This window comes from Epinephelus moara, chromosome 16 (genome assembly GCF_006386435.1).
Source record: "Epinephelus moara isolate mb chromosome 16, YSFRI_EMoa_1.0, whole genome shotgun sequence".
Classification (NCBI taxonomy): Eukaryota; Metazoa; Chordata; class Actinopteri; order Perciformes; family Serranidae; genus Epinephelus; species Epinephelus moara.
This window is the reverse complement of record NC_065521.1, coordinates 22,219,178-22,363,356: the sequence shown is the minus strand read 5'-3', so window position 1 is coordinate 22,363,356 and position 144,179 is coordinate 22,219,178. Positions and strand designations below refer to the sequence as shown.

Sequence of the window (144,179 nt, the reverse complement as noted above, 5' to 3'; positions counted from 1 at the left end):
GATTGGCAGCAGTAATTATGTCAGCTGAAAGACACATTTTCTCATACCTTTGCTGATACAGCCTATCAACTGCCCAGTCTTTCCACTCTGTTTAAGGGTTTCCTAGTTTTATATGCTATTTCACTAAGAGCTTAAATGATTAAAAGCTATTAAATGTGTGTCTTTTAACACAAAACGTACAGTATGATGTAGCATATAAAGAAGTACTTAACTCCTCATTATGTAATGGAAAACAGCTTTTGCCGGCAGTGCACTCATACTGTAGCTGTCATGCCGAGTGTCTTTTATATTTATTTTTCTATGTAAATTCATGACTTCTTCTCTTGTGAATGTTAAACTGGAGCATTTTTTGTTTGACCTGTGTGCTCTGGTGGCTTATCTATTAGTCATTGATTCAATAACAAGGGCTGCACAATTTATGTCATTACAGATACCTCTATGCACTTCCCTGCTTTATTTACACATAAGCAAGGCGATCTGTATCAAGCACTCTTAAAGGGGTACCCAAATGATTTTACAGCACATGTTACAGTGGGTTACATGTCTTTAGGCAACCCTGTCTCCTAGAAATCATCTTTGTATTTTACTAAATTGTTTTCATAATTATGTTGTGGTGACAACTTAATTGCTGCCTGGATAATGTTCAAAAATGTTTCTTTGAATTAATGAAACACTCAAGTTATGTACCGTACTGGATTTGCAGGGAAGTGACTGGAGTGGATAGTGGACATACAAAGTGCAGGACCGTGACACCACAATCTCAGGTTTGCGTCCAGATTCCTGTCCGTGGTTAGATTTAGGCAACAAAAGCACTTTGGTTAAGCTTGGGGCAAGATCGTGATTTTGGTTAAACTTTCATAAAAAAGGTGACACTGTTTACAAACAAATTAAGTACTTGTTTATCATTAGATGCAGAACACAGAAGGTAAGGGCAGCTTTTCCTTTTCAGCCAACGCGCTTTGGTTGCGTCTGGTTGCTGTGATAGAGAATATCTACAGAAGTAAAAATGTAGTCATAACGTAGAGTACGAACTTGCTTTGGCCCTTGCTGTGGATGAAGGGAAGGCTGAAGCATGTAAGGAGAGAGGACGGACTGCCGGTCTGTGTGGTTTCAGTATTCATTTCTCCTCTACTGATGTTGTTGTTCAGCGATGTGATGCCCCTTCTCCACTGTGATTAGACAGCTGGGTAAAAAGTGACAGTGATGAGCAGCTGCAACATTTTCCCCAAAGTTGAATGTTTTTAAAATCTCAACAGCCAGAAAAAAACACCGAAGTGCAATGCTGATTGAATTAGTAGCATGGTGTAAGTAAGTGGGGCTCCCATGAAAAACAGAAAAAACATGAACATAGCAGTTGTGGCGGTTGCTTACCATTCCCTGCGGTTGGCTTGTCAATAGAGCAATACTGCATTATTGTGGTTAGCGCGACAGCCCTAGAAGGGGCACCACTGGGACTACTTGTTGTACACAGGACTTTGTGGCTCCAGAGTGAGCTGGGCCAAGTAGTATGATTTGCCTCAAGTGATGTCACCTGAGTCAGCATTAGTTGGGGCTAAAGACTAAGGGCCAATCCCAATTCTCTTTCCAAACCTTATCCCTTGGTTTCAAGTGCGCTTGCCAGATAGATTCCCCTCAACGACGAGGGGGTAATGTTGAGGGGTAGGGAATTTTAGCTACGAAGTGGGACGCCACTTCATGCAAAGTAGTGTAACAGATGTGTTCACCTACATCACGCGTATCGTTGACGTAGGCTTCTTGCACTGAGAACTCTGTAGATATTCATGTCGACTACATTGTAAATTGGTGATTTTTAAGCATTCATATTCTAACTCCGCTTACAGATAACAATGCATAATGCAGAAACATAACACATTCTAACATATTTTGGAATTTCTGCATGCTTATTTGCGAAAATAGTACTTAAAACTGTGTGATGGCTTTCTCACGGAGGCTGCCATCTTCCTGGAAAACTCACCTGGCTGTTTCGCAATGCATCCTGGGAATTTCAATCTTCTCCTCTGTTGAGACGGGTTTGTAAGTGTGTATCGCATGGCCTTTCAAATTAAGTGGGGATTTTAAGGGCTGAAAATCACTAAAGTTTGGGACACCCTAGCCCTTCGCGGGAATGCACAAAAACAAGGGCCAGTTTTGAGGGGAAGTGTGAGTATTGGGACGGACGCTAAAAGTTTGAAAATGGAAAACATCCGGCGGTGTGTAGTTAAGAAGAGTGGAGATCACCAGACCTCTGTAGCGGGTTCCGCTCGCTGCCAGTGGCATGAGGCCACATTTGCAGCTACTAGCATAACTTATATAAATCTCAGACCGAACTGTAAGCGGTTGACTTGCATTGTGGGTAATGTAGGTGCCAGGTCTGACAAGGAAGAAGTATACGTCAGATAAAAAAGACGATACATCTAGTTCTGTTGCATTAGTTTTGTTACTTTGTTTTAAATGTCTGTAGTGAGTCTGACAATGTTATGTGACTGGGACAAACATTGCACTGGTAGAGTGGAAGAAACAGTAACTATGTGCTAATGTGTGTGACAGAGGGCCTGAAGAGTAACAAGAAAACAAAACGTCATAAAAGCAGGGTCATATTCTCTTCAAAGATGATGGTGATGACAGTCAAAAGCTCATAATTTGCAAACAACATTTAGCCAAATTGTAGAGTAACGCCACAAATCCAAACATCATCATAAAATATGGTATGAAGATGCTTTTAAGGCCACAAAACTTACCGGAAACTCCCTGCCGCTGAACTACACAAAGATCCATAATGGTTTATTTTTACAGTGTGTTGCAATACAAGCTCCCATACACAAGTTTACAGATGCATTATAATAGGTTTATTAAGAAAATGTTTCCCTAAGAGGTGTGACGGTAAATGTTGGTCTTAACTCTGAGCAAAAAATTGTGATTATTTTATCGAGAATGAAGCAGGAAAAGGAAAGGGAAGTGTCGAGGCAATGTTCTTTCTAATAAGCCACTGTGAAAAGGAATCTAAGTGTATCAGAGGTCATGATAAAGTTGCACAGTTCTTACCCAGGTTCAAAAACACATTACTTAGTATGAACGTCGCAGCAGTGGTACAGTAACAGGACAGGCTTTATTGGACCTCTCAGTAGCACGGCCTTGATCAGCTTTGTGGAATAATAATGAGTGCATCTGTTCTTCACACACAGCCAGGTGATGTTTAGGTTTTTGTATAATAGTAGGGCAAGTGTTTCCATTAGCATCCATGATGGGTCTCCTGGGGTTATTGAGGACAGAAAACCTGTATACTGCGTCTGCCTTTCCCCCCTCTCTCTCTCTTTTTTTTTAACCAGCTCGATGTCTGTTTCACCATGATGCAATACAGAGGCTCTTTTCCCAGTCTGATCCAAAGGTCCATGTGCTTAGTTTGAGTGTGGCAGGCTAACCAGGCCTGATAAAAGTGGCATTAAACCATCAGACTTCTCCCCTCACACAGCACCCACGTCCACATCGTACAAATTACTGCTCAATTTGGCTGCAATCATGCTCTTAACATGGAGCTGGTTTGGAGAGGAGCTTTTCTAATTATGGGCAATCTGTAAAAGATTGTTGTTGTGATTACAGCACAGACATATGCCCTAGTGCAGAGTACATACAAACTAGACACCAGCATGCTAAAAGCCCAAAAGAGACCCTGGCTAATGCCTTATATGTTATAAATATCATATTGATATACTTTGCATGGTGTTACATTATTCATAATTTTTAGAAGAAAATGTAAATGAATCTGGAATTCAAAATGGGATTTTCATATGTGTATATGTGTATCTCTGGTTTTGGAGGTTTGACATTAAATTATGATAGAAAAACTAATAATTGTTAAACACTTTGTTTACTAAAGTACATTTATAAAATTGGAGCTTCTCAACATACCGCACAAAAAGGCATAGTGATGCTTTATCAGGAGTTGCAATGATTAAACTTGGACACATTTCCTTTCAGCAGTCATATCAAGAACAGCATAGAGACAAGATCAAAATATCCTAATTATAATTACAAAATTACACAGGGTACAACAAGGGCATCCAGTCTGATAGTGATAATTACAGACATAAATGGCAATAAGAAATATGGCATTGTGAGAAACTCACTTTTGTCACTCCACCACTTCTCTATGGAAGACTGTGTGTCTGTTTTCCTGCGCCTGTCTATATTGGAACATTCTGTTGCTACTTCATGTTTCAGTGCCCTAATCAAGAGAGGTTTAGTGAGCCACCACTACGGCTTTCAAAAAAAGACTTTGGATCCATCTCGCCTTAGAAAAACTCCTCATCCACCCAAACCGCCACACGTGCCCTTTTCCTGTCTCCGTTTATTACACAGCCATGATCCTCTTACGAAGGCTTCCTCTCCAGTGGAATACCATATGTTTCCAGTTAAGCCCAATTTCTTTTTCTCATCATTCAAGACAAGCATTTGCCAAGCCAAAAGCATTGAGAAAGCCCCACTTCTGCCATTCTTTTTATTCCCCCCCTCCGCGACATGTCTCAGAATATTTCAAATTGCTGAGGTTTTAAATTAATTTACAGCCACAACAAAAGAGCTCAGCATTTTAATAGCATTGTAAGTAATTTTAAGTTAATTCTGTAACCTTTGAAATAGAGTTCATGCAGCCACTAAATTGTGGTTTCTGTTGACGAAGACAGAGGTCATACAGAGGGTTCCAGCTTATTCATCAAAGGATTAGTGGGATATCATTTTGGAATAGCTATTTTTTTATCCAGTGACACTTGAAATGTGTCACTGATAGACTGTGGAGACTCTCAAAAACAATTATTAATTTGGTTTAGATTAGCTTCAACTTCTCCGCATTTGCTCGCTTTTTTTCTGAGCAGCAACCGCGGCGTTCAGAATTAAGCAAAAGTCTTTTTAAATGATCAAACGTGTCTTTTTAGAAGCTTTCAAAGGTACATTACGCAGGTAATTGCAGTGCAGGTAGGAGTTGTAAATTGAATTGTGAGTCAACCACAGTGGCTACACAAAAATATTACAGAAATCCTTTAGCATGTGATGTATCATTTAGTTTCTATAGGGAGAACTCTGTTGAACATTTTAAATAGGAATGCAGCTTGTCATTAGTAACTGAATACCATCTGTGCTCTTCAAACTATCTTTTTTAACTCCCACAACACCAGCCAGTTCATTTCCTACACAGTGTATTTAAAATCCTTTTTCACCCATTACTGCTTCACAACCAACAAGAAATAAGTGGTTTCCTTCATAATGTATTCAACAATATGAGAGTATAGCGTTGGTGTCACCTCCTTTTTAGTGTGAATTTTCCCCCCACATTAAATGTAAGCTGTTATAGGGCCCAAAGGAGCTCGGTAGTCTATTTTCCAATGATGTTGTCAGCCATGTGGCTTACACCCCTGAGAGGTGAAGGTAATCAGCCTTTTCATCTCCAGAGGAGGGGCAATGTCGAGGTCCTGGCTGACTCCATATTTTCCTCAGCCATCCTCACAGTGTCTGAGCAAAACTTCACTCTTTCTGAGTCTTTTCTACTCATTGGCACCATCTTTCTAATCTTTAGTAATATCAAGATGTTATTCATGAATCCCCTTTAAACGCTTCTTGAAATAAGTGTTTGTGCGTGTGTTAGGACTCATACCCCTCAGAGAGCATGTGGAAGAGAAATGTTGGACTGTCATCTGTAGTTTCCCAAGATTAATGACACAGCTCAAGAAGCGGAATAAAAAACGCATGAAGATGCGTCTTTGAAGTTTGTCATTCAGTGAGTGTTTGTTTTCTTTTTTGGATTATAAGCTTGAACTAAATTCAAGGATAAAATACATTCAGTTGGGGTTACTGGGACATTGGAGCAGTTCCCTTTATATACACACATATATATACATATTCATATGTGTATCAGCCTCAGATGTACCACACTACTGAAGAATGGAGGCTCTAATTTTTATTGTAAATGCTGGGTTTGTGTTGTTCTATTGACGTGAATGAACAGGAATAAGCACTTAGGCATAAGATCAAAACCCATTCCTAAGAAAAAGATCAAAACTCTAAATTCCCTCATTAAAGAACAAATTTCCTATAAGGCTTTGAAATCACTTTTCTTCTGAGAGCACATCCACGTTTGCATTTCTTTTGTGTAGGTGTTGAAACAATTGCTCTCTTCTGTGCACCTCCCTAAAATAGCAGACGTACAGGGCTTGTAAGAAAATTAGTCAATTTAATTTCCTTGAGTAATGAAAATGTCATGCACCATTTAATAAAACTGCAAGAAAAAAGTCTGCGTTTCACACGTTGGAGATAGCTCGGGCCCCATGGATTTGAAAGTTTGACAGTTGCCCCTTTTGATGTTTTCTCTGAGTTTTGTTTCTTTTTTTTCTTGATGTGATTTGAAATTAATCTCAACAGCTTGGATGTAAATATGAAAATGAGACTTGTTTGGTCTCCCCCTGACAACCCAGAGCACTGCTGGCTGAGGTAACCGATATCTCTTTCCCCTTTAAACTGCAAATTATTTTACGTTTATGAGTTTGTCTCATCTTCAAGGTCAAAAATGTAATTTTTGCTCTTTCAAAGGGTTATAACCTTAAAAGAGAACCTCCATCCTTGCTGATTAATGAGAGACTCCTGCATTTGATGTTTCAACGGTGACATTTTAAACTTTAAATATTTTATATGCATACCTATGAAAAAAATGAAGATATCCATTCATGTGGAATAAACTGTATTGCAGAGAAGAAAGGCTGGGCTGGGTATCATTTTAATAGAACAGTTAGAGTGCAATGGTTTTTCTTGGTGATTTTTATTTGAGGTTTTTATGTGTGCGCAAGCTGATTTAAAGGCACACTAAATCATTGGGGATGGGGAGTAGTGGATTATGCATTTAATCAAGGAGTAGGCCTTGGGAGAGTGGCTGGCCGAGTCACCAGGGCATCAGTGAGGGGTTGGCTCTAACATGGGGCCCTATCCTCTTTGTTCCCTGCCATAATGGGCCATTTTCACATCATTTGTACGGAAAAAATGATAGAGCATGTGCTTCTGTACCAGCTGTGTTCCCACTGATCACTGGAATTGTGTGAGGACTGTATGTATTTAATATATATATACCTTTATCATTAGGTGTCAGTCCTTAAAGTCACTTGGACATGATCTGCATGAGCAAATTCTTACTGTTAATCGTAGCTTTTTGTACAACATACTGCTTTCTAATCTATTGTAGAGATGTTCCACTTCATGCATATATTTACACTGATAAAAGCCTGTATTCACAGTTACTTTCACAATGAGTTGCATCACCTAAGGACATGATTGAAATGGATATGACTAACAAACACGTACGTGGTTCTGTTTATATTACACTGTGTGGACATACTGATTCGTGCAAACGACAAATATGGTTGGTGCTTGTAGTCATGTCGATAGTTATCCAGTAATTGGTTAACTACCGAGAATAGTTTTGACCGGTTTAACATGTCAGTCTGTATGTTAATTTAGCTACCCTTTAGTTTACTGCGCTGTGCACCTCGCAGGTCTGGTGGAAGGATACGTTAGCTAGCTGCTCATTCACCGATAACTATTTGTAACACCTTCCTGACACAACAGTGTTGCTGTAGAAACAAACACCCACCCACCCAGGTCGTCAGAAGTAAGCGGCTCAATTTTGAGTCACAAACCCCATTAAGCACGGTTAACTATGTTATCGATATTAGCTCTGTTAGCAGTGTCAGCATGGCTAGTGGTGCTAACCAACTAAAGGGGCTTAAAATAAAGCTGCTTGCTCACCAGGGCTGCCTGGGGGGAGACCATGTTTTTGCTACAGCATTTCGCCACTGGATTGGCGTAACTAGCGGTAATCACTAAATGAGTGGCGCAACTAGAGAGCTCGCACCCAACCCTGGTGGTGCGAAGTGCGGAGCTGCCTAGCCGAACGTTAGCTAACAGTGGAGATCGAAGGGTAGGCAGTGGACACTATGTTTACCCATATATAATGCAGCTAGGCGACTGTCTGTCAGCAAAGCCAACAGAAAATAAAATAAAAGGCAAGACATCTTGAGCTGAGCAATATGGCTAAAAATGTTGTCACGGTAAAAATTTTCATAATTATAAGAAGGATGCATTGAGCAGAAGTATCTTAATCAAGGAAATTATATCGAGGTAATAATCATTATCGTTAAATCGCCCAGTCCTATTTGTATCACAAAACATTAAAATTTCACCACCCTTTAAATGGATAGCAGTTTGAAATAGTCTTAAGCATTATAACTCTCATAATACATTCTGCCAGGTCCTCAACACTCACAGAACCACTGTAGTTTGTTAAGGTAACTGTGAATTATTATAGGACACCACTTTGGCTTGTGTAAAGATACTCTTCTTAATTGCTGAAATATAATTATGAAATTGGAAACAGTCCAAATAGCATCAAATAGTTTAGTATCAAAGGGGCAAGATTTTGGTGTGTAATTCTAATTTTCTATTTTGAAATTTTCTTTTTGTACTGTTCTCTTGTCGAACTGACACTGAAAGCGAAAGCTTTGCGAATTGCACCGTAGAGTTTCCACAAATCTGCAGTGTTTGTCTTGGTTGTGTCATCAGCCTTATCACAGCTACCACACTGTCCCCCATGAAATTGAAATACTCTGCCGGTGGTTTTGTCTTTAGACATGGACTGGTGCGTGACGTCATGTCAAATGTTTTCATTCAACCATACTGTACTTTTTGTATTAAGGGTGTATTCGAGTTTAAAACGTGTCTAGGAAACAGGATTTTTGGCTCACCGCGATTAAGTTAATTTGGGTGTCCTATTATCTTTGGGTAAGATAGCGTCACTGTCTTCAAGATGTTTCCATTAACTTCTTTGCAAATTAATATGTGTGCTTAATGCTTGATGACTTGCTTTCCTACTGGCCATCTTAATGTTTAATTTCAAAGTCGCAGTGTGCTTTGTATGTCAGAGCCGTGCAACTGTCTCAGGTCTTAATCAGGATGGCAGCACACAAATCAAGGATGAATTTGGAGAGCAAATGGAAACACTAGCTGCTGCCAGCCTTTATCTTTAGATGAGGTAAAAACTACATGTATATGTAGATATTCTTCTCATTATCAGTTTGTCTGTGGCAGCTCTGCATGGGGTTGCATGTAATATAATGTACAATAAGACCTTGTTTACATGCAACATTGTGTCCTAGATTCAGCTTTCAACTATAACTAGAAAGTGTTTGTGTGTTGTTGTTGTTGTTGTTGTTGTTGTTGTTTTCCTTTTTCGAAACATTAATTTGGTCAATTATGCAGCTTAATTTCTTAATAACCTCCAGTGTTCTTGGCTGTGCCATTAGATAGGTGAAATATTTACCCAAAGTAGGATTTAAACAGGGACATGTTTTCTATAAGGGCATGGTTTGTTTTCTCCTCCTATTTGCTCCTGTGGGGGATTAATACTGTCAATCACATTGACTGGCACCTCTCAAATCACACCCTTGCAGCAAAGTGGCTGATTTTGTCAGGGAGAGAATGGCGTTATCGGTAGAACCTTGTTTGGAGACTCACAAAACCGCTAAACCCGCAATTCATGGGAGATCTGTTTACAATCTGCACCGGCCATTGACTGCTAAACAGCCCGCGCAGATCCATCCTGGGCCACTCCGAGGAGGAGAGGAGCAGAGCAATTACATCCTCAAACAGCAATCTGAGGCTAGGTCGGCATGCAAACAGACATCAAGTACACACACAAACACTGACAGATTCAGACACAAGCAATACGTTTGCTCAAGACTTTGCAGAGTCTTGTTAAGCTTTGGGTATGAATATGTTTGGCCTGTCTATTGTTGCACGTGTACTGTGCCATACAGTCATTTTGCTGACATGTAAGTCTGAGTATCTCCTTTTACTTTGCCAGATTTCAGAAGCAGCATAAGAAACCAGAATCCTGATATGACGCAACTTTATAGCTGAATTGCAACAAAATCTGCCAACAAATATTTTTTCATGTTACGTGCTCAGATGTTTGGGATCATTGTGGATCAAAAAAACATTTTGATTAAAAAAATAACTCTTTGAATAAGCTTTGTCATTTGATACTTAGCACTGGCAACATGACAGGCTTCCTTCTTCATTTGAACAGATGTGTTTTCACACTTGCTGACTTGACTGGCAATATTGTGAATCCCAAACATGCAAAATTACTTCCTGAGAATTATTCACAATGACATAATATTATCCACATTTAGTTAGGTGATTTTTAAACCATAGTGGTTATCAACGTAAAAACAAAACATACTGTTTGTCCATGGTTCTCTCTTAATATGTTTTGTCCCATGTGTATAACAGTGTGTTTTATCATATTCATATTGGAATGACTTATTAATTGTTGTTCAGACCTTTGTTCTAAGACAATTTCTGTTGAATTTTGGTTAAAATTTTCTCAGTATGTACAAATGTTTGCAGATGATAATGTGAATACAAAGGTACTTAAGAATTCTTGAATAAATTACTATTGTGAGCCATCTGAGCAAAAACATTATATACTAACCCGACTGCATGTTTTGTAATTTTGAGCAAGAAGGGATAATCCCCTCCAATCAAAAATGTGTTTTTCTGGAGTTTAAATCCCCTAAAATTTCTGACCTGGGCTATACTGACTTGTATCAGTGCAAAGTTTGTCACGAGAGAGGTGTTCACATTTCTCCACTGGAGGTGTCCACTTTACTAAAATCTGATTTTTTCAAACGTACCCCAGGCAAGCTAGCTTATGCCACAACTTTGATAGCCAATCGCTGTCTAATGTGCAAATAACCTGAAACCTCCAGCGCAGAGCGAAGTTACTACACGTAATATTAAAATCTCAGCCAGATCAAATGTATCTGTCTACAAACTTTGGTTAGACCTTTAATATATAATTACGTAATAACAGTGTGACATTGTAGCAGATATTACTGTTTGATTCACAACCACTAACACTGTGTCAGCTACTGCCAGTTACAATTTAACAAGCTAACAAACAACATGAACGCTTTTCCCGCCAGAGTATTATTTCTAAATTGCCAGCCATCGTTAGCATTTTGGATCATATTCACTAATCTTTCAAGACCCACAGAATAATTTCTGTGAATATGTAAAAAGTATGTACATGAAACTAAAGAAGAAAATTTCTGTATTTAAACACGAAAAAACATTTTTTCCATCTTCTTCCTTTTGACTATCACTTGAATTTGTGCATGTTCATAGAAAAAACAACATTTCGGACAAAACACTGAGAAAAATGCATTTTTGCCAAACAATGTCATTTTCAAGTACAAAATCAATTTCACGTTTACATTTTTTTTTCCTAATTTCCTTACATCAGTTTAAATTGTATAAATGAATATAATAATAATGAAAATAATATTTTCTTTGAGGTATAGCGGAACACGTTGCCACATTCAGTAATCGTTCAGTGTTGTGTTGTGTCCCGCTCCTCTGTGGTCGTCTTGTCTGTGTGTCACTGTCATCGTCATGGAGATCCCCTTTCATCCCACCAAACTTCGCTTGCTTCTTCGTCCAAATTGGATTCAGAATGTTGATCAAAACAGGAATTGTCAGAGTCTGAGTCCATCAACATCTCCACAGCTTGCGCAACGTAAACTTTTCCATCGGCGTCTGCATTTCTCTGCGGTTTACAAGCTGCTACATCTTCTTCCGATTTACAGTGGATCTTCTTCGTTTGTTTTTGGACACGGCAGTGCTGTTCTATTTTACTAGATGTGTAACAGCGCCCCCTGTCGTATAACAGTGAAAATACGGATTGGTGGAATGTCTCGTCAATGGCAGGGAAGCGTTTCGTCATAAATGATGGAAAATCTCGTCAATGGCGGGGATTGTGTTAACAAACAAAAGATGCTAACTACACTTACCATTGTGATACGTCTGCTAGTCGCCAATTTTGATGCACAACAGACTCCTCATCTTAGTCTGGGTCTGACTGAGGATCAATCATGTATGGGAGAATCTCTGTTCTCTTAATGCTAGCCATCTTAATGTGTGCTGCTTATCCACAGTCAACCTAGCATAAGCAGCAGGGGTAGGCGGGGCAGGAGGCCAGATCCAGAATTTCTCAATGAGGGAGCAAGAGTAGATGAGCTTCCAGTCCATTTGTGGTTTTTTTTATGTGATAAAACCATGTTAAACAAATCATTAATCATAGTAAAGTATATAAAACGTGTCAGGAGGGGAGCTTTAAGCATGCCTCTCCACAGAGTGAGTATATTTCTCTGAAGAACTGTAAATCCACAGAAAAACTAAGCTGCATGTGCTTGCAGTTTTTCATCAGGTCTAAGACTGGCACTGATCACATGTAATGTTAAAATATTACAGCTGCTCTTTGTATTATCAGAACCTTGACAGTTTCATATCCATGGCGAAACAACTTTGCAGATCCAAATCTGGATCCAAATGCTGTTCTTTGAACTAACATTGAGCCAAGCATTGTCTGCCTCACAAAGCAAGGTTAAAAGCTATAAAGATATCACAAGAAGATTAAAAGCATTAGAGACGTTGTCAGTAGATCATTTTATTTTGCCCACCCTACTGCTAGTCAGCATCTTTTTTTTTTTTTTGGTTGTTGTTAAAGGACATATGGCCTTTTAATCCAAAGAGGCTGATTGTTGTTTTTACAGCCCAGGAAGTGTTTCTCGATTGGGCTACACTAAATCATCCCTCCGCTCAATGCAATATAAAATGGCTAAAGGTTGTCCAATGGGGGACATGTAGTACATGTGCTGTGGAGACAAAGCAGCCAGGCAAGCGTATTACTGACTGATCTGTTCATTGATGGTTAAAGACAAACCAACCTTAACTATAGCACAGAATTTCAGTGTTCAGTTTTTGGCACATCAGCATTTTTGAAAAAATCTTGTTCTCTCATTTTACGTGCAATGAAGTGCTGGATCAGTGATCACTGTTTGTAAATCCTGCCCAAGACAAATAAGTCAGTTTAACATATTGTACGTTGAAGCAATATGTCACAATAGGTGTCAGTCACGCTTTACGGTTCTTGAAATGTAAGCCCTATTCTGTATAGTGCCTCAGGCATTAAAGCTCGGGGATGATGCAAACAGCTAAGTATATTGCTTCATCCATTAAAGGATTTTAATAGTTGAGTTACATTATTGATTTTATTTTACAGTGATAAATACATCACTGATTGAAGGTTTTTCACGTCAAAGATGAATTGCATTAGTCTGCCATTTTGAGGAGTCGAAATAAAGATAGGACGCGTGAAAGCCATAAAATGTGTATATGTGACACTTAATGTGGGCATTACAACTGTGCTAGTGCAGCCTTTTCGCAGTATTGTTTTAAAAAGCGGTAATAGGTAATCAGATGAAGGAACTATATGTAGCCTGAGTCTTTACACATTTTAATTACTTATCTAATGTACGGTATAAAGTAGAGTGCACCAAAATATCTGACGGACCACTTGAACGTACTGTAACCAGTGTTGACATGTTAAGCACTCTTATACATGTGATTATTTGATTTACTTTACGTTAAATTATACCATCTTTTCAGACAAACTGTAGTGGGTGGCACTGCTCTAATCATGCCAAAACAAGACATGATGCACTGCACTGCAACAAACAAACAAAAAATAAATACATCTTACCATGTGCATGTGAGAAATTTTTATCTGAATTTTGGTATTTAGAAGATTCGGAGTGAATGATGATATGTGACAATCAGTCACAGCAATTAGTGTTACTGTTAAGAAGCCTTTTTGTTTTCTCTCACCCATACAGAATGTCACAAATAAATCCTCACTTGCATTTGCATATTAATTGGATCTGAGACGTCAAGCATCTTTCATTAAGCAAAATGATCTGCATATTTGGAGACATAAAATAGTTTATTTCAATGTGGGAAAAGAAGTCATTGAAAATTGACCGCATATGGGATGTAAACTTTGGCTGATCCATTAACCCTTTACCCCCTTGCTGCAGATTGAACACAAAGCAACAACAGGCTGATTAACAATGGGATGATGTTTCTCAGACTCAGACAATGCTGCAGTCAGATGCAGGAAATAAAGCAGCAGTGAGATCACATGTTTATTATAAGGTTATTATTTGTGTTTTATGTATAGTGTGTGTAATGTTGTGACAATGAAATTTTGTTTTTCTTAAGAAATATAAAAATAGAAGATTTGCTGTTTTGCATTCTCTAACTGAAATAAGCTTTATTTAAACTGACAACCTGTGCATGCAGCAACATGTAAGCTGTATAGATGTGCCACAAATTAAACATATTACTGATCAGCAATTTCTCCAAGTAAAAAATCATGCCATGTTTTCAAGCTTAGAAATTCTGTTATTGCATAAATCATACATGTATTTGAATCAGCAGTTTTGTTTATCTTCTTTTCGGATTAGGCCCTGAGGGAACCCAACCCCATGATTATCGAAATCCCTTGTGTCATCTGCAGTTGTCTTTCAAAGTTATTCTCAATAGCTCCAACTCTGCTCTGCTAATTACTACAACAGCCAACTTCCCCTGAAAGCATCATTTGAACATAATGTCCTATTGTCTTAAGATTGTGTACTTCCAGTGATAAAATTCTCTTTCTCTTAGTGCGCTCTGTTCTTCAAAAGTAAATAAAATCCCAGGACAATAAGAAATGCCAAACAAAGTGGACAAGGGGGGGGAAAGATGTTGTTTGTCTGAAATCTTTGTGTGTCAGACACAACCATGCTTTGTTTGCCGCGTCTGTTGGCCATTCTAAAGGGAAAAGTGACATTGGTTGGTTCGATACGATTAAGGCTCGCAGGCTGGTAATGGAAAGGCTGTGTATCGCGGGGTCTACATAGTTAGGGGCTAGACTTGTGAATAATTTGATTAGGTTGCAGGGGAATATATCTGGAGGATTATGTAAATGGCGGTGCCCCCATGCAGAATTCTTTTGAACTCTTCAGAACTCACATCTGCCGGGGTCGACAGCTAGACAGGACGGCTGGCTTCTTGTAGCCTGATTCCTCTGTGTTGGAGGAAGGTGTTTAAAGGTCATTTTCAGTACAAACAGCCTTGTCCTGAAAGACCTCTCTATTCTAAAGAACTTCAATTTATTTTTTGTTGATGCCCATGCAATTATCATTTTCTTTGAGTCAACAATAGCTGAGCTTAGGACAATTATTGTTGTATACTAATTAGCCAGACTGTGTGCGTGTGTGTCACCAGTAACCTCTCGCAAGCACTGTGTATGTACACACTGGAATAGCTTTGACCTGTTTACAATATATTTAAGGTTATATCTGCCTCTCCCTCTGCGCCGTCTGATTATGAGATTTTTCCCCCAAGCCTTATTTGGTGTATTTCTGGGTGGGGATATGTTTGTGTAGAGCACTATGGCAACCAAAGTCAAGGTGACCAAGAGCATGTTGCACACATTAGATTACCAGAATAGAGGCAGGAGACAATGCAGTCAGCACAAAATACCATTTATCTGCAGCCTGATTGTAGGGATTTCAGAGACCATCCCTGGGCTTGCTGTGGATTTATTGTCTTGGTGAGTCTGACCACTGCGCTCTTAGCTGTATGAAAGCAAAGCTGCTTGTGCAGTGGCTTCTGTATATACTGTGTGCCTGGTCACAGACACTTAAACAAAAGTGGATTTTTTGGCTTTATGTGGGCAGCAGTTGTTATGGTTAAGCAAACAGTTTTAATGTTCCATGAATAGAAAATGTTTCTGTGAAGTCTTGTTTTTCCCCCTTTTAAAACTATATTAGTAGCATATGAGAAGCATTGTTGAAATTTCCTCAAGAAAATGTTATCCATATTTGTTTTGTTGAAAGACTGATAGAGTGTAACAATGTTATCACGTCAGTTATATCATAATTCATATCTTTAAATTCCACTCACAGTAACTCCACCACACTGGGTTTGTTCTGAGCGTATTTGATCAATCTCCAAAAAAGCTAAAATGCTCTAATATTAGCAGCTGGTTGAAAATCTGGCAGGCTCATAGTAGCACATGTTAAGTAACTCTGGCAACTTATGCTCGCTCGTGCACTGTGGCTGCAAGTGTATGTTCGGGCCTTCAGAGATGAAGTGTTTGGGACTGCTCTGCAGAAACTGAGGCAGTAGTGCCAACACAGTAAAAACTTAATCACTTTGGCAGGCCGTGTAGTTGTGGGATTCAGTCTCACTCAACAAAACATGAAAAAGAAAACAAGCAGATTTTTACAGTGCTTAACCTCCTAGTTTATTGAAAGTTCCTTCCACATGTGAACCCCCATACTGTGATGGATATGTGAAATATGGGGAATGTCTGACTTGGTGCTTATGTGTGCTCTCAGTCAGTTTCCTCTCTCAGAAAAAGCTGAAGTCCTGAAATATTGACTGAAAATAAGCTCGACAAAACCTCCCACTTCCCCCCTTTGAGAATGTTTTTTTTTAATTCCCAGGAATGTATGCAGGGCAGTAAGCGGTTACTTCACCAACAGGAAGGATGATACAAGGACATACTGTAATTATGTTCAAAGATACAGATTCAGCCCAGTTTTTACTTGTAAAACTTGAGCAATCAGTTTTGGAATCTAAAAGAATCCTCTTTTGTGGTTGTCATGTGCTATTGAAAGAGTCTGCTTTGCCCCGGCTTGTGACCACTTGTTGAAGGGGTTGGGAGTGATTTAGGGAGGGCAGCTGGATAACAGAGATTTTATTTATCTATTCTGAGAGCCCTTTATTTTTGCAAGCAGTTCTCAGCTTGCAGTTGCCGCTTTCATGACTTTGTGGCAGATTGTGTGAATTGTGTGAAATGACTATGACTAAAGGGGGGGAACAGCTGAGAGAGTTAATGTGTGGAAAAAAGTGAAGAAAATGGAAAATGCCGGAGATGTTAAACAGAGGGCAATCTGGATCTCTGGAAGTGTTGCTTAAAGTGCTAAATGCTGATTTCCTTTGGCTCTGGCTGAAGGGAAGGGAGGGCAAAACATTTTACAAAGGTCAGGGGCTGGGACATGGGAAAAGTATAAGTGTTTTCTAACCCTACGCAGGTTAGATTCAGCATATTCATATTTTCATGCTTTAAAAGAAATATTATGATAAAGTGTTCAACATGTTGGATCACTTTTCAGAGTTCATGGCACAAGAGTCACTAGAAATAGAAACTTTATTTCTAACACGGCTTGGTTATTCGACAGTGTTTCTCACGGCTTTGTGAAACCTCTCTAGGCATCTGAATATGTGATTGTTCTGTGCTGCTACGTGTGTGAGGATAGATATGGAGGCATTATTACCCAGGAGAGGTCAAGGGTCAAGCATTAAGCAAGCTGCCTGCTTGGATCCCTGCATCAGAGATTTCACTCTGTTGGCCCAGGAAATACTCCTGTGTCTTGTCTAAATAATCAAGGAGTCCTTCAGCGTACAAATGTGAAAACTGATAAATAAACACAAGAGACCGAGATTAAGAGGAAGTATCACTGCAAGGAGCCCACAGTGCCAAAGTGAAGATTTTTCCCTCTTAATTATAGATCAACAGAGTGGTGTTTACAGGGCCTTGCTCAGGAACAGGAATACCCTGTTGGTCTGTCACCTTTAGTCTCATTTTCGTAGTTTCATAACAATGTTGTTTGACCTTCTACATAGGAACAGTTTGTTTTAACCTCATTCCTCTAAAAATGCAGGAAAACAATGGAGCAGGCTGGGCTAGGAAGTCACATCTCACCGTATCAAAAACAGATTAGAAACTGAAGAAAAGGCCAAAATACATGAATGCATGAAAACAAAAGCAACGGCAATGAAAAACATTAAAGCGCGCATGATTATTTTTTTTCCCAGTATGTGCTTGACAGAATTTGTTTTAGTACTGGTCATCTCCTTACGATGCACTGGTGTACTTACTCTGGGCATGTACGGATGTGCTAATAAAGGTCAAAACACATTTACTGATTTTATTTTTGTTGAATATGTCTTAAACAAACCACATTGTCATTTTTTGCCCTTTATTGGTACGTAAGCACACCTCACACAATGAACATTATTATTTTCTTAGTGGTAGTAGTAGTGGTGTTTCACAGTCCTTGAGCTCTCCCTTTTATCTGATCAAACATCCATTCTCTGAAAGTTCCTGGCCTGCCTCCTGTTAGAATCTCTAAAGAGGGACAAAGTTAGAGTGAGCATTATCACACAAACTCAAAATAACCCCAGATTTCAGACAGTGCCTTATTAGGTCATGGATCCACAATGGGAAGGAAGTGAACAAAAAAAGTATATTGACAGGCCAGTGTTACTTTGAGTCCAGGCAGAGGACATCATAACCTAAGATAGAGTTTTTGCCCGTGGATTTTACTTTGACAGCAATTTAAGAAGGTTTTGCATACTTGAAGCCAGGTTTAGTTGTATTTAGGTACAATTATATGGGACAATGTACAAGGTATGCACAGACATTTTGTGTCATTGCCTCAGGCTTATAGAAGCACATCACCTGTTTAAGTAACTGAATAACTTCCCACCTAATTGCTAGTGAAGCATAATATTGAAGTTTTCTTGTATCAGGACATAGAGTATTGCAGGAATGAGTCATAAAACCCAAATAAATGAGATAGCGTTTCAGCACTCCCAGATCCCTCATCTTGAAGCCAATGGGTTTTTTGAATGGATTTTTGGTTAGATGCCTGAAATAAGGTCTGTAGTCAACACAAAACCAAAAATAAAAAAATGTTAATATGTAATGAATTTGTCACGCCACAGAAAAATGTGTTAGTAATCACCCAGCCAAATACGAATGATTAAAAACATCGTCAGGTATATAAACATTTCAAAATCATGAAAAAGTATTAAAGCAGTATTTTCTGCTCTGCTATGTGCTGAAGCCAGGCCCGCTCATGGGAAAGCTGCAGCCTCTTTTATAGTAGCTCTACAATGGATGCTACATCTAGCAGCTTTACTATACTTGCACAGCCGTGCATGTTTGAGCCACTAGAGCCAGAATCAGACAGGACACTGACCTGCCCGAAAATCAACCCATTTCTTTTCAAGCCCAGTTCAGACCAAAGATTTGCGACGAGATGAGTTTAAACATGCAACTACTTGCACCGTTATGCAACGTTCTAAAAACCTGCTGGTTCATAATAATGCAAGTAGATGAGATGGTCTATCATCTCTATGCAACAACTCTTTGTACCGCCGCCCTATTTTCAGCTTTTCAGGCTTATTTTTTTGTCTGAATATAAATTGTAGCTCCTTAAAATATGAATGACGATAGCGATTGTGTGATACTGGCTACAGTTGAATTTGTAGTACTGATGAAACAGCAAAAAACATAAAACGAGCATCAGATGGACTGTGTTCATGATAAATGCGCAACAATAATATTAAAAACCAGCGCTAATTATTTCCCAGTGAGAATGCGTGTGTGTGGGCGGGGCATAAGCACATGCAGCAAGCTGCAGCAGCGACCCACCGTCCAACACCGGCACACGTGGGGACGGAAACAGAGGGTTCAGCAGGGACAGAGCACCTGCAGCAGCAAGCAAACATGCCTTCTGCGGGCATTTAGACTTGACCAGCGGACTTCACTATAAGTCGATTGGCTGTAGGTGACGTGCCTTACATTCTAAAACCAGCCGCCGGGATTTGACCAGCGAAGTTACAGGTGACACCATCAGCCGGCTTGAGTCGAGCTCAGACAGCCAGTTCACACCTCTGCAAATTTTCTCTGCAATATTCTAACGTGGTTTCATTTCGTCACAAATCATTGGTCTGAACTGGGCTTCAGTCTGCAACAAAATGGTAATTTTTATTTATTTTTTCGAACAGCAATAAAACTCAACAGCTCTAGTTCTTATATAGTGTAGGGGCGGGGCTTATGCCTAGGGTTGCTCCACTGCATCACGTAACAGGCTTTTTGCCCCGCCCCAAAAGTCCTGTACAAAGAAACACTAAAAAACGGTCTAACTCCACAATTCAGTTCCATGTAGTTCCCAGTCTTTTCACATGTTTTTTCTAACATGTCAAATGTGTTTAGACTTAAATCTTAGATTTTACTTTACCCTGAATTTAAAAGACTTTCACGTTTTGCGCTACAACATAAAATATGTCAGTACCCAACTTGTGATTTTTGAAGCCTTTACATATCTTAAAAAAGTTGGTTGCTAACAAGTGGCTAAAAAGACTTGAAAACATCATCACACCAAACACAGCTTTACAGCCTCACTGGGCTGAAGACGTTTAAGTCATGCGACCGTGGTGTAGTTTGTTTAGAGCCTAACATTAGCTTTTTGCTTCTGCCGATTGCATTTAGGCTTCAAAAAATAAAAGTGGCATTCATCTGTGAAAATTATGTTGCTTAATAAAAAAATGTAAGTATCATGAACTTTAGTTCGTCACAGAGTTTATTTTCTGCAATAATTCAAAATCCAGTGGAAAAATCTTTGGCTTTTGTCAAAGAAACCGGTGTGATGTTAACTTCCGTTTTGGCCTCCATTAAACACATCGTCCCTGCAGCACCCTGTTGAGGTTTGTAAAGTATTAGTTGAGAACAAGACAAAGTAGTTAAGCACGTTAACTGCATTTAAATTGTGAATGGAAACCTCACAGTCTATTTATGGGTCCACTTGGTAAAAACACATCTGTCTGTTCCACAACATGCCTCACTTGTGTTTAGTTCTATTTTTGACCTGATTCTGTCCTTGAAAAGGACGAGAAAACTGACAGTCTGTGTGTGTGTGTGCATGTGTGTGTGTTTGTGTGGCTGTCGGACAGGGTGGAGGGGGGGTAGTTTGGCGTCACAAGTGCTTCGGTTTAGGAAAAGTGACACTTTGCCTTGAAAGACTCTTCGGGCCAGTTAGATAAGGAATTTGGTGGCTTTATCACAAATGCCACTATTTAATTTAAAAGGGTGAGGCACTTAGGATCTGGCACCGGTCTTTCAGTCTAGTGATAAATTTGCAAGAAAGTGGAAAAGATTGGAGCCTGAGAGCAGATTAGCAGGATACAAATATAGAAGTGACATTATAGTGGGTATTAGTCAGGTGCTCCTCTGAACAAGTGGCTGGTTCCTGATAGGCCTGAGAATGGGGCCTGACTGCAGGCTGTGGGGCCAGGTTTCTGGACTCACTGTGGAAAGACTGATAGTAGTAGTAAGTTAGATCTCTTTTTAAAGAAACACCCTGAGGCTCATTCCTGTAGAATATTTGTAATGCGTCAGGAAATCAATATTAATATTAGCTTTCATAGCAGTGTGTCAAAAAATGAGGCCATTGCATTGTAAATTGGTTAATTCTTTGTTTTGCTTTCTGTCATTATTCTATTTGTTCCTGGGCATAAGTTGGCAGAAATATGTAGGAGCGTCAGCCAAAACTCATATTGAATTGCTCTATTGTTGTGCTTACAGAAACAAACAGACAACAATGCAGAGGCTGACGTTACCACAGTCCTGGAATAATCACATGATTAACCATTAGGGCTGCAACTGACAATTATTTATATTTAGGATTAATTATTTTCTCGATTAATCGTTTGGTCAAATCATTTCAGAAAACTGGAAAAATGCTGATTTTCAATTTCCCAGTGTATGCTCAAAATGCTTGTTTTATCCAACTTTTATGCATGTACCAACCCTAAAAAAAAGCTGCAAGTGCTTACATTTTAGAAGCTTTAACTACTGATTCAGAATAGTCTGTTTCTGCCAATTGAATAATCAGTTTATCATTTCAGCTGTAAATGTAATTTCAAAAACAGATTCTCTGTCTTCATGTAAGACAACTGAATTCAACTTTTACATTAGCCTTTTAGAGAAACCGTTAATACAGTTGCCCAGAATTAACATATTCCACATTCCTATTTCTACACAGCTTCTTGGCTAGCTCAGTGTAGCTCTAACTAATACACTCTGCAGCAAAAGTATTTTCAATAAAGGGGACCTATTATGCTCATTTTCTGGTTCATGCTTGTATTTTGGGTGTCTACTAGAAGATGTTTACAGACTTTATGTAAAAAACAAAACAAAAAAAAAACAGTTTATTTTCCTCATACTGTCTGCCTGAATATATCTTTGTTTACCCTCTTTCTGAAACGCTCTGTTGTAGTGCCTGTCTCTTTAAGCCCTCCTCCCTCTAAACCCAAGTCTGCTCTGATTGGTCAGCATTTCCAGGTGCACCACATTTGCACTCTCAGCATCTCTGCACCATCATTGCACCTGCAAAAATGACTGTAACAAAGTATTGTTGCACTTTCTAAGGTCAAAAAAACAACAACAACAAAAAACAAAATGTTCACAACCAGACATGTCCCAGCAGGAATATGATCTAAAATCTTGGTGACTTTGATAACAATGACAACCAAGATGACATTTTTCATGTTATCATGTAGCTACACGTAGCAGTGTATGTAACGTAAACACTTGCAGTAGCGTGCCTGGAGCAGATGACCATATAGAGAAATTCGTCATCAGCTGATGTTAGCTTTACCTGGAGGTAGAGAAAAATCTTGGTAACAGTATTCAAAACGATCTGGTTTTGCTCACAGGGATTACTTTTACCTCATTATGTGAAACTGTAGCCACGTGATGTATGAACATTTGACATTGTAAGCCACCACAGTTACAATCTTAGGTTGGGTCAAAAACAGTAGGTGAAATGAGAAACCGCTCTTTCATTAGCATTAAAAAAAACACTGCACGTTGGTCCTGGGTCTCTGCATTCATGATGGGGTGCTTCTTTACTTCTGTGCCACCTGAGGGCCTACTCGACCTCTGCTGCGTGGTTTGCGCCCCATGAATGACTGGGACATTACAAGAATTAAAGTACTAGAATCACAGCCTGGTAAATTTGACCCAGTCTGCTCCTTTAATGTTTAATTTGAGATATTACCTTTTTTTTTACAGCATTCAAAAATGGATGTAACTAATGAATATTTTCATCAATGATCAATCTGTTATGGTTGGTCTTTTAGATAACCAGAAACTTGATTGAAAACACCAAAACTGTTGGTAGGCCCAGCTGCCACACTTGTATACAGCTAATACATTATTCTGTGTCCATGTTGTCTCCATTCATATTCACATTCATGTAAGCTGTCTGTGTTTATATGCTCCTTCCCCCGCTTTTGACTTAAAGCGGCATGTTCACACCTGTTCCCAGGGTTGTTAAAAAGCACTCTAGGAAAACAGTGGAAAATGACGTAGGTGAGCATAACTGAGAGAAACTACACTCACCAAGGAACTTACTCAAAGTTTACAGCAAATATTAATGGCACTGTGTATAACAATGTTATTTGATTAATGGAGTTTTTCCTGTTTGTGCACAGCAACACCATTTCTCTTGTCTTTTCTCTTATTCTCTGCCAGTAAGCCAAACTGTTTTAGAATTTTAATTTTCCTCTGATCCTGTAACACACATTTCTATTTTCTTACAAAACCTTCCCTTTTTTCCCATTTGCCCTTGCCCCCCCCCCCCCCCTCTTCCTCTCTACCCCCTCCCCTTTTTTTTTTTTTTTTTGCAACAGTTGTTGTGTGTTCGTCTTGGCAGCGCTCCATAGTCTGTTTGATGTGGTTTCCAGAAGTCCTGAACTGCAGTCCCTGGCCACTCTTTCTGTCATCAGTAGACCTGCTGTCTCTTTAGCCTCCATTGACTCCTTTTAACCTCCTCCTACCTTCCTCACATCGAAGCAGCTGCTTTCCTTCCCGCTGCACATTTCTGCATGGAAATGATCTGATTCCCATTATTTGGTAGTAAACTGCATTTGGCTGTGGGCTGCATGCACAAACGTACTCCTGCAAATACAGTTTGCTCTTTAGCCGAGCTACGTTGCCGAACATCTTCCAGGCTCTGTTCCAGGCACTGAAGAAAAATTAAAGAAGGCTACTATTTCCCTGTTGTAAATATAAATTAGGGAGGCCTAAATTTATGGTTCGCTTTTTAAGTCATGAGCCACCCAAGACTTGTGCTTTTTCCATCCCAATAATATGTAAAACTAGATCAAAGTTAATCAGCTCCGTTGAACCCATTTCTACCAGCGACCTCTACACACTGTAATTTGAGTGATAGAAGAAGGGGGGGGGGTAGAGCCAGCAAGATAGTAGCTTCAAAGAGGGCCTCGCAGAGGACAGTCAGTGACCCTATATGGGCGCCTTTCCTGCATATACCAGCACGTTTAAAGGGAAACTGATAGGCAGGTGAAATATCTGCCACTTACAGAAAAGAGGCAGGGACCAGGGAGGGCAGACAGGACAGAATGGATATGGATTGGGTCACAAGGCTGACGAGGCCTTCCTAAGGAAATGAATATTCCTTGCAAAGTACACTTGGTGACACTTAGGTCTAAGGACAAAACACAAGAGCAAAGGAAATCCATTCCTCACTTTTATTTGGCATACAAAAGCACTGGATCACAGTTTTTTTTCCCACCACATAATACCTTACACGCTGTATTAGGCGTTTATGGTGACATTACTATAAAATATGCCGTTGTTCTGACACCATTTATTGTTTTATGTTTTGTAGTACCAAGTAACAAATGCAGGAAAATCATTCTTCAATCTTCAGCGTATGTTTGAAACTGAGGGATTAATCAATTGACGTTTTTTTTTTTCCATGTTCTGAAGTGTAGATGTATCCACTTTCACCCCACCAGCGGAGATACATATTATTATCGTGTGGACTTCCACTTTGTATCAGATGAAGGCGGTGCGGTGAAGGCAGAGCTAAACATGCCCAGGGGGCTGGAGTGAAACCGGTGTCTCATTTTCAGGGGCAAACAAACACATACAGGGAGCAGACATGGCTGTCACATCTCCCTTAGCTCCCCCTGTCACCCCCGAGGGCAGTGGGCAGGGGCACCCTCTGCACTCTGGTGATGCCACGAAAACCTACATGTTCTCATGCAGGGGCAGAAATACATGACCAGACATTTACAGTACACAGACACAAATACACAAGCACACGCTGCTGTACAAACTTTCTCAAATACAGCAACTCTGTGTTGTTAGACCTTAACATCCCTCTTGAGATCACCAGTTTGACCTTCCAAGCTGAAAAGCAGCAGATTTAGTCCATAAACCTGGCTCCATTTTTAACTTTCCCAGATTGATCAGTGATTGTGCTGGCGCCGAGCAGCTGTATAGCTTTACATCAGCGAGAAGGAGGTTTAGCGGTTTTCAATAGTATTTCAGGATATCCTTGCTGCTGCTGCTGCAGTTTTTGGCAGACTAACAGCTGCCACCAGCATTAGTGTACAAGCAGACACTTCTTAATGTTCCCCAGCCCTGGCCTCATGTGTCACATGGACTCCATCCAGCCTAACCCAGTTGCCATCCGCAATGGCTGGATTGGTTGAAAGCGGTGTGAGACCAGCAATTTACAATATGCTGGAGGCTATCCTTTCATTTTGGTTTAAGGTTACTAACAATAATGTGACCAGTTCTGACGATTTGGTGGCCTCTGTTTGCCCGCAGAAGGCAAACAGAGTGGAGACACCTTTCTAATTATATGCGATTTATTATCACAGATGAAAAGTGATTTATTACTCTTTTTTTTAACAGTCTCCGGACCAAGGGAAATTAGTTACGTAGCCCTGTTGCTTATAATTTGACAACACTGCCTTGAATTCACTGAGATGTAAAATTAATTCTTGCAGTTGTTTTCAATGGGACTTTCGTGTTTGCCTTGCTCACTGTTAAAATCTGAGAAAAATACAAATGATTGGGCTTGGCTCAGTAACTTCATTGTGCAGGGAAAAGAAAGCCAAACTGGACGGGGTTCAGTGGTTTTAGGCCTTTTGAGGGTTTGTGTGTCAGGATTTATGTATTTAATTACACACTCATTCTACTAATGTAAGTGGAGAAAAAAGGAAAACGGATAAAAAAAAAAAAAGCCCCATCAAGCCTATAAGCTTGTAGTTTCCCTCTTACTGAAAGTTGGCCACCACTGCTGTTTAGCTCCCCTTGAACTGGGCTAATACTTGTCTATTCCGATTAGGATTAGTATGTGTAGCATGGGCTCAGGGACCCGGGACTCGTAATCTAATAAATCAAGATAAAAAACTCTGAGATTGGTTTACAGAGGGCTCGGATTTACTATTGGCCATCTCAGAGAAACAGGGATTAACACAGCATTTGGTGCTGTAGCTACACACTCCCAATTCTGTGCATAGGGAGAAAGAGGGAGACCGCGGCGGTGAGGGAGGGAAGAAGACTTAGAGGGAGGGAGTGGAGGAGAAGGGCTGGCTAGGGCTTTATATTGCCTAACAGACAGCAAGTTAAACTCACAGTGACAAGGTCAGGTTAGTCCTTGTACAAAAGGCTTTGTTCCATAGGCAGATTAAAGGTCTCTTTGACAGTTTTTACACTTTTGGATCATGTTGAACATGTTAGGAGTTAATCCTGTCTGCGAGGGGAAGAAGCCCTGTTGCCACACAAATGAGAGATAGGTGCGGAGAATGGTGAGCGTACTATGTTCAATTAAAAGAGCTGCTCACAAAATAACTTGACACTTTTAATATTTTGACAATGAATAAATTCCTTTTTGTGTGAATGTTATAGACAACATAATTGCTGATTGCTTCTTTAGTTTCCCCATACTTCCTCTGCCTCATCGATAAAGGCAGCAGCACATTGTATCACATTGTTTAAGATTAAGCACAGTGAGTGCTAGTGCGTGTTAATGCTTAAAAAGATCAGCTATGAAGTATGTTTATTATCTATCCTCTACTACGTTTGGCCTGTATTTAAAAAAACAGCCACCATTGTCTCCCACAGCCAGATACAACACATGATTACACCACTGTGTAATGTGAAGACAGTCCCACTGGCTTTTTCACAGTTAAGGGTGCATTTTCCCATGCCGAATCTCCAAACAAGAAATGAAACTGATAATTTAAGGACACTTGGTTTGCACAAAGTCTCTCTTTCACTGATAAAAAAACGCTCCAAGCTGTTTGCTGAGATGATATGATAAGAGTGTTGGTTTTCTGCTTTGAAGACATGTTGTTCATGTTCGCAAACATTGATTTCTTAAGCATTTCATGTGAGAAAACTAAGGACAATTGTAGATTTGTGATTTTTTTTTTTAAGTTAGCTGGGTGGTTGTCTGGAAGAATGAATTATTTGGTCGTTCTGTATCAATTTAAGTTTTTACCTGATGTGAGGACAGTTTGCTGCTCACAACCTATTGCAGTCTATGAGAGATACAGCAAATGGCAGGCAGCCAGTGCTTGTTTATCCCTAATATATTTCAACAGTATCATTTTTCGCATTTGTTTATACAGTTGTAGAGCCATATACACATTTTCCACCAAAGTTAGCACATGTATGCAGGTTTTTTAAACGTTGGAAAACCTGTTCAGAATAGGGGATAGACTGCTTTCCCATTGCCAGTAGACGAGTATGCCTTTCAGTTGTTATTTTTTTTCCTGGTGTGGCATGTTCGGCGTCATGAACGTAGCGGAAAACAGGTTAGTGAGCAGTAACAAGCAGCATGGAGGCCAGTGAAAGTGTTGCGGCCGTTACTTCTTTCTGATGTCTCTTACTTATTCAGTCTCTCTCAAACTCAGTGCTGACTTAATTTAAACAATGTTCATGCGCTGCTTGGTTGGAGACACAGTATGTTGTTGCGGCCCCTGCAAAGGGGCTAAAATTAGCATGTCCACCTGGGTGTCGCATTTCCATCACTGCCGATCAGAGCCGATTGGTTCTGGAGCTGATAAACACCCGTAACTACTGCGGAGTCATTTGTCCGTGGGGTGAGTGCCGATTGTAACCTTTCCCGTTAAATACAAATGCCAGATGTTAGTGGGTTTTTTGTCCAGTGGAAAAGGGGCTATGAAGTCATATCCCAAAAGACTATAAAAATATATAATATACATTGGGTTTTGCCGTCTTATATATAAAATGTGTGATTTGGATAGGCATGCTGAGCAGCTGTGTTTAAGATAATGACCTGTTTTTCCCCTCAGACCTGTCGTGTGATATAGATGTCCGATTTTTGGTGTCCTTCTTCACATTTGAGTTTGTTTACAAATGTTATGTGCACTTTCAGTGTCAGTAATACTAAGATACTATATCAGTAGCAACATTATGTGAAGGTATATTATGTCACCTTTAAATTATTTAATGCAATATAGCATGTTTCTCTTTGAAACAACAAGTGGTTATGATGTCCAAAGTCTTTTTCGTATTACAGATACATTTAAGTGATATTTAGTAAAAGCAAATGAAGTGTTGATAATAAATATTCAGTCTGCAGGGCAATGCAGACACAAGTAAATGTAGATGGTTACAGGGTAGAGCACAGCCTTTGTTCTCTCGCCTGATAAAACAACCAGACATACTTAGATTTGGAAAATTATGTATTTCTGGCAGTTATCTATCTGGTGCAGCTCCTTTTTCTGCTAAGCGTTTTTCTGAGAAACAAGACTAAAATATCTCCACCTGAAATTTGAGCTCTTTCTATTTTCTCTCTGATGCTGGGGTTTCACATAAAGTTTTACATATCAAAAGTGGAATGTTCTTTCATCTGCTTGCATGTCTTGTTAAGCAGTATCAAACACAGGAAATTCTTTCTACATCCCCATATAAAGGTTGAAAAATCCTAGCAACATATCCCAGCTTGTGCAAAAGAGGCCTTTTCTTTCTTTCTGGGGGAACTGTTAGCAATATCACTGGGCAATTAGCAAGGAAACGAGAGAGAAATGGAGAAGCCAATTACTTCTGCGAGTTAGCTAAAGGCCATTTTAAACTGTGTGCCCATGACATAATAATGTTTATGGTAAATATTATAGTTGGAGACAGTGAGTGCATGGCGTGAGAGGCAAGGAAAAAAAGGCATCAATCTCAGATCGAGAATAATTTATTAAGATCTGAGATGCGGCAATTACGTGGAAAGGACCAAAAAGAAAAAAAAAAAGAAGAAGCCAACTCTCCAGGAACCGCATACATGATTGCAATCTTGATTAAATCCCCCTGGATCTAATGAGTTGATTTTCTGCTGTTAATATTGCATTGGCTGATGATGGATTCGTTAAGATAATGGAACGAAGCTAAAATATAAATGACTCCCTGTCAAGGAGCAGATTTTCGTCATTTTCCGTCTGACACCTCCGCCGTGGGGATTTGGTGAGGCCTTTTTGTGTTTCGAACCATCAGGATCTGGAATACTAATTGCTTATGTGTGGACGCTTCTAATGCCTCTCCTCCTCTCTACATCCCCCCACCCCTCCCTATCGTCTTGGTAAATATCTCCTCCACATCTCTACACAGAAACAAAGAGACAGGAGCAGCTTTCTTTCTTTAAGGCTGCTGAAAGTATCCCTGTTTTTATGACACGATAAAACAACAGTTTTCACATAACACAACTCATTTCTATCCTGTTTGACATCCCCGGTCCGACTATCAAATCACATAAAGAAGGCAGATATTTAAAGCCACGGTATATGACACAAAAACTGCCAACAAAAAGAAAACATGTAAGCAATAGGCTTCTCATATCGACCTGTGCTTTTGAGATAAATTAATAATGTGGTCTCCCTTTGGTGTTGTGCAGAGTAGCTGAGCCAGTCTCTCTCTGTTTTAAATGGTCTGTCACTTAGGTCAACTGGAGGAGTAAAATGTCCGATGCATAGAATATTGATCCCATATCACACACGAGCCACACACAACAACACTACAACAACACTACATGTATAATTTTTCTCTCAAGTGTGGCAGGAACCTAATGCAAAAGGCATTTATTATAATACAGACGTATACTATCCTGTGAATATGCCGAGATAATATGCTGTCATTTGAATCGGCTGGGCAGAGCATTGTTGACCAAACAGGAAGTCAGTATGTTTAAGTTCACATGATTTTAAATGGCTAATAAAATATCTAGTGTCCAGTTGTCTGATAACCAAATCCCAAACTTTTACTATCATTATCGTAATCACCATTGTTGTCAAGTTTCATGCTTATCCTGACCCTTTCTTTGTGGCGATTATGATATTGTTCCTTTTTTTCTGTGCGATATTACCGGGGAACCCGTCTGATTGGGCCATCCCCGAGGGCCCTTTCTTCTGCGTGTCACTTTTTGTGTCCTTTAACATGGTTTTACTAAAAAGTCTTTTTTAATCAATCAAGAAGCAGGCAGAAAATAGGCTTTGTCATGGCTTGGCCTGGGGTCGTGTGATGCCTGCTCTGCCCGGTGACAGGTCTTCAAAAGGGATAAAAAGGAATATTTTGGGGGGAAAACGGGGGTTTCCATGGCACCGGCACTTGTTGCACATGGATCACCATTCTTTGGTTCTGCATGAGATTGAGGTTTCAAAGGGCTGGACAACAAAAATTAGGCGAGGAGGGGACAGCGGGACTGTGGAGGTAGCTGCCCTCAAGCCCCCAACTCTGTCCTCTCCTAGGGGAAAGGGAGAATAGGAGCCAGAAGTGACAGCACAAAAAGGGGCCTACTAGGTGCTGTCAAATATGCATGAGTAAATGGTCAGTTTCTCACTCTGCAGTGCGTTGGAAAAACTCAGAACGAAACACGGACCAGGAAACACCAAGTACAGACCTATTCAGTGAGAAGTGTATTCTTGTTGCGGCTTCCACTTCATGTAATTAGAGGTTGTTTCATGAAGAATGAGGTCACGTAAACTTGTAAGTTTCTGAGTTTATGTGTGGGAAATGAAACCAGGAAACTTAGACAATAGATTGGCAGTCATTCCAGCAAAGAGGATTATTATTTTAAACTGTTCTGTTCAGCTGAGTGCCTATTTGTGTGTTCCTGTTATTTAAATTTGTAATAAGTGAGACACTACGGTGTGATGTACCAGCTTAACTTGTTTACCAACTTTAAGTTTAAGAGAACTTTACTGGATGCGGGTTTGGTCTGCATTAAGCGTGTTTATCACATTAAAATATGCATGCATGCATGCAGCCGTATATTTCACACATGAATGGCTTTAAGCTATTTTCACTTCTGTAAAAATGTTGTTCATGGTGATTACCTTCGTGCTCCACCTTGAATTTCTCCAACAATTACGCATTCCTCTGTCTTTGGGAGGTAGCATCGTGAGGTCAAGGTTTTTGCATGTCAGGAGTCCTTTAAGCAATTTGCAATAATTTCCATAGCATCATCACTGCCACCTTCAATAACAAACAAGGTTACACACATGTGTTGCTCTTTACACTCATGCAATCAGAGCTGAACGTGTTTCAGTGTTAGAGGGCTTTAGCCTGGTCACATTTGGATAAAGGAGGTCAAAAGCTACAGAAGCACATTTAGCTGCAGGTTCATATTTAAGAATTTAAGCATAAGGAAAGTCATGCCATAATGATAGCTGATAATGTTGAAATTTCAAAATATAGTGATGGGTGTAGCTGCATCTTATTATAACTTCTGTGTATGTATTTATTTATTTAGTTCTTTCAGGTTCTCAACAATGTGCTGCCAGCCTGTTTAAAAGGTTAAGGCAGTCGGGATATGTTCCTTGATGGGATTTTATCATGCTAGGCATGCTCTGTTTCCTGATGAATATATTAAAATTATTACTGTGCAAACAGAGTTTCTAATTACTGACCTGCTTGCCATTGTACTGTGCGTTCTGTATGCCCCCCTTCTTCTCCATGCCTTGTTTATTTATCTGCACCAGTGAATACAGAATAGTCTATGCAATGTCATTTCCATCCACATGAAAATGATTTTGAAAATGCCAATCTTGCCTATTATACAGTGTAATTACTTGTCTGCTTTTTGATTTTATCATATCTTCAGCCAGTGGGAAGATACTTGGAGAGGCTAAACATCTTAGCGGAGCTTGTCAGCTGATGATTTGCAGTGAAAAAAAAAAAATCCCCCCAGTTTGCAAATGAAAGTGCTTTCTGCCACATGTACAAAGTCAATGATTGTATTTTATTGAGGTGTTTACCTATGTGCACAGCTTCTCTTGAGGTTCAGGCATTGTGTCAAGTTAAAGTATATGCTGTCGTGTCACACCTGAGTATGTAAGGAAGGGGTTATCTAGACAGCACTGAACTTTTTGGGGACAATTATAATTAGAAGCCTCCAGATAGTAAACTTGGCATCAGCTCTCTGCAGATAACAAAAAAATCTTTGTGAGTCTTATGAGTACATTTTTCAAACACATATCCAACACAAACATCTTGAAGAAGGTATGTAAGATATGGGCAGATGGAACCACCTTGACGCATTCTTACATTATGAATGAGCATTTGCCTGTTACCTTTGCTTTCACTCAGCAGGTTTTTCTACTTGCAAGGCCAAAAACGGTACTTTTCGAGTTCATTTTGATCGTCACTGCTGCACCTCTGACACGTCATGCAACTATTCCTTTTGAGCGGGTGCATACATATACTGTATGTGTATGTGCAGTGCTAAAAGTGTCACCGATTTTACTGGAGCATCTGCACTACATCATGGAAAAGGGCAACCCTGTTGTTTACTTGTCTGCCTGCAATGTTGCACAGGGGGTTGATCAGGGGAGTTGATAGGAGCTGCAATTTAAAAAGAGGACACTGCAGCTCTGAACAAAAACAATTAAAGGAAAATGAAAGACGGCCCCCAAGGGTTAAAAATAGAAAATTATCAACATGCATGCTGGAATCCACTCCCCCCCCCAATCCCCCCCCACACACCACCTCCCGCACCAGCAACCCCCCTCCACCTCCCCACCCCCCCTCAAACTTACTGGGCCTGCATTGTTATGTATGATCAGATCTGCCAGTTCTTCCTCTAAGCTCCTTGTCACATTTTGACTTAATGAAGTGCAACTTAGAAGGGAATTGGGTTCATCATGCTAGTCGCACGATGCTCCCTTGTTGTAGCAAACAGGAGTGGCATGGGACCGAAGCGCTACAGCGCGAGTCGTTATCATTCCGGTCAGTCTGTTTAACACAAAATTAAACAAAGAACTAATTAGTGCCTCATGAATTAATAACTGCACTGTTGCCGAGAAGAAGTTAGGTTGCTGAGGGGAGATATAAAATAAGTAGGAAGATCAGGTTAGAATTATTATTACTTTTTCGGGGATGCATGGGCTCTCAAGGTTAGGAAACTTTTGAGAGGATTTAAGAGTGACTCAACTGGTTCTGCCAAAGTCAGTTTCTGTCCTGATGTAACACTGTGTCTGGGTTAATGGATGTCATATAAGACACTGTGCTTTTCTGCATAGAAGCATAGAAGAGAAAGATGTATAGTTGTAATCGTCAACTTTATATTTCAGCCTTGTAGATGAATATAGCACAGTATGAATAAGGAGCCAGCACAGTGTATTTTCTCCCATTACCTACTTTCACCCTTCAGTTACCAAAGCAGGGTTTGATCCAGGAATCTTTTTATCTTTATTAAGTCATTTTTGCCACTGAGGTTTCATGGGGAAGTGATTTATTTATTTTTTAATCTGCAAGACTGTGCGGAGTCACTCTTAGCTAAGGAGTAGGAAACAGATATTTTCACCTAAGTCTGATCTTAGGATTACTCCCTGTTAGTAAATTATTACTGGCAAACTGCTGAAATATGCACAGACAGAGTCAACTGTACTCTGCGACAGCTCCCCATGCTTCAATGGGCTTTACAAACTAAAGCTTCCCTGTTGCCCCCCTCCCTTGGTCGCTAACCCCTTTCCCCCAGCTGTGATGTGGGGCCTGGGTATCTGTGGACCTTTATACTGTATATCAAAAGGACAGGAGCGAACAAAAGTACACATTTTCCTTTTGCATCATCTCGGGGCTGGCTACATTATGTCAACCACTGTAGATTAGATGAGTTGGGTAAATGTATGGATTTCTCGAGAACACGTGTGTGCATGCATATACACCGGAATAATCAGCGTCTGGGTTTTTAATGTTCCTCCTTTGCTCTCCCTCTCAGATGAAGTGAGCCCCCGTATGGAGTGACTCCCCAGGAAGAGAAAACGAGGTAGGACAAATCCCCAACATGACTGATTACTGTCCCCACCATCTCCCCTGTTCATATCTACAACAATATCAGGCATCTTCATTAATCCCCATGGATCAATGTGTCTGGGGGTTGTAAAAATTGACAAATGACTTATTAGAATCCCACCGTTTTATTTTCCAACTGATTAACTCACAGCAATGTCGTACACTATACAGGCACACTGATGTATCTGTTTTCCAAAGAGGGCTTCTCTCTCTCTTTCCGTCTCTCCCTCTGTCTCTCTTTCTCCCTCTGTCTCTTTCTCTTGCTAAGAGGGATCTATACAGTGTAAAATGCACCCCTAACACTGTGTATTAGAAACCCTGCCAGGCTGAGACGACTCAAAACTACAAGAGCAATAAGGTGCTTTTGACATATACGAGCTGCCATCGTATCAGTTTCCTGACATTAACAGTTGTTGAGCAGTACTTAAAATACAAAAATACATTAATGAACACAGAATAGGAAAATAATGCACTAGAATCTAAAATAATATAAGCTTTTCACTGGCAGTAATAAAACATGTATTTAACACCACAAATGTGCCACTATGTACGCCGTATTCTGTTATCTATCTTGTTACGCAGCTCCGTTAATTATAACTTGATATTCTTTTATGCCTGCTTTATGTCTAGATGTTGTTGCGGCAGCGTCCCACATTGTCATCTTGACAAAATAATATAATTTTTCCACTATATGGCATTTATTACTGTAACAGACATTAGACACAGACATCTAAGTACAGATGACATCCACCAAATTAACAAGAGTATAAAACCTTTTGTTGCTGATAAAAAATCTGCCTCTGTACAATTTGACTCTCGAGAGGACGCTAATGACTTGTGACTTGAAGAAACTGGGTTGCTTTTTTTTCTCTCCCTGAGATGAAACCTTCTGTGCTAATGATGTTAGCTGGTATGAGCACAATGCTGATGTGGGAGTCTGTCATGAGGATGCATACAACAGCCCTTGCCCCTGGCCTCCTAGTCAAGAGGGATCTAAACATTCAGAAGTGACACCGTGGGCTGTCTCATGTCAAGCCAGAGACCCTCACTATCACCGGGGGGTGGCATGGCCGTGAATTGAGGCGGAGGGCTACACCACACTCCTTTGTTTCTGGTGGTGTCACTCACACACCAGACACAGACACACTCCTTGCATCAATCAGAGCTCCAGATACATGCCCAGTGTACCTCCCTACAACACGTTGATGACACTATCCACTGATTTCCACATTGATACAATGACTAACAGCAACAGGAAGATGAGAGCTGCACAGCAGATTCAGCGCAGCCACATTTCCCTTTATAACTTTCCCCCACAGCCGCATGCATCGGTGGACACACACACACCAAGACATCTTTTAACAGGTTGCTTTGGAAGCAAAGTTAAGTGTCATTCAACTGAAGCGCAGACTACATTCACTAACTTAACTTTCCTCTTGTTTAACCACATAACAACAACATAACTCAGTACAGTTAGTTTAATTGGCTTTTGATATATGTTAATGCAACTAATCATAAAGGCCAACTGGCTCGAACACTGGGCTGGCATGACATCCCCCCTCTCCTTTTGGCTCCCACAGACTTAGGCTAGAGAGCACTCCCAGAGCGGAGTCCCTCTCTTAGACAGTGGGAAGAAAATTAAACTGCCAAATTTGTTTTCATTGGTTCCAGGGACAATCTCAGGGGACTTCAAGGCTTTTAATTGAGCTCACTGAGCAGAAATTTGTAGGGCTGCTTACCAACAACAATGGTGTCTCCCTTTTACCTCTCTCTCTGTACGCCCTTTTAGGGCTCTGTTAAGGTTTTTTTCTGCATGTAGTTCTTCATGGAAAACAAGGACATGGGTTTGATGATAATTTATAATTGAAATTCAGACTCACTTTGTTTAGTGTTTTGCTTGCTTTTCAGGGTTTGTGTGTAGGAGGGCAATGATTCTCCAATAAACAGGAGTTCATTCAGTCATGGATAAAGGTAAATAAAGCCCACAGTTTGCCGTAGGAAAGATAATTTGTCTCACTGAGAAAAAAGAGCAACAACTCATGAAACTCAATTTAGTGTTATTGTATCACTCTGTATAGTATAATAACAAAAACGAGAGAGCCACCTTCTCATTTTCCGCACTTTTTCTCTCCTACACTTTTTGTCCTTTAAATTTTTCCAGTGTGTCAAAACAAGCAAAGGCTACATGGAAACGGCAGCCCTGTGTAAATATTTATGATGTAACATCTCCATGTGAATAGACTTTCCTCCCAATCCATCCATCATTACGGGCATATCGTGAAAGCCCACCTCCCGGTGGTGGCTCAGGGCCTTAGGAAGCTCAGACAGGAGCGGCGTGTCCCCCTCTCATTCAAAGTATTTGTTTTTCTTTTGACTGGGGGCAGCCCAGCTGTGAGGGCATTTCATGTGTCAGCCCCGCCGTTCTCATTCAGGGCTGACTTCAAAGCCCATTTTAGTCCATTGTTTCTGTGACGTGGCTGCTGGACCCGAAAAATGCCCAAACAGAAAAATGTGATGTAGGTCAAATTACAGCAGTTGCGCCCCTGAAAAAAGTGGAATTCTTATGGTCAAAACATAAAGCCCTGGTTACCGCCTAACCCTGGCTTTTGTGCGTGCTGTCCTCATACCTCTTTATTTGTTCATTGAAGAAATGAATGGAAGTTGGGAATTGTAGAATTAAAAAGGCTGCAGTTCAAAGTGTTTGGCAGAAAATCAAAGTCTAATCCTCAATGTACTGCTTTTTTTCATAGTTTCTATCACTCAACTTAAGAAAACAATGTCAAATATCCTATTTGCTGAAGATGTGTTATTAATTATATTAAGTTGGAGACTCTTTTAAGGTTATATATTTTGAGGTTATTTGCTCATGCAAGTGTGAATGAGACATATGAATACATATAGAGCATCTGTTAGGGCCTGTGCATGCATGGTTCTTTGACTTGTGCAATGGCTTGTGAGACGTCTTCATTTGGTACAAACAAAGTGGGTTGAAGGATCTGCTGTATTTTTTCAAGCTCGGCAGTCTTTAAGAATGTTAAGGTGCAGTAGATTTATGAGGTTGTGTGTTTGCAGAAGTAGGTAAGTCTACTGCCTTACCTAAGTGGATTACAAGGTTTTAGGCTTTTCTCCTTGCACAACTTATCGGCAGAAAATAGGCGTTGCAGACGTTAGCGAAATATTGCCACCCAGACTCTCATAACATTATCATTAGCCACGGAGGATTGCTGAAATGTGATTAATACATCACCATTTTGACAGACTGAGCCTGAAAAGGTAATATGGATTATTACAATGGTTGTAGAGCTCAATACCGCCATCCAAGTTTATCCATTTATCTGCAATGATGAGACTCCTTTGTGTTGTATAGCATTGTAACATCTATCTAAATAACAAAAGATATCTCTCCCATACACAATTGTCGTGCTGTTAATATTCAGCCCATGCAACAATGCACATGGGAATGGAGTGCTGAGACAAAACTTGACTCAGAACGGCGGAAAAGTCCATAGAACATTATGAGCATTATGAATCGATGTTCGAGCCTCTAGTACCGGACACTTTTTCCTTTGCTTAGGTATCTGATTACCTTCAAACAAAAATATTGCTCCTTTATTGTTCAATTACAACTGGTTGAGTGCTGAGTCATGCAATTCACCATCTAAGAGCTATTTTTTCTTTCTTTGTGTATACGCTTTGTGTGTGTTTCATTTAGTTGGCCTTGGACGAGACACGTTGAATAAATGCCATTTTTCTGTCGTTTCAAGTGCCTCTTTTCTCTCTGCGGATCCATTCAAGCTTTCAATACCTTTTCTCCCCCTCTCTTCTCCTGTCTCTTTTTTCCACGAGCAGGAGGGTTTTACTTTACTCCTTTGTCATCCTAATTGATTGCATTAACCTTTTGAGTATTGAATTTCCTGTGCATCACGCCGAGCACAATGTGGAATATTATCATAATCCTTCCAAGTAATGGACACAGGGCAATCAACAATGCTTTAGGAAAAGTACATCTTTGAAAGATGGAGCATCATATTATTTTCAGTCCAAAGACCTGGATAGGGTGAGACTGTTGAGCATTAAGAAACTTTGTCAATAAGTAAAGTATGTTTCTTTTTTTCTAATCCACTAAAGAAGTCAGAGGAGCTGCTTTTAATGTGGGCTGTGTTGGGAAACAGTTTCTGGGATTGTCTTGTCTGCAAGGAAATAATAGACCTGTAAAACACTGTTACTCAAGCACATACATTATCATGTTTTTCTTGATATTTTGATATGACAAATTATTCCATGATAATGGACCAATAATGAGCAACTGAATATCTACCAGCTTAAATTCTTGGAGAAAACGTTTCTGTTTATCTGAGCCATTCTTGCATATTATTACAATCTTTCAAAAACCCTCAGCTTCACTTAAACTAATTGCGTAATTACTCAGTGAGTTTTTTTTATTTCTCATGGCCTTTTTAAACATTATGATAATTCATTAAAAAATGCCACAAATTGCATCACAATATAATGTAAAAAATTGTATAATACATCAAAATAAACACATTAGAATTCATCATAATAAAGGGATATGGATATCGGATGATTTACACATTTTGGTCAGATGGTGGTATGCTATAGGCATCCACTGTGCATAATTACCTGTGCTTGCCTACAGCCTTGGGTTATTGCCAGGTAGCCAAAGCTAGCAGAACTACTTACTTATAGCTAGGCTCACCTTTATGCACAGCACAAGCTCTGAAGCCAAATTCCTGGATACTGGTCCAGTATCTCTAAGAAGTGAGAGGGGAGTGAGCGGTGCCAGGCTGTACTGGGAGGGTCACGAGTTCCTGGCCGAGCGCTAGTGTTCTCCTTTAAGATCGAGAGAGTGACATCTATGTGACTGTGTGTTTTGGAGATCCCTGTGATTCTTGTCTGAGGACAGTAGCATCTGTGGCTGTGGAAGCAAAAGCCAGGGACATTGAAGAAGTCTGGGTGGGTCTTGGAAAAATGACTTCAAGGGACCTGATCTTGAAAATTATTTCTGTGGAGGATGCAGAGCCGAAAACCTTGGGGGACGCCTTGCCTATTTGTTTGGCAGTGGTCACTAAGGAAGGCAAAGTTCTCAGCATTGACAAAGCAGACGGGGGTTGACAAGATTTTCTTTGAGATATTGTGGTTGTTCCCTTTTTAAAACAATGGAACTGAAGGGTGTGTTTTAATAATTAAGTATCACACAATTTAGCCCTTCTGAGAAAGCAAATATGATTGTGCTGGAATGGAGGCTCCAGCTGAGAGTCAAACCCAGATTCAAGAGGAGCATTGCAGATTCTTTATCACAGAAAAGTAGACCAGCTCTTGCACGACCAGGTGTGTTGCATGGCCTTGCAGGAGGTCTATGAATGCACCCCTCAGGGTGGCATATGGGGGCAGCTGTGGAAATATGGGGCCATGTCATCCTACATGCCATCTGACCATTGTACAACCTACGTAAGATCAGTGTCTGCATTCTTTTTCTTCACATATCAGCACTATTTTCTTAGTGAAGATTAGTGGAGTGTTGTGTTTGGAGATGACAAGATTACATTTCTGCTTTTTGCCGATGATGTTCCTCCATTGCTTGTTCGCACCGGACAGCAAAGAGCTTTACATGGAGGATGCAATGCACATGAAGGTTGCACCTTCAACATCCTAGTTGCCTCAACCAACCACTAGAAGTCATTAGTGTAGTGACAATAACGTGATCCCTCACCATGCTCTCACCTGTGAAGACTGACAATTGTGTTCACTGAGGTGTCTAGCCAGCCTACAAGCACCACTGCCAGGCAGTTTCTATTTCGACAGTAATAAGCTCTTCAACTACTGCCAACATTGGGATAAATGTTACTTTACTATTCCTAAAAATGGGAAACATCTAGTTTATTGTGTAGAATGCTTACTTTTAGTTAGTATTGAACACAAAGTACAACTGAAGGTGATTGGTGCTGTTAATAGTTTTGCAAGTATTTGGTCATGGGCTAAAATGTTGGACAAATTTAAATTTTGACCTGATGATGGCACCAAAGAGAAGGTCCAAGGGTTACTGAAGTACCCGGGTTGAATGCACAATTGTCTATGAAATGTCTGTAGCATCACTGTGCTGCATGTTATGATAATCTGGTCACATCTCTTGCTGCATTCACGCACTGTCTCACTCCCTTTTCCTCCTTGCAGTTCTTCTACTCATACAACTTAAGTTACATTACATCCAGTACCTACCATTACTTACAAAAGAACATTACCAGGTGAATCATTGGGTGATTTTGCAACGTCAGTGTCGAGGATTATAATTTTTGTTACAACTTGAATAATATCTGCTGCATGTTCGACACACTGCTCCGCTCGCTCACTAGAGCAGCTTCGGTCTGCGTTTGTCTTTGCTGTCTGTGGTACAGTAGCTTTCAGTGTTGATATAGGCTATTACTTGAGATGTGTAACCAATCAGATAGTGCTGTGAGCCGGACATTGAACGAGACTACAGAATGGTGACTGCAGTGGAGACATGTTTGGAGAAATTTGCCTTCAGTTTCTTGGTTTGGTTTAGGAAAATGATCGTGGTTTGGGTTAAAATGAGAGGATTTCTGCCAGAAAGGCCCTCCTGGCAGAATTCCTTGAAGGCTAAGTTCATCAGTATGCAGTGCAGACAGAGACAGGCTGTGGCATCAGAACCAAAGCAGCACATTTTTCAATTAATTTATTTTATCTGCAACAAAAAGAATGGGTGTGACCAAATCAAGTGCTGGTGCGACCAACTGAGAAAGTTGGTAGCTCCAGTGCTACCAGTTGAAAAGTTAGCCTGGGGCCTTGTGTGTGTACCAGTTCTATGAAAATCCATCTAGACGATGTTGAGATATTTGACTGGATAAGTGAAAACTTTGACCTGTTCCTGACCTAACAGTACTGCATATGGTGTAATTTGTCACCGCAAAATATCAAAACCGGAGTCACCACACCCTGTTCTTCTGCACTGTGTCAGTCAAACTGTGACCAAAGTAGTAACAGCTTGAACACCAGTGAATGCACATTCAAGTTGCAGCTCACTATGGTAAATTACTCAGTAGGTTTGTGAGGATGAAGTGGCAGTGCAGTAAAAGGAGATTATTTCCTTAAATTGGAATCAAACTTAAAGGTAATGTCATTTCTGAACTGTAGATAGTTTTAAGTTGAGGGGTGAGGATAGACGAGCTTTAGTGGCAAGGTAAGCCCTCGATTACCATGCCACGTACTTTAATCTCTTTACCCGCTTTACAATTGCCTGTTTTGGTGTGGGGGGAAGTGTAAGTTGAGTTTCCCTGTTTTCTTTTTGAGTCTTTGCCTGAGAATTATTTAGCGGAAGTCCACTCTCATTGGTTTATTATTACGTGTCTCGCTGGCCCAGAATGATATGAATGGAGAATTGGGCAGGGGCAGTGAAATAAATTTAAACAGGCATTATTCGTATGTATTATATAACACTGCACCTCAGCTACATCAATAATATTAAGGCCCCAAGCCTAAAACCTACAGAAGACACTCCAAGGATAACAGTACAATAATAGCCTGTTAACAAGGCAGGAGGTAGCCTGTTGGCCTATTGAGTTTAATCTGTTGCTGTAGCTGTTTTATTTAAACATGATGGTAAAGGCATAAAAAGTAGTTTATGTTGCAAGACCAATGTAATACCCATAACTGTCTTATAAAGGCTTAATGTCAGGAGGCTTTAGGGGAAGTGTCACTAGAATAACACTGATCAGCCTTGAGCTTGGGAATTAGAGACTGCAAATCTTTGAGCATAACGTGACAACTGGGATAGTTTGGAAGGATATGAGTGGGCTGCAACTTTCGCTGAGCAATTTATATATAAATTTTATACAGCTCATTATAGTATTGTATTTACTCATCCTATTATAACAGAACAAACCAACACATTTAATACTATGTCACTGAGCAAAATGTAAAATCATGGGGATGACCTGCATTTGGACACAAATAAATATGATGCAGTAGGTAGCATAATGTGCTAGCTTTGTTTGTTCTGCAGTGGCAAACTAAGATATGGTTTATTTCCAATGGAATGAAATGTTTTTGATCATCTACGCCCACTTAGAGCCCGCCAGTATGTTCTGTGTGTTTCTGCCATAAACCATCTAATTACGGTATTTGTTGACTTCTACAGACGGTCATGTGTTTCTCTGTAAACAGTAGCATAAATGCATTAAGTAATTGATTGTTGGAAAACAGACAAAAACTGTTATCATGTTTCCCTGGCAACTGCGAGCATTATCTGGGTTGTGTTGATGAATTGAAGCAAAACACCCTGTAATTCATATCAACTCTATTATATTTTTCAGCTCAAAGAGGAAAAATCAATTGAAACAAGCTCTTATGCATGGATAGATGCTAGTTTTGATCAATACTATTTTCACAGGGATGGTGCCTTTGAGTTTGATTGAGGCCAGGTTAAACAAAGCTAACCAGTGGTGGTCAGGACTAACACTAAAAAAGAATGTAGATATTCAGAGAGGGAACAGTCACTATTTGGGTAAATTATTTGGCACATTCACCTGAGTTTTATTGATCAAAATAAAATCGTGTGATTGAGTGAGGATGTGGGTCAGCAAATAGGTCAAGGTCAGTCAACAGCACAAAGCCTAATCCTGTCCATCTTTTGTATTCCATCAAGCGTCACTGGTATTCCACTGGGAACCTGTGCCCTCAGCATATGGAAACTAAGGGCCCTTAGTTCAATTATACAAGCCCATTGAGCTTCAGAATATTGACATATCTCTGTACTCTGAAAATGTCATGGATAATGATCAACCAGTTCACCAGAAAATGCTTTCATAGAAACCAAGATCTGGGGGCTAGATGTGGAGTACGCTGAATTTGTGGAGTGTAGCTATAAGGTCAGGATTTACCTACTTGGAGGTAGGTTTGATATGCACGAGAGCTTTTGTTGTTTTCCACGTGGCAATGGTTATCAAACGTCCATAGCCACACACGGCGTTCACAAAAATAATGCATATCATATTGTAAATCAGGTGTTTTACAAAGGTCGTGAAAGGTGGGTTGAGCGGTTCGTTGAGGTTACATAACCGATCTGGTTATGTTTACTGATCACTGTTAATGTCCATTATCACTGGCAGATAGACTTTACCCATAGATATAATAAATTGTAAGACTTTAGATATGTATCTCAGGTCATTGTTCACACAAACCTGTCTAATTATTGACTATCATAAGGAGGATAAAGTTGCTTTTTATTATATACGCTAAGACTTTTCAAACTCTGAGACATGGCTGACCATAAAACAGCTTCAAACTGCTCAGCTGCTCCGACAGATAATGTGTGCCTGCTGGAAGAATTTAACAGTTCGGCTTACATCTGAGCTACTATGTTGTCAAACATGGTGTTAGCTGTGTAGTTGGGAGATCCAAAAGGCATGTAGCCATACCAGAAGTGACAGTAGAGATTTCTTACTGAGGGTCTCAGTTACGTCTTTGATGCAGAGAGCGTGCCGCCTAGTTTTTGGAGGTTTTATTTACTTAACTGACGCTTAGATATCGCATGTCTTGACATTAGCTGACCAAGCCAACACATAAATGCGTTCACCATGGTAGAATCCTGTTACACTTCTCAAATGATCACTAACATGATGCAAGGATTGGAGGAAAATGAGGAAAAAGAAATATACAGTTTCCAGATACTGCATTGCAAATAGAGTTGACTGGACATCAACATACCTTTAACTTTTCTTAGTCACAAAAATGTTAAATTAAAGTAAAAGTTGTAGACACAGCACTTTTTGTCTTCTGTTTTGTATTTCTGTAGCTGTCTTTACCTTTGAATTCTCAGTCTTGCTCTATTCAGCAACAGATACAGACCGAATCTTAATTGATCTAATCTGGTTACCGCTTGCTATTTTCAACAGTTCCATTATAAAACTCCCATCCTCCCCCACTCTGTCTCTCTCCCTTCACCTCCCACACTTTCTACCCCCCATCTGCCCTGACCTACATGGTAGTCACATGGCCCCGGCTCCCTGGCTTGGCATTTTATGGAAAATCTGCAGGAGATAAAGCCACAGGGTTTAAAGTGTTATCCCTGCCTGTCCTTTGAGAAGGGCTAAACACTGAATGAGGTGTTATTGCATCAATGCTGTTGGACACACACCGGCAGCAAAGAGGATATCTTCCTCCCTCCTTCCCCCTCTCTCTCTCTCTCTCTGTCTGTCTCTCTCCCGCTCCCTCCTCAGTTTGATTGGATTTAGTAGAGTGTCACCACTGTGACTTTGGGGGATTTCTCTTTCCCTGTCACTGTCTTATGCATGCTTGCTTGGGTTATTTACTTAACTTGTCCAGAAAATGGACTGTGATCTGCAGCTTACCGCCAAAGCTAGGGAGACACAAGTGCCTCATGCTAGTTAAGATATGCCAGACAGGCACCTAGACGCTTGCTTGCTGCTCTGGCTTGCTTACTCCCTTGCTGGTGCTGAGGGCTTAGTTTTGCACTGTGACCGAGTCCCCTTCACACTGTTGTCTGCCTGTAAATTTTCTGCTGCCCTTGCTATTCAGCCAATTACAGCAAAAGAGCTTTAGTGATTTTTTTTCTGTTCTCTTCCTCCTGGTGTATATTTATATATTTATTTTACAAGCGAATGACAAGCATTGCTGAAGGTTAAAAAAATGCTGAATTTCATAGTGCATATAATGTCAACTTTTTTCTGTAGTAGGACTGATCAATAGAAGTCAGCTTGTGCAGTGTGTATATTTGTTAATACACACACACTGCAGACTAATATAGCTTTCTCGCCTGTTGCGTTTCAATTTGGATTCTTCCTTATAGCTATTACCTTAAATGTAGGAAAGGACACTGCAGCTTGATAAAGTCCCCGCAACCTAGTAGTTTTGAATAGAGAACAGTGAGTCAAAAAACATTTTGTATTATATTTTGCTTTCATAAATTCTGTTATGCACATGATAAACAAATGAGATCTAGTAAATACATATAATTCTGGTTTGATTTCATCTGCTTTCATTTCTTAGAAAAGTAGTCCCTTGTCGAGGAATCTATAGCAAGGACAAAAAAAAAAATGCTATTATTCTTAATTTTAAGTGATTATATGAGACACTATGAGAGTGTAAGTGAAGGTAAATAAGCTCAGTTTGTCTGGAGTTTGCAGGTCTTATGATTTGTCCCTCTGCACCTATTGTGGATTTTATGCTGTCAGCGTCTTCCATCACCTCTTCACATAAATCTGCCCTGTCCCATGCTGTCAAACTTAGTAGCTATATATCCAATAATTGGTTTAGAAGTACACACCCTTAAGTCCATCCACACAATAATAAGGTCTGTTGTATTTCAATGTACCATATGTTCCTCTCAAGTAGATTTTCTGAGTTGTTTATTCTTTGTGAAGCTGAGACGTGATACTAAATATATTTGACCTGACGTCTGTGAAAGGCCACACAATGACCATCAGTACAATGTCAAATGTAATGCAGAGCCACAAAGCAGTTTAGGAATGCAACCAAAGTGCTGTGCCATGTTGCATTCTGGTGCTAAAATGACCAGAGAAACTACAGGATAAGATAAAGCAGTCAGGACTGTGGCAGTCGGCTGTAGTCACACTGCAGCTGTACTTGATGAAGTGAAGTGCAGGCTTATACAACAGTCCCACTGCAACCAAAAAAAGAACATCACATAGGTTTTATTGTTCTGTCTCTCATAAAAACAAAACCAGAAGTTACACAAGTGATAATTGTGCATAAAAGAAGTGACACCACAAAATGCACAGTGTTCCAAAACAAGAGAGCAGAAGAATAAAGGGCTCTTTCCACCAGTGTAAAATCAGCCACGCCTAGCAGTGGGAACGGAAAGCAAAACTGCTTAATGTGACAAAATAAAGACAGAAACACTCCAAGGGAAAGTTAGAATTAGGATCCTGAAAGATTTATGCCTCCATTTTATTTATAATTTGTTTTCTTTTCCTTATTGGAATTGAGTTGCAACTGAATATTTGATGAACACAGCCTAGAAGTAAGGATGTTATGTCAGCAAGGAAACAAAAAGTAAAGAGAAACAACCAAGAAATGTATTTTGCAAAGTTTGCGCTTTGGAATAAACTAATATGCCTCTGCTTTCATAAGTGACTTGTTAATTGAATGTGGGGGGGAGTTCGCTATCTGCAGGTTGTGTTGAGCCCTAGCGAGGCTAGCTGCGCCTTTCCGTATGCACTGCGCTGAGTGCTGGGTACTCTCCGTGCACAGAACACCATCTGCATTTTGCTGTTAACGCGCCTTCACATCCAAGGGAGGATTAGGAGAAAATCCCCTGGTTTTTTTCAACCAGTTGACAAATATCAGATTTGTCTCTAAAAAATTAGCTCCATCTATATCTCCCGCCATATGACACACAAAAAAGATTATCTTTAATACCCAGCCAGCTTGGGTGTGGAAAAAGCAGATTAAAGTTTCAGTTTGGTCATATTTACCCAGCCACTTCAAGTACGAGACTGCCTGCATTACACAGTAGACAGACCTCTTCACAAAGATTCCTCCCCCCACATGCACTCCACCCCCCAGCCCCAAGCCTTTACCTTCCAGAAACAAGATGTCTGCCTTGAAACAATTAGACATCATACTTAAATAATTCATCATTTCCCAGTCAGTCTTTCTCTTCTACGTGTCCTTTAAACAGACAGAGTGAGCTGCCAAAGGGGCTAAAGTGAATAACAGCAGCAGGTGCCTTTTCAGATGGAGCTTTGTAGTCTGCAGAGGGTGCTGAGCTGTTATTTTAGTGGCCCACTGGTGAGGAGCAGGGGGTGGCTGGGAAATGGACCTGGTGGCTGACCTGAGACCCCAGAGCTGTCCTGTTAGCAGTGTGCTCGCAACTAAACGTTACCAGCAATAATCCCTGGTTTCAGCTGCACTCACATCCTGGGATACAACAATACGTTATTCACCCACGGTCACCTGTGAAGTTAAAGGGTGACTCTCCATGTTTTTGTCTCTGGGTAACAAATGGGAACATACATTTTTGAAATTCTTCAGTATAGAGTGACCGGGCTGCAGCCGGCAGCGACAAAACAAGCTGCAGTGTAACCACTAGGGGCATTTGGCACTATCATTTTACGTCCACGTAGTAGTGGAATAAGTGCTGCTGACAGGCTCAGATTATTGTTAATGAAGGATCTCCGCAGAGATAGACCTTTACTAGATAGGATCCTTTTTGTTGGACCAGGAAAAAAACAAAATATCTATTACTATTACTAAACAGAACAGATTCCATATGAATAAACAGTAATTTTAGCATGTATACAGCTAACATATTTTTATATCTAAGTGGGTAAATTAAGGGTTTATGTCAACCAAACCAGAGTAGGCGATTGTTTGAACAGTGGAGAGACGAACCAAGATGGTTTTTGTGAGTTTTATTTTTGTGTCACTCGACTCTGAATGAGGTTACTATGATAAAATTACTGGTTTTTTTTAAATAGACTCTGATGGGTTTGGTTATAGCAATTTCAGGGCTTCTCTGGTTAAACAAACATGATGTTCTCTTTAAAAAAAAGGACACTTTATGGATGTAAATTGATGGTGCCAAATGCCCCGGTGGTTACATTGCAGCCTGTTTCACAGCTGCCAGTTGCAACAGTCTTGCTCAATACTGGACCAGTTTAAAAATATGTGGCCCCCATCATAACCTAGACAAAAACATGGGAAAGTAGAGTCCAAGTTGGAAAAAAAACAAAGTTACCCTTTAAAAAAGTGAAAAACATGTCTTGAATCCCTATTTGATAGTTTAAGAACCTCACCTCCCAAACATAAACTCCTTTGACCCTGAAGGAGGTCATTCGTGCCTGCAGTGACAGATTGTAAGACTGGACTTGCATGATTATTACCCATCAGCATGCATCAGAGGGATTTAAACATATGAGTAAGATGCTCCTTAAGCCTCTGCTAAGTCAGTATGTTCTTCCTGACCATTTCATTATCAAATGCATAATCGTCATCTGCCCAGCACAGAACTGAGGGCCTGAAGGCTCTACCTGATGTCCTGGATGTTGACTTCCTTGCTTCCGCTCAAGACCACTGCCCCACCCAGAGGTTGCTTTATGAACACAGGAGCCCCATAAATGAAATTAAGGTGTCAATTAGTCAATTACAGCATAATAACTCTGAGGGCAGACATTTAGAGACAGAGAGAACCTCAGCTAAGTTCATTTCCTCCGGCCCAGGAGCCTAGCGCTTGGCACACGTCACTCCCCACCCAGACTCGCTGAATGAAGGCCCCAGTGCTCTCCCTAATGTTATTTTCCCCTGGATATCTTTTTTGATCAACAATTTCCTTTCATGGGTTTGTTTTTCAGATGCAGGGTATGCACTTTTTCTCTCCCCAATTTGGCTAGGGAGAATTTTATAATTTAGTAATTAAAATCTTTGTTAGGCTTTAGAAATTGCAGCTAATTGAATTTAATGGGAAGATGAATTTCAATTTTATTTGATTAGCAGGACCCCTGGCATAGGTATTTATGGAAAAAACTCTACAAAAATATGCTGTGTGGGCTAAGATGGCATAATAGAATTACAGATAATCGGATTTCACTGTCATGAATTTCACTCTAATTTCACTCTAATTTTCCATTAGATAGCTGGTTTACAAATATTTGCTCATCTGCGATGGGAAAGGCTATCTGTCTAAAATGATTACGGAGCAAGCCTTCAGAAATATGTCCCTTTTTTCCCCTCCCTTTTAAAAACCAGATTGCGAGGGATCAAAATTAGGAAGATTGCATTATGGATGTCTGCATCCGGGAGAGCAATGGGGGAGATATGATGATTACGGCCGGGGGATGAAAGCAGTGTCAAGAAAAATGTATGACTCAAAAACATAGGCCTATTCTATCTGCAAAATCTCTGCTCTCAGCACACTGCCGCCAAGCAACATGCTATATCATAATTCATGTAATATCATAAACAGTGCATGAATATAAGAAAGGCTTTGCAGTACGTTGACATACAAATATACCTTATACCTCATACAAACTCCATGTTAATTGCTTCCAAGTGTGCACCTATAATGAGATTTTACCATGTGCTTTTCATAGTGTATGTATGTAGCTGTATATACAGCTATACAGCAATTATGAAAATCAAATGAGATTCTGAAGAATCATTGTCATGAGTAATGCAAATGATGATCATCAAGAAGTGGTGTATTGCCATCATCATTGTTCTGGCTGTATTTGTGTGTAAGTTTAATATTCAGCTCCTTCTCTGCTTAAAAATAAATATATAATGCAATATAAACAGACGTGAGAGGGAATAATATCCCACATCACAGACAACCTCGAATAACACTAGGGTGAACTCTTGTTGAATCCCACTTTAAAAGCCCCTGCTTCAGAATTAAGCTTTTACACGTTCAATTTCCTGCCAATTTGACAACAACATGACAGTGAATATCAAGAATAAACTTGATCCATTGTCTGCTGAAAAACACAAACTCTTTTAATTTGTTGTGTTTAAAGTTGGATGCAGCAGAAGCGCCTCATGCTGCTCCTCCTGTGTAGTCCCTCCACCTGTACGCTCCACCAGTTAGGACAGACCTCCACCCCATGCCAAGTTGCACCCACTCTATCTCCTCCCATTCGCTCACTCACTCTTTGCCCCGAACTGCCAGAGACAGCAAGAGGGGTTCAAAAACACAATCTGACTCTCGGCAAAGGTCAGATTTCTCACTCGGCATGTCTCTGGGCTTTGGGCACAAAAGCCACTGAATTCACATCTATCAACCGGGCCCTGGCTTTTGTCCTGGGGAATGGAGGACTCGGAGTGGGCCCTTCACCAGACCAGCCCCTCCTGGAGTGCACTGTCAGGGGCAGCCAAACGTCTGGCCCGGCGGCCCTTTGACTGATGTACCCCTGCCATGTCACACGCACGGCGGCGCGCGCACACACACTCACACGCATACACACTCCACCTTGCCCTCAACATTCTCCCGCATGCAACATACAATGCCCCCAGACCACATCAAACGAAAATCCCCACCGCTCCTTTTGAAAAGTAATGGTTTCGGCCCCAAAGATGGCAGCTCAAGGGCCAGAGGGCTGTAATGCATGGACGACAAACCCTCCCTCCTGTGGACATGAATAGAATTCACCCTGCAAACCAAAACCTCCCCCAATATCAAGTTTAGAGATACTGTAGTAGTTTTTGTTTTCCTTTTTATTGATTTATGGCACCCATGTGGAACAAAGTGTCACAGGGTTGCAGCCAGACAGATGGTTACATGTCTTATTTTCAACCACAATCATTTAAAACTGCTAGAAATGTCAATTCTAGAGTTTAGAAGAATGTAAAATTCAAATAATCTACATATTCTGTCGCTTATCATGGTGCAGTTGGTTTAAAGTTGCTCAAAAGAGCTCACCTCTTCCAAACTTTGTAAGAACAACAGCATCACCGATTTGAGTACATTTTAGTCATTATAATATTGGGGCCATATATACAACATTTTATGCCTTTTGCACAATACTACAGTAAATAACAGAGATATATAAGCATGTTACCACTGTGGTCAGGCAGTATTTAGCCCTAAGTTTGCACAGTATGATCCACATGGGTGTCTGACTTTACTAGGTCTCACTAATCTACCAAGCAAAATATGTTTGTTTGTATAATATGTGATTGATGAAGAACAGGACTGACATTTGACAAATGTCCAACACCTTTGTAACAGAAAAGGTCCGGCTGCCAAGTCAGGTCATTTGAAACAATTAGATTTTTTATCATGGCTAACACAAAAACCAAAGTAGTATTTACAGTACAATGTTAGATCAAGGGTGGAACCCTTTGATAGAAACTCTTTTAAGGACATTTCCCTTTATGGGTGTAAGGAGGAGACAAAGCCTTTTTTTTTATTTCCATTATTAACTGGGATGAGTCATCGTAATCTCAAAATCAACCAAAACCTGTTTTATGTACATACTTTGAACTTTGCTGACAGCTCTCAGGAACTGAAGCCAGGACTATGTATCATTGCATTACGGTTCACAGCCATAAAGTTGTTCATTTCCTCTTTTCTATAAACCAGTAAATGCTAGTTATACGTCACCACCTTTATTTGAAATAAAACTGCTGTGGTAAACAGGAATACCCAGTGACCTTTTGAAGTTTTTGTTATTTGGTGTCACTTTGTAAATTCCACATTCTTGACACGGAGCCATGTTTACAGTATATGGGCATTATGTACAAATGGTCCAGAGGCACTTTGCATGCCACTGCGGAAGAAACTGCCAGGCAAATAAGGGGTTTGTCTTATAAAGTATTCATTGTCACCTGGTAACGGCTGTCGTTTATCATTTCACCTGAAATTACAATGAAAACTGATAGCTTATCAGAGGGAGGGAAGGAGAAAGAGCGTGCTCTGAGGGAGAGAGGCAAAGAAAGTATACGACACGACACTGAAATAGAGAGGATCTCTGTTTTGTGAGAGACGTGAAAGAGTTATTTGCTTCAAGCTAAAGTGTCAAAGTATTATCTCTGCCAAATATTTTAAAAACTCTTGATGGCTGCTGGCAAGAGGCATAAAAGTACAAGCATGTTCATCACATGCAGTTTTGTCCTTTTTCTTTTACATTCAATGATTGAATAGTTAGATGACTTGCTTACAGAATTGTCAAAATATCCTTTCACACACTGTGGTTGTACTTCATATGAAACAATAATGAGATAATGGCGTTTAAAAAGCAGCTCTAGGTTTAAATAATTAGTCTAAAAGCCTCAAATACTCGTGCGCAGTAAAAGTATAATATATTTTTATAAACGTATAATCTCTTTCTCCCCAAAACCTTTTTTTTAAGTGTGGTGCTCCCTTCATTTGAATAGAGGCAGTGGAGGCTCCACCCCAAGAGAGTTGAAAGGCTAGAAGACCACAAAGATGGAAAAGGCCAGCCCACTGAGGGAGGGAGAAAAAAACTGCTCCGGTTCCTCTGCCATAATTTCCTATCAGCCTATTCAGACAACATCACCAACAGCTTGGTCTGTGCGTGTGTGTGTGTATGGGGGCAAAGCGGAGAGCGAGCGAGAGAGGCAGCGTGCGAGAGGCAGAGAGAGAGCGACACAGAGAGCGGCAGAGAGAGAGAGAGAGCAGGGAAGGGGGAGGCTCCATATTCTTTCACCTACCCCCCGTCAAACCACAGGAAGGAGGGGCCAGACCCTAAGCTGCCAATCAAATCCGCTCGTGGCAGCCGGCATTATCTCAGCAACAAACTATTGACAGATTACATGTCAAGGAGTTTAGTGCATGATTGAAGGAAGCCTTTTTTTATCTAGTTACTTTTCCGCTTTATTTCCCCCTCAACCAACCAACATTCGAATGACTTTCTAACAGAGTTGAGTAATATTATGAAAGTTACATGTCTGAGAGGATTTAACTTCGACTTCCCTGAATATGGTGAGTACTCTTCTTCTTTTCTACCTTTGCCAGAAATGTTTTATTAGCTGACAGTTTAAGGTGTGCCTTTATCTCTGACTAAATACACAGAGAGGGGAAGTTGTTCATGATTAAACTATGTGCCAGCGCGTACGTATACCCAAGTGTTGCGACACCCTTATTTATAGCTCTTTGACAGTGCCCAAAGGTGACTGCAATATCAAATATGATTGCCCATTTCCCCAGCACACGTCTCAGGACGCCGTGCTACATGCAGTTACACATGTGAAGAAAGTTCACAAAGCCAGTTTCATTTTCTCTTGTCAGAGTGTATTTCTCTTCTAGGACATGAGACCAGCTCAACTCCCTGTCAGGCTTTATCTTTTTCTTCGTCCGTGTGTTCTCCTGCTTGTTTAGTCGCTTCAGTTAATTACATGTTTTTGAACGAGCCAGTATTGGTACTGTAGAAATACAGGTATTGGGTTTTACCCACAGAGGCAGTGGCAATGCCATTAGGGCACATTGAATGGCCTAAGGGTTTGTTGCCAAGGGGACAAAGCAAACAAACTGTTGTGTTGCTCATGTTGTCATACATGTAAAGGGAACAGGAGCAGGGCTAACACCTTTCCAGGTACTTCTAATTAGTGCATATACAGGACGCTGGTGTGTGTTACTTTTAAATGTAAACAGTCCGATAAATCAAATGAATTACATGTTAGGTAAAATTATAACAAAAGCCATATTTATTTAAAATATTTTACACAGTTGTTCTCATTGATTAGTATTTTTGTACTAAAGCACCTGTAGGGCAGATAATTAAAAATTTCATCTGACCTGTTACTGTCAGGTTAACAGCAGTCATTCTGCGCGTACTTTTGGGAGGATAAACTTGTCCTGTGTGTAACTGGATTACACCTTATACACAGGCGTCACTCTGCTCGCCACCTTACTTCTAAGAAAGTGTGTGTGTTTTAAAATAAGTAATATTTTATCGTTCCCATTTAGTTCTGTCTGTGTTGCGTGTACACTATGTACGCGTGTGTTCTCTGTTTGCATGTACTGAGTGGTGGCTTCCCTTTATACATGTGTGTGTGTGTGTGTGTGTGTGTGTGTGTGTGTGTTTGTGTATTAATAGCCCCTCAGTAATTCATTATTTGCACAACACATATATAGAACTACTCAATAACGAAACTCTAACTTCGTAGAGACATTATAGTTTCCCTTTGACTTTTATAAATCTTATCTTCCCTTCTTTGAAACGCTTTATTTTAAACTCCTACAGTATATGAATATTTAGTAAAGGTTGTGGGGATATTTTTAAGTAGGCTGTTACTTTCAACATGATATCAGTGTTTTAAATTACAGAAAGAATGCTCCTAAAAATATTTATATACAGAATAATTTCATTTTTTATTTTTTTCATATTTTTAGAGGCAAGAAAAAATCTGTAATTCAAACTTCATTCAAGCAGGTTTTGCTCCAGGCTGTTATTTTTAATACGTTTATTTGCCAGTTATGTACTCTCTCTGTACCTTATTGGAATCACCTTAACAAGTATTTCTTTTTCTTGCTGTCTAATCTTGCCGTTCAGCACTCTTTACACCACATAGGCTTTCCTGCTCTTTAACTTTTATGTGGCAGTATTATTGAAAAATAAAACACAATCTAAAGATAATGTTTCTTATTAAGTAAAACTCTGAGACACTGTACAGTAGACCGCTGTGACCACAGGCTTTCACAAACACATTCGAGAGACAGACATGAAGGCTCGGGTATTATGTCAGGTTATTTAAGGTGTCCTGTATTATGGTTTAAAATAACTACAAACACGTACAACTGTTATCGTGACACACCCTAATTTCAAACTTTTCGTCAGCTCGGAAAATGTTTTTCTACCCTCTTATGAGTCATAATGTTGATTGCCTTCTCCCTCACTGAGTTGTCTCATTAACCCTTTGTGGCCCTCTCCATCTTTTACGGCCTTCCACAAAAACCAGGATGAAATGAGGGAGAAAAACAAGCCCAGTTCTGAAGGCCCTCAATAACCTTTTATCACAATTTAGCAATAACCTGAATCAATTTGATGTCTTAAGCAATAAAATATGCTGTTGCACTCCTATTTCTGCTGCTCCTTGGATGACAGTAAATTTACATTTTTTAATTAAACTAGCCGGAATTTTTATTAGGGGGCTGGGCTATGCTAATGGGAATGTTGTGTACAGCAGATTAACAGAGTTTTGAAATAAATTTAACAGGGAGACATTTGGAGGAAAAAAATGCGAGTCATTGTCTTTAACCTCTTTCATGCCGATTTCTCCTGGGGGATTCTTGTATTCTAAGGAGCCTTGTCAGGGAAGAGTGCTCCTCAGCAACGAGGTGATTAGTATCGCCTTGTCAACCGAGGAAAAACACTCACATTCTCAAGATTTATATTTCAAATGCCGTGTTCAAATGATACCAAAATGTAGGATTTTTGTTATCACTTACATATGCAATTGAATATACTGACACAATTTACACGACTCTCTTTGAGTTGGTTAGTTGTTGTTTGTAAATTAAGTGTTTAAAGAAAAATGCCTGTATGTTATTTTGCTGTTTTTTAAATTTCAAAAGCAGAAACATTTTACTGCAACATTTGAATTTATATTTAAAAACAGCAGTGGCTTCTTTCTTTTAATTTTCCTGTCTAAATTAATTTCGATCTCTAAATTTAGTTTTCTGATTTTACACCTACATCTGGCGAGAACTATTAAATAAGTGTCAAATACAGTAGTTAATGGCAGCGTATATGTTTGTGTAGTTTTATGGTCCGCTCTCAGTATTTGATTGATGTTACGCGAGGCTGTGTGTGTTATGCCTGGTTTTAGCAGAGTGGCAGGGGGAGAGAAGGGGGAACATAGACAGCAGACAAGGGGAGGGAGGTGTATGTGTGTGTGTGTGTGTGTGTGTGTGTGTGTGTGTGTGTGTTTATGTGTGTATGTGCTGGGGGGGTAGACAGAAAGAGAGGGACAGCTGAGTCCTGATTGAGCATGTGCCCAGTCATCAGACACAAGCCACCCAACACCATAATTACCTTAACCCCCGTCTTTTAATACCCAAATCACACCAACTGGCCTTTTTTTTTTACCGGCAGAAAGAGGAAACATTAGAGATCAAACGATCAAATAAACTCCAGATGCACGTGGGCTGCCATGCATTTTGCCGCAGTAGCCAAAGTGTTCAGGGCTACTTGATATGGGCCAGGAGCAAGGCAAGTGGCACCACCACCCCCTTTCTTCAATCCTGTGCACTCATGCAGTGGCCAGCACCTAATTAAAACCTCAAAGCTTCCCGTCACCAATCTGGAGTAATGGCCTAATTAATACTCGGTGAAGAAATATTCCAGAATGATAAACAGGTTGCACCTTGGGTCTTCATTGCCTTTATTATCTAAAATGTAACGGGCCAAGTTTTTATTATCACAGATAATGCATGTTTGTTGAACTGCATACTAAAAATAAGGGAAATTGAAACAGTGAAGTATCCTTTTTAATTATACTATCTTAAAAACGACGGCAATGAATTATATATTATGTCATTAATTAGAAAAAAAAGTTCTATCATACGTTTTTTTTTTTTTTTGTGGGAAAAAAATGCCGTTTTTTCTCCATATTTCTGTCTCATTTGTCTCGGCGTAACCAGGCGAAAAGAAATCCTGCTTTTAGTCTCACAGCTGAATATGCCGTGTCATGTATTCCTGTGCGCAGAGTCAAGAGAGAAGCTTCCGGTAACTTTTTTTTTTTCCTCCTCGACTTGATTTCCTAATCTTTCATATGAAATTATAATTTCATGCAAAGTAAGGGAGAAGAATAATCTCTGGTCGTTGATATGCTATATAAGAGGGGAAAAGGGGAAAATGAAGAGGTAATTAGCAGAGTGGAAGACTTTGGCGCGTTTGTCTGAAAGCGTGGTCTCCACTGGCCATGAATGAATTTGCATGCTTCGCTTATCGAAGCGCACTTATTAGGCCAGCTGAAAGAGAGATTAAGCCGGCACAAAATGTGGTAACTAATCCTTTTAAATGTGGCAGGGGGTCTTTAAGGTGTGAACCAGTCCATACATAGGTTAGTGGGTATGGAATGTGACAGACCACAACTTTCATACAACTGAATGTGTGTAACAGGAAGCAGCAGATGTGGGGTTAACTATTTAATGACAAGGACAGTGATTGACACAGGTAATAAATTGATAGTTTATCTCCTGACCCTCTTATCTCTGGAACAAATACAGCAGGTGGGGTCACGCTGGGTTGATAGAATGACGGAAAACACTTTGTGTGGTCAAACATCAGTGCACTGGCTTTTCCTTTTTTTGTATTAATCAATAATTGTTTGAGTGTAGTTAATCATACATGTAAGATAAAAGCTTAAAAGATGACAAGAGTAGGTGTTGAAACAAATCTGTCCACTCATTTTATCGCTCTTTTTTTAGCGTTGAGCACATCTTTTACTTTCAGTTCTCTGTCACCTTTTCTTTGACAAGAATTCGGTGCCTGCTGAGCTGCCTTTGGCTTTATTTTTTGATAGGAGTAAGAGAAAAAAAAAATCTGCACAAACAAACATGGGACCTCTTTTTTTCTGTCACCTTCACTGTGAGTGAGAAAATGTTTGCTCTGCCGAGTTACAGAGCCAATACCCCTGTCCTCGTCCGTAATTGACTGCAAACAGGAACGTAGTGACGTTTAAACACTGCCCTCCTCTCTCTTCTGTGTCACACACACATCTCTCTACACAGTCTCCAACCCGGCACCCCTCAGCTTCAGGTCCCCCTTCTGCCGTGTGTTTTTTCATGTGACATTCTATTCACTTGGGTCAGTAGCAGGCAGCACCAGCAATAATTACTGTCTGTACATGATAAATCTGAAGCCCAGCTGTTCGTTTCTGTCACTGCCAACAGAGACAGAAAGATAGCGAAGAGAAGGGAGAAGGGGGGGAGAGAGGGGAAGAGCCCAGGAGTTTGCCGGATTTCTTTCCTCTTTTTTTCCTCCTTTTTTTTCTTTTTTTTTTAACTTGGTAACTTGATAGGATTACATGGTTCTAGAGCCCACACCTGTTAAGAGGCTGTTAGCAGAACAGTTGGCAGTCCCATAACCACAGCTTAGCCTTTTTCTTCTCTCGCTGCTGTCCATTCTGTATCCCCTTTTGGGGATTTCACCCCGCATGTATGACGAGTTTGTTTCTCCAGGGCTCCTGCCCCAGTCAGGGGTGAGGAGGGGAGAGCGCTTCTTGTGACACGTGAGCGGTGTGTGTTTGATGTTAGAGAGTGTACCCTACTCTTCTGCGTGTGTGTGTGTGAGGCCGGGTCGGCTGACATCTCTTTTTCCCTCCCTCTCCTGAGACACGTCTGCCATCAGTTGTGCTTCCCTCTCCGACCTCAGTCACACCGGAGCCACCCCGGAACAACGTATATACTAAGTAACACGACAGCAAACAAAGAAAGAATTCAATTTGGTTTGTTTTCCGCAAGGGTGGGGGACAGGTGTTGGCAGAGTCGTAAAATGCCCAAATACAGGTTAAACCAGACGATTTAAATGATTAAGGGTTAGGTTGAGAACGTTTGTGCATATTTTAGGAGTGCCAAAGCCCTGCTGTCAATTAGAAATACTTTTGGAAGGAGTGGAGAAATGAGTAATGCATAAAATTTGTTGCTTGTTTTCTCTTGTTCGGGTATTATTAAAGTGGGAAACAGCCTTGAATATAGTCTGAACTCAGGGAAATATTGTATAGCAGACAGTTTGTGGGGGAATCGGTGACAGTCATAAGACTCAGAAAATTGCTTTACAGGAGGTTGTTTTGTGCATTGGTGCAACGTGTCTCACTGCCTTATTTGGCATTCAGCAGCAACCCAGCTCTTCGGCTTCGTCACTTTCTATGGGCCCTCAGCACCTGTTCCCCCTATTGTGCCGGAATTTTCTATATTTGGCAAGAAGTTGGTCTCTCTCAAATGGTGTGTAGGTCAACGTTTCTAATAGATAGAAATGAACTCTGTATTCTCCACTGTTATTTTTCTCTGTCTTCAGCTGTTGCTCAGTTGTTCAAAAGACAATATTAGAAAACATGATTCAACTTGGGAGGACTACGAAACATTTCTCACCAGGGCATCTAAATGTCATGTTGTCCCTCGCATGTTATTGACACGTTGCGTTGCCAGGAGTGCAAATTATCTTCCTTCTGAAGCACAGGAGAAATAAAAAAAAAAAAAAAAAAAAAAGGAGCAAAGTTAATAGATATCTCAGGCTAACTTTTAATTGTTCTGATATGTAATCGCTAAATGACAATAAAAAAGGAGCAGGGCCACTTTAAAAGCTTTATCTCTCCTGCTCTGTGCCCAAAGTGTCATGTCCATAACAGCACCACCTGATCTACAGAGTAAAATAACCGCTAAGGCTTATTGTTTGGACAATATTGAAGCCCCCCCCACACCCCACACCCCCCACACCCCCCTGCTCCCCCCGCTGCTTCTCTCCCCTCTCCCTTGATTCATTTCACCCACTGTCCTCGGCTGCTGGAAAATGGCGTTAATTTTTTTATTACCTGTTTGACTCTCCAGCCTTATTACTGTAGCCCCTTAATGTTCTCTGTAACCGTGGAAACCAGATGAATAAATGTCCGCCAAAGAAAATGAGATGATTAAACAGGTCACCCTTGCAAAACAAATTCGCTTGGTCGAGCGCAATTTGTGTACCAAGCGGCTGTCTTAACAGTTTGCTAACAAGGGGATTGTTTGCCAGACTAACTGACAGAGAAGGGAGGGGGAAAATGAAGATATCTGGGGAAAAGGATATGATTGAAGAGATAATATTTTACATCACCATGCTATTTGTCTCATCTCTTTATTCTTCATGATAATGTGGTGTTTGTACAAGATTGAAAGTTCTACCTTTCTTTATTTTGTGTCCTTTAAAATAATGGGCAGAGGCTGTAGAAATGTTCTTTTCCAGCGCACTGTACATTTGACCAGCATTTACAAGTAACGCTCAAGTTTAAAGCAGCCATCCATATTATTGTCAGAGGCATTTGGTCTGTGATCATCAGCAAGTGCAGTAGCAAATAGAATTTTCCTCATTTATGTGGCAACCAATCATTACTGCTAATTGTCCTTGAGGCCATCTGTATACTGTAGGATGGCTCGTCCTCTATTGGTGTTGGAACGGTGCTGGTCATGGATTTACAAGTCCAATAATAATACTTAACTCCTCCAACCTCCATAGTCAGCGCAAAACAGTTCATATTCACAACTGCAGTAATAAATGTGAAGGTTTTTTTTCCCTTCTTCCTCAAATTAAACAGTAGCCTGAACAGCATCCTGGTTTCAAAGTGACACTAAGCTGCTTTCCCATGATGCCCCCGCCCTTCCCTTCCTTGTTTAAGTGTAATGTTCTCATACAGTATGACTTGTTTTAAGCAAAGCTCTCTGACAACCATATGAAGCGTCTGGTGTTTTCATCTGGGAAAATAAGAGACTACGTTCGGGCAGATATAGCCATGTAACGATAGGGCAAACACGCAGACTTGGATTAAAATCAGGCCTGTGTTGCCATTCTGACCACAAATCATAAATGTCGGGGACACGGCGGTGGTGTTGTTTATGGAAGGATGCCACGCTGCGCCACTCAAGGGTGTTGCCTGTTTGCATTGATGCACCACCACCACTTACCGCCTCTTGCTTTAAAACAACTTCCGCATCCCACTCAGCCCAGCCATTTTGTCCCGTTACCAAAGCAGATCCCAAATGCTCACCACAACTTTAGCCTCAACTTTAAAAGAAGGAAGGGGGGGTTGTTGCTCAAAGCAGGGCCTTGGCTTCTATAAGTCGTTTGTGGGACAGAAGATGGCGAGCCAGAGTTTTTCCACTGGTAGAGGGGGTATATCATCCCAATACAGGGACACTACAGCTCAAAACTGAAAAGCACTTATGCATTATTGATGTTTTAATTTGTGCAAATGCCCAAGTCTTTGTTAAGTGATTATAGTGCTGGGGAGATAACAGGGGAGGTACTTCTCTATGAAACAAGAGCTTGCTTGCTGGCCGCACTGGGAAGCCATTGGACTAAATCTAACAAGTCCACGCTCCTACTCAGCTCCGTGTGAGAGAGAGAGAGCGAGGGAAAGAGGCGGGGGTTGGGGGTGGAGGGATGAAGAGAGTTGACTCAAAAATATCAACGTGTCTTAGATAAGAAAAAATTTAGCCGTTGATCTTTTGTCCTTATTTCAGCTACACCTCTCCCGTTTATGATGTTGGGTTTATAGGTCTTTTACATCCCTTATCAAAAATTATTTGATGTAAATACAATGGAACTGACCTGAAAAGCCCTATGTGTAAATACTCCTCGTGGCACACTAGAAACTGACCTTGGGAGAAGAATGCAAAGTTATTATGCTTGCAAAACAAGCCAATAAAATAATACACCGTTGAAAGGAGGGAGTTTGGGTAAATATAAAAGAGAAGAGAAGAGAAGCAGTTTTCTTTCCTGCAATGATTAACTCAGAACAAAGGTTATCAAGGATGACATTTTTTTTAAACTCTGTAATTTATGTAATTGCCCGCCACAGCTACCTTGCCTGATAAACAACGACGGAGGGAAAGGTTGAAACTTTCCCGTAGAAGACAAACATGCTGGTATATATGCAGAATATGAGCTGGGCTAAAAAGATTTTGTTCCATATCCTAGTTGATCCATTCTCCATCTACCTCTCAGATCATCGTCACCAGTGTGTAGAAACCTGTGTTCCTTCTATTGTGTCGTTTGGTGTCGGTGGTGGTTGTCCAAGCTCGGCCTCATCCCCGCTGCTCCCACACCTGCAGCTGTTCACACAGCCTGCCTCCCTCCAGCACCTAATGCATGTATAACCTGTAAATTATGCTGTATTCATTTAGCTCAGACTGCATTAATATGGGCTCTATCAATGTCAACCCATGAGATAAGTGTCTTAGTTTTGGCTTTGGTTTCAGTGTTAGTCATTCTCTTTTGTTCATTGGCTTTATTCTTGCTTTATTCTTTGGGAAAATCTGCTTGAGTGTGGAACCAGGCTCTGCCTTCTGCTTTGAGGTCCCTGGTGGAGGTAAAACACGAGAGCATGCGTGTGCACATACGCGCGTGCACACACACAGTAGGCTCTCAGGCTTCCCCAAGCATTTACTGCTTTATTAAGCTGTCTCATGAACCCACTAGCAGAACATGAGAATACAGGAAAAAAAAAAAAAAAGCCCATATTACTTAGATGATTTGATGTCATTTGTGGACTACAAAACACTAGGCTTTATTGTGTGCGCAGGGAGAAAGAGCGGGAGCAGAGAAAAAAGAAGTTGGCTTAGAAATTCAGAATTTCAATTAGCGTACGTAATCTGAACCTGCCGGCTTTGATAGAGGCTTTTTTTTTGACTAAGAATACAGCAGCACTTGTAAAACATTAATTAAGCAGACTTGTTTTTTTAAAGGATGGAGTAAAGTGTGCTTTATGCAGTCATTTTCACTGAACAAAAGGCGGTTACCTCACATAGAGGACCGCTTCACCCAAACCATTTGGAAAAAAAGGGCAATTTAAATTGAAGGAAAACACAAAAGACAAAAAAGACACAAGCCATTGAGAGTAATGTTCTAAAGGAGATGATATCATATGAGAGCAGAGCCTTTTGCTGAAGAATAGAAATGTATCCCTGCCTCAGTGAAACCTAAGCTTGGCGCAGGAAAACGAGCCCCTATTTTAATGACTTTCTACCTGACAGATGACTTTAGACCGCCTTTTGGATCACATTGCTCTGACTTTGTCTCTTACATCATCAAACCATTGATTATTAATAGTTTATATGAATTGTTAATTGATGGGTAATATGAGTTATGATAGCAATATCCTGCTAAAAGATTACTGTTTAGTCTGTTTTATAAAACAAAAAAAAAAGTCTTGAACGAGTCGCATTTTTTCCGTGGTGATGGTTTGTGGCAAAGCCGTGGTATGTCTGTTTGTGCTGCATGGGCGCCTGAGCTCTGTTGAAATTTCTACTCTTTTCTGGTTAGCGTGGCTACGTGATACTGCAAGCTGAAATGCATGCTCTAAACTACACTGGTTAGCATTAAAGGGGATTACAGTCCATTCACGCGCTTTGGTTTTATTTCCCATGAATGTACCAAGATAAAAAACAATGCAGGTGATTCCCAATAGATCATTTACCAACTTCAGAGGTAGATAATGGCAAAGGTATAAAAAATACATGTCAAAGGTGATTTTTTTCCACCTATTATAAGACATAAGAGGTTTTATGGGGACACTTCTTGGAATATATAACAGAAAGAGTCCCTGTCTCACATTTGCACATGGTGTTGTATATGCATTTTCCACAGACTATTGTAAATCCTCTTGCAGTGGGTGATGAGTACACATACAGATGATACATTAAAACTGCCATAACTCGCACACCCAGCAAAGCTAAAAATCAATTGGAATGGATAGTTAAGCTGGCCCCTAAAAATCAATGAGCAATTCATGTCCTTGATCACAGAGTGTCATTCCTCTCAATGTTAGAGGCTGATGAGGGCTGAGCATACACACACACACACACACACACACACACACTCACATTCAGCACAAATATACAGGAAACTTGCAGACACGTTCACTGTGCTGATACAAGACGTTTAGAGTACATTAAACATGTAGGACAAGGACACACACTTTAACACACTTTGATTTTTAAACAATTTGTCTTGATGTCTTTATCAAATGTGTTCAGTTTCACACAGTGCTGTTCATTTACTGTATTTTACAGTTTTTTGGTTTTTTTTACTGTATGGACATACAAGGTTTTAATTAACAGTTGTTGAGACAGTATTATATGTGCTTAGGGTATTTTATCAGGGCCAGCTGGTGAACACAACATTGGAGTTAACCTATTGAAAATAGCAGGGAGTCAAATTTCAAAGCTCATGTTGTTGTTTTTAAACCGTGCAAAATGTTGCAATTCACGACATTGTACACTAAGCCTGGAAAATAGAGATGACCTTATAGCCATAACATGGTGGGGGCACAGACGCAGCCGAACACACCCACCCACACACACACACACACACACACACACACACGAAAGGAGAAAGGCGATAAGGTTAGCCAAATGAAGAGGATGAAAATTCTGTGTTTCAAAATAGCAATTTTGCCCTTATTAATGCCATTAGTGTAACAGTCATAATGGATCAAATCAACGGATGACCGAAGCAACTCCTCTGTCTCTGCGCTATGACGGGATCATGTCGGGAACAATTTGGGCATTTTGTGTTGATGAGTGAAGTTTCGAGTGCCGTAGTATCCTGCAAACTGCCCCTAAATTATGCCCATAGTTCCTTTATCTCTTTCTTTTTTTGCTCCCTTTCCCTTTCTGCTGCTCTTTGTACATATTTTAAAACCGTTGAACATTAATTTGCTGTTCCCACCCTTCATTTGGGCCAGCCATCAGTAGAAGTGACCCTTTCACTGGGAACTACTGTATTTTTAACCCAGATTTAGATAATGGCACTGTGACAGTCATTTTTTGCTCCTGGGCTACTCGCTGCTTTGAGGCCATTCATGTCACTCACACTTTGTATCCCCCCGTTACCAATTATAGCCACACTGACCAATTCAGAGCAACGCTACAACAGAAATTATGTCTACGCAACACCATATCTGTAACTTTGAATCCTAATTCCTGCTCTATGAGGCTTTTCCATGAACTGTGTTCTCCTTCTTTGTCCACACAGCCTGTGGTATATTAGTTATGAGTTAGCAGCAGTTGCGTGGCCTTAACAGGTGGTCATCTTTTACGGTCTATTACTCTGGTAACATTTGAAAGGGTCATTCAGCCCACTAGCTAAATAGCTCAGATTTGGGGAGAGGAGAGGGCCTTCGAAACAGTTGTTGCTTGTCAGGAGGAGCAGAGAGTCAGAAGGACCAGTGAAACACTTGCTCGTCCCCACGTCGAGGTGAGAATTTTTCCAGCAGCTGTCACTTGGCCTCTTTAACTCGTGTTTTTTTTTGGACTAGTGCTTTTTTTTCCCCCTTCATTTCCAATAAAGCAGAAATGAATGTTTGTGGCAACTGGAGGGGGAGGGCACACTCCAGTGCTGTGCCCTGTCACTCACAATCTCGCCCGTGTGTGTCCTCCTCTAGAATGGTTACATGTCTCATCAGCCGCCAATCATGAGACGCACGTGAGACGAGCCTAACGGCGGAGTCTTCTTTCTTGTGATTCAGCTGCTTAAGAGGCTCTGGTGGTTTTCTTCTAATGTCTGGTGTCGCAAAACTCTTTCCGTCGCTGCCATGTATAGTAGCAAAATGGTGTGTTTCATTTGCCTCTGTTCTGCCTCTCCACGACTGCACTACCCTTCTCTCTCTCATTCCCTTTTCCTTTCCCTGTCTCCCTCACTCCCCCTTTCTCCCCCCCTCAATCCATCTGCATCATGTCGATCTGTCAGACTGCCAGTGTCTGTTCCAATTAGATTCCACTTAATACACGTAACCTCGATTAACACGCAATCAAGCCCAGATAAATCACGTCCTTTAAGTCCCCCCCTCTGCCTCTCCTGTGTTGCTTTGCATCACTCAGTTTTTCCCAACAAGCTTTCTTCGCCACAGTCGTTGGTCACAATGTATGAAATCACACGCTGAGTGCACGAGCAGGTAAACTTAGACAAATGTCCTCAGTGGTGACATTTTGCTGCAGAGACAGGTGCTTTTCACCTCTAACCAAATGCCCTGTCTTAGTGTGCGTCTCACTTCTGCCTCTAGTAATGTGAAGTTCCTCTTGTGTTTCCAGCCGACTCTTGTTGGTGCCCTTCTCACCCCTGAAGATGAAGGTGTCTTAATTACATCTTTGGTTAAAAAGCTACAAAAGACACCCTGGGCTTTCTCTACATTGCGGGAGGCTGTGTAGTCTATTGTCTCGGTGACCTTTTTAGCTAGCGGACAATTGGTTTGACTAGATTACAAATTAAGACACAGCACCAGGCACTTAGAAAGCAAGTCTGTTAGAGAGCAGTTCTATTACTACCAGCCTGTGAAAGCCACTGGGCCATACATTTTAAGCATCACATAAATGGCCACAAAGTCAGGCATCACGTGCACATTGTGCCGTATCTATAAAATATAAAGTTACATTTGCTTTAATGATATCTGCAATGCCATAGTGCCTCTTTGCCAGTGGCAGAAAGGGAAAAAACACACAAAGCCACTACAGAGCCTAGGATTCAGGGCCGATTATAATTCTTTTAACAAAGTTAATAATTTACACTGTTTATGCTAATAGGAGAAAAGAGGACTGTTGAATTACCAAACAGCGAAAACCACTAAAAATACAAACCAAATGAAAACAACCTGGGGCACTGAAAAAGCACACACAGCACTCTTGGGGTCTTCTTTTATTAATCGCAGCTAAAAGTGCTAACATTGACATGTTGAACAGATTAGCCTCTTTAATAACGGGGCGGGTCAACATGGCTACCGCTGCTGATCCATGAGGATATCCTGTCGGGAGGCACATAGCCCGTGTGTTTCATATTCTGACCCCTGCCTCTATTGGACTCGCCCCTGCACTACAGATGCACTGAATCTGGTCTGTGCATGCACTAGTTGAAGAACATAATAATCTTTTTCTTCAATGACTTATTGTAGTTTTTCCCTTTTATATCAAATTTTGATAGGTCTGTCAGTTGTCATTTGCAAACCTGCATGGCTACTGTTTTTGTGGCCGTGCCGTGTTCAAAAGTGGAAGCTGTGGCAGTTAGAGATCTGGCTTTGTTTCACACAGCGACAGCTTGTGTCATACACGCTCAGGCTGCCGCTGTACAGCATTAATGGTTTTAAATATCTCAATGCTAGTTGGAGCTGACAAGGCCTGCCGGTGTGCAGTGTGTAAATAGGGCTTGGATTTAAAATAAATTAAGCTATGAGAAAGGCTCACGTTGATCCATTTCTTATCTCCTGTGCTGCCTTGTCAGCCCCAAGCCCTTTCAAACAGTGTGGACAAGTTAAAGGAAAGGCAGTACTCATTCACAGTTTATTACATGTAAGAATATCCTGTTATTAGTACCTACTAATGAAGAATGTGTATGTATAACTGCAGCAGATACTATACTTGCTCAACTTCCTTGAAACTGTTGATCTCTGCAAAACCAATTAAAAAGTTGTGCGTGTTTTATTTAATTAGTATTGGGTGCAAACAAAATGAGTATTGAATAGACACCCGATAGCCCTCTGCCCTGTCTTTTTCCATTTATAAACTCTGTCCACAGCCACAACAATGTTGCACTGTCTCTTTAAAAGGGGTGTCAGTTTTGACTATAAGTTGAGCTAATTTTTTTTTCCTCTTTCCCAGAGAAAAAAAATGGGAATAACGCTGATGAGTTTTAACAGCTTCAGCCAGGCGATGGGCAAATATAATAAGTGTTTTCGTAGACGTCACCAATGATTATCTCATCTGGGCATTTTGGGTGAATGTAGTGGATTTAGAGGCTCGTCTCCCATTGTGCTGACATCACCCTTTAACAAACCAAATTAAATCATGGCTAAAATCATTTGAAACTCTCCCAGAGTCTGTCTCAAATGACTAAACAATGAAAGTCTGGGAAAAATTTAAAGGGAACGTTGTGTGCGTTTGGGTGTGCGTGCGTATGTGTGGGTTTGAGTGTGTTTAGTCATGGGGGATGGGAGGGGGTGCACTGTGGAAATGGGGGCATATTTACCCTCACACTGCATAATGGGATAAGGGAAGCCAATATTTAACACATTCTTAAGAGAATTTAAAAGGCAGCATTGTGACATAGTACTTTGCACTCACAGTTTTTGTTTTTTTATTTAAAATACATAATCATTTAGAAATCAGTTTTTATTTTCTATATTTACCGTAATTTTTCTGTGATTTGTAATTGTATCTGAACTTATGGAAAAATCTCACGGACCTCAGCACAGAATGTTCTCTGTAAGGAAACTCTTAGAAGGCATATAAAACACAACCGAAGTCAGTCTTGATATAGCTCTACTTTTATAGATAGAAAGTCAGATTAAAGGGCATGAGTGTCCAGTTTCCACAGCCAGGCAATGTTGCATGGAAAATGTGTTTTGATACTGATACCACTATGACACACTACAGGCAGGAAAAGACAAAATGACACCTGCATGTTTCATAAACACATTTTGGTGACGCGACATGCCAGTCCCCTACTGTAACAGTAATCATTAAAATGGCCTCTTACATGCTTGAAAATAGATATAAGAATTATATTTGTTGTGCAGACTTGAATTCAACTTTAGAAAGCAAGTAACCAAGTTGCAGTAAATGTGCAATGATATGCTTTTATGTGTTTTTGTTAGTGCTTGTTGCATGTTAGCCATAAGATAAGGTCTGCCAGCACGGCTGGAACACACCAGGATTCGTCAGCTGTCCCGTCTCACCACTCGCGTGCTGTAGTCGGCCACCCATGACCTTGTGAAATGAACAAAGGAGTAAGAGAGAGGGAGAATATGAGTGAGTGAGTGAGTGAATGAGAGGAGTCAGTGAAGGAGGTGGCAAAGTGTGGAGGTGCATGGAGGTGGTAGTTGGGGGGGGGGTGCTGCTAAAGGCCTCAACTCAGCCAACGTGGCCTGATGTGACAGGATTAGCTAAGCCCCGGTGAGCATGGCTGGTACTGTGAGCCCCTGTGAGTGTGTGTGTGTGTGTGTGTGTGGATGTGTGTGTGCGGCAGGCAGGCAGTGTGCACAGCAGACTGGGAACCCAGAACTGCTGCTCGCCACCAGCCGAGCCAAGACAAGACATGGGAGATCAACAGTGTGTCAGCCCATCGCTGCCATCAAGCCTTAGCCCTCATCATCACCCTCCCCTTCCACCAATGGGAGAGAGCCAGACCATAGAAGATACAGCCAAGGGAGTCAAGATACAGTGGGGGGAGACACAGCGGGGGACTAGTGGGCGGGCAGCTGGGGCTAAAGTGAACGTGAGTTGGAAAATGATCCTATTAAATTGAATTAAAGAGGCAGTCTTCATTTACCCCAAGAATGATGGATTTGGATAATTAACAGTGTTAATGGGGACTGGTTAAAGAGGGCAAGGGAAACCGGTGATTGCAGACACAGAGTAAAGGGGCCAGGTCAGACCTGCATTGTATTTGGCCCGGCGGCCCATAAGGGATTGCCTTTTTTTTTTTTTTTTTTTTTTTTTGCCTTGCACCGACCAATGGTCACTATCTTAGGTTTATTTTATAAGCGTAACCAGACTGTGACACACCGTTGTTTATTTTATAAGCGTAACCAGACTGTGACACACCGTTTGGAAAGGCTAAAAATCCCCCTTACCTCTTCCCTTTTCAAGGTGTTCTCTTCTTTTCCCCCCACAACTCCACCTTTATAAAAAAAGAGCAGCGGCTGTAAGATGATCTGAACACGGCAGATCAAAGGCTGTTGTGTTGTGTGGTTCTGCACTGGGCCTGCCGAGTAGCACGCACGTGAAATTGGGAAATAAAAGCAATAGGGGGGTGTCACTGATGAGCATGTAGGTTCATCGTCGATATATTTTGTGGTAGTGTGCTGCTGCACCAGTGAGTGCATTATACCAGTTTAATGCCCTCATCTCGGGACCTAATTATGACACTAGTAGTGTGTGTGAAGTGTATGTGCATGCACATGTGGTGGTGTGCTTGTGTGCCTGGGTTTTCACTTTGGTCAGTGCACAAACCCTATCTGCATGTCCTTAATTCTTGATGATGTGTAGGCCTTAGGCAGTGTGTGTGATGGAGAGGATGCCTGTGTGCCAAGTTGAAGTGATCAGACGGCAGGGCATGGGCCCTCACCCCTCTGAAACAATCCCGTTGCTTTGCTCACAGCAGCCGACCAGCGGTAGTGCGTCGCTAGTTTCCACAGTCGAGTCAGGACTAGTGACACCCTGCCACAAAGGAGCCAGATTTATAGGGCGCAATGTGTCAGCGGGTAATCTGCAGCTCGTCTATTGCTTCAGAAATAATAGCTAATCCAGGGGAAGAACTAGTTAGCTTTATTTGCATGATCTCGGCCACCACCTTACTAATTCTGTTTATCCCCTATATGCAGCGTATATTATGCGCTGCATTGTTTAAGGTCGAGCAGTTTTCTTTTGACGCAGAGTTGTGGATGTAATCAATTTCGACAGTTGTAGACGCACACTCAACTCTCCATTACCTTGGATGATGCGCACCACAGCTTACCTGAACCCTGATTAGGCAGAGAATGTCTTAAGTAAAGGGATCAAATAATTTTATGCTACTTTTCTCCTTTCAAAAAAATTAACACCACAGTTGCACGCATGTGTGTGTGTGTGAGCGAGAGAGTGATAGAGTGTGTGAAAAAAAACAATCTCATCAAGCAGGAGGCCGTTTGCTTAGCAAGAGCTGACAGTCTTTGTGTATGTAAATGAAGAATTTAGACTAATGGAGTTGAACCATTTCTAATTTTGTGATGGCAAGAGGATTTTGATTGAAAGTAATTAAGCAAGCTAGCTGTAAAATTAATTAAAGCAAAAGGAGGGGGGGACTTTTATTGGATTGGATAGCGATATAGCTGCTGTCAGGCAGGGGGACAAATGGGGGTGACCTGGATTCTCTGCCCTCCCTCCTCCCACTCGGGACTTTTATGTCACTTTAATCTCCTTAGAGCGGCTGGTGTGCATTTGTTCGAAATAATCAAGGAAATATGGTCAGAAATTGTCAGCTTTCAGATCTAATTTACCTGACAGCCTCGCAAGTGTGTGTGCACGCGCACGTATGCATGTGACAGTGGCAGGTCCTTTTTTTCCCCTTGCCCTCTCCTCAGCTTTGTGGAAAATGCTTTTGACAGTCTTGAAGCATCTTGGTTGTCGAAGGGCGGGGGAGATGAGGAACTTGGGTGGCTTTAAGACGGACATTTCAATGAGGCGTGTTTGGCCCGGCTTAGCACCTCTGACACTGTTGTGTGCGTGCACACACACCAACATGCTTAATTGCCTCTGTAACATATTCAGACTCCGTTTGGCCACTGTACCAGCACTTCTCAGCCTCTGTTGTCTGCAGGTAGCCTAAACGAGCAGAAGCAGATTACAGCCATGACAAAGCCTGTTACAGCTACTTAACCACTGACAAATAAGATCGGCCAATCCTGCACAAATAGAAATGGAACTTATTGTCCCTTTTAGTTTTGAAAAATAATAACATCTTAATCATATTTAAAGTAAAGGACGATTTCAGAATATTTTTCCGTTGGTGTTCCAACCTCTTATTTTATGGTCATAACTGGACGACTGTGATATTGTTAAAAATATCAACCACCTGTGCAATTTGTGCTCAGATAATAACCAGTCATAAAATAGCCCCGCTAATGTCCTGCGACATCTATATGGCTTTTAGCTGTATGGGGTCCATATTAAAGGGCGACGGGGTTTCCCATGATGCCACAGTGGGTGAGATGCCACTTCCTCTTAAAGCTTCTCCAGTGCTTTCTGGTGTTTGGGACATAGGGTCTCAGTGTGGCCCTCAGTACCCCCTGAAGAGACAGTTAATTAAGGCCTGGGCCCAGACAACGCTGCTGGGACTCACCCACCACACCATCGTCTGCCCCTGTCGCCACCACTCCCCTCCTCAACTCTGCAGCCGCCGGGGCCTGTGGGAAAGCAGAGCGCCAGGGCTGCACCACCATCGGGGCCCCTAACGGGATTAGGAGTCCTCTGAAAATTGGACCTCAGCTCCAAAAGCCTCTCACCCACCTTCATCTGCCCAAAGGATCCCCCTCAATTCACCCCCAGCCCTATCCCCTCCTACTCCCCCCCTCTATAAGACGGCTCCACCCGAGCTCCGTTTTATCAATTAATGTAATAAAAGGTGGAACAAAGAGCTTTCTTTTCCCCCGCTCTGTAATTAGAGGGGGAGATCTCCTGAGGACTGGCCTTCCTTGGGCCCGAAAAACATGATTCTCACCCCCCCCCCCATTTACTCTGCCGCCGCCACTCAGGCGGAACATGGCGCCTCGATGTATAAGGGTGATAATGTAAATGTAGTGTAGTTTGCCAGGCAAACCCGGCGCAACCTATTTTGCAGTAGCTTTATCTAAGTGTGAACAAATGAATGTAACATTTGGAAGAGTGATACATTATTAACTCTAATTGATTCCTTTATAACACTATACATTCACTGTCACCTTCGCTTTGGCTCGCACGAGTACATGCGCTCTGAATTAGTCTTGTCGCTGTCCCTATTCTAACACGTTACGTGTCACCACACACTGTTAACAAATGTGATAAAACCACCTGAATCGAGAATATCAGGTATGGCGTCTGCCTATGTGTGTTTTTGTCTGTTAAGGTGAGATACAGTAGACTTTACTCTGTGTGTGTGTACGTGTGTGCGTGTGTACGCGCGCGCGTGTGTGTGTGTTACGCCGTCTCTCTTGTGCTTAACTGTGTCTACACGGGTGTGAAAGTAAAAGAGAGAGACAGAGCGCCCGCTTTCACAGCCACTGGAGCTTTCGATAGGAATTAGTTTTACAACATATGCAAATGTTCCCCCTTGAAAAAAAAGGGGGTCTTTAAGTGACAGGTTGATATGTGATTAAACGACAATTAGAGTGCTGAAAATAAGTGTCGGCAGTAGGTCAAGCACTGGGCGGCTCAGCTAAAAGGTAGCAGACTATTGAGGAGAAAACATTCCCAGGCAGAGGCCAGGAACAGGACCCAAAACAAATTAGAGAGGTGAAGGGGGGACAAGGTTGGCACTGTGTTCCAATAAACCCACAACAAAAACAAGTTCTGTGTTTTGCCTGGATGACAAAAGACAGACAATTCATGATTAGAGAAGGATTCTGTTTTCACTAAGCCGGTGTTGGACATAAATACAAATCCCTGAATCCTAACAGTGGCAATGACTGTACGGACTCAAAGTGCCTTAGCGTCATACTTGACTGACATATTTTACCTTTAAGGGACTTAAATAAATGGACTTTGACAGTGATAGTGATGCCCTGCTTGCCCCGAGTTTAACCTTTAGTGCCCCCAGCCCAGATTAAAACCAGTTGTCTGCCCTCGTGTAGGCTGCACCCCTCTCCTCTGCTGCCCTTTAAGTTAAAAGTACAGAGACATGAGGGTCTTTCTCTCTTGCTGTCTTTCTCTAACAAACACATACACACTCACACACATACACACACAAACATACAGGCAGAGACATAAAAGGGCTCACGCTTATTCTGGCAACAGATGGCCCTGTCCCTATAATCCCCTTTGATGCTGCGGTGGGCAGTGGCTCCTGAACATCTCTGAAGCCAAAGCCCCAACAAAACTTGAGCTACTTTTCCTTTAACTGACCCCAATTGCCAAGGAGCTGTCAGCTGTCAGACCTGGTTAAGAGCGTCTTTACTGGGGGAGACTGAAGGGCACAGGTTTCTCTCTCTCTGTCTCTCTGTCTCTCTGTCTCTCTCTCTCTCTCTCTCTCCCTCCTCTTTCAGCTTCTTGTTTGTTTTCTGTCACAGACGGTTCATTCCACCTCTACGGCACGGCTGTGAAAGCAGGTTGACCGTGGTACTCTGACTCGTAGTATCGACGGCACTTATTCCTCCCTGTTCCTTCCAGAAGGCGAAAGAGTGAACCTCCCCGAGCTCTAATATTGGAGCCACAGATGGCAGGAGGTGGGCTAAGAGGCTTAGATTTCATCGAAGCGCTCACCTTAATTATTGTCAATTGTAAGAAAATAGGGTCTTCTCACTGCTTGTGTAACCTATATACTATATATACATACACAATTAAATTGAAAGCACCGCGCTGCATTGCTTCATTTCCAGAAATAGAACTTTTTCGAGTGATTTACAGTAGATATTTTATCTTTTTTTGGTTGTCCTCTGAGGCTTCTACGTAAGCTCTCTTCAGTTAAGAGCTGGCCCGTTGATGCTGATGAAATAAATCTGCTATCTTTAAAGAAAGTGGTTCAGTCTGTGATAAGATAAAATCCCCATGATAGTAATGAGCTCACTAATGGAGTTTTAAAAAGAATTTAACAAGTACCCTTAACCCCTCTTTCACATTAGTAAAAAGTGACTGTGGTTTAATTCTCAACACTGATATTAATTCTGGCATTTTACACATTTTGCAGAAGAACAAGCATTTTTTGAAGTCGGGAGATCCTCTTTTATTCCTATAGTCTCTGATTGTGAAGGCACAGAGTTTTGTTAAACACTCCTGATTAAATTGAAGATCACTCACCCCAATGTTTGAGTCAACCAGCACTACAGAGCACTTTGCTTTCTTATTAATTTTGCACTGTAAATAGAATCAAATGTGAACTGGTGTCTTAACCTTTGTCTTAAATCATTTCCTTCTCCTAATGCAGGGAGCTCCATTCTCGGGCCTCTAATTGGAGGACAGCAGTTAAATGTCTCCTCGGGTGCAGAGGCGACTGATTGCAGCAGTTTCTTCTGTTTCATTTGGAAAGCACCAGATTTGAACACAAATGGGGGAAAACCCAAATTAGCGCTAGCTGGCTTTGTGATTTCAGAGAAGCCTTCTGTACTGTTCGATTATGTATTATCATCTGAGAGCTTTGGGGGATAATCATCACTGAGATTTGCTCACGTTTCCAGCAGGTCTGCTGAGATGCATGTACGTAGCTAATGGGATTGGGCTTTTTTTTCTATCCCTCTCCTGTGGTGTTATGGAGCTGGCAGCTGAACTTGAACGGATGCGCATGGTGCTGAGTCGTGCACAAGACTATTTCAAGACTGAAATGCGATTGTTTTAATACTTTAATCCACCTGTCCTTGGCATTCAGGATGTTGCAGAAGTCGCCTAATTATTTCAGTGCCCTCTATCCTTCCTGGTTGAAACACAGCAGAGACAGCAGCACCCTTCTGTTGTACACACAGTCCATCCCAAAGGTATTTCTCCTTTGAATTGATTTTAATGGAAATAAATCAAAATGTCTACAAAGTATGGAAACATACAACTTTTGAATCTTACTCAAAAAATGTATAGCCTAATTGAAATTTTAAAAATGCATGTATGCAAAGAGGATCTGAAATACCCCAAATCACTTTAAAGAACGAGCCATTAAACAACCAGAATTCTCGGAATTGTCCCAGGTTCCAGCCACGATCGTAGGCAAACACAAATATTTTCTTTTAATTAAAAAGGCCTCATCTCGCTGTATCCTCCCCCAAGCCTGCTGCCAGGACTCAACGACCCCCCCCCACCCCAGTGTGCACACACACACTCACAGATCCACACATACACACTCTTGTGATGCCTTTATTCAAATCCATTCGCTCTCACAGTCTCATACATTCAGCCAAATTTGAGAAAAGTGATTACTTTAATTGTGTCCCGGGCCGTGGATTCCTCTTGACTAGCTGCTAATCTGTCAGAGCCTGGTTGTCAATTGAGAACCAGGGACACCAGCAGTGACGGCTGCCCAGTTCACTGATAGCCCCCTGAGGGACAGTTAACCCTCAAACACCCCCATCCCACCCCCCTCCCACATACAAGCACCTCAAAAAAAAAAAAAATCGACACACCCTCTCGTGCAGTCCCGCTCCCCACTTCCACCCCTCCCCCAGACTGGTCCAGCCTACCAGAACCTGTGGTGGCACTAAAAGGTTGGGAGGGGGGGGTTGAAGGACTGGTGGTCTATGTATGTGTGCTGGTTTGGGACAGTATGTGGGGGTTTGTGTTTGTGTATATACGTGTGGTTTGGCGAGGGGTGGCGGCTTGATAGTAATGCATGTTGATGGTTTCAGAGATAGTTCATTTCAGAAACAGGGGCCTCATTAACCGTAGTCTTCATCAGGCCGGCGAGCAGTGGGCACATTAGGGGTCCACAGGAAGTTAGAGTACAGCAGGAGAGTGCATTAGGGAGGCCTGGGGAGACACACTCCCTCTCTTCTCCTCAGTTCCACTTCCACCTCCAGAGCTTTTCTATATCTTAATGTACCTTTCAGAGGAATTCGGATAGAGGTCAATAATTATGCTCTTTAAATTATTCAGTCGAGGTCCTCTGTAATTGTGCTTTTTAGAGCTCGGACATTGACAGCATGGTTTACTGCACCACGTTTGGGGCACGGCCTGACCGGATGAATCAGTAAGAGAAAGAGCATGTGAGTGTGTTTCACTGCTCTCATCACCAACTCGTAACTGATGTCGGAGTGATCCTCATTTCTGAAATCTCAATGCGCGTCAACATCAAATGAACACATTAACTTCCTTGCTGAGCAAAGTTGTCAGCACATCAAGTTTGGATCTCTGTTAAACAGGCGTCAGCACTGAGTTGTGTGTGCCGGGCATGTTGGTGTCAGAGACTACCAGCCACCGTGTGGGAATGTTTAGTTTGGGACACAACCGTGTTATTTTTGTTACATCGAGGAGAGGAAAGCGCAAACTGCTAGGGTTAGCAGAAAAAATCACCAAACTTTCTCTACAAAGCCAGCCCCGGCAACGTTTGACTGCACATGATAACATCGTCCGTCCACACAACAAGTCCTCTTTCAGCCACAGATTATTAACACATCGCTGAAAGCGGCAGAGAGCAATTCACTGTTGTCACAGGGTCTAATATTTATATTTATCTAGTTGGGAGAGGCATTGACAAACATGTCACACACCTGCAGTTTTGTAGTACGTGCTACTGCAGTTTGGTGTCAAAGAAAGAGCCTGTACAGTAGAGTTTTGTTGGGGCGAGAGGAAGACTGTAATTACTGTCTGACGATTCATCTAGTCACTGCATAAAATAGTGTTTATCCAGTCGCCCGTGTTTCTGTCGTGGCTGAGGGAGGGGTGGGTCATGTTTTGCACAACTGAGACAGCTAGGGCAATCAGGAGAAGAATCGTGACTCCAAAACATTCAGCCTTTCTTTCTTTTCCCTCTCTTCCTCTCTTTGTCTCTCTCTTTCTCTCCCTCTCTCACTCGGGTTGAGAACTGGTGCCTTAGAAAATGAGATCTCCCTTTCTCCCCCCTTTGACACACCCACACACAAATAAACATAAAAAGCTAATTTGTTAGCGCCCTCATTTCAGAGGCCTGAGCAGGAGAATATTGTTGGGGGGAAAAGTAATGCTTTGTCAAATGTTGACATGTGTTGCAAACATGGGGCCTTCAGCAGCAGCAACAGCAGCAGCGTTTCGTAGAGCGGCTGAGGCACATTGTCGGCACATGAAGAGAGGATGCTTTGAAACAAGATTAGCCTCCAAATGGCCCTGCCTGCCCCCCCCTCATCCATACCCCTATGCATAATGCGTGTGTGCGCCTGCACTAAGATGCTAAATGATCAGATCCACTGAAATATTTGTGGGCCTGTTTTCTCACAGAATGAGTCTGGGTGTCATGTGCTGTATATCACTGTACAGCTGAAGGTGTGTGTACACATTTGTCCTGCTGCAAGGCCCCATTGTCTGGCACATGGTTTGGCTTGGTTTCGTGGGCCAGAAAGCACACGTCCCTGTCACTAAGGCTGCCTCCCCTTGGCTTTGGGTCAGGGTGACACTGGGCAGGGGGAGGAAAAAAAAAATCCATCTCCCCACACCCTGCCCCCACAAAAATGAATCAAAATTGGAAAACAACATGCAAGGTCTGCCTAATACAGGAACACTTGCAATATGCTGATGTTTTCTTTTGCACACTGTGTTTGCTAAATTGCCTTTGACTGCGTGCATCAGTAATGAAACTTTATGTCCTTGTGGAGAGGGCAGCAAGTCCGTTCCAGTTAGGACCGGGACGATCTCTCCTGTCTGGCTTTTGTAAGACTTTTTTTTCCCCTAATACACGTCCTTATGAATAAATGAAGCCCATGAAGTCATTTTTTCCATATTTGTGTAAATTGCTTTAAAAGCATTTTATCATGTCATAAAAAAGCGCAATTGATCTGCTGGGCTTAGCCCATTGGACAGCTGTGTGTTTTGTTAATGGCCACTTTGCTCCAAGCAGCTTATTAAAAAATTTATATATAAATGCTAAAATTGCATAAATTATTTAGATACAGTAAGCATTTTTTGTTTTGGTCAGGCAGGGAGGGGCTGTTATCAGTATGGAAATTTACCATAGTATATTATCTGCTGAAATATAGTAATATATCTGCCCAGACACATATGTGTCCTCCTCACTGCACCCCCATACATGCAGAGGCGCTGGAAAAAAAAGTATATATTTTTTGATGACTTCGTTTCAGCAACCACGGAATGTCACCCATATCCTGGTTGATTGTACTTTCGAGTTTTATGATGTTTTTCCATTGATTTGTTTCCCCGGCGCAGCTGCCGACCTCTATTGAGGGACGAACGTAATCAGCGCTGACGCAAATTAGATGGTTATTCGTTTCGAAAATTGACAGAAAAACAATAAAAAAGATGAAATGCTCCCAAATCAATAGATATAATGAAATTCAAATAATCCGAGAGATGAGGTCTCCATGGCAACTGATAATGTGGAAAAGAAAACAATTTAATAAAGGACAGACACGCTTTGAAAACAGATTGGGGAGGGGGGTGGCTGTAAAGCGGGGAGAGGAGAGGAGAGCAGAGCAGAGGAGAGAGGAGGTGGGGAGATGGAGGGATAGAGAGAGGGAGGGAGGGAGGGTGGTGGAGGGGTGTTTGTGGCTGTAGTGGTTGCTCTATAGCTTGTTTCCCCCGGCGTGTGAAGGATCTGTGTCTGTCCCAAGGACACCGGAATAATTAGAAAAGCTTTCAGGCCAGAAAGTGCAGATTCAGGTTTTAATACACAAAATTATTTCAGGGGCAGTGAATCGGAAAACCATTTGTTGGTGACCTTCCTGAGAGGCCTCCCCCTCCCCGGTACAGGGCAAGATGGAGGCTATGTGGCAGCACTGCCTGAGTTATGGCATATTTGTGTTTTTATAGAGGCAGGGGGAATGGAGTTGGGGAAGTTGGGAGGGGGATGTGGGGGTAAATGTGTGTGTGTATGCTTGTGTTTCTGTGTGCGTGCATGCGTGCATGAGTTTGGGGGTGGGTGGGTCATAGGGAGACCTTCGCGTTGTGTGTGTGTGTGTGTGTGTGTGTGTGTGCGGGTCTGGCAGGAGTTTAGGAAGAGGGAGGGAGAGCAAAGACGAGAAGGGAGAAAGTGAGGCAGTGAGAGAAAGGGGGAAGTTGCAGATCCGGCTGTATTTACAGATCAGTTGTCAAAAGGAGCCATTTAAGGGGAATGCGCCCGTTCCTGCACAGTGACAGGCGAGGTGCCTGTTTAAAAAGCAAAAGACAACTATGAACCTGAGAGGGAGATAGTCAAACAGGCTTTTTCTGTTGAAGACAGACAGAGCAGGGGGTGGCGAGGGAAGCGAGTGGGTGTTAAGTGACTTCATTTGTAGTCTATTTAAGGTATGTTTTACTTGTCCTTGTGCTGCTCCTCCAACATCTAATACAGGGGCTGCGTTCTAGTTAGCACAGCAAGGGAATAATGATTGAGTGCATCGTTCTTATTTCCTGTAAATACAAATGACTTTCCTTCATCTGCCTAAAAACCTGTATTTGATTTCAGTCTTGCTGTCAAGGGAGATTTGCTACTGATGCAAACAGTGATAAGAGTCAACCAAAAGCACAGCTCTGTTTCCCTCATTAGCTTATCACGACTTTAAGTATGTACACTTTCTGGTGGCTTTATTCAACATCCGTGTCCTGTTCTTTTAACATCCTATTTTCTTTATTACTCTTTGTCAACGTTTTGAAGGCAGTCTGGTTGGGCGTTGTAGCCTTGTCTGTCAAGTAGTGACTACCATTTTTGTGTCATTAGAAGGCTTTGTTTGACTCAAATAAAGGTGATCCACCCTCTGTTCAAATGATACAAACAGCAGGTCCGGGATATCACGTCTTGAGTGTAGATACCCTTATCCTGTTCCAGCAGCAATAAATGGAAAAACAAGTCCTCACGCAAAGCCCGGTCTGATAATTGCTGATATTTTAATAGCACAGGATCCTGATCAGGATCACTGCTTTCCTGCAATATAAACTGTCATAAAGGTTGAGCAATACTTGATAAAAATGTGGGATCAAGTTCCATCTTACTCCTCTCTCTTGGCTGGAATAAGTTTGTTGCTCATTACACAATTGAGGTGTACAAAGTGTATTCTTTTATCTACTCTCTTTAGGTTTTAAACAATGATTTTTTAAAGCATTTTCCTCCCTCAGTTCAGTTGTTAACACGCTGCATCACACAGAAAATAATTACAGGCTTATAGAGCCTCTGATAGATCTTCTTTCTTTTACCCAGGGGAGTCTGCCCTTATTCAAAGGCAAACAGAGATCTGACATTCTTCAGCAGGACAGCTAATATTCTCCAGTATTGATATTGCAATGTGAAAAGTGCCCCACAAGTAGGAGAGAAACTAGAAATTCCCCACTGTACACTAGCTAAGAGCCTTCAAATCTAACATGCCAGTGTCAATGAAGACTGTTTTCTTTTTTTAAATGGAAAAAAAAAAAAAAAAAAAAAAAACCCCGGATAGAATAGAGACTTGAAATACGAGAGCCGATCGGCATCCGCTGTGTGTTTGTGTATGAATGTGTGTTTGTGTGTGTGTGCATGCACATGCACACTGACACTCACATAGGGCACAAAGCACATGTTATCACTGTCAACAGCAGCAGTAGCAAACAGCGGCAGTTGTTCAGTGTGTGTGTGGGTGTCTGTGCTGTGTATGAGTGAAAGTGTGTATGCTTGTGTATGCCCACAATCTTTCTCTCTCGCTGTCTCCCGCTTTGGCTGCTGGCTCTGAGAGACCCAGTGTAAGTCAATCTGTGTGTTCATATGCCCGTGAGTGTGTGTGTGTGTGTGTGTGTGTGTGAGCCACTACTGTACTACACTTCAGGGGCCAGGAGCCAGGACCGAGCCTAGCTGAACAGTGCTGAACAGGGCTGGAAAGGGCCGAGGGCCAGCTCCCTGTGCACACCACCCACTTCACACCTGTCGCTCTCTCTCTCTCTATCGCTCTCTGTCTCTCTCTCTCACACACACACGCGCACACGCACACACACACACGCACGCACACAAAAACACACGCATGCAGCCGTGCTGCTCGGCACAGGGCTCTCATTGTAGCAGTGACAGGAGGGCGCCCGTTAAGTGGCTCTCTCTTCCTGGGGCCTGTATGTGTGTGTGTGTGTGTTTTGTTCCCCCATGTGGCTGTGGGGTGGAGAAGGGCGATGAAGGACCCCTACTGGTAAAGTGGGTAAACTCGCACAGCCTCGACATCTGTGCTCGTAGAAGGAGGGGGGGGGGAGGGAGTGGAGAGAGAAGGAGAGAGGGGGAGGGTAAGGAGGGAGGAGAGATAGACAGTGAGAGAGGAGGACAGAGTGGGAAAGAGGAAAGGAGTGAGAAGGAGAGAGGGAGGGAGAGAGAGACAGAAGGAGAGGGGGAGAGAAAGAGAGAGAGAGAGAGAGAGAGGGAGAGAGGGAGAGCAGAGCCTTGGCAGAGAGCAGTTGAGGAGAAAATGCCTTGCTTTGTGGAGAGAATTCTTCCAGGGCAGGAGGGAGAGGTGAGACAGAGCGCAGAGGGCGGTCTGCTGCCAGGTAAGACTCACACACACCTTCCTCTCCCTCTCTCTCTCTCTTTCCTTCTCTCTCTCTCTCTCCCCCCTCACACACCCACCCACACACACACACACACACTCACACAGGAGTTGAGTGCTACCTCGAGGTGAACGGGTCTGCTACTAGTTGCAGTTGGCATGAGTCAGGCACGCATGTGTAGTGATGTGGTGGGTGGTGTCAAAGTGTGTGTGTGAGAAAGAGAGGGAGCCTGAGTATAAGTGAGGAAATGGAGCAGGTGTAGTGTTTGCCCTTTTTTTATTTTGCAGTTTTTAACTACATATGCACGTGTGCCTATAGTGCACTGGATGTCAGTGATGTGTTCGAGTACTTTTAATGGTGTGTTGCTTCCTCAAAAGTTTTGTTGTTGACTTTTTGTACCATATCTTACAGCACTCAAAACTTCCACTTTTCTATGTTTTACAGTTACATTTATGATGTTCAGTGCTGGAAAGTACTTTTATTCAAACAATGTACAGTTTTGAGGTGCTTTTACTTTCTATATTATTCTACTTTATATTGTCACTTAACTACATCTCAGAGGGAAATATTTAGTTTTGTTCCACGATATTTATCTGACATTTATGTAACTAACCTTACCTACTTACTTAGATTAATATATTACAAATAAATATGATCATCTTATAAAATCCGATGTATTGTTATAGATTAAGCTACACAACAGTATATAGTTTTAAATTAGCTTCACCTTGAGCAGCAACTAAACACTTAAATGGTGCTTGCATGTTAATAAGAAATTATCTATCTATCTATCTATCTATCTATCTATCTATCTATCTATCTATCTATCTATCTATCTGAACTCACCCATATGTAGTAAGTATTTTTTACTTTTAATTACTTTTTTGTACTTAAATACTTTTAAGTACTGATTTTTTTTTCTGAATGCAGGACTTTCACTTGTAATTGAGTGTTTCTACATTTTGGTGCTCCTTCTTTTGCTTAGGTAAGGGAAATAAATACTTTGTCCACCACTAATTGCACATTACTTAACTTTATTTCAAATACTTGAGCCGGCTAAAGCGGTCAAAGGCTACACAAATACACTTAATTTGACTTTAACCGGAACAAATTATGATCTAAATGCGCAGTTCTGCAGGCTAAAAATAGAGATTATTAAAAAGCACCTAAAGTCCCACCGCCTGTGATGTCAAGTGCAGATGTTTTCGGCTCTGACATGAGGTAATTTGCGGCATTGGTCGAGATTGATTCGGCTGTTTCGATACAGATGTTGTGATGGAGAGGTTTGTCATCAGAGGGATTTTCCACTCTGCTGATGTAAACAGTGTCTGTTGAAGAAAGGCTAAAGAGTCCTTTTCTCTCTCGTGGAGACACGGTTCTGAGAGGAATAATCCTCCTCGTGTACAATTAGATTTTCTCCTTTTGGTTAAATAAATACTGTGTCTGTGAACATAAACACAGATTTACATGCGGCCCTGTGGGTGTCTGTCTCTCAAACAGCCTCCTGCCACAGCCTGGGCCTGATATTTCTTGTCGAGGCCCACAGCATTAGAAAAAAAAGGAAAAGAAAAGAAAGACGAGGCAGAAGTTGGCCGGCTCTAACTTCACGCTTGCTGTTTATTTGTTTTTATAACAAATGGAACCAGCTTCCCGAGTGAAAGGTGAAGTCAGAATTGAATTTGGCTTGCGTTACCGTGGCGATCTGGCAACCGCTCCCGTGTCCCATAGGACTGCTCTGGTTGCTGTGTGCCGGGCACGTGTGTTTGTTATTTAACTGGTGTGTGTGTGTGTGTGTGTGTGTGTGTGTGTGTGTGTGTGTGTGTGTGTGTGTGTGTGTATGTATGCTACTGCTCTACGTGCATACTGTATTGTGTGAGTGTGTGTGTGTTTGAGTAGTGGGTGGTGGTAGCAGCATTCACAAGAGAGACATTTTACTAAGCAGACATTTCCCCCTCTGTTTTCACTCTGACCTGGTAGGAGATTGATGACTGAATTGTGGAGTACATGTTAACAGTAACTGCTGATTTATGAAGATACTTAGGGTAAGTGAGGCCGCACAGGCTGGAGGGAAGAAAAAGATATAGCCTTTTAAGTTAATGCAAAAATATAGCCTTTTTAAGTAATAATTGTTATTACCACTGCTGGGTTTGGAGAGAGGTCTGAGTTAGAGTTGGATGTGCACAAAGTGCAATGTGAAGCTTTTTCTTTTCCATTGGCCATGTGCCTTACTTTGTTTCTGCCCTTTTAAGTTCGACTTCATTCAACATTGCAAGTTTTCTGTAATGAAAAAAAGAATTTTAAGAAAATAAATCTACATAAATAGATAGATATTTAGATTAATTTATGTAGTTAAATTCAAATATTTGAATTGAAAGCAACTTTTTCCTGGGTAAACCACAGTGGAAAACTTTTCTTGGATGAACCCTTGCACTGCAACAAGTGCACTGTGTGTTTTGGCAGCCCCCCTTAGCCAAAGATCCCTCAGAAAATCCGCATGCAATTTTAGAAGAATCAGATTCTTTCCCTTTCCCTTTGGCTCGTGAACTCCCTTGATATTATGCACACGGAGAATCCTCCTCTCTATTCAAATATGAGATTCAATCCACTTGGATGTGATCTATAGCATTTTTAAGGAATAAAGCAATTTTAGGGAATACGGAATAGTGCTTCCCCTGGAAGAGGGATGGCTTTCATTTTTTTTCAAGGCACCTCTTAGACTGAGTGAAATGTTTCCCCTGTTCGCTCAGGGACGACTTTATTTCTTACCAGGGATTTAACACTCACTCAGTCCCCTCATAAATACAGCGTCCCTCAGCCCTTCGCTAGCCATAACTCATGCACTAACTCTCTAGCTAACTAAACTCATATAGCAGAGCCAACACTTGTTTGTCTTTTACCTCAGTCTTTCTCTCTCACTCTTCCTCTCTGTCTCTTTTCCTCCTCTCAGCTGATTTATACATGACAGAATCTCCTCTGACTACCGTCTCACCAGGCTCCTGTGCTGATCTCCTTGGCCCACTCGTGGAGTGGGTTTTAGAAGAAATGTGCATTTGAATATGAGCCAGCCTAATCTCCTTCAGGCTATTTAGAGTGAGCCTAATGCTCCAAGAATGAGCGAGAACAACACCGGAGAAAATGCGGACGTCCCTCTCGGCGTGTCACAACACAACTCAGGTCTCCGAAGAACGAAGCAAGTCTTTGATTTGCTGATGAAAATCTTTCTGTAAGGCAAAGGACATAAAATTCCTGCTTTCAAGGCACCTGTTGAAGTCTCCTTAGAAAAGCCTTTGTGTGTGGTTCCTTTTTGTATTTCTGCCTTTATGGCACCTACCTGTGGAATTTCTTTACTTTTTAGCATCTCAATGGTACAATAAATAACAGCTGATAAACTTTCAAGTCACTTCACTTCAGCAGATGAAAGTGCTCAGGTGGGACTTTACAGTATGGCGGAAGCCTTTACTGATCTGGTGCCGATTGGCATTTTGGGAGGAGACAGTATTTCTGGCGTGGTTCCCGCATTGGTTGTTAACAGCCTGCTGGTACCTTCTGTTCTCTCAGCTCCTCAAGCATCTGAAGACCCTCTGAAGTCAAAATCGCCCATTTTGATGTCTCATGGCAGCACCCGACGTTTTGTTGTATTTGCGTCTGAAAACAGAGGCCCTGCTTGGAGGAATTACCCTCAGCACTCGTTGGTGTCGGATGGGGGAGGAGGGTATCATTCCTCTTTTTTTACCCCCATCTCCCCGCTCTCCTTGCTGTCCTTCCTTTCTTTTTGATCTCACCATCAAATCTTCCCCGGTTTTTATGAGTGACGTTTACCCGAGAGCGGCTTGGGAAATGGTTGGCTGAAGAAGACGTTTGAGAAAATGCGCCTGAGCAAGCTATCACCTTTGATGAAGCCATAGTTCCAGTGGGAGAGGAAGAAGAAAGCCAAAGAGTAAGAGCATTGTTGGTAATGAAAAATGCCATGCAAGGGGGAGCATCCCTCTGATCCCAGCCTGTTAAACCAACAATGTATAGTACAACAGATACTGCAGTTGTACATCAAGCGTCTCTCTGTTGTTGTACCACAATGAGTGTTTGACCCAGAGGACTGATCTGAATCTGGGGTACCACACTGTGCCTTTATTACTCATCAGCTGGGCACCAAGTAATCTCATAATACAGCACTCACACATACACGGCGAGTCACGCTGGTGCTGCCATCAACTCTGGCATACCTTCAGCTGTGTCACCAGTTGGCAAAAGGCTGGCAAGTTACTTGAAAGCACTGCAAAAAGAGAACGAAATAATGGGGAAGTGGAGGGTAGTTGGAGGCACAGAGAGCAAGAAATGTTAGCTTTAGTAATTACTACCTCCATAGAGAAGCAGTGGAGAGGACAGTGAGGCAAGCGAGCGCACGAAGGAGGCCCCGTGTGCAGATAATGAAGGGGTATCATTGTAGCTCTGACAGCGTTAATCTTAGAGTGCTCCACAGTGTGTGTGTGTGTGTGTGTGTGTGTGTGTGTGTGCATCCATATCCCTATCTGGTTGTGTGTATGCTCTGTGCAGCATATGTATGCTGCTGGGGTGTATGGAGGTCGTGGTGCAGTACCATTGACTCTGGCCCTACCAGTAAGACCGGTCCACCTGACAGCATGGTTTATCTGACCATGTTGACAGTTGTCACCTCTCACAGCTTCTTGAAGAATATCCTTAAACTCCGCAACTCATCCTCACAGAAGCACTGGCATCACCTACCAGTCCCCGTACTTGTCTTCTTTGCAGAGGAGGGAGGAAGAGAAGAGGAGAGTGTAAAAAGGGGAAGAGCAGTCCAACTTTCTTTGTGCATGGCTTTTTCTTTTCTTTTTTCCTCTTCCCATTTGAAGTTGTGAGACACTCATTTAAGCCTCATTGCACACCAACACTCAACACACGAGAAAGTGTTATGAATATGTATCAACACAGCATATGGCAGCAGTAGCGCTGGGACTAGGTGTGTCCAGAAGGGTAGAGTGCTGCCGATGCATTATTCTCCATTCAAATTACCACAGTAAGAATGCAGCGGGGAGCTGAGAGGTGTTCACCACCTCTTTAGACGGGGCAGGAGAAGAACTTAGATCATGCGAAACAGCAGGAACGGAAGAGCTGTGATGAGCACAGTAGTAGGCCAGCTGAGTTTCCTTGATTTGGTAGATTTTTTCGGCAGGTTCAAACCCAGCACTCGCTGACACGAGCGTGATTAAAAGTGATATTTCTGACACATTAGGATGCGCACGGGAAGTAACCTCCTCTAAAGCGTTCATTATTAGATGCATGACAGACCTGAATATTTATAAAATAGGTTTTAATAATTAATAGCAGCAATCTGCTCCCGTAATTCATCAGATTTGCACTTCAACAGAGTATCCGTTTTCACTTTAAAATAATAATAAGAGGAATATTAATGTTGGAGAAATGTAAAACGGGCAGCTGGATACAGTGCAAATAGGCGAGCACTCCATGTTCACTTCTGAAGCTTTCCTTTAACCTGTCACTTTTCAAATAAAATTACATTTTAAGCTGTCAACACTGCACCCTTTGAAAACCTTCAGTTGTTTGTGCTTGACAATTTAGTGAGCAGCTCCTCACAAATGTGGCAAGTCATGAAGATAAAGATGCAGGAAACAAAGTGGGTTTGGCGTAGAATGCAAAAGTAGTTGCTGTGGTTTTATCAAAAGCAAATTTATTTGTTTGAGTCAACTTAGCAGCACTTCCTTTTGTATACTGACACCCAAAATAGACAGCACTCTTTTTTCCTGTAAAGCAGCTTTGCTTGTTTCATCTTTTCACAGTCATTTTACTCTTCTTTTTTTTCTCCCTTATTGTGAGTGTTGTTTTATCACACCTTCAAATTCAGTCACAGCACATTCCTCCGTCTACTGAACTCCCAGAAACAAGAATGTTCCTGTTTTAGGTGAAAACTGCCACGTTTAGTTCCGCCTTCCAGTTCACATTGAACTTTTCGGTAAAGCACATTGTTTTTAGTGCTGTCACTGACGCAGTGGTGTGTTTATCCTCACCGTGGATCAGTTTTTCCTGAGTGTGTAGAAATGTCAGTGTGCGTATTTGACAGTGTGTGTCCCAGAGCAAATGACGTGACCTACAGCCACTAGGCAGAGAGGAGCAGAAGGAGAGCACAGAGCACAATGCCCTGCTGTCTACAACCCTGCAAGCAGGCACACACACAACAACACATACTCTTAGTGTTGGTCACAGCCACTTAACATATGTGTTTACAGTGTATTGTGCACATACTCACACTCCCTCAACCGCACGTGGATACACACACGCTTTAAAATGTCATATATCATGTCAGCGCTATTGTCACTTCCATCCTGCTTATCAGAAAAGTAAAAGATAAACTAAGTTCTGGCAGCAGAGTCACAGCCACAGGGTCTAAAAAATGCAAATCCCACGAAGCAGGAAGACTCATTCTCATCACTTCCTCTCTTAGCCCTACAAAGAAAGTATTTTGATCAAACTTTAATTATGCTTCAGCACAAGAACACACTGAACACTAAAAGCGTAGAATGTGATTTTTAAAAAAAAGTGAGCGTCAGATTTTGAGTGAGCCATGGGTCATTTTCGGACAGGTAGAGAACCTGCTCAGGATGACATTTTAACGGGCACCTGTGATTCATTCTAGCGCATATAAAGTCCAAAAGAGGAAAAGTCTGTCAGGCGGAGCAAATGTTTTAATGGGAGCCAGGGATCGATGTTGTCAACGCAGGCATCCTGTCTGGAAATAACGTGCTTTTTTGGGGGTTAATGTCACCTCCTTCTTTCTTTTCAAGGAGAGAGAGAAGAGAAAAAGAGCAAAAAGGGAGGAGGGAGAGAGAGAGAAGGAGGTGAACGAGATCCGATGCAAACGTTCCAAACCAGCCCGAATTTAGGGAAATTGCTTGAAAAACATTGACTCGCACTCTCATTCACAAGGCCCCCGTATCTGAAAAACAAATTTGAAACATAACCTTGGAAATCAATTAAGAAGTCCCCGGGAGCCTGAGGAAAAAAGAAGAGAAAGGTCCACCCTTCTTTTTCCTCTTTCCCCCCTCCCCATTCGTCTTTTCCTCTCCTCCACTTAACAGGGACTTGGATCTGCCCATCAGAACAGTGCCTTGTGTGAGGAGGCTTTGTCAGCGTGGGCCTTTATTTAATTTTTTTTTTTAACGGCAGAGTGCCTTATATGCTGTCAAAATGTCTTAAGAGTCTTATTAAAGAAATGCCACGGCTCATTTCCTTGTAATGCAATTCATATGCTGGTGAAAGGGGGCATGTCTAAAGATCTAAACAGCTTTGCTTTTTAGGCTTCACATTAGGGGTTATCTGTGAGGGCTTGTCATTGATTGACATTATCTGGCCTGACAGGGCCTCATATCAAGGTTAACCTCATGGACAAAAGTGCCACCCGCACGGACACACAAACATACTCTGTCTCACCCACACTCGTAGTCAAATAAGGCACGCTCTCCTCAACTTCCTGTTGAGAGGGGTTGCTACGTATGTGTGCCGGCTTCATCTGTGTGTGTAAGCCAGGTGGAGATTTCCAGACTTAATTGATAACTAATGGAGCGGCGTGTGCTGAGTTTACCCTGGAGGATTGACACTGTGTGTGTTTGTGTGTGTGTGTGTCCTGTGGAGAGATAGAGGGGGTAGGTGATGGTAAGAGGATGGGGATGACTTACTCAGCAGTGTAGCTCCGGATTCTGGTAAATTAAATATGGCCCCAAAGATAATGACATGGAGTGACATACACCAGTCTGGCGGCTCCTGACCTCTTAGGCGAGCAGGCCGCTCACTTGGCTACAGAGGAAAGTGTGTAAGTAACACTCATATGAGCACAGTACACAGACTCACACACATCGCCCCTTCTCCCTCCCAACAAGCCACAAAGGCAAAGAGAGATCCCCGTGACCAAAATACAACTGAAGCAGTTAATCTGTACAGATATTAGCTCAAGGGCCCTTGAGAGGTGCACCGCTGAGCCCCTTCTCCACTGTACTACCCACACTGCCTTGCTGGCGCACCAAGCGCAGCAACCATGAGGGAGGGACACAGGGGTCGTCTGCTCATTTACCATGGCGGTTGGCTTATCAAATTGCACTTGCGGTGTCTTGAAACTGAACATGGGAGCGGAGCTTCAAAACAAAGCTGCAGGAATAAATTTCCCTTGTTTCAATCTGGGGAAGCATGGGACTGTGTGCGACTGTGTATTTTTTAAAGCAAAGTTTTTGCCTCCCGCAACACACGCACACACTTAGAAATTAAGTTGTCATCTGGTGCCAGCTGTGAGTCCAGATTTGACGTACAATTTTAACAAGTTACTCATGTGTCCCATGAATTACCCTAAGCAGCAAACTCAATAAAAGTTGGCTGTTTTAGTACGTGGCTGTCAGAATGGTTCTTGTCACTCATGTCAGATTGTTTTTTTTTCTCCCTTAGACCATTTTAGGCTGCTTGTCCTCTGTTCTGGAAAACACCATAATTACCCTGTTTGTGATGAAGCTGGAGGGCGTATTTGTCCTTAGATTTCAACTTTCCTGTTTGATTGCCCTCAAGTTCAACGTCTTTCCTCTTCCGTCTGCAGTTGAAATATACATTGTGTTTTTCAGCCATTGTCCTGTGCAGTCAGTGCGTGTGTGTGTTTTACTGAGGCCGTTTGGTGTCTGCCTTTGTCCTGCAGCGTCTTCTTTGTGTTTTTGCGGCGGTGTGACGGGAGCTTGGCATTTGGCTGAGGGCTCGTGTTTGATAACAGCCCGTGGACTGAGCTGAAGTGAAATAGTCCAAACGGGTCTTTCAAGGTCGGCACCCCAAGAAAGACAGCACACAATGTGCAAGGTCACATTCTAGACTAAAAGCAATAAGTGCTTTATTGATAGAAAAAAAACAACAAGCAGGCAGATGTGCAACCAACTGATTAATAATAAAATACATTTGTGAGAGAGAGGAACAGAGGGAGGGTAGGGGGCAGGGGAGAGAAGACAGCTACCTCCTGACTGTATGTCCATGTGTCTGTGTACTGTACTGTATGTGCCTGCATGCATGTACATAATGATTCGCAGAGAAAAACATTGATCCTGTTGTGGGACCTAAAAAATCCATTAGAAATCCAGTAGTTAAAAAAAGAACAAAATGTGACAGATTAGTGGTGATGTAGTTTCCCGGGTGCACACATTCTCTCTCTTCATGCCTGAATCATTTCCACAGTTTGTGTGATCTGTAAAGTATACTTTGTTTATAAGAAGATCTCATGCAACTCACCTCTGCTTTGACAGTAATCTACGTATCTTTACATTTCATCAGTATCATGTTTTATGACGGAGATAACAGCCACCGTATGTTCCTTTTTTCCATTCAGTCACTTTATGAACAATGTGGCTTTTGTGCTGCGCCTACTGTGCTATTATCTTTTTATGAAAATAAGCACAGGGTATTGGACTGTCGTCATCTTTTATGTGCCTTTATCGCTGTTTCTCGCATGCTCTCTTTTTCTCTCTTCCCCAACCTGGCAAACCTGCCAAGTGAGTAGAGCTCTGAAGTGGATCAGTCAGTGGCAGATTTAGATTTGAGGTGGGGACAACTAAGTCCCAGTTCCAGCCAAACCTGTTTCTTTAGGAAGGCTCTAAGAGACAGGAGGGCTTGGAGTTTTCCATATGCTCTGCCACCCCCTTCCCCTCAGTGATCATCTACAGTAGTCCCCCCCCCAACCCGTCTTGCTCCTTGGTAGTGTATACCCGCCTTTACACCCCCCTTTTGAAATCCCTTCTCTACAAAACTTCTCCTCAGATGTGCCCACCCCTAAACCCCCATCTATCAACTAGTTGGCAATGGCATTGTTTTTAATCATCAGAACCTCAAAATTATTATTATCGCTTCTGATGCGGCAATTAAAACTTCAGGTCAGAGGCACAACGAGCGGTGATCAGCAGCCGAGCTGAGAAGTTTTAATTAGACGATCAGAACCATTAATGCACAAAAAAAAGGTGTGCGCTGGGAAATTAACGGGAACGTCTTAATCAGGGTTAGCGACTCCGAAGAGGAGTCAAGTGAACAGAGAGCAAAAAACAAATCATTTCCGCACCACTGGGACAAAACTCAATTAAATATGCATGCGGAAAAATGGAAATTTCTCAGCATCGGCTGCACCGACTGTTGGAAAACTGTGGCAAAATCTCACGGCGGGGTCGACAACCTGCTTATTGTTATTCTTGTGTAATAAAAATGAGAGAGGGGCCAGATGCTGGGGTCTGGGTGTCGTGGCGTAGTTGTCCATCAGTGGCTTTCCGCTTGACTTCCTTGCGGCTGCCGCAGTCTCTCTTCCATGCAGGGGGAGAGAGAGGAGAGGAAAACATTCTCTTCCTGCAAGCTGTAAATTTACAAAAAATAAAAACATGGTAATTTTCGAGTGTGTCTGTGTGTGTTTGCCTGTGTGGCTCAGTGATTTCCCTGAAACACTCGTGCACACACAGTCTCTCACACATACATCTCCCCTGAGAGCCAGAGACACAAAAGGTTCACTGAGCTACACACAGGGAGCCGCAGCCTTGTCGATTAATCTGCCAAAGGTTCATAAAGTTATAACTGGGCTTTTTTAAAGAGCTACAGCAACTCTCGGTTGCATATTGTAAAATAATCCTGAGCTGAACAGACATCTCCCAGACCCTGTTTGTATTAATTAACTCCTGATATTGCGGGGGGTTTGTCCCTGTGTCAGTCATGTTGGAACTCAGCAGGAATCTACAACAAGCCCTGTACCTGTGTTTGATTAGGTGAAGAGATAAGCTTCGGTTTAAACAGGTAATATCTACCTCTCTTACATACAGACCCTCCTGTGTGCTCGCTCCATACAAACTGACAACACTGCAGGGAGTCGGTGTGTTTATGGTGCAGCACTGCACTTCGAATGAACAATAAAGTCAAGCTATTCAATTTTCTATATGTTGTTTATGTGACTTTACATCTTCCATAAGATGATTAAACAAGCGTTTTGGACATAAGCTGCCTCGTCTTGTATGACAAAAAGAGGTAAAGCCATGACCCTGCCAGTCACAACCATTCCCAACTCCCACATCCTTTACCCGTTGCTGCTGCCTTGATTACAGTCTGTGCACGTTCACACAAATAATGCACTTCCAACAGCGTTATTAGGATTTGAAACACCACTTGATTGGGCATGATATCATTCTGGCACACAAACAGAGACTCTGCATCAAAAACCAACAAGACCTGTGGGGCTCAGAGCTGTGGAAGAGTAAGTTTGTCAGTGCGGAGGGCTAGACTCAGAGCACAAGCTGTGTTCATCCAGCGCTGAGAAGAAACAGGGCTCCAAAGAACTTTGATGCACTTATTTTTGAGTGAAGATGAAAAAGAACCTGACCTAGTCCTAAATGGATTCAAAATAGTTTCTTGACTTTTTCCTCAGGTTTTGGCCTTATACAGACAGTATATGGCGCTCCTTTGTGGCCCTGCACTGTTTCCAGTAAAAATAGTGTCACAGTTAACATAAGCAGTTGGAAAAATTAGTTTCAGCTGTTGTGTTCAAATTCAAACCTGCCTGTTTTTTTCCAACCCCCAGTGCTTACCGAGGTGTCTCCTCCTTGACAATTAGCACACCAGGCTAAAACAGACTGTAAATAATGTCCAGTGCATGTGACAGTGTTGTTTTTCTGTCTGATATTCATTAATAAGGCAGAATGCTTACTGGACTCTCAGGGAGGTGGGGGAGTTGGTCCCAGAGGGAAAAGTTGTTCTTTCATGTAGGTCCCCACAGATTTTATCTCATTGTACGCTATCATGCACACAAACGACTTGAGGTAAACAGCTTGGTGTTACCATAGCAATCCCTATTGTAAGCAATGGCAAAAAGCTGCTGTGGACAGAAACCCTCAGCATAAATAATAGTTTAGACAGCTTCCATAAACCATCGAACCATAGCATGTATCTGCTCACGGAAAGCTCACAATATTAAATTTGTTTTAAAGCCAGGCCTACCTTTAAAAAGAAAACACTGACTATGTGCTTAAGCTGTCTGATAATTCAGTTAGAGGCCTGCTTAGATACTCATCCAGTAGCACTTAGTCCTCTACACACACTCCTTATTGTTAACAGAAAATCATACATAAATAGTCACTAATGGAAAGAAACAACTGTGCCAGGGTCATTTCCTACAAGAAGCTTCAGATGGCAATGCAAAGGAAATCGGTAGTTAAAGCATGAAATACTGAACACAGTAAACAGAAAAAAATGACCTCCACTGCAACACCCAAATGACCTCAATCTTCCTTTGGAGACTATTTCAACAAAAAAAAAAAAAAAAAAAAAAAACTTGAAAATTTATGTCTTCCACTTCCTAATAGTTTTTCCAGCTGATTTCTTTTTTTCACAATTGCTGTCTTCTAAAAGGTGACCCTTTCACCCCCGCCTGCAATTGTCTAACACTAAATTGTACAGTAATGTGCCGCTGATATACGACCTCCTCAAAACTACATAATTCCTGCAGTCATTGTTTCAGAGAGGAAGCCCGCAATGTAAATACAGTAACTGAGAAAGCATGTGTGGGGAGCACGGGGTGCATTGTCTGGCGACGGGGTGATCTGTAAACTCCTTCAAATTGTATATCCTCTAATGATTCCACAGCTTTGCAAAAGAAAATGAAAACAGGATTTTATGTTGCACCGATGTGATTTACATAATGCTGGCAATGGCTCACACATGATTGTGCTTGGCTTTATGGCTGAAGGAAAATGAAGAGGCTCGTACTCATTGTTATAGAAAGTGAATTGAGTCTTTAAGATAGAACTTTGTTACCTCTCATATTGCACATTTTTTTGTCTGCCGAAATGGTGTGTCTGTAGCTCAGTATAGTGTATTATCTTAACCACAGTGTGGCTGAGTTAAAATATAATACAACTTCACACAAGGAGAAATATCTCTGCTGTGGCGTGCTGTTTTAACAGTTTTCACAAAGCTTCAACTGACAAAGCTTTACATACTACCAAATAAAAACAGAATCCAAGCTAAAAGGCTTCTCTGATCTCTGATAGTTATACTGCTTTATTATTTCTTTTTTGATACCATAAATACTGTGTTACTCACGGTCATCTCCTCCTTGCTTTTTAAAAGTTATTTACTACTCGATAAAGATCTGGCCTTGATTTTGAGTCTGGAAAAACGCTGTTGGAAGGTGAACTTTGGTGGCTCTGGAAATAAAGTGAAAGGTACTAGAGTGCAGTTTCTGCCCTAAAAAGGCAGCTCTGGATATGGAATGCCACAGGCAGCTGTTCCTGCCTCATCAGAGGACATGTTATAAAGATAGCCCCACTTGGGTTGAAATAATGCCACCCATTCCTGCCCCAAAGCACACTCTATCATGCTCTATTGTTCAGAGAGGCCACACTGGGGAAAAAGATGTTGAGACTCTGCAGTATGTCTTGTTAAGTAAAGATATGTTAAACATGTTCACTTTAATTTTTTTTGTTTTGTTTGATGTACCCATGTTCATGTCATGGCTAGATCAACAGTAAAAGGCAGCAGAGGGTAGAAAGAGCTTAAATACATAGTATGTTAATTTTCTTTTAATAAAGTGAAACCAGCAGCCTTTACCAAGACAATTACTGGGCTTAATCCTACTAAATAGCCAACATGAGGACGCAGCTCCAAAAAGACTCAAAAGCGCTCAGCATTTTCAGTCCACATCCTGACAGCTTTAATGCTGTGCAGCCCCCCACTCAGTGGCAGGACCACAGCCTCTTGAGGTGAGAGTGAAGATAACATTTCACAGTGTCTCTATAGCGCTGTCATGTGAAGGATTATGTAGCCGTGTATATGCTGCTTGTAGTACCGTAGGGGGTCTGATACCTATCTGCCTGTGGTTTCAGCTGCCTGTGCTTTTTTTTTCCCTCCTTTTTTTTCCACCACTGCTTTAAACTCCGAGCTGACCGAAGAGGTGTGACTTAGAAAGATATGTACAGTATCTCTGTGTGTCCTTCCAGTCTTGCGCTGTTATTGTTAAGTGCTTTTGGATGTTAATAATAGCAGCAGTCACTGTTGTTCAGTGTTGTTTTTCCATTGTGATGTTCAAAATCAGTACAAGTTACTGACATGGACAAGCTGGTTCAAACTTTTCTTTTAGAGATACTGAAAGCATTTTTTTTTTTAAAAACTGTGTATTGTGTGAAATGTGGTGTTACATTTATTCAACTGTAACACAGATAATTGTGATTCTGAATAACTTAAACTCGTCTTTTTTTTCTTTTCTTGTTTCCATTAGCTGAAAGGAGTTTATGCACTGAAACGACCTCAGGAAAACCCAAGATGGCCGCCAAAAGGAAAGGTGGCCTAAAACTTAATGCTATCTGTGCCAAGCTGAGCCGCCAGGTGGTGTTCGACAGCAGCTCCCAGAACGCGGAGGGAGACCAGAGCGTAGCAGAAAACAGCGAGCGTGGCAGTTCCCACTACGATGACAGCGAGACCAACTTCCCTGAGAGCCTGAACCTAAATCAGAGCCTAGAGGAGGACCAGAAGAGACGTGAGGCCATCGAGAAGTGGGTCAACGGCGAGTACGGTGATGAGCCACCGGCTCCTGACGACGAGCAGGAGCACGAACTGAAAGTCAGCAATGACGAAGATGGCCCTCCTGAGGGCGTGTACATGGTGCAGCCCACGGGCTGCAGCGACGACGAAGACAACGCAGAGGAGGCCGAGCCCGCGGCAAGCTCTCAGGATGGCAGTTACCATGACGACAAAGAAGCTGAAGACAGGCCTCCAAAAGATGACACCTACATGCCACCAAGCGAGGCCCAGAGTCGCCAAGCACCTTTCTCCGCTACAGGTACATTTTCACTGTCTGCCGTCCAAGCACTTTTCTTTCTGATGTCTTTGCCATACTCTGATTTATACTTGACCCCTTTTTTTATACATCTTAATTCAACACGACCTTTACCCTTCAAAACATTCCACTCCATAGTAGTAAGGGGCAAATGCTTAGATAGAGGGCGGGTGACATTGCTACATCCACATAAGCTTAAGTGTGCCCATTATTGGAAAGAGACACTCTAGAGTTACATTATGAATAGCCAGTGACATTATTACCCCAAAGAGCGATTCAACTGGCAGGCCAGGGGGGAAAAACAGGAACTTGTCAGTGTGTGGTTAACTGCACGAAGAAATTCATAAACGGAGTAGGCTTACAACGTAAGGCCGTTTATGCACTCTCCCAGCAGCTGTGGGCCAAGAGCGCATGGCAGGACCAGGCTAAGCTTCATATTACACCCAGGATTACATATTGAGTCTTTGATTTTCCCTAAGCTCACTAAACTTAGCCACTGCTTCAAACTCCTCTATTACATGGAGTCGTACTCTGCCGTGGAGGAGCTCAGGGTTTTTTTTTTTTCACAGTTGCCAAATCCAAGAGATCACTTGTCAAATAAAGTCAGAAATAGGGAAGTTATTTTGCAGTGACATATCACACTTAAGTATGTTATTATCCTCTCACAAACAGTGGCTCCATATATTTATTGTTAGCAGACAGACATATTTTGATAAATTCCTTAATACAAAGTGCTCCTGTAAATGACCCCTGTTTAATTGTGGCATGATGTTCAGGCAAAGATAGTCATTCTGAAGTGGCAAGAGTGTGTGTTAACAGCACAAACAATCTTTTAAGAAAGTACCTTTTACAGTTATACACTCTGTGACCCTTTAAGCTTGATGCATACGCACTGTTGGAGACTAGCCTTTGTATAGCAAGACTTAAAACACAGAGCTGTAAAAGGGGAGAAAAAACATGGCTCGCTTATATGAATAGATAAAGCGTGTTTCACAGACACCCAGAGAAAAAAAAAAGCAATTTGCAGGTGAGACCGGTTGTTGCGGTACAAAAACAAGTTTTGTTTTGTGCTTGCTCACCTCGGTTTAACAGTTTTTTGGTCTTTCATCTAGGTTTAGGTATCCACCTCAGAGTCATATACACATGCTCCTTTTGTCTGCATTTCTTTTTGTTTTACAGCAGTTACTCTGGCCACACACAGAATTGGGGGCAGGGGCTTCTCAGAAAATGAAGCAGGTTTCATTTCAGAGGCAAATGAAAAAAGCTTTGTGGTTTTAATTAGTCATTTTGTGTTTATTTCATGGCCATAAAAAAAGCGCCTGTCTGTAAATATGTATTACTGTTGTGTAGCAGGCCTACACCTTTCCCTCCACTGGCTCCCCTTACTACTTTACATCTCACAACAAAGCCAGAGTGTTTGAAGACTGCGGGGAGAGCATACTGCATCAGTTGCAAATCTTGTCTTTAGAGTGTTTTTTTTTTTTTTTTCTTTCAGAGTTGCTCTTTGTTGATTGTAACTAGGGCATCTATATTGCCATGTTTCTGCTCAGCTCACAATTAAAACATTTTTTTCCCCCCTCTCTCTCTCTCTCTCGCCGCTGTCTTTCAAAGGCTGATGCGGAGTGCACATAATTATGCATATAAACATAGTGGCTTAATTATCTCTCACAACATCAGTGACAATGTAATTAACAAACATTGCAAGATCAATGAGAGAAACTGCGACCTTCAAAACATTTAACTCCTCACATTGAGGCATCGTGCGGATTTCCTATCAGTGCAAAACCCCAGAATACTTTTCCTAGATAATTTAGATGTCGCATTAGAGCCCTCATAAGCCAGTCAATGGAAAAACCAATGAATAAAAACTATGAAAGCAATGACAGAGATGCTCATAGCGATGGATCAAACAGGCTTGACCATGACTTCCATTTGCAATTCTGGGTTCACTGTAAAAGGTTATTGTTCATTTCAAGCTGTTTCAAAGCCCTCTCTATTTACCGCCCGTTAATTAACTAACCAAACAGCGAGGAAGTTTGAAGCTCCGTACAGTTTTCAAATTAGTCCAAACAAATGCACATAATGTCATTTATTCAAAGCAACTCTTTATTAGGCTACCACTGTCCATTTAAACAAAACACACTTAAACTAATTCACTGACATGAACACAAATTGCTTTTAAAACTCTATTTAAATTATTGTGCCATATAAAAGAATCCCACTATTCAAAACTTGTTCTGACTGAACTAATATGAAAATACCACCTTTTTAAAACTTGTTTATTTCTTAACAAAATGGTTTACATTGGCCATGTGTGATTCAAAACCAGCACCCTTTAGAGGGTATTCAAACTCTAGATTAGTCCATATATAGCCACTAGCATGCACCTTTATCATCAGCGACACCTCTGCCTCTCAGTCCTGTGAGCGGAGAGGCTATGCCACACTGATGGCCATGTTTGGTCAGCCAAAAGGAGATATAATGCCCATCTGTTATCATATCTGGGAGGGAAAATGTGGCCTAATTGCCTCAAATATAGACAAGGCAGGTCTGTGTGCTGTGTTGGGTTTTGCTTGCCTGAAGTGTCAAGATTAGGAAACACTGCTTTGTAGATTTTCCAGTGACACCAGAGAGAGTGCAGAGGGAAATGTCAGATGTGAGGTTTATTTATGTGTTTCTTTTTTTTGGACGGGGGTGGGTGGTAGCACTAGTGGCGGGGACAATCTCACCTTAACCCCTACATAGTTTCCCACCTGGTGTCACATGACATCATGAAGAGGCAGGCAGATAGGGCTCAAGTAGAAAACTCATTTACATGGTGTTTTAGAAAGGTTATCTCCTGTCAGTCCCAGCCATAATCCTTTCAAGTCCAATCATTTGCCTTTCATTGATAGCACGCCACACAGCTCCGCTGATGAATAAAGAGACTCGACTAATTTTTTAGGGAGAAGGAGAGATGATAATACCATAAGCAAATATAATATGAAAAAAAGAGATGTCAGTGCTCCCATGACAGAAACCACTAGTCTCTCTGCGAAAATTAGTGATTTACTCTGCCACAAAAATGATTGATGTTTTATTTAATTTGATACTTTCTACAAAGCAAAAGTCAGCGGGCATGAATCTATTCCCAGTCAAGACAAAATTAACCTGATTTTTTTATATTAGTGATCAAAATGATTTAGATTTATTTTTATTTAAATATGTTTTTGAACCCATCCCTCAGTCAGTAAAGTGTACTTCCATTTTCTGACTCATATGAGCATGGGCGGGTCAGCCCTAACTTTAGAGCTATATGATATACTGTGACCTGAGATGCACTTACAAATACAGTAGCACTAAAATCCAACCAATCACCGAGGCCATCAGCACCTAAATCAAATGAGAAGAATGTTCAGCCAAATTACATTTTAAATAGACATGTTCAAATGTCTTTGCAGTTTTTATGCCGTGTATGATTCAGTCAGGCCACAGTTGAACAGCTCAAGAAAAACTTGAGTATATGATGAGGTAAGTTGCACTGTATCCTGCAGTAGGGACTTGTATATACAGTGTTTAGCTCTGTGGTTTCAGTACATGTGAAAACAAGGTAGATATGTTAGAAAGATCTGTGGCGAACATGAAGGTATTTCCTCTCAAATACCTGATCCATTTCTGTTAAATTTTTCATGCCCTTTCGATCCACCAGATACTCTTTCATACTGAACCGCCGCGCAGTGGAGCAACCCCAACGCAGTGAATGGAAATTTGGGGATTATTTTACATGCTGCGCAGGAGATGTGAAAAGCAGGGCACAGAGACTGATTTAGCAATAACTGAGAAATCCGAGACAAGAGCAGAAATATTTGTGTATTAATTACCCTGGGTGGTAGGTGGTGTTACTTCTCACCAGCTCATGTGTTGATAGTGATGATAAACAGCAATAAAACATTTTTTAAAAAAAGGCTTTTGACCCCCCAGTACACGTGACTGAGACATGAATGTGTTAAGAAGGCCAAAGCTTTTACATGACCCGGGTGAAATTATCATCTTGTACACTAGTAGCTATGTATGCGTTCTGGTATCCTGCGTGACATGCAAACTGGCATACAGGAGATTTATGGAATTTAGTTGGATCAGCAAACACAACTGCCTCATGAGTCCTCCCTGTGCTCTTCCTTTTCTATGCAGAACTTTGTCCCCACACTGCTTTCAAGCAAAATCATTTTTTCCCTTTTTCCCCACTCTGACCCCTTGCACTAACCTGGATGAAAGTTAATGGGCCAGAATTAATCTCCACATAATGCAATTAAACTATACATTGACTATATTTCGCTTATGTCCTTGGGGAAGTTGTCCAATTTAATGGACTCTTAAAATGAAAGTGATGTTTCAGTTCACAAATGTGTAAAAAGGGGGAAAGGATTCATTCTTTTCACTCTTGAAGGTGACACAATAGTCATGTTATTTTCAAATAGCTTACATCAAGCTTCATGGGGGATTATGAATCATGAATTGCACTTAACATGCCAGAATTTCTTGGCAGATAGTAGTTATAATTATGTCATTTTCAAACAGTTCAGCATCAGTATCATGTAAAAAATCGGTGGGGAAGTGCTCTGATAGTCTTACTTCATTTCTAAAAAGCTGTAAAAATGGATTATATTTTTTACAAAGCTTCCCTTAAATTCTTTGGCCTCAAATTTGATCTCTTAATGTGGTTACTAAGATTTCTTGCTCTTACATGTAGAATATTTATTCTAAATATCAGCCTCAAAAGTAATACTCTAACAAATTTCAATAGTGTTACAAAATGAGCATAGAAAGCCAGAAGAGTTTTGTTTATTCAGTGTGTCCTTTGGTACAGTCACCCGCAAATTCTGCAGGACTGACTTATAGTGCAACCAAAACAGGAAGAGCATCGCCTCAGACTGCTTGTCTGTAGACACATAAACACACAGAGATGTACAGGTGCTGCTGTAGCGTGCAGTGCAGAATCACTTTTCCTGTTGTCAAATTTCACATCAATTCTAAACATTTATTGATGAGAAAAAAACCAGTACAATGTAGTAGATGTTGTTCTACTCAGGTTAGCAGCCTTTCATCATCACAACTTGGACAAAATATGAGAGAGGGTTGTTTAAATGATTGGGCTGATAAAATGTATTTTTCACATGTCACACAAAGCTAGTCCCAGAATCATTTGTAAATTACATACTTGGTGCCAAACAAAAAAATAAATTGTCAAATACAAACTATCCTCCTTAGAGCACAGCAACAGTTTATCACTTGTTGAGCAAGCGTCAGTCAATATGAAGCGAGACAGAACCATTTGGTGGACTGATTGACTGGCGTGAATTTGGTCACTTATTAGCCCATGTTGAGCAATGGCTTGATTTGGGTTTGCCAGACAGCATCAGACAGCACCGGCAGAGGTTTTAAACTCAATACTTTTTCAATGATGCTGGTTGCAGCTTTAAAAGAAAAAAAATCTGAAAGCAGTTGGGAGAATTATACCTCATACGTAGAGGCTCACTACTCTACTTTTTCTCTTTGCAGGAGAAGCATCTGCCCTGCGAGACTATGCAGCCAACACCATGAATGAATTTTTGGGAATGTTCGGTTATGATGACCAGCAGGTAAGGGATGAGCTGACCAAGAAGATCAGCTTTGAGAAGCTCAAAGCCGCTACCTCAGACCCCTCATCCCTCAGCAGTGAGGAGGCCTCACGGCGCGCCCGCTTCTCCAAGTACGAAGAGTACATTCGTAAGCTAAAAGCCGGTGAGACCCTCCCTTGGCCCATGCATGCTTCCCCACCCAAACCAGACGACCTCAACCCAAAACTGGCCCAAGACAAGAGCGCTACCATGCTCCAGACCTCTGGGTGCCTCCCAGGGGCCGAGGCACAAATCTACCCCCCAAGCCTGGACCACAAACAGCCAGGAGGACCTCAGCTGGGCACTTCTCAGCCACCAAATCCCTCTCACATCCAGAACATGGCGTCCCGAGCCTCCAAGTATGACTTCTTTATTCAGAAGTTGAAGATGGGTGAGAGTCTACAGCAGCAGAACGGTAACGCTTACAAGCGACCCTCCAAGTACGACCTGGAGAACGTCAAGTTTCTACACCTCTTCAAGCCTGGTGAGGGCAACCCCGACATGGGCGGCGCCATTGCCTTTAAGACTTGCAAAGTGGGCCGCCCATCAAAGTATGACATCAGAGCGATTCAGAAGCTAATGCCAGGAAATCCTGAGGCCTCACTGATGCCCAATGTCCTTGCAACAGCACCAGGGAACCCGGGAGCTCCTGGTGTCCCCACCGTGGGTGCAGCTGGGGCCAGCATTGCTCCAGGGCTCACAATGGACCAGACAGGACACATAAGCTTCAACGCCTCTGACTACCTGAAGTCCAGCTTTTCCAAGACTGACTCCATCACCACAGGAACCGTGTCCTCCGTTAAGTAAGTCAACTCAAACGTTATCGTGTGAAACTAGAAAGCACTCAGAGAGCACATACTGCTACCAGCGCTACACAATGCTTTTGACTAGTTATTAAAAATGCATGAAAAAGCAACACAAAAAGATAATGCAGATTTTTTTCAGAAAACTTTAATCCTATTATTAGGAATATTAGAGTTTTGTCAAAAAGAGAACTTGATTTATCATGTGGCTGTATTTTGGCAGTTCAGTGTCCATCCGTTTGGTTCAGATTGCATTTTATTTGCAGGTGAAGTGGTCAAATAAGTGTTGTGCAAAATATTTCAAAATGGTGGAAAATCTGTGTAACCGAAAATGAGTGTGGCCTATAAAAAAGATTTTATACATTTTACCGGAGCAGGATTGAGTAAAAAAGTGTAGCGCTACAAATTGTGACATGGTGGCGCTATTTGCACCACAAACTATTGACTTGCTCCTTTTTCCATGACCCAGTTTCTTACTAAATGTAGTAGATCAGTAGATTTTTAGATATTTAGCTAACAATGACAAACAGATAGACAGACAAATGGTGCAAAAACTTGGCAGAGTTAAAATACAAATATACAGAACTTAGGGGACAAGAGATGACAGCATGTATGTTATTGCCTCTCATTCTCTCTCTTACTGGTAATTGTGAAATGTGTGTTTATTGACAAAAATATTATGTGACATACTGCATGACTTATCTACACCTAAAATAATGCATACATCTTAAAATCAGCTAATAAATCACATAACCTGTCCATTAAAATTCCAATTTAAAGTTTATTGGTGGATTGAAAAGATCCCAAGTTCCAGTGGAACACCTCAGAGCTAATGTGAAGCTCACATACACTTAACTGCTACTGTGAGTCAGTTAGCCTAACGCAAAGGTAATTGCTACCTCCACAGCAGCCAACAGGAATGCAGTGTGAAATAGCGCATAGCGCCCAATAGATCCACGACATGATGAGTTGCGAAGGCACATGAAGTGTTTACTCGCTGTAGCACTCCGTGGAGACTGATTTAGCACAGTCATCGCAAAGTGACTGACTTCTTTCGTTTGGCTAGGGTGTAACAACTCTCCCTTTAATTACTTTGGAGCCATGACTAACCTCCCGGCGAGTCACAGGGGCCGACTCTACACTGCCTGACGAGTGCACTTTAAAGGAAGCAAACGAGGGGTTTGGGGAGCTAGCCTACAGTCGTGTGCACTACCAGTAGGAAACAGCTCTCAGAGTCTGTTTGATTGGTTTTGACCTTGTCTCTAGTTAGTCAAGACCTATCAAAGACACTGTTCAAGAGCCCTCAGGCACCTCTCCCTCAGGCTTTGGCCTTTGTCAGGTTGGGGCTCAGTGGAGCTGCAAGCTTGGCTAACTGACCCAGTCTGGTGCTTGTATACAGGAGGAGAGGGGGTGCTGGTGAGAATGTCTGGCAGCGCATCCTCCCCTCTGGGCCAGATTAACCTCAGGTCATCCCCCGTGTGGAGCTGCTCACATGGAGCTAAATGCCATTTCTGAGGGGAGCAAGCAGAACCAATACTGTATTATGACTGTCACTGTTACCAGCTTTATGAAGGGGATCACAGGTGACAAAAAGCACACAGCATTCCTCAGCACGCCTCTGAAATGTGATTAATTCCTGTTTTGAATTGAATTTGATTGAGCTGAAACTGATCAAGTCGGTCGATCGGCTTGATCCACTTGCATTTGAAGCTGCAGTGTTGTCTTACGTCTTTATTTGAACCGAGTCCAGACTGATTGGAGACAACTTGACATCAGCATTAGAGCTAAGGCCCTTAGAGATTATCAGAAAAGACCTTTTCAGAGCTTTTCTTCCACATCCCCATTATCCAGTTTTGCATATGAGCACTCACCAAAATACCCCCATAAAAGATTAATGTCCCCTTGCTCCTGCATTTTGCCTTTCATTGGTTGGGAGACCATGCATCAAAGTGTGCGCCTTCCATCCCTGATTCATTCGGCACATGAAAACGCTGTTATGCCATAAGAAAATGTATATTGATAGTCCAAAGTTTGGGAGCGGCTTGTAAGTAAATATTGTGTCAGTTTGTTTTTATTAACAACAGGCAGCCCAACCTCACCATTAATCCTGTCTCTTTTGTGTTTGCTGTTGCATTAGGAATGGCCTGCCACCAGATAAACCCGCCAGCGACGACATCAACCTCTACCAGAAATATATTGCCAGGTATGCAAATCCCTCAATGTGCCACACCAATGAAAAAATATACCCAAAACAGAGATGAACCTTTTTTTTTATCCACTGATGGTGTTTTATTCAGTGATGTAACTCGATCCTAGACTGGTATGAGAATGTTCTGTGCGCAGTAAATTGATTAAGAAAAGACTCCAATTTATGTGCTGAGAGGAAGTAGAAGGATGAGGGGTAATGAAAGTGAAATGGTTTGATGGTAGCTTACTGTAACTGGTTGAGTAAATGCTCACGGTGTGTATAGCACTAAAACATTGCAGAGAACATAATTCTGAGCAACTCTGTTAGCTGTGACTGACTAAGAGAGGATACAAGCTTAGGCCGGGTTTTTCTTGACTTCTGCCATTTGTCTTTGAAGACACGAGGAAGTGACTGATCTAAAAAGTCAGTCGTTCACACCGACGGAGACACAAACATCAGGGGAGGGGAGGTATCATGCGTTTCAATGGACACAGAACAATGTCCCCCTATTCTGGATTCATTTTGAGCCGACAGTAGAAAGGTGATTATCATTTGTTTGTTTATTCCGTTTAAAAAGAAAGAAAAACAGCATTTGAAAAGCCAAAGTGGCTTTGGCGTTAATGATTACTTCTCCAAGCCATAACATGAAGGGCACAAATCAAAGCCTTGGCACTGACAGACACACACACATACACACACGTCCTCTTCTGCAAACACATACACACACACACAAAACCCCTTCCTTGGACTGATTACATTTTGCAAGAAGATTTAATTAAGGAATTTTTAATGAGGCTTCTGCTGGCACTGCCAAGAACTGTTTTGATATTTGCGCTGCATAATGCATAAAATTTGTCTAAACATCTCGGCAGTTGATGCACGGGGAGGCTGCAGATAAGCCCAGATACAGTTTCAATTTCCGTGTTGGGGTTGGGAAAAAAAGAGAAAGGAAAGGAGAGGAGGGAGGAAAAAAATGGAAAAGGAGGGCTCATAAAAAGGGCAAATGTAGCACCGAGAGGGGAGGTAGAAGCGGGGGAGGGTCCTCTTTGGAGCACGGGCTAATGAGTGCACACTAATAGTAAAAACCAGCTTTGTAAACGTGTTCGTACCCAATCCTTGTGAAAAGAAGAAAAAAAAAGTTCTTCATCTCCTCAGCACACTACAGTTTGATGTTTTAAAGAGCTTCCCTGGTAGTGTTTAGTTGCAGTTTTCACTCTTTAAATGCTTTCATGCACCCACTATTGCCTCGGCACTTTGATCTGTGTATCTCTATTGTAACTGGAGATGCGCTGCAATCTCTGTATCGTGGCGATATTAATATTTAATCTGCTGCTGAATAGCAGCGGCCCATTAGGCCCCCTGACGCGGCAAGTGGGAATTGTCCAGAGGCAAAGTGATACAGCTGGGCAATGAGCAGAAGGGTGGGCCATAGTCTCAGGGGGGTGGGGGGGCTTTGTGTGTTCATAAGAGTAAATGTGTGTGTGCGTGTGTGTACGTATGTGAAAGAAGAGTATAGAAAACACTAATGGTTGGCACATATGCTGGCTTTAATGTGTGCACACACGTAGTTCCACTTCTGGTTTTGTCTTTTCTAAAAGAGCCATCAAACCCTCCCAAAGCCCCCTCTACCTCCATCACCATTTTCCAGACACACACACGAGAGCACACACACTCTCACAGCCAACTTAAAAAGAGTAGTGGATATGCCGTTCAATTAGCTTAATGAACTCAGCAAAGTGATCTGTAAATGCAGCTCTGGGATAATCCTAACAAGGAAAAAACAGAAAGAGAGATGGAAAAAATATTACTTAGCCCCCTTTTCCCCCTCTCCTCTGCACTAGCAGATGGAGCTCTTGGCAGCAGCAGTGCAAATGTTTATTTGTGTGTTTTCACTGGTAATTGGAGGATTTTAACAGTCATCATCGTCAGGCTTATAATCACCACCGTAAAAGTGGCTGTACTGTAGCAAGCAGCAGCCTTTTTTTTTTTTAACCAGTGCCAGACTAAAATCAGTTTTTTTGGACTCCAGACTAGAGAGTAAAAAGTAGACAGAGCTGTTCCCACATCTCAGGATACCTGACCCTTTTCCTCACAGAGTAAAACTGTGGTTAACCTGAAAGAACTGTGCATTGATTTGACAAGGGTTTTCACAGCGTTGAGAAATAAAGTAGTCATGGGGTTCCTGATCCTTGTGTGGGAGTGTGTATGCGTGTCGAGGGAGAGGGTTTCAGTGTAATAAGTGTCTCTTACGGCTGCTTTGGAAATAAATGGAGCTAATTTGGCTGAAATTGGTGTGACAGACGGGTAAATTGTTGCAGCAGTGTGGAAAGCAGAAGTCAGTTTGAAGGTGTGAGCCTGTTACTTTGAAGGTGAGACGAGCATAATGCCTTTGAAAACTCCTTCACCTGATTTTCTTTTGTGCTCTTCCTGGTATTTCAAATAATTTCTTCACTAATCAGTCTTGATTTGCTTTTGATTATTTTTGAGTCACACTGACATATTTCTGAGCTGCTTTTTCATTCAGCCTTTTTTCATCCCTGCGACTGTTCTCTGTGCGATAATCTCTGATGGGCTCCTGGGTTTTGAACCAGTCTTGATGTGGTTTTATTCATGGATCTGTGAGACTCTAAAAATGTTCAGCTGTTGAAAAGTGTCCTGCAACTTGGTTTTCAGGTTCTCTGGAAGTCAACACTGTGGACATGTGCACTGTGCCTACCAGTACAGAGAGCATTACCACTGCATGGACCCTGAGTGTAACTACCAGGTGAGCGTGAGTACTTTACAACTTTTTTGAGCATCACTCATACACACATTGTCTCCACAAAGCTGCACCCTTTACAATAACCTTGGTGCCTCACAGTTCAGATACCTAAACAATGAGAGAAATTAGGCAAAGGTAATTTTGTTTGCTACTCTCACTGGTTAAAACAAGTGAGCGCTTAGAGGGTGACTTTGGTGTTTTTCAACTAAGACCTTTTCTAAATGACTAAAGGGAAAAATAATGTTTAAAATTGGTCCAGTATTGATTGAGATTGCTCAGATTGTTATTCTAAGTGTCTGACAACATTATGGAAAGGATCCCCACAGAGACAGACCTTTTTCTGAAAGAGTAAGATCCTTTTTGTTTAACGAGAAACAGCCCATAAATCGCTATTGCCAAACCCACCAGACTCCTTTCGTATAAACAGTAATTTTATCATCGTAAAACACACTTCATTCAAAGTCAATAGAAACAAAATAAAACTCATAAAAACCATCTTGGTTAATCTTCCGCACTGTTCCAGTGATCACCAACTCTAGTTTGGTATTATAAACTCTTAATTTACCCAGTTAGATTTGAATATATACTGACTGTATACACACTCAAATTACCATTGATTTAAATGGAGTCTGGTGGGTTTGGCGATATCGATTTTGAGGTTGTTTCTGGCTGAACAAGAAGGGTATTACTCTTTAACAAAAAGGTCTATCTCTGTAGCAATCCAGTTCAAAAATTCTTATTCCCATAAGTTATTTAGACATGTCAAAATGTTGAGGGTTGAGGTTTAAAAAATGCAGTTACCCTTTAGGCTGCGTTGTTTCTACAAGGCCAAGTTAGGCAACAAAGCTAAGCGTTCTCTTTTTCTAAATGACATGACAAAGGGGATGTGGCCATCCTAGGATAGACAAACAGGATAATGTGTCATCTTTTCATTAGTGGTCACACCCAGCCAAAGTCTACGCAGATGAAAAGTTTGTTGGCCTTTGGTCTGCCAAACAGGCTATGAGTGTTTACATCTGTTCAGTTCGCAGGCGTCTTCCAGGCACAGTTGGTCTTTGACAGTTGGCCTTTTATCACAAGGGTTAATTGTAAATATGCTTGAAATATGTCTCTTTTTTCATCTATGTGTTCTTTTTTTTTTTTTTTTTTTCTAAAGACATCTGCCATTGACTGGGGGCCTGCCTTTAATCCCCTTTCACGTTATTAATCTCGTCCTGGTCCCAGGAGTTGTCATGTATGGCACAGGAAGGACAAAAAACACAAAGCAGATCATAATACAGGCCTTGTGTTTGCTGTAGCATATGGCCTGAGAGAGTTAGACAAACACAGGAAGATTTGTCAAAGATGTCAAAAATCCATGCACAGCGAGCGTTGTGTGTGTTTTCCTTCCTTTCCTAACAATTTTCTGAATTAAGCCATCTTCGGCTGTAATCTCCTTTGTCTGCTCCTGATCAAGAGAGATTACCGCTCGATAAATATTGTTTATGTGGTGAAAAGCATTACAGATCTAAGCTTTCATTTTCTGCATGAATCCCACTTCACAGTCTGATGGGACACATTCTTGGAGGAATACAAAGGAAAATCATTTCATGTCATTATTTAGACTGTTAGTTCAGGTTATCATGGCAATTTCCACGGTCAGGTCCACATTTCTCTGTTGCTTTTGCGTTGCGTGGAAACACAGATATGCTTTGGAAGCCAGCTCTCTGGGATGTCAATACCCTGAAAAAAAAAAGAAGCAGGCAGTGATGAGCAGCCCCTTTCGAAGCGATAACTCATGAAATGTTACATGACACACACTCCTGGAATATTATCCCACTGCCAGCCTGCGGGCTATTGGCTGAGTCTTAACATTCTCCTTTCATGGGCTTGTACATGAGGGAGAGTGTGCATCTTGCCACACTAGTGGGAATCCTAAAATAAATGTAGCAAGTGGCTCCCAACCTTCATCACCACTCAACTGAAAATGAGATCTTTTTCCCAGTCAGCTCTCTCCATGGCCTATTTTGGACGGCTTGATGGATCGAATGTACCCTGACCGCAGTTCAACTTATCTTCCGGTCATCATTAACCGTTAGATACCAGAAAGCCCAAAGCCCAGAACTGAGCTCAGGATTTTTTCAGGTAAATTGCTGAAAAAGCGATGAATCCAAAGCATTCATCAATTAGATTAAAAATCCTAATGAAGTCTTCGCTCCTACAGGAGTTAAACATCTCAGAAATATTCAGTGGGAAACAGGCCAAGAGCGAGGGAATGAACAGCTGTGTGAGATCTTAGCTTTTTACTTGTGCGCGAGTGGAACACATGACACAAAGCAATTACCCTACTTTGTACAGCAATTAGTTGCTTTTTAGAATAGTTCTTTCTGATGTTTTTCCCTCAACTGGAGATAAATATGGATTGAAGACAGAACTGTCTCATTGATTTGCGCTTCTCCCGTTACCGCTTCTGTAACATCAGCTTAAGCCCAATTACAGCAGATTTGGTTGCTGCAGGTCTCTGTGGAGTGACTTTTCTGTTTCCCTTCCTGACTCCTGGGTGTGGGAGGGATTTTTTTTTTTTATTTATTTAATTATTTATTTTGTAATTTTAGAAGGCGGGTCTCTTAGCATATTCACTCATCATTACAGATGAAGCCTGCACCAAAAGCGAGTGTTAGTGCTTTAATTAAAAATGGAATCATATCTCAGCGAATTGAAAGGGAAAACGTTTTTTGGTTCACTTGTTTGTTTGTTTGTTTCTGTTGTCTTCTGTTTTCCCCTGTGCATGTCTGAGAAACCATCTGCATGGAACATAATTTTTCCAGAGACAGAAACATCACAACTGTGATCTTGCATGTCAATTGATTCATCTTAATTAAAAAAATACATTTTGGTAGAAGGGAAGAAATACTGTAGAGTCAGTGGGTGTATGGGGAACATACTTCATGTTCCATGTGGAAGCTTCTCCTGCACTCAGAAAGTCCCCGAGCCTTTGGTGCTGCATTTGGATAGGGCACAACTTTGAGATATGCAAAGTAAATCAATAACCACAGAACGCATCACCTTTAAAGACGTCCTGGCCCTCTCCATTGCAATGTGCACAGCCCTCCCCATCTGCCAGTTGGCTCCTGCATGTTGCAGCTGCTGCTTCCACAGAGATAAAGTGACTTGTTGCTGATTCTGTGACTGGTTTAAATAAACACCAACCTGTTGCGGTACATTTTTTTCCCCTCCCCTTTTGCAGAGGTTTACCAGTAAGCAGGATGTAATCAGGCACTACAACATGCACAAGAAGAGGGACAACTCTCTGCAGCATGGCTTCATGCGCTTCAGCCCTCTGGACGACTGCAGTGTCTACTACCATGGCTGCCACCTCAATGGAAAAAGCACCCATTACCACTGCATGCAGGTACACTACACAGACTCACACCTCCTCCTCCACCTACACACGTACCCACAGAGAACCCACAAATGCGTACAGTACACATGCATGCACACAAACACGGAAAATGTATCTGCAAATACGGCCACGTGTGCTTAAGCATTACATACACTACAAATAACCAACAACTCACTTATGCTGTTAAAAATGTGAAATATAATGTTGCATAATTCATCATTCAATTTACACTCCAGGGCCACACAACAAACATTGTTGTCAGTAAACCAGATCTCACATATTCGATATAGAGCGTAAAGCCTGATTTAGCATCCAGTAAGAGACTTAAAATAACTTTTTTACAGCAGTGACATCATTTCGGGACAGTTTGAAACTATGTAATGCAGGAAAAAAATATTTATATATATAGCTAGACGATGCCCAGATCTAGGAAGTAAGGCCACTCATAAGACATATATGACTACAGGATGTTTCAGAATTACACAGTTTACCTACATCTGTAAAATGGATTTACAGTTCCACAGTATTTCCATTTACACCAAAGTGTTTTTAAAGAGCAGTTTGGCAAAACGTGTCCTAAAGTAAATAAAAGAAAATTGAAAAAGGGTGAATACACGTGAGGCTGCTTGTGCTCTCCCCACCTCTTCGCTCTCTCGCTCCTTAATTGGCATGGATAAAATTCAGTAAGGTGTTTATATAAACTACACATTTTTCATCTTTTAGTACCAAGCAGCCAGTTGAAGATTATTCCCCCTTCTGGATTTGTTTAATTTTTTACATCTGCTTATTTTCAAAGTGTCATTGTGCCGAGAGCTTTCTCACCGACAGGGCAGCAGCGCAGCCGAGGATGGCTTGAGATATATTCTTTTTTAAACCCCTCTAACGGCGTAATTGTTATTAGGACATTTCAGCCCTTGTTTTAACAGTCCCTGAGAACCTGCAGATGTTGGCATCGGCTCTCGCGATTTAGGGGGGAAAAAAACAGAGTGGCATTTTTTTCATTGTTTGACTCAATATGGAGAAGTTGCCCGGTTTGTGCGGGTGAAAAGTGCCAGGGATGATATACAATTGCTGCTTTTAATTCAAACATTACCTGTTTTTTCCCCCTCTGTTGGCTCTGAGGGCTCCTGAGTACCAGAACATTTTAAACTAAAGACCAAGACAGTCATCTTGCTCTCATCTGCTTTCCTCTGCCCCCTCCAACTCTCAAATTTGTTCTCAGAGTTACAGTAAGTTTGTGCATCGTCACACTCAAAATATGAATTTCATTTTCTAAAAGGCAGCTTTGCCAGGAAGGTACTGTAGTTTCAGCTACCTGCAGTGGCCACTGCCTCTTTCAGTAACTTTTTTTTTCCCAATTGTCACACTTACAAGATTGTTTCCTATTCACGGGTTTGACTTGAAACTAGTGCTGCTGTGATGCGCATCACCACAAATAAAATTGTAAACGTGAGAAAACAACCTGCTTCCACCCATTTCTAGGCCACTAGCATTTTCTTAACCACACTGAGCTCTTTTCTCTGTAGCTTGTAGAGTATATTAGATCTTTTGAAAGCCCTGCCTTTTAGTAGTTGGCTTTTTTTTTTTTTTTATAAACCATTCTTGCAGACTGAAACTTTCATGTCTGCTGTGGGCCCAGATCTTGCTCTCGATCACCATGCTTTGTCTTTGCTTTGCAGGTGGGCTGCAGCAAGGTGTACACCAGCACCTCAGATGTTATGACCCATGAAAACTTCCATAAAAAGAATGCCCAGCTGATCAACGACGGCTTCCAGAGATTTCGTGCCACCGAGGACTGTGGCACAGTTGGGTGTCAATTCTACGGGCAGAAGACGACACACTTCCACTGCAGGTGACTTTTGTTGGCCAAATGTGGTGGATGATTTTTTTTTTTTTTTACAGTTATCAAACCTACATTAAGTATCAATGAATTAAAAATACTTATTCTTTTGATCATTTTAAATTTAATTTCATTTATTTATTAATAATTAAATACATTTTATTATCAAATTGTATTGTGACCTACTTATATATTAGCATCAAACTGTTGTTTTGAAGAGAATGCACCACACAACTATTATCAATGGACGTAGAGAATCACTTGGTTGATTCATCAAACTCCCTCCCTGGAATGTATCCCTCTGGCAAAGGTTGCAGGTGGCAACGTGTCAATGGGCTGCCGCTGTGTTACTGAACCGCCTCAGTTATCATTCCTCCATTATAAAGTATTTGAATCATGTTGACCCCCTAACACTCACTCCCTTGAGGTACTGAGGAGGCTTTGTAGCAGGGCATCATAGCGAATCATGTTTTCCCTTTTGTTTTCCGTTCTTTTTTTCTGTAGGCGCCCTGGATGCACATTCACCTTCAAGAACAAGTGTGACATTGAGAAGCACAAGAGCTACCACATCAAGGATGATGCCTATGCCAAAGATGGCTTCAAGAAGTTTTATAAGTATGAGGAGTGCAAGTACGAGGGCTGTGTGTACAGCAAAGCCACCAACCACTTCCACTGCATTCGCTCAGGCTGTGGCTTCACCTTTACCTCCACCAGCCAGATGACCTCCCACAAGCGCAAACACGAGCGCCGGCACATCCGCTCCTCTGGCGTCATGGGCCTCTCTACCACCTACCTGGCACCAAAGGATGAGCCAGAGGAATCGAGCAATGATGACCTGATGGATTTCTCAGCCATCAGCAGCAAGAACTCCAGCCTGAGTGCCTCGCCTACGACCCAGCAGTCCACCACTGTATCGCACCTGTTGGCCACGCCGACCACTGCTGTCTCCTCCTCCTCTACATCAGGCCACACCCTCAAACCTACATCCTCGCTGCCCAACGCGGGCCAGCGTATGTCCAGCCTGCTGTCTCAGGCCCTGCCCAGCAACATGCCCGTGGCCCTCGCTCTTTCCAACAGTGCCCTGGCCACCTCCAACCCATTCTTCCCCCTCATACCCAGGCTGCCTCTCCAACCCCCTCCGCCAGCCGCTAGCTTGATATCAGCCGCATCCTCTGGGGCCCACTCTATGCCCACCGACTCACTGACCCAAGGTTGCTCCACAGTGGGTGCAGATGGAGCCATGGCCTCTACCCCAACGTCCTTCGCCACCTCCTCCATTATGGAGAAGATCTCAGCAAGCAAAGGTCTGATATCACCCATGATGGCCAGACTGGCAGCTGCTGCCCTGAAGCCTTCCAACAACCCAGATGCAGGTCAGTCACTTCACTGATAGTCATCATTGTGCATAATTTATGTGGATACTAGAAAATGGAAAGTAGTTGTTTATACTGAAACAAAATATCCAACAATTTTGAGTGTCAAAAAGTTGTTTTGATCATTTATTAAGCAGAAATATTTGCTGCGTTCAGCTTCTCAAATGTGCAGATTCACTGCTTCTCTTGCTTCATATGATTGTAAATTTAACATCTTTGTTTTGGACTGCTGATCAGACAAAACAAGTAATTTTAAAGACATCAGTAATCAGATAACTAAACCACTACAACACACCAGCAAATTGTAAACCCATGAATAAAATGGTAGTCAATTGTAAAGGTTAGTTGTGCTTGTTACTGTAATTATAGACAAAGGTATTGAAATATATGACAAACAATAACTTTTTGAGCTATGTCAGTGTCCAAACAGAATGTACTGCATGTATACTAAAAGCCACATCCTTTTTTTCTCTCTGAGTGCACTCAGAGGTCATTTCTATCACTATCCCACAGTGGAGAGAAAGGCAGAAAAACTGCCGCTTTCAGGCTTAAAGGGACATACCGGAGGCATAGTCCTCTGCTCTGGGCTTGTTATTGTGTTGATCGTTTGTTAGATACCCACAATCCATTTGGAGATAAATGCGCTGACAGGGGAGAGTAGAGCCTGTAAAAGTCTCTTATGATGTTCAGAGTGGGGGCTCCTGGGGCTTGTGTCGAACATGTTTCCTCATCATTGGTCTCTTATCTATGTCTGCGCCCGTTCCAAGCAAATGGAGGTGGAATGAAATTAAGTTCAGAAATTGCAAGAACAAAAAAATGTTGGGTTTTTTCTTTTTCTTTTTTTTCGTACCCTCTATGCAAACTGATAAAAGAAAAAAACAGAAATCGCTCAGGCAGAAATGACTCAATGCACCAGAGCTGAGAAAGAGGCTTCTTTTTTTTTTCACTGACACAAGAACTCAGACACACTTGCATGCATCAGCAAAGACACACTTTTTGAATTTCTAGAAACCTTCTGTTCCCACAAAAACATGTCAATATCTATTTAGCATAAACACAATTCACATAAATTTTGGAGGTAATTGCCTTGTCTATGTTTATCATATTGCTCTGAACAAAGCTTCTGAAAATGAAAATGAAGTTAAAGCATTAAATTGATAATGCACTGCAGAGCACAATCTTGCATTCAGTAGCAGTGGGGCCTCCTGTGCTGAGCCTGAGCAGGTGGGGTGAGGATTGTAAATGGGGCTGTAAGGGGGAGCATCTCCGGATGTTGGGACTGGGAAGGATTACAATTCCTGGTGGTGTTCCTGGAGCAGGACAGGCCCTGGGAGAGAGATGGGGCAGCTGCTCCGGGGAGCCGAGCTGAGCCCAGGCTGTCAGGCTGAGCTCCACCTCTGGGCTTCCAGCAGGTAGTCTGAACACTGGGAAGGCCCCCACTGAGGGTGGGGCCTCCACAGATGGTGCCTTCACCACCCCTCACGTTGTCTCACTGAGAGGCTGCATCTCAGATCTCTGTGCTTGATAACGAAGCTGGTTTGAAATAATCTCCCCTATATCAGACTCTTTATGGTAAAAGTTTAGTGCAGATACGAGATGGAGGAGCAGTGTCGGTTTTGTTTCTCATATTTGCTTCATAAAATGTGTGAACAGGACATTTGGGGCTAAAATGAGGAGGAAGTGGTTTGTGCTTCTCTGTCAAAAAGGTGTGAGAAAAGTCACAGTGTTTGTGGCTATTTTTCACAGTGTTTATTTTTTCATAGGGTTGTGAAACTTCGCCTCTACTGCGGTGAATACTGCATTTTTCCTGTTTCTGCTTTCAGTATTTTCTCAGTATTTTTTTTTTTATTTTTTTTTTATTAATGTTCCGCTCTAATTTACCCCTAAGTGTTTTTCGCAGAGATTCAAGCATCTGAAGGGTTTACTAATTAGACACACAGTACAAATGATCTTTCACAAGCTCTGTATCTTATCCGGAGTAATTACATGGTGATACATTATTCCTGGATAATTTCCAGAAAGAAGCTGCTTTGAGTCAAACTCATTTGTTCTCCCTCTTTGGGAAGTGGTTTGAAAATAACTTCATGATGCACAACAGAAGAGGAGACTTTTGTGTTGTAATCCACCTAAAAAGTCAGTTTATCCTCCTATATAGTGAAGGAATGCTTTAATCTGCCTGCTGATCATGTGTGGATCATGTAGTGGGCGGCTGCTCTTGATATAATGTGCTCTCATTTGGTCTGAGAGTTGATTTAATTGTCAATGACAAGGCAGGATCTGTCTGGCTAGTTAATTTTGGGCGTACTCTCATCAAGTTGGGGGGAGGGAAGGAGCGCTGGACAGAGACTTGGTAAGCGTTCAGTGACCTCAAACCAGACGCAAAATTGTTTGACTGCTGTTTTCCTTTAGCCCCGCCCAGACTCCACCTCCAGCCCCTCCGACCTCAGCCATTGTCAAACTGAACTGACACTGACACTTCCCCGTCTCCGAGCTTTCAGCTGACAAGGCCCAAGACTGGCTTTTCCACTCCTATTCGGCCTGATATGTCTCTGGGTCATCTTGTAGCAGGGGGGAACTCTGGTCGGTTTCCCCCTTACGTAGGCTGGTCTTGTTTTCTCCCGAGCAAGAAAAAGGAGAGGAGGCTCACCAGGCTGAGGGCCAAGGGCACACACTTGGTTGCCCATGACCTTGCCTGTCACTATCCCTCAGCACCAGCCCTGATTCCTAAACAACAGATTCCTCACCAAACCAATCAGAGCCGCTGGTGCTCCTCAGTCTTTCAGTGTCTAAGAGGCAATGCCAGGGTCACCCCTCCCATTCACATATTTTTTAAAACTAAAACACCACTTATTGTCAACCAAGGAGCCCAGCTTTCTCTGTGTAGCCCCAGGACAAATTAATATTTCAATCCCTTGGGGATCGGGAGGTGGGGCAGAATTCACCTTCCTGTCAGCATTTTTACCCCACGTCGTCCCCTGGTCTTTATTTATTTCATTTCAGCGCTCCTGTCCCCGCTCACAGCATCCACTGAATACCTATTTGGAGGAGAATGTGATCAAGAGGTCATGCTATTTGAACCAATCTGATTGGCTGTCAGCTCCAATCTGACCGACATAGCACCCCTGTTCCTTGTGGGTACGCTCAGTGGCATTGGCTGCCGTCCGTTGTCAGGCCAACGAGGAGCCTGGGAAGGTGGGAAGGGAGGGGGGTGGCCAATCTGAGACTGCCACTTTCCCTCAGCATTAGCATCTCACTTAATGACCAGTTAAGAGGCAGCCTGGCAAATGAGTTGTGACAAGTGCTGCAGAAAAAGGAGTCTTTTTCCCTCATATCTCCCGCCTCTCAATCACCATTTAAAAGGCTTGACGGCCTGACATAATTTCGCAATAATTATCACTCGGAGTATTCTTTTCGGGCCAGGACAGAAGTCAGATTAGATCTCGTCATAGGATAATAATGCTGACCAACAATAACTTTGTTGTCACTTCTCTCATCTGCGTCTCTGGCTTGATCCTCAGGGAATGGGCCGGCTCCAGCCAGCCAGTTCAATCTGGTTCAAGTGAAGCAGGAGCCAATGGACGCCAACTCTGGGGCCTCCCAGGACTCCACGCAGGAGCACAGCCTGGACCTGAGCAAGAAAGACCACAGGTACAGAGCTGCATGGTGCATAAAGGATTAATACTATGTGGAAAATGTTGATTCTTGTTGTAAATTCACCTAATATATTCCGAAAATAAATCAACAAGGAAATAAGGTTTCTGTGATTGATGGATGATTTCTACAGTCTTGGCAGCCAGGGTTATATTTGCAATTATTTATCAAAAATATCTCATTTATATACATGTGCATACAATTATAAAACCCTCAACATCTTTCTCCATTTTTGCGCGAGAAGGATGTTTGTATAAACCGTCAACTCCAATCTTCCCTCCAACTCACAGTAGATCTTATTTCTTAAGAAGACAGCATTTTTCTTCTTCATTATACAGGCACACCTTGTGTGATAAATAGTAATATTTACTGTTCTCATGCAAATCTTGACTAAACATTGTTCATTTTCCTTGTTCCAGTAATGAATCAAACGGACACCCTGTACCAGGGAATACATCTCTTTTATCCTCGCTTATGAATAAGGTAAGATCCATCCATCAAACGCCTTTCATCCCAAGACAAATTAGCGGGACACGGAGGGGCCTGTTTGTTTTTTAATGTTTCACCGCTAATAAGATGAGTTTGTATCATTTAAATTTTCCAGCCATTTTTCATACAGTGTAATTTTCACTGCACCTCTCACAAATTAATATAATGAAGCAGTAGCTGGGTGCCATGCCAGATATATAGAGATGTTTGTTTTTTGATGAGCTGTTTTGAACTCGCCGTCCATTTTTTCCTCCTCCTTTATACTTTTTCTTCCCCCGCCTCGCTCTACATTTATTTATAGAGTTTGTAAATTATTTGATTAAAAAGTCAGAGGAGGGAGAAAAAAAACAGGAAGGCGCTGCCCTCATTTTTTTACCAGGTGTAAATGTTAGCGTATGGAAATTCAGATGTGTTTTTTTTTTTTTTTGGGGGGGGGGGGGGGGGGGGGGGGTGAAGATTAAAATGCACATCGTCTTAATCATACATCTTGTCTGATTGATACAAATGTGCCAGGTGGTTTCCATCACATTGATGATGTAATGACAGACCAGCCTCCTTTTTGTTTTTTTACCCTTGCCAACTGGTCAAGACCTCCTCCCTCCTCGCTTCCCCTCTGCACACGTCTTCTTTTTTAACCTCTCCCCAAGAGAGCTTAACTTCAGAGGTGCTCTCCTCAAAGCAGTCATTAAACCCAGACAGTGGAGGAGCTTGACGACCTGTTGTCCAACAGCTCTTCGTGTCATGTCAGCTTTTGGGGGTTTGATTCAAGCCACCACATCACATAAAAGGGTTAACAGTTGCTCCCAGAGGACGCTTGGCAAACACGCTTGGCCTGCACTCAAGCAAAAGCCTAGATGTTTGTAAATCTGGCTGCGCTTTTTTGCTTCGCCAAAAAGTGTGTGCGTGTGTGTGTGTGTGTTCTAACTCTCACACTCTCACCAACATATGTAAGTGCCCAGCTTACGTATGCTCGGCTAACCCAGCAGCTGGTTGTTTATGTGCTTTGTGTTTCGTAGATGTCACAGGTGAACCCTGCCCTGTTCAACGCCATGAACCTGAAAACGGAGCTGGAGGCAGGCCAGGGCGGCAACACCTCGGAGGCAGCACAGTATCTGAACAGAGTGCTGAAGAGGCCCCTGCCAGAAAAACCCACTGAGATCTGGAGGACATACCTCCGCAGGTATAAAACATGCAGGAAGTACAATACATCACTGCGGATTTATTGACGTAGTTAGACGCATTCATTTTGATAGCGAGAAAACAGTCAGAGTGTTTATAAGTACTGTACATGGAAGGCCTTTTTCTGTAAATACAACTCATGCATCACTGGAAACCCCCTGAAACATAGAGAGCCTGATCTTGTGGGAATTTTAAATGACTCCCAGTGTGATGGACTTAAACCATTTACTGTCAGATGACGAGTTGAAACAGTTGTCCTGTTGAAAAAGCGGTAAATTTACACCCTTCGTGATCTGTCTATTTTAAGGTTTGACACAGATGACTTCTGTGAGGCTCAGTGTGACTTCCTTCAGAAAGTGCACTTTCACTGCCTGGTAGAGGACTGTGGCGCTCTCTTCAGCACGGTGGATGGGGCCATAAAACATGCTAAGTGAGTGTCCCACCGGTTCATAATCAGAAAATATACCCTTTCCTCATTTTAGCCTTTGGCTTTATTGATCAACATAAAAATAAGCGTCGATCTTGTTTTCAGCTTCCACCTCCGAGCCACCTTGAAAGTGAAGTCGGAGCCTCAGTTCGGTGAGGGCAAGGACTCAGCTGAGGGGGCCTCACTGCAGCCTGCTGCCCCCGTCTCCATGGCCAACAATCCCTCTATTGATGTAGCACAACTCACCTCCTCCGGTGGCTACAGCTCTCCTCCTCCCTCCCTGCTGGCCTGGAAGCAGCTGACCGGCAGCATCCCCCAGATGCCCGCCTCGATGCCCTCGAACCTGCCAGCCAATTCCCCTCTGGCCACAACCTCTCTGGAGAATGCTAAACCACAAGTCAAACCTGGTTTCCTGCAGTTCCAGGAAAAGTAGGAGAAACATCTACTTGCCTCTTATTAAAATACAGTTCAGTATGTTTTTTTGACCATGTGTTTATTTAACTGCATTTTCATTCATCCAGTGATCCCTGTTTGGCTACTGACTGTAAGTACGCAAACAAGTTCCACTTCCACTGCTTGTTTGGGAACTGCAAGTACGTGTGCAAGACGTCTGGCAAGGCCGAGTCCCACTGTTTGGACCACATCAACCCCAACAACAACCTGGTCAACGTCCGTGACCAGTTCTCCTACTACTCTCTCCAGTGTCTCTGTCCCAACCAGGTGAGTGCGATTTGATAACTCAGCCAGGAGCTGAATCACCTACTGTCATCTCCCCGAGTTTTCTAAGCATGAAGTATGCTATCTATTAGACCAGTATTTGAGGTTATTTGACTCAAGGCTTTCACAACCGCCGCTCCCTGTCTTCCATCTCTGCTGAAAAAGACAGTCGACTCACCCCAGTAATGCCTGTTTATATGTCAATGATGTCATTTTGACTGCCGCATTCTCCTCTCAGAAAAGGCCAATTTAGCTGATATTACCCAATAAATCATTGTCACTTGCACAGTAAACAAGGCTGTCTGGAATAGGGCAAAAATCAGGGGAATGCTTGGCAAATGAAACCTAAATGGCAGCCCCTGCCTGCTCTCATGAGCCCGTATTTGGAAAACCGTTTAAATGAATTCATTAATGTGTCGAAAATCACCCCTCTCACAAAAAGTCCCCCCACTCCCTCCTCCCTCCTCCATCCTCCCCCCCTCCTCCTCCCCTTAGTCTCCATCTCCTGAACGGAGCAGATCTTATTTGGCCCAGTCCTTTGGGATCTGGGCCTCACAAACAGATGGTGGTGTACAGACATGTTAGAAAGGAGGGGTGTTTGTGGGAAGCCTGGAAAAAAAGTCATCGTGCTTAGAAATGTGGGATGTGATTGTTTTTAGGAGAAAATGTGTATAGTGTTCACTTTAACCTGGCACACAAAGAGAGATCAAAAAATATTAATCAACTCCTTTGGCTTTTAAACACTCACCTCGTATGACTCGTGAAATTGCTAAATGATGTGTTTCTTCTGCAGCACTGCGAGTTCAGAATGAGGGGCCACTATCACTGTCTGCGGCCTGGCTGCTTCTTTGTCACTAACATCACCACTAAGCTGCCGTGGCACGTCAAGAAGCACGAGAAGGCGGAACGCCGCGCGGCCAATGGCTTCAAGTATTTCACCAAGAGGGAGGAGTGTGGGAGGCTGGGTAAGAAAAACTACTTTTGATATAATGCCAGTATAGAATAAGTTTTGGGCTGCTGTCTCTTTTTGTCTGCCATGTCAGCCTCCAGCCTTTAATAATATTCTACCAGGAGCGATTATGTGGATTAAAGGTGTTAAATTGAGAAAGATGTAGATTGATTTTTGGTGGCTGTTGCAAGAGGATATTCTCTGTGTTTACAAAGGGAGAGAGACCAGTGTTGGCAAACACAGTGTCGTGCTGTGTGAGTTGTTTAAGAGGCATGAAACAAGTCTGCCTCAAAGGTTTTGTTGCTGTGTTTTGCATATTCACAATGGCACCTCAAGTCCCAAAGGTAGTCTTGCCTGTACTATATGAGCAATAACGTCAAAGGGGGCAATCACATCCAGGTTGTTTTCTTCTTCCTTTTGCCCCTGTCAGAAATGAGCAATTAGGTTTGTGTTTGTTAATTATCCGGCTTGTCTGGTTTAGCCTGTTTGTGTTCTGAAGCTGCGCCTCACAGCCACCGCTGCCATCACACAGAAATGAATTAAAAGTGATCTGTTTTTTTCAGGCGGTTACACAAGCTTTTCAGAACGCAGAGACAAAGCAAACAAAAACAGGCCCTAAACAGCTGTTTTTTGTCCCCAGCCTGATCTGCCAACTGTATTGTTTGGGCTGGGGGAAAAAACAGAAAGGATTACCATCGCTAGCACTCCAGTCATAAAGAATTGATGGGTTGCCAGTATCCATGGCAGCAACATTAAACTGAACACCGCTGATGATGTTACCTGGTTTGTGTCTCACAAAAGGCCCTCCATGTCACGGGGGTTACTGTTATTTGCTCAACTTTGCGTGTTTCAAACATTGTGTATGCAAAAGCTATTTGATGACACAGACGTGTTGTGCTCTTAAACCGGGTGCCATGGTTACTGGCATGCTAGCACCTGCCCAGCATGTTACTCTTTCAATTATTTCTGCCTGCTTTTATATAATGGTATTTGATTAACAGGCACAAAACGGAACATTCATTTAATTTGAAATCATAAAGCAATTAGAGCTAGACCGGTTAAAACACTAGAAAAGAACAGAAGAATATGAAGCAGACAGCAGCACAATGGAGAACAAAAGGAAAAATGACAATGGAGATACTTTGAAAAATGAATTTAATATGGTAATAATTGTATATTTACTTTGGTTTGCAGGGGTGTGTGCATTATTGGCCCACAGAAAATGAGAATTTATTTATGTAAATTCCTAATTGAATAAAGCATGTCAGTGTAATAAAAGAGCTCCACAGGTTTAGTGCACAGAGGCCTTGACTTGCTCAGTGTGACACCGGAGTGATCTAATATTCCTCCTACATGTACACTCCCAAACACTTTGAAACCGATCCCTCTTTTGTCGGAGCCATATCATGAAATTAAAAAAACCTAAAAATATTTCACTTTGTGTTTGATCTAATCACAACACCGTCACACTGATGATATTGCATTTAGCGCAGTAGCTGATCTCAGACGTCTCACAATGAGCCGAAGATGAATTGATCTGCAAATGGAGACTTTGAAAACTGGTTTCTCTCTTACAGGTTGTAAATATAACCAAGTCAACAGCCACTTCCACTGCATCCGCGAGGGTTGCCAGTTCTCTTTCCTGCTCAAACACCAGATGACCTCACACGCACGCAAACACATGAGGCGGATGCTGGGGAAGAACTTTGATAGAGTCCCATCCCAGGTACAAACACACAAACTGTGACATATGGCACATGCCAAAATGAAAAGGGTAATTATCTGGAAATATGGGCTGAACACCTTCGTGAAATAAAGCAGGTGTTGAGTAGTTTATTGAAACGAATTCCAACAACATTAAGTACCTCACACACCCTTTTACTGAGATGTTAAATGATGAACCCATTGTATGATAAGATCTAGTGTTTTTCATAGTTTTTTTGTCTTCAAAGGAAGTTGTTGTTCTCACAAACACATACGGCTGTGGTGGTTTCTGCTGCACGAAGATGATAAAAAAAAAAAAAAAAAAAAGGGGGTTGTCCTCCAACAAGCACTGCTCTGTAAATGTGTTGATAGAAAGTGAAAAGAAAAAGACAATGAGCTTCTTAACTGGAGTGCTTCACTGCAAAACGTCTAACAGATAATCTCTCAGATTTCTACATGTTTGCTGGTGTCCAAAGTCTACGTGACTTACGTACCTCGTTTGGTTGGTTTTTGTCGTTTTTGTTTATTGTGCCTCCTGATCTATGAGTCACATTCTGGAAAAAGAGAAACTAGTTCATTGGTTGTAAAAAGTAGAGTATCGCTCACATCCTGTCATACCAGTCAGTGACAAATCACTCATAACATTCTTTTGATGAAATTTTTCACTGTGGAGCGTACTTGATTTCCCGACCTACTGTAACCTCTGCGGTTTGTCCCGTCCCGTAAATAGATTTAAACATGTCGATTTTCTAGTTCAGTTTGTTTTTTTCATTTTGAAGCCTTCATATAATGACAGAAGTACGACGTTCATTCTTTCAGACTTTTGACGTCTTCAGAAATACTTGGTCTGATGCCAGGAGCCAACACCTGCATTAATGACACATTACCTATGTTTGTTTTTAGATGTCCCTTTACACTAACGTTTACAAGCACAGAATATTCCAGTTTTTGCCCTCTGAAAAAGACAATGTTCCTGTTCCTGTTTACATGGTAAATGAAAATGAATATTCCAGTAATATTTGCATACTCCAACTAATGTGTCCTGACATGTCATTTACGGTCAAAATATGCAAAACTGGAGTGGCTGTAACTTGTGCCGTTTTTTTTTTTTTTTTTTTTTTTTAAGTTTCAACTGGTGGCCGACTTGTTCAACAGTGTGAACACAGCCTTGTTGTTTCATACCTTTAACCACCTTTGTGATATCGTTGGCGTTTCGATATTTGCACCTCCAAAAACCTGCTGATACCCAAGCCTTTCATAATGACAACGCAGAGCTAACCGTAAACGGGCAAGAGGCCATGTGTCACAAACTGTAGTAAAAACCCCAATTAAGACACATATTCTGAATGTACTGAAGGCAGACGGATTCTTGTCACAGTATCGGCTCCTTCAAATTCATACATGTAAATATTTCAGACTCTTCAAGTTTTGAATTTTTTTTGCGAGATATGGTGTCAGCTTCTGCATGGAACTCCCTTATAGTACACACGTTGGACAGCTACAGCCGACCACCCCACAAAACTCAACGTGATGATACAATATTTTCACTGTCCAACGATGTAGGGGATGTAGCAGACATCTCAGTTACATCCACAGCATTGCGCTGCATTTATGTGGTGTCAGAACAATATCAAAAAATGAGTTTCCGATTTCTACTCTGCACAATAAAATACAACAAATCCTCTTTGTAGCATCTACGTTGTTTCCACATTCCAACTTAAAGCTCACGAACACACCAAAGTCGGAAAAACAACCATCTAAGGAGCATGTGAACGAACCATTGGCCTTGGCTGGCAGAGGTCTCGACTCAAGTCTGTGTAGATCGGTCCTCATTCGTTCACTCACCGTAGCAGATAGCGTGAGCAGTGCCCCACGCTAACAGCAAGCAGGAAAAGTTGGGTATCTATGAGCACTTGGACGTTGGACAGGCTGGGCTGGTACATACCAGACACTAAGAAGAGTCATTCCGAAAAATGTGTTTGTTAATTTTTGCCCATCACTACAAAGAATGCTAATAAAACTTGAATAATAATCGGAAAATGCTACAATCGAAATAAAGCCTAATTTGGAATATCCAAATGGAATAAGCTGTTTACATGACCCCTATCAAATTTGGGATATTTTCATATTCGGAATAATGGTGGAACATTAGTGTGCATGTAAACGTACCCAACTAAGTTTACTTGTATTCCAGGTGATGCCGCTCGGTCAGAGGGCAGATGGATCCGGCATGATGCCCGGGCCTGTAGGGACCCATCATGGTGTTAACTCCGGCTTCTCCACCGGCCTCATGGATGAGACCGATGATTACATGGACTACATGGGAGGAGGGGGCAGCCCCTTGGGCCTCTCCTCCGAGTCCTCCAACCAGGACCGGAGCTGCACCAGCACGCCTGTAGGCCACGATGGCTCCCCAGCAGGTGAGAATATGTAAAGAATACCTGACGGGTGTCTAACGTGTCAGCATGTAGAGCTTTGATGTAGCTTAGACTAAAAGGTGAATACTCTGACATTCAGCATCATACATCATGCTCCACTCAGTTCATCCACCTTACCCAGAAAACCAGCTACTTGTCATTTCATTCTTCAATCATGTGTTTCATGATTTAGTAGTTTGACTTACAATCAATAACATAATGACACATCAGTCATAATGTATGAGGTTGATGACAATGCTGTATTTTTATGCTCTGAGTCGTGGACAAGGTCTTTTGCAGTTTGCCTGGTCATCCTCATAAAACATCCATTTTGTACATCAGTGGTTTGAGTTATTGCACTGTATGTAGCTTATTACATTTTCCTTTGGCCAGAGATCATCCCTGTGGCTTTATGTCTACTTTAGCACTTTTAGTAGGTTGAATTGTGGGAGAAAGGAGAGGAAAGGAGAAACTGCCTCCTTTCCCTCAAACTTACTGAATAAATGGATTCTCCTCTGCTTTTTTTTTCTAAATCTGAGCCTGCCTGATTTTCACATTTCTCCATGTGTTGCCAATATTATCCACTACTCTCATCATTGTTGTTTTGGCTGGTGTTTGGGTTACTTGTCTTGAATGGGCCTCATTTTGTATCATTCTCTTATCTTTTATCTTTCCCTTTTTACCTCCCATCCCTCTGTGTGTGTGTGCGTGTGTGTGTGTGTGTGTGCGTGCGTGCGTGCGTGTGTGTGATTTGGCCCTTGTTTTTGTGTGCTCCCCTCTGTGTGTTTCTTCCCCTCTTGTCTGTCCTTCACCCTCTCCGGTCAACCTGTCTCTCCAGGACAAGGCTGCCCCGCCACCACTTCTGCTCCTACCACCCCTGCTGACACTAGCGCTACCCAAAACGCACCTCCTTCTTCCCCTCCTCCTCCACCGCCACCACCACCTCCTCCTCTCTCTGCTCCTCAGCCTGGCTTCCACTCCCAGGCCCCATCCCTGTCTCCCGCTCTCCTCCGACCTCCTCTCTCCTCACTCCCATACCTCCTCTCTCCATCCTGTCTGTCATACTCTCTGCTCAGCGCCTCTCTGGGAGCCACTCGGAGTGTTGTCATGCCAACCAACACACCAGCTTTCAGCCCCATCATTGCCACTCCGTCTCCGGTTAAAAATGACGTCCCTATAGTGCAGGATGCTGCAGGTACTTATCCCCGGCGCAAACCAACACTGCAGCTGTCACTCTCAATTGAGTCCTGTGCAGTATTTAACTGTGTGATCCAGCATTTGTCTGCAGTATTGTTGTGAAAGACGGGGAAGTAAAAGGGGCTTTTCAGCATGCAACAAAGAAAACATATAGAAATGTGCATGCTTACTGAGTGGGTACAGCAACTGAGCAAATGTTTATAACACATACACCTACACCTTTGCGCCTTTTCACTTTTAGTCTTACCGAGATTTAGAGTTAGAGCAGTAAATTTGGCACCTGTAGTGAAGCCTGGGCCTTGTTTAGTTTCCATTAACAAGGCTACATCAGCAGCCTCTTATTTTAATCACGCCTCAAGTTTTATCGAGGCCCACTGCTTCCTGTCTTGCAGAACAGGGATCACATCATTAGCAGTGACCCCAGGGTGTAGCAAAAGGTGGGTGCCCCTCATAAAACAACAAGGAGATAAGAGGGTCGGTTAAGACCCGCAGCTCCGCCTCTGTTTGGAGGCTGGAGACACCCTGTAAAAGTGTCATGTTCCAAAGTCAATCTATCATTTTCCCCCTCCTTTAATCATTCTGGGAATTAGGAATAAAAAAATTTGTGGCTCTCTGTGCTTACTCAGCTGTGAACCACTTCTGGCTGAGTAAGGTCGCACATTAGAGTTTCAACCAGGACGCCCTCGCAATGTAATTTGCTTGTAGTTTGTGGCTTTTACTTTGTGAACCAAGTGATTATTGTTTAATGGGCTTCCTTCCTTCTTGCAGGCAACACCATCTCCATTCCCACAGCCACTGGTGCAAAGAAGCGCTTCTGGATCATCGAGGACATGTCGCCATACGGCAAGCGCCGCAAGACCGCATCATCGCGCAAGATGCTAGATGAGGGGATGATGCTGGAGGGCTTCCGGCGCTATGACCTCTACGAGAACTGCAAGGACTCAGGCTGCCAGTTTTCTCTCAAAGTGACCCACTACCACTGCACACGCGAGAACTGCGGCTACAAGTTCTGCGGCCGCACCCACATGTACAAGCACGCGCAGCACCACGACCGCGTGGACAACCTGGTCCTGGACGACTTCAAGCGCTTCAAATCCTCACTCAGCTGCAACTTCACTGACTGCCAGTTTTCAGGCAACAGCACCCACTTCCACTGTCTACGCTGCGGCTTCCGCTGCACCGACAGCACCAAGGTGACGGCCCACCGCAAGCACCATGGCAAGCAAGATGTGATCAGCGCCGCCGGCTTCTGCCAGTTCAGCTCCAGTGTCGATTGTGAGGTTCACGACTGCAAATATAAGCTCAAGTGCTCGCACTTCCACTGCACCTTCCCAGAGTGTAAGCACACGGTGGTGGGCATGTCCCAGATGGACTCCCACAAGAGAAAGCACGAGAAGCAGGAGCGGGGCGAGCTGCCGTCTGTGTCGCCCAAACAGGAACAGGTGCACCACCTTGGAGGAAGTGTGTCTGCGGTCCCTCCAGCCTCCATGGGTCATTCTACTTCTTCACCTAGCGGCCTCCACGGTTTGTCACGCAGCATTAACAGCAGCGCGCCCTCCATGGTCTACCCAACAGGCGGCATCGGGTCCGAGTACAACCACCTGTACCCGCCGTCCTCCATCAGCCTGGACGGCTCCCTCAACCTGGGCACCGACACCAGCAGCTCCCTGTTCTTCCTGAAGAACGCAGCCGGTCTGGGCCTCAGCGACTCACTGGACCTCAGCAAGAAAATGCACCACGAGGCGGCGCGACCCGCCCACAACCCCACGCCCCCGCTGGGTCTGCCGGCAGCCCAGGATGACACCACGGGAACATCCGGAGAGGCTGAAGATGACCTGTCGCCAGAGGAGGAGGCGCACGCAGAGGAGGAGGAGGAAGAAGAAGAGGAGGAGGAAGAGGAGGAGGCAGAGGAGGAGCTCAACACTGACTCAAATGATGATTCAATGGCGGAGCCTGACGGCGAGAAGGACAATGGCGAGAGTTTTGATGCTTCCGTTAACCACACTGATACTTCCCGACTGGAAAATCAAGACGTTGACCCATAAAATAAAAAAAACTCCCAGTGACTGTAGGAACTGAAGAAATACTCTGTGTACTATGAACAAACAAAAATGAAAGTGGCCTCATTTATCATGTTTAGAGACTTCAGATGACAACAACAAAACAACAACAGCGTGGAGAAAAATGACGGCCCGAAATGATTTATTATGATGTTTACAAGATGACCAACATTATTAATTCAATTATGCATTAAAAAAATATGAACGGAGACACACAGAATTAGGCCCTGGTTTACACATGGGGCAGCAATGTAAAGCATTTTACTACACATCAGTCTTTTTGTGTGTGCGTGCATGTTTGACTTTAATTTATTTTCATTTTTTTCACTTTTTTGTGTGTGGATAAAAAAATGGAAAAAAGAAAAAAAAAAACGTCAGAAAAACAAAAACAAATCTCTCTATATAACTATATATGTAAGTGTGTGTGTGTGTGTGAACGATGATATACAAAAGGAAATTGCTGGCACAGGCGACATGAACTGCAGGGCCGTGGATACATAGTAAAAGGGATGTGAATCACTAAGGGGAAACAGGATGCGTTCAAACATTTGATCTTTTTTTCTGTATTAATATTATTATTATTAATTATTATTATTATCATTATTAATATGAGACACTGAGAGAACATGGAGTCACATGTTGCTTGTTCCCATCTCTCTCAGATGTTTTTCTTTGTTCTCAATGACATGTGGAGTTGACCAGTAAATACTTGGTCAGTGGGGGCGTCCAGCAGGCCGCCGCTCTCAACAGTTCTCTGACATTCTGCTAGAAATGTTCAACTAGCACCAAAACCAAGCTCAGCCCTTGTAATTTTACCCCACCCCCACCCCTGCGGAGGAATCAAGTTTGTGTGTGGATAGTGCACTTTTATATTAGCTGACCATGATGATTACGATAGATAACTCATAAGCATATTTAAAAATATTTTTGTTACCATTTGCATCTTTGCATTACAATGTTGTTTTGTTGTGTTGTTAGTCAGAAGCATATCGATCTGTAAGCAGGCGAGGTCGTGATTAACGGCCGGAGAGTCAGGATGTGGCGGGGGGGTGGGAGGGGGATGGGGTTGGAGATGGGGGGGTGTCAGACTGACCAGAGGAAACGATGAGTCACTCAGATGCAGAGAGCGANGGGGGAGGGGGTTGGAGATGGGGGGGTGTCAGACTGACCAGAGGAAACGATGAGTCACTCAGATGCAGAGAGCGAGGAGAGGGGGGGACGACAGACAGAGAGGAAGCGTCAGGGAGTGTGTTTTATGTTGAAAATTTACAGACCGAAAATGTCTCAACGGCATTTTGTTTCCATTCACTATGGCTGTGGTTGAGCTCCTGTTGTTTAACGGTTTTTATTTAATATTTATGTGACCTTCCAATGAGAAAATTTCTAGGGTGTTATTGCACTTTTTAGGTTCATTTTTACCGTCTGAAAAAAAAATCTGATATATATCTTTTAACAGGGAATTTTGCTTTAAAGATGTTGTTTTAGTTCACTTTTGCTTTAATGCACAAATAGATGTTAGTGTGACAAAGAACTGTTGTTCTGTGATTTATTTAAAGACTGGTTTTTATTTTTGCTTCTGTGATTCGACAGTTTGAGAAAAAAAAAGGAAACGGGTGCGCCAGAAAAAAAAAGAAAAGAAACGGCGCCCTGATGAGAAACACTAATACGGACTGTGATTTTAAATGAATTCTTAATAAGTTCATGGCAATGCTCACTTACTGTAGTGCTAAATTATAAATCTGTCAAAGCCACCCTCTGGTTTATATCGAGCGAATATGTACGACCGAGACGTGGACACACTGATCATGAATTATCTCCTGAGCTTGGCATTGGAAATAAACGATCATAATATAGGGAATAATAATGTGTGTAGATGATATTCCTCCAGATATTGTTTTGAGAAGAAAAAAAAAAGGTTGTACAGTATTTTCCTCTGTAAAAAATAACTATATATGAACAAAATGCTCTTTGATGAACAGCTTCCTTTAAAAAGAAAACCGTTAAGAGGAGAAATGAATAATAAAAAGTTAAAAATTCAAATAGCCTCATCATAGTTTGCTTGTGTGCATTTTTTAATTACCCCAGATTTTTTTTTTTTTTTTTTGAAAAAGTTGTTGATACTGTAGCATTGGCAGATTCCGTTATGATGTTTGCAGTATATATATTTTTTTCTTTTTCCAAACTATGTCAGAAGCTCAAACTAAAATACACTGATTTGAATTCATTCATCAATGTTTCTGTTTTATTTAACGACTCGTTTTATTCACTGTCATTTTCCATGTGTGTGCTTTTGTTTTTTTTGTTTGTTTTTTTCCCTCATTAATTGAAATTCTTGGTTTATATTTACTTTGCTGTGGGCATGCCTCGTTCACAGACTGAAACGTCTCCTGGGACTCGGGAGGCGTCACAGCGTTTGTTTTGTTTTCTCATCAGATAACTGTAGGGGCTGGGAGACATTGTGCACTTGAATTCCGTTTATGTGCGTGTGTGTGTGTGTGTGTGTGTGTGTGTGTGTGTGTGTGTGTGTGTGAGGGTGTAATATAGCAGGATTTGTAAAAAGTTGAAAATAAAGAAACTATAATTATTATAACGACACACATGTAGTGATTGATAGTGTTTCATCCTGAGGACATTTTGGGCCACGTGTGGAGGGGAAAGGTGCTGCTGGACGACAGCGGGGCAAAAGGTCACAGCGGCGATCTGTCTGTCTCTTTTTTCTATCTGTCAGTGACACTACTGAAGTGTGTGTGTGCACGTGTGTGTGTGTGTCTCCCCCTGTGAGAGACAGATAGGCCAGGGCTGTAAGAACACAGACCTGTGGCTCCGTCCCAGCTGCTCAGAGCTTCGATTCATATTTCATGACCTTGTGCGCCTTTTCCCTGCTTTTGTTCCGCTTTTAATCCGACTGGGACACTTTTCTGCCGCAGAATTTGAAGAAAAGACACAAACAAACAAAAAAAAACATCTGCATTCATGCAGGTAGAGAAATCAACAATATTTGTTGTTGGGGTCGCCCGTTGTTCATGCTTGACATTCTGGTGCGAGAACAGAGATCAGAGCCGAGGACCATTAGGGAGATTTAGAGGCCTGCTACTGCTAACAAGATGGCTCTCTGTGTCTTGTTCAGTGTTAACAGGGCACATTTATTTTTTTAGTTTTTTTTTTTTTTCGCCTTGAGCCATGTGCTGGGTTCTCCTCCCACTCCCTCATGTCACCCAGTGGCCAGTGTGCTGGTTCTCTCTGTCCCTTCGTCTACAGCTGTTCCTGTCCTTCCTCCTTCTCTTCCTTGTGATGTTTTTTTTGTTGTTTTTTTTAAGGAAAAAAAAAAAGGAGAAAAAAAATTCGGGTAAAGGCATCACCATCTGTCAGCCAGCTGGCATCCTGTATATAATCTACCAGAAAAAAAAAAGAATAAACATGAAAATTATATTACACAAAAACCAGACGGAAACGACCTCCAAATCCTGCATAGGCTGCTGCCGAAACGACAGATCATTTTACTGTTTTAATTAACAGAGTAAAAAGGATGGTATAAAAAAGTGGTGGGGAAATAAACTGAGATGTATTTCCACTGCTGGGAGAAATGTAATACGAAAGCCTCGTGCTTACTGCAGCGCAGTGGATCAACCCAGCAACATTTTAGACTTTGTAAAATATATTGCACTTTTGGACTAAAAGCCATCTCCCGTTTGCGTTCAATTTGGCGAGACTCACGAGACATTTTATATGAAAAGTAGACAATGAAGCAATTTTTTAAAAAAAGTCTCTACTTGAATTTGTTTCCCTCAGCGCTACTATTCATTCTTGTCGTACTGCTTATTTCCACTTGGATACAGTGCTGTTCATCTTCATTGTGCTATATTTATGTTTTCTTCTGTTTCTGCATGTCTTATGCAAAGATTGAGCTTTTCACTCAGTGAAATAAAAAACATACTGAACGACTTTAGGCCTGTTCTCAGTGTCGATGTCTTTTTGAATGTCAACGAAGAGCACGACACATCCTTCAACATGCTTTCTACCTTTTTACAAAACACAACACCAGGTCGTTTATATTAGAAGAGCCAACAGTGTGTGCGTGGCGGCCATCGCTGACATGCAGTGGGTTGATGTGCCAGGAACAGGTTGAGTGAGAGAGTGAGCAGCGTGGAGAGGCGACAGTCGGGGCTGGGAACACACACATGACAGGTGTGCACTGCATATGTGGTCACATGACGCCTATAAGGCAGATTAGGGCCCAAACAGATGAAGCGCTGCTTAATGGCAGCTTTTATTAAGTTCACAAAGCGTGGAGGGAGGGGGTGAACAGAGGAAAAGCAGGTGGCTGGGCCTGTGCACTCTTAGATGAAGACAGATATTGTACAGTGGAGTCTGAAGAGGGGTAGCCACTGTGGAAGGATTTATGAAGATTTGCCCGCCCTGGACTCACCGCCTGCCTGTTCCCCAAGTCCTGCAGTAATGTAGCCAGAGAGGGAGAGCTGGAAAAGCTCAGAGAGAAAAATGTGCCAGCCAAGAAGCCAGAGAGTGAGATCATATAAGATGAGATGAAACTATAATAATACCTGCGAGGACGCTCCGTCACTGCTGCAACAAAAAGTAAAAGGACGCAAAGAAATAAAGACAGAGTAAATATTATTTACACACAACCAAGGATGAAACGCTGCAACATTTTAGGTTTAGATGGAAATATAAAAACAGATTACATTTAAAAATAATATATATAATATATAATATAACATGAATTGAAAAGTAAGTACACATTTCTAAAATATCTACATAATAATAAATAAGAGAAATATCTGATGTTTGATGTAAACTGTAAAATAACAGCAAAAAAATGTATATACACAATACTGGGTTTAGAGCAGCTGTTAAGAAATAATGACATACATTGTCTAAATAAAATGTGCCAGTGTGTGTGTGTCTATATATATTCCATATCATCTCTTCAGAGCTATAGGTGCTACATGACGCCAACAGGAAAAGGCGCTAATGTGTGTAATCACGTCATTATCACTATATCATAAACATATACAAGCGTACAGGTGTCACATCTAAAGAAAAATTAACAAAACAGCTCCAGATCATTACAGTGGAAGCACACCTGCTCCGATTGGCTGAGCCCATTCGAACTGTATGTACCTTACAGTGTGAGGGCTGCCAACACGGCAGAGCACCTGCAGCGTTGTGTGTGTTAAGGCCTGAGACAGAGATACCTCAGAGAGACGTGATGTCTACAATACAGTTCAGTTCAGTCCACACGCTCCACAAAAGCAGCCTGCAGGCGCACAGCATTCAAACAGATTGTTCACAGGTTGTTAATCTGCCCGTCTGCCCTTCAGACGGGTTGATGCTGTCAGACTCGCGTGATTTTAGCTTTTCTTTTTTCCTTCGGAGGGTAAATTGTTCCTGAAGCAGAAATGATTTTACTAATAACTGGGCGGAGTCAGACCTGACTATTAAATGTGAATTTAATTAAAAGAATTTAGAAACCACTTTCATAGTGTTTTGATAACAGTAGTTGTTTTCAGTAAAATAATTCTGATAAAACGACTGCACCTACCTGCTCTGCACCAAATAGCACACAGACAAAGTCAGTGACTAGCTGGTGAACATACTGGAGCATTAGCAGCTAAAGAACCAGATATTTCCTACAGGAGTTGGTGGAGACCAAAACAGAGCAAAAAAGAGAGTGAATATTAAACTTTACAGTCATCAGGTCGACAGAAATAAAACTGAAAATCAATGCTAATGTTGCTCTGTGTCCACAGGATGTGTAATGGGCTGTACACATGCCGCATTTTTGCACCCTCAAATTCATTGTTTTCAATGTAGATGCGTGGCAGGCGCGCTTGAATGCCAGAGCAAAGCTGTCGCAGCTCGCACGTGTTCTTGAGCGCCTGTTTTTCAGGGAGCAAGGGCTATGCCTTGAGATAAACGGTTTCACTTTTGGAACACAGCAGCGTCGTGTGATGAAGACCAACCAATCACAGCTGACAACCTCAGATCCAACCTGCCATCAAGAGTAGCACCCATTTTCTAGGCAGTTAAAGATGCGACATGTGTACGGCCTCTTAAAAAAACAACTGACAAGTTCGCCACTTAAACTTAAACAAGTGATAATATGTCAGTGTTCTGTCGATACATTCTTTCACTGCCCCCAAGTGGCCAAAAAATAGTTTCATGCAGATTTAAGATCGGGTTGAGATGTTTTCATCATGGATGTATAAAGAGAACTGGCTACAGCGCTGAAGGTGGGACTCTGTTCATTCCTATTAAAGTTACTTGGTAGCGCATGAAGCCAAAAATGTAAGAAATTACCCAGGTGACCGTCGCTGCTTCTCCATTGTGTTGCCCAAGAACAGGCGCATTTGAGACTTCTGCCGACTGACCTGGTTTCTTACAGTTTAGCTCTCCGCTATCTTGAATGGAGATAAATTGATTTAATTGTCCGTGTTTTAGACTTTTCAAATGTTATCAGACCAAAGAGATCAAATTCTGATAGTGACCACCAGTAAACAGCTGTCTGTTTCACTATGTAAGACAATGGGAAAAAGTCTTTTTGACGGTGAAGTGAAGGTGTAATTCCACTGTCTGGCCACTACAAAAAATTTTTTAGGTACGTTTTTAGATGGTGGCAGATATACAGTACGTTTTTATATTGAAAGCATTTGTTTTTTGGTCTTTTATTAAGCATCATTTCAGTAATCACATAAGTGTTAATCTCACCCATATCTTTCTAAATATATTTCGGACTGTGGATGCGTCAGTGAAACAAATCAATCATCCTCATGTTCTGTTAGTGCGCCAGCTATTGAGCCTTTCAGAAAGTGTAGACCAGATTTTACTGCTCGTGTTGTACCCCGATGATATGATGCTGTTACTTCTCCTCTTTTTAACCTCCTTGATGACAGCTCCCCACAAATGAAGCTTAAACATCTTGATTGCCCCCTGGTGGCTGGCTGCAGTACAGGTCATTAAACCCCGCCACCTCCATATTAGCAGAAGGGACTTGGGCCAAACTTAAAAAAAAATCACACATAAAGTGCATGTGACATTTTTCCCCTACTTCGCAGGCTCTGGCTCCAAATGATGTCACCAGTGCAAGATGGCAGTGCCTGCATCTGTGATATTTTTGCTTCACTTTTGTACAGTAGGACCATGGATGTATTATTAGATTTGGATACTGGACACCCCGATGGTGCCTATTCAGTACAATGAGAACTGCTCACCTGGCGCTTATCCCCAAAACAGTTTCTAGTTTCATAGTTTAACTCTAGGGTATGCAGCGGCTGAATGTGCACAGTAGAGTTTCTACTGTTGGCCCCGCCTGTGACTTCATGCCTGTCTTAATAACATGGTCTACAGGCCCTGATACACCAAGTCAACGGTCCACCATTGATCATCTGTCGCCCTATGGTGTGTTCCGCACTGTTGGCCCTCGTCAGCCTTTCGTCGGCCCTTGTCTGCTATTTTTCATCCAATTCAGCATGTCAAATCGGAGATGGGAAAGGTAGGTGAGAGAAATCACTGTGACTGGGAGTTCAGCTTAGTGCACGAGAAGAGAAACAGAAGTGAGGAAAGCAAAAAACGGCTAAATTCAAGAGGGCGTGTAATCGAAACAAATTTGTTATATTAGATACAATTATTTTTTCAGCCATGTAGCTCTTTAGCAGAAACAATTCGCCGGGACACAGGCGGTGTGAGGCAAGCAACAGTTAGCTTCCATCGCCGCTAGCTGGTTGATGACGGTTTGGTGTGTCTGGGCCGCAGGGGAAGTTTTTTGCTGCAATACTGCATGTGGCCACTGGGAGAAATTGGAAGAGAGGCTGAGCACCGTTTCTATGGGCTTGGTGGGATGGGTCATCCTTCTTTACATAAAGTAATTGTGTGAAAACCTCTGTGAGAAGACTCAAACAGTTACAGACCTGTGAGAGGCTAATGTCAAGTCAGAGTAACTGTAATCACCAGTGTTTGACTTTTAAAATCCAGACAAATATCTAAAAATCTACAAATATTGAAAGCCATTTGTAGCCATGAAAGAAGACAATGGTTCAAATGTTGTTGAAAAGACGCCTCATATTTCAACACATCTTCAACCTGACAGCAAAGAAGGTCTCAACAATCAACACAGCTTCAAGATGGACACCCAAGATCAGTGTCACCAGTTCAGTACCTGACCAAATATCTCCCCCTCTGTTCTTGAGATATGACATTAACCTTTTGGAAATAAGATGTCATCACTTCATCATTTTATTCTATTTGTGTGAAATGTTGTCATAATTAGCATATGAATTTTTGAATTCCGAAATATACAAAAAACATGTTTTGTGAGGTCAAAGTGACATTGACCTTTGACCATCAAATTCTAATCCTGGCAATCCAAATGGACATTTGTGCCAAACTTGGGGAAATTCCCTCAAGGTGTCCATGAGATATCACATTCATGAGAATGAGACGAATGCAAGGTCACAGTGACCTTTGACCTCTTCCTAACAAAATCGAATGGGTTCAGTGTTGAGTCCAAGTGGGCAATTGTGCCAAATTTGAGGAAATTCCCTCAAGGTGTTCTTGAGATATCACGTTCATGAGAATGAGACGGATGCAAGGTCACAGTGACCTTTGACCTCTTACTAACAAAATCTAATGGGTTCAATGTTGAGTCCAAGTGGACATTTGTGCCAAATCAGAGGAAATTCCCTCAAAGTGTTCTTGAGATGTCACGTTCATTGGAATGAGACAGATGTAAGGTCTCAATGACCTTTGACCTTTAACTAACAAAATCCAGTGGGTTCATTGTTGAGTCCAAGTGGACGTTTGTGCCAAATTTCAAGAAATTCCCTCAGGGCATTCTCCAAATACTGCGTTCAAGAGAATAGAGCAGACAGATAGTTCGATGTACATAGGTATGGACAGACAACCTGAAACATAATGCCTCTGGCCGCGTCTGGTGTTGACACGGAGACATAACAGAAACTGCAGTACAGACGATGAGTTTGAACATTTTTGAACTGTAAATGTCCCGCTCAGTACACAATATGAATCTTTAAAAAACAAATTTGACCTTTGACCACCAAAATCGAACTGCTTCATCGTTAAGTTCAAGTGGACGTTTGTGCCAAATTCCCACTCAGTACGTACTGTGAATCTTTAAAAAACAAATTAAAGGGATAAAACAAAACTGTTCAGCTCAGCTCGGCACAAACACAAGCAGAGAAGCCTTTTGCATGAAATGAACGACCTGCCGTCTCTCGTATCTTTGTCATCAGACACAGTCCAGCTTGTTGTTGATAGGCCCCGCAGGTATACACTATATCACGTATCATGTGTATACGACATGGCCGCGCCGCTCATTTTACGGCTTCATTGGCCCATTTATAGTGCACGTTTTTGGATGAGATGGTTCCCCTTGTCTCTTTCAGCGCTCTGCCCCAGTTAGACCTCTCTTTAAATCCGCTGCCCTTTGCAATAGATGTTCATTTATCTATTTTTGCATGTGTATGGGCTTATTTTGGAAAGACCTCAGTCACACGGCAGAAAAGGGGGCTGTGTGAAAAAAGCTGCTTTGCCATTGGTAGCAGCTGTTGCTGCTGAGACACCTCTGAGGAAATGGAGAATTGGACACACACTCATCCAATTTACCATTAACAAGACCTTATTGGATGCAGGGCCATAGGAACATGCGGCTTTGCCTTATGTGGCTCTGTTTGGATGTGCTGCTGTTTAACGTGTGTGACTGGGCTCTGAGATACTTTTGGCATCTTTGTTTGGGGATCAAAGCATAGTGTGCACATTAATGTCAGGTCTGTTAGCATCAGGCAGTGTGTCATGTATTGTCACATACGGTTACTAGATATATATGTGTGTGTGTGTGTATAAAAATAAAAACAAAGCAATTCTCAGAATAAGGATTTATATTCAGCAACAACACAGAAAATGTTGCCATTTAAGAGTAAAACAGAGCGGAAAAAGACACATGCATAACGGTGACCAAAATAACAAGTATTTCCATGTCTACGGAAGAATCGATGTAAAAACCATCCGTAGGAAAGTCTGAGCTGTAACATGAGATAGTTTCAAACATCAAACACCAAAGCTGGTCTACAAAGATCTGCAAAAACGAGAGATTTCCATCCGTTTTATATTTTCCACATTTAAAATCAAACCACACCAAGAGAACTAGGTTGTTGTTAAGCAACATAGCAACCGCTGGTCAGACGAGTATTGACTTCATCCTCCTCCAAATATACAAATATATAATTATCCTTTAAAGATCCCATGAAGGCACACGTCTACGTCTGTATGTGCTCAGCAGGTTTTGAATCAGATATTTTTCTCTTGTGTAACACCTGTGTGTTTTGTTTCTGGCTGGGTAACATTTTTTTTATTATCCTTTTTCCATAAACACAACTCGCATTCTTTAGAGAGTGGTGTATCTCGAAATCTTTGTCTTTCAACACATTTTTCTTCAGTTGGGACATAAAGATAACAAAAGCATTCTTCTCAGTTTTGCTGGAACATTCAGTTAGTAAAAACAAACACCGGCCGTGTGGTTATTAACTTCAAAAACCAGAAAAACTGGATTCAACTCTGGCCAGTTCACACAGAAAATGAGTCGGGCAAAGCGTCCGGAAACTGCTGATCAGATCGTCATGGTAATGACCCACATTGTCTTTTTTTTTTGTCTTTGATAAAACGTCATTCTTTTTTGTTTTCATCTCTGCGGAGAGGTCACGGTTTGTCAGGAGGCAGGAATTCTTGCTCAAGAGCGAGGGCGTAAGTGCGGTTGCAACATTGAGGGGGTTTAAGGGTCCTCTGCCAGAAAACTCTGAGCATCAAACACTTCATTTCCTGCATTTTGGTTAATTTTTATGCATAAATTGGTTGAATTGACTATGACTAGAAGTCCTCCACATGAGACAATCAGGTACTTAAAGGGGCAAAAAGCAAAATCGTTTCACCACTAGGTTTGCTGTTGTGCACTGCCTGTAGACCAAAACAAAGTGTGTCATGAGCCACTCCTCCCTCTACCTCTGCTCTCCACCCCCCACCCCACTCGCCTCGTCTGTGCAGCCGAGCACCGCAGCATCTCCACGTACTATTACATCCAGACGGTCCCGGTGTTTCCTCCACAGGCTCCACTTCACTCAGCTGCCTGATATACCCGCTGCTTCTTCCCACATTAACCTGAATAACAAGCCAGGGCTCGGTGCTCCGGTTGGATCCAAACGGAGAGCCGGGGCTAACGTTAGCTGGGAAGCTAGCGGAGGCTAACTGGCTGTGCTGGCAGCTGAGTGAAGTGGAGCCTGAGGAGGAAGCACCGGTTAGCCCCGGTTTCACTACAGGCAGATTCACTCGCCACAGGGGCGAGGAAATAAAACCTAAACAGCCAACTTAGTTTGGCTTAGTTTAGCAGTTAGCGATGTCTTTCACTCACTCTCAGTCTCTGCTGTGTTTAGCTATTTCCCTGCTTTCCTGTTAGCGTTAGCACTAGTCGGCTGCCACGCTAACGTCCCTACTCTTCTCCGTGAGCCGGAGCCGTGAGCCCGCGAGCCCGCCAGGCTCACGGAGAAGAGTAGGGACGTTAGCGTTAGCACTAGTCGGCTGCCACGCTAACGTTCCTACTCTTCTCCGTGAGCCCGTGAGCCCGCGACTCATGGCTCCGGCTCACGCAGAGTAGGGACGTTAGCGTTAGCTCCTGGAGTTAGCACTAGAGCTACTACGGCTACTGGAGTAACTTACAGCTATGGAGCGCTTCTACCAGCTCTTCTAGTCACTGAGCCTCGCCTCCATCTCAGCAAATATATTACATTTATTACAGGTACCATCATCATTGAAGTAGGCAGGGGAATAGCTAAACACAGCCGCCAGGCTGCCCGCCAGGCTACATTTTACAATGCTAATTGCAAATGTTAGCTGGGCTGCCGGGCTACTCACCTAACACAACCGTAACGCCTGACCCATTGCTGGGACAGAGCCGCTAACTCAAGCTCCGGACATTAACCCAAGCTACGATTATAACATTAAATTTAATTGAATCGACATAGCGATATGTGCCTAACATTACTGTAACACTAATTAAAACAGACATTTGACTCCGCCATTTCACTTCGAAAATACGCGCTGCTATTGCTCACTGGCTTTAGCCTTTTATAGGGAGGGACGGCCAAGAGCTCTGAAACGGGGGGGGGGTTTCACATAAACGTACATGAAAGCGTAGCCAGACCGGCTTGTAAACAATGGGCTGGAGATCAACACAGAGAGAGGTTGTGTGAGGTCATGCTATACTCCAGATGAAATTACACCTCTAGTTCTTCACATAGCAATTTTTTAATTCCTTCAATCTAGAAATGATGAATTTCGCTTATTGCTCCTTTAACACCTGCTGCTTTTTAAATACTGATGAATGTTTAATTCTAAATGAAAAAAAAGTTTCATGTCTTCGACCACAAGTAAAAATGTGGCCGTCATGTTCAAAATGAAACCAGTGCTGACCTGGGAACAAACACAGTGTCTGTATTTCTCTGAGCTGTGTTTAAAGTGAACACATTTTAAAAAAGAGGGCGGGTGGGGGTGAGGCGGGGGTGTAACGTTACACGGGAGATGTTATTTGGTAAACACGCAGTTGTCATCTTACAAACACAAACAGAATCCAGTGGAAAGATTAGCGTTGAGGCCCTTTAAACAGCTTGTGAAAAATGAGCCTCCTGTCAGGCCTGTTACATAAATGTTTACCAAGAAATACCAAACATTGTGTTCTATTTGTTTTACTTTGCCTCAAGTTTGCCCATTGCCACAGATTAGTCATCCCCAGAGTTAAACACGACTATGCCAGCAGAACAAACAACTAGTAGCAGACAGCAACCAGAAACAAGTGCATAAAACGGTTGATCCGGGCTGGCTCATCGCCACGCGGCCATTACCCTTTAAGTAGTTTGCTTCAGAATTGGACCAGAGGTCTCCAGAGTCGAGTGGGAGTGTTTCATCACTTTATAAGTCTTATCCAAAAGGGGAGAGCTTGGAGCAAAAAAAAAAAAAAAAAAAGGAAATCTGATGGCCTGGCGCTCTCTCAGAGGCCAGAGTAATTCTCATTCCACTTCAATTGCCACAGCGCTGCACCGCTAACTGGCAAGTGAGGCCCGCTGCTGCTGCTTTCTTGGCAAACGGAGAATTCTTAAGTGCTAAGCTGTAAATTTGCTTAATTTGACGTGAGTCCGAGGGGAATGGGATCGTTTTCTTTCAGGGAAAAAGCCTGGCATATTGGCTGACAATAAGCTGGAACGGTCCAACATGGTGTTTCTGCTCTGCAATGATGGCTGGAACACACAACGGACAGGGTTTGACAGAGCTGTAAAACCGTTTGACTCTGGCACCGCCGCTGTGTGACTCATTCTTATGTTAATACTGTGAAAGCCTTTCAACTGTAATTTCTGTGGAGGGAAATGATGATTTTCTCCTGAAGCGGGTTAAAGTGGTTTGTCTGTTTGTATGTACAGAGAAGTTGGTAATTACTGAACGTAAGGAAAATTAACTCACACACACACACACACACACACACACACACACACACACACACACACCTGTTAAAAATCTGCCTTAATAAATGCCTCATACTCTAGACCACCATGCATACTGAGTCTCATTTACATGACGAAACAAAATTCATGGTCACAATATGCAGGTCACATCTTTGAAAAAGATTAAGTTTTAGTCAGAGATGAGAAAGCAAAACTGAAAATAGCTTTTTTTTGAGGTTATGATTTAAATTTGTTTTTTTGTCTTTTTGTCAGCAGTATTATGAAAAAACTACAGGCCCGATTTTCCTGAAACTTTGTGAAAGGGTGCAACATAGGCTACGGAAGAACCCATTAAATTTTGGAGTGGATCTGAATCATGGGGTGGATTCACAAATTTTATTCTACAGTTGTTTCCATTGTGAAACAGGACACTTAACCTTGGTGGAGGTCAGTGCTCTTCGAGTGCCCTTCTAGTTTAATACATGGGATCAGGTCTTCAGAGAGCCAAACCGGTCTTACTCCCATCTCATCAAATATTGACACTTGGTCAGCGGCCCTCAGCCAGATACCAACGCACCAAGGAACCTTTTTTTTTTTTTAAAAGATTTCTTTTATTTTTTTGTGTGACTTTTTTTCCTTTAATGGAAAGGACAGAGTATTAAGCGTGAGGGGGTAGAGACAGGATGACCCGCAGCAAGGGGCCACGGGCCTGAATCGAGCCCATGACCACTGTAGCATGAACGCAGCCTTTGTACATGGGGTGCCTGCTCTACCCACTGAGCCACCAGGCGCCCCGCACCAAGGAACCTTTTAGCGGCGTTATGAAACCCATTAGGGAGCGGCATTTTTTTGACGCTCCAAGAAACTGCTGTAATGGTAGGAGGGTGGGTCAAACACACTCTAGACTTTCACCCAGGAGACCGCTGTTTGTGTCCCGGATTAAAGCAAAAGTCAATCAAGTTGTTTTAATAACAAAGTAGTGATCCAGTTTGTGATGCATATAAGGCTATTGACATATGTCACGTGATGTTACATTACGTTAGTAAAAGACATACTTATTTTTAATCGTACCATGATATTTTTTTCTTAACCTAAACACATACTTCCTTAACAAAAGGAAAGTAAAAACAATTTCTTAAACTACATTCTAAGTTTATTTTGAAAAGAGATGTATGCTGTTATTGAGTGGAAACTGTACATTTCCTGTGAAAACGGAAGTTTATTTTGAAAAGTCACAATGCATATAAGGAGAGGAAATTGACACGCCAGCCCTGGACATCCATACTGTTGTGAAGGGTCTCTAGAGTGTCGTAGTTTGACATGTAGGGAAACTGAGCAAGCGTCAGTATTTGATGAGCAGAACGGTTACTGAAATAAATAAAGAATTTGATTTGAAAAGAAATTGCAAAGTACAAATTATATTTTTTTCACAAATAACAAATTAATAATTTATGATGAAACTTCTGGTCTAAATGTTCAGATACATTAATTCACACTCACTTCCTAACTGATATCATCTAAAGTAATTATAAAATAAGTGAATAATTAAATAAATGGATGGACTAATTATATAATATAATCTTTTTTATGTATTTTTTTAAATTATATCATTCTTTAACTTTAGAAAAAAAATGTGATGAATCTCAGACTTTTCCTTAAAGTAATCACTGGTGAACTTCTCAGTCACTTTTGTTTTACACAGAAGATTTAGCTTTGGCAACTAAGTAACAGCATAAATGTGCAGGTGGTGAATGATTGCCAAAAGAAGAGTTAGCTGTGGTTAATTAATACACCCACACAGGCTGGGCTTTATTTACTTCAAACTGAATTCCTCACCTCATAATGATATTGCAAAAGATCACGAGTGAAAAAAACGTTTCACGTGACCTCCTTCGGGGGTTTACTTGGTATTTTGCTATAAAAATATGGTTAAAAAAAGCTTTAATGTCACTGCACCCACGTGGCTGACATTGTCTGGGTGGGAATGAGGGTTAACCTGAAATAGTGTGGGGGGTTATACGGAAATGTGACAACTGTGGCATTTGAGAGGCAGCATGTGGTGGAGATTTAGGAAAATAACTCAGCAGGTTGCAGCAGGTTAAAGTGTGGGAGTTCTGTATTGTCTCTGGTCGCTTGCAACTGTTGCGATACATTTAAAATTAAAG

The 144,179-nt window shown here is 42.0% G+C and overlaps 1 protein-coding gene across 3 annotated transcripts; it reads left to right on the top strand.

Annotated features, from left to right (window-relative positions):
* The first annotated feature begins 51,921 nt into the window (after positions 1-51,921).
* Positions 51,922-129,030, top strand: casz1 (castor zinc finger 1). Of its 3 annotated transcripts, none has more exons than XM_050063919.1 (20): positions 51,922-52,355; positions 95,170-95,730; positions 101,266-102,166; positions 104,304-104,369; positions 104,752-104,895; positions 107,028-107,124; positions 110,342-110,506; positions 112,177-112,349; positions 112,842-113,710; positions 117,229-117,358; positions 117,781-117,844; positions 118,867-119,030; positions 119,337-119,459; positions 119,562-119,885; positions 119,978-120,176; positions 120,967-121,138; positions 122,700-122,848; positions 125,021-125,246; positions 126,082-126,438; positions 127,209-129,030. In XM_050063919.1, exons 1-20 carry the CDS (start codon positions 52,307-52,309, stop codon positions 128,483-128,485), a joined length of 6,210 nt encoding a protein of 2,069 aa, XP_049919876.1. In that variant the 5' UTR covers positions 51,922-52,306; the 3' UTR covers positions 128,486-129,030. The 3 variants fall into 3 exon arrangements, with proteins under 3 accessions (XP_049919876.1, XP_049919875.1, XP_049919877.1); XM_050063918.1 differs by lacking the exon at positions 51,922-52,355 and adding an exon at positions 80,699-80,879; XM_050063920.1 differs by lacking the exons at positions 51,922-52,355; positions 104,752-104,895 and adding an exon at positions 80,699-80,879.
* The last annotated feature ends 15,149 nt before the right edge of the window (positions 129,031-144,179 follow it).

Bases quoted from the DNA above. Each gene is read 5' to 3' on its own strand.
- casz1 (XM_050063918.1), top strand. From the start codon at position 80,801: ATGCCTTGCTTTGTGGAGAGAATTCTTCCAGGGCAGGAGGGAGAGGTG. The intron at 117,845-118,866 runs GTAAGATCCATC...TGTGTTTCGTAG, and splicing joins TATCCTCGCTTATGAATAAG to ATGTCACAGGTGAACCCTGC. The intron at 119,031-119,336 runs GTATAAAACATG...GTCTATTTTAAG, and splicing joins TGGAGGACATACCTCCGCAG to GTTTGACACAGATGACTTCT.